This window comes from Oncorhynchus mykiss, chromosome 19, assembly GCF_057628025.1.
Source record: "Oncorhynchus mykiss isolate SJ-2025 chromosome 19, ASM5762802v1, whole genome shotgun sequence".
Taxonomy (NCBI): domain Eukaryota; kingdom Metazoa; phylum Chordata; class Actinopteri; order Salmoniformes; family Salmonidae; genus Oncorhynchus; species Oncorhynchus mykiss.
The window spans coordinates 15,419,904-15,564,082 of NC_143040.1; the positions used below are offsets into that span (position 1 = coordinate 15,419,904).

Consider the following 144,179-nt stretch of genomic DNA (forward strand, 5'->3'; position numbering starts at 1 on the left):
TCCCTTCTTCTTAGTCTGTTGTAGAGCAAAGGTTTACACATTGAGAAACATAGCCAGTATCTTCATACTCATAAACCCATTGATATACATACAATAACTTTTGAATTTACTTCTAATGTGTCACAGTTTATATCTCACCTATCACAAAAAGCTTTGTTATCCAGGATGTTGTAGCTGGTCTCTTTAGTCAGTATCTGGTCTGTAACTAGTCTCTCTCTTCAGTCAGGTTGTTGTATCTGGTCTGTAGCTGGTCTCCCTCTTTAGTCAGGTCGTTGTATCTGGTCTGTAACTAGTCTCTCTCTTCAGTCAGGTTGTTGTATCTGGTCTGTAACTGGTCTCTCTCTTCAGTCAGGTTGTTGTATCTGGTCTGTAACTGGTCTCCCTCTTTAGTCAAGTTGTTGTATCTGGTCTCTTTAGTCAGGTTGTACAGTAACATATCATCAGGTTGTCAGGTTGTTGTATCTGGTCTGTAACTGGTCTCTCTCTTTAGTCAGGTTGTTGTATCTGGTCTGTAGCTGGTCTCTCTCTCGAGTCATGTTGTCGTATCTGGTCTGTAACTTGTCTCTCTCTTTAGTCAGGTTGTTGTATCTGGTCTGTAACTGGTCTCTCTTTCTAGTCATGTTGTTGTATCTGGTCTGTAACTGGTCTCTCTCTTCAGTCAGGTTGTTGTATCTGGTCTGTAACTGGTCTCCCTCTTTAGTCAAGTTGTTGTATCTGGTCTCTTTAGTCAGGTTGTACAGTAACATATCATCAGGTTGTCAGGTTGTTGTATCTGGTCTGTAACTGGTCTCTCTCTTCAGTCAGGTTGTTGTATCTGGTCTGTAACTGGTCTCCCTCTTTAGTCAAGTTGTTGTATCTGGTCTGTAACTAGTCTCTCTCTTCAGTCAGGTTGTTGTATCTGGTCTGTAACTGGTCTCCCTCTTTAGTCAAGTTGTTGTATCTGGTCTGTAACTGGTCTCTCTCTTTAGTCAGGTTGTTGTATCTGGTCTGTAACTGGTCTCTCTCTTTAGTCAAGTTGTTGTATCTGGTCTGTAACTTGTCTCTCTCTTTAGTCAGGTTGTTGTATCTGGTCTGTAACTGGTCTCTCTCTTTAGTCAAGTTGTTGTATCTGGTCTCTTTAGTCAGGTTGTACAGTAACATATCATCAGGTTGTCAGGTTGTTGTATCTGGTCTGTAACTGGTCTCTCTCTTCAGTCAGGTTGTTGTATCTGGTCTGTAACTGGTCTCCCTCTTTAGTCAAGTTGTTGTATCTGGTCTGTAACTAGTCTCTCTCTTCAGTCAGGTTGTTGTATCTGGTCTGTAACTGGTCTCCCTCTTTAGTCAAGTTGTTGTATCTGGTCTGTAACTGGTCTCTCTCTTTAGTCAGGTTGTTGTATCTGGTCTGTAACTGGTCTCTCTCTTTAGTCAAGTTGTTGTATCTGGTCTGTAACTTGTCTCTCTCTTTAGTCAGGTTGTTGTATCTGGTCTGTAACTGGTCTCTCTCTTTAGTCAAGTTGTTGTATCTGGTCTCTTTAGTCAGGTTGTACAGTAACATATCATCAGGTTGTCAGGTTGTTGTATCTGGTCTGTAACTGGTCTCTCTCTTTAGTCAAGTTGTTGTATCTGGTCTGTAACTGGTCTCTCTCTTTATTCAGGTCGTTGTATCTGGTCTGTAACTAGTCTCCCTCTTCAGTCAGGTTGTTGTATCTGGTCTGTAACTGGTCTCTCTCTTCAGTCAGGTTGTTGTATCTGGTCTCTTTAGTCAGGTTGTACAGTAACATATCATCAGGTTGTCAGGTTGTTGTATCTGGTCTGTAACTGGTCTCTCTCTTCAGTCAGGTTGTTGTATCTGGTCTGTAACTGGTCTCCCTCTTTAGTCAAGTTGTTGTATCTGGTCTGTAACTAGTCTCCCTCTTCAGTCAGGTTGTTGTATCTGGTCTGTAACTGGTCTCTCTCTTTAGTCAGGTTGTTGTATCTGGTCTGTAACTAGTCTCCCTCTTTAGTCAAGTTGTTGTATCTGGTCTGTAACTGGTCTCTCTCTTTATTCAGGTCGTTGTATCTGGTCTGTAACTAGTCTCCCTCTTCAGTCAGGTTGTTGTATCTGGTCTGTAACTGGTCTCTCTCTTCAGTCAGGTTGTTGTATCTGGTCTCTTTAGTCAGGTTGTACAGTAACATATCATCAGGTTGTCAGGTTGTTGTATCTGGTCTGTAACTGGTCTCTCTCTGCTGTTGCGTTAGTCTTATAAAGGGAAAAACTCTGGTTGTTCCTTTTATCCTCAGAATCTTTGGTTTCTCTGTTATCTACACAGTATAAACACAGAGTTACTAGGTAAAACACCAGGTAAATAGGCCTAATAACCAGCACTTCTTACAACTATGTGATAATCAATGAACGTGGACATAAACTCACAGTAGACAGACAGGCCTGTTATCCCAGCCAGTTGAACACATAGCAGCCCCAGAAACACTGCAGCAACTAGGAAGAGTTGCTTCCCTGAGCTATCAGGCTCTGTGGAAACAAACAAGATACTTTTACCTTGTTACATTGAGAGAGAGAGAGTGTGTGTGTGTGTGTGTCTGTGTGTGTGTGTGTGTGAGTGTGTGTGTGTGTGTGTGTGTGTGTGTGTGTGTGTGTGTGTGTGTGTGTGTGTGTGTGTGTGTGTGTGTGTGTGTGTGTGTGTGTGTGTGTGTGTGTGTGTGTGTGTGTGTGTGTGTTACTTGAGTGCTGGTCTCCTGGTCCATTATTAGGAGCAGACTCTCTCTCATCTCTCTTGGTGCTGGTCTCAACATCTCTCAGGGTGTCTGCACTGATGTAGATATCCACAATCCTCTCCTCCATCTCACCTCTGTCAAACTTGACCTTCTTGTTCATATCTGGCTCAGCATAGATGACCTTTGACATCTTTAACAATGCCTTTCTTTCTATGTAGGTCTCCTATAAAGTAAGTATCTGCTTCTAGAAATAATGTGGAGGTCTTCCAACATGGCCACCAGGAGGCGTCATATGTCAAATACAAGACCTCTATACGTTAAGTCTCTGCTTCTAGTGACATCTCTGTCTCTGAGTCATGTGTGTGTCTCTGTCTGTGTGACTACTGTAGGTGTTAACTCTAGGGAAGTATCAACAAAATGACGTGGGTAGATGTAGCTATGCTAATACAACAAAATATAACATGTTTACATACTGTCTCTGTTCTTGTGTGCATGTGCGCGTGTGTGTGTGTTTGTGTGTGAGAGATTGTTACAGTGGTTATTTTTTTAAGCCAATAGACAATATAAATCATTCCATGTCTCTACATGGTCATCTTGTCCAGAGTATATCTCAACACAGTCCTCCTGCCCAGGGAACGGGACTTGCTATTTGTGATGATGGACAGGACACTATCATACCAGGAAGATATAGATCATAGAGGGGAAGTGGAGAAGAAAGACTAGCTGTTAACATATATTAAATATCATATGTAACAGCCCCAAGATAATTCAGGGAGTTTCCAGAACTCCTCCTTTCTGCTGATTTGGACCCTCTGTTTACTACCAAATATACATCAACATGTTCAGGAGGTCCAGGACTACAAACATGGGTCATTATAATGTCCAGACAATGGATCTTTCACCACAAGATTACATCAATTGGATATTGAGGGTGGATATGCTTAACCAGTGAGTATCAACCTGATTGGTTGAGGAGTTTTTGAGTGACAGCTGGTTGAACCACTGGAAATATCCACTTCCCCTCCCTCTTTTGGGACCATATAGGGGAACAACAGTCAAATATGTATTTTAGATTTTTGATGTATATTTGATATTGTGATTATTTGTAACTTGACAACAAAGAGTGACTGTCAAATATGATTAAGTAACATCCTTTGATATGTCTACTACACTCATTGGTTGGTGATACAGTCACCTCCTCCTATACAGTGTATGTAATGGTGGTTTGGTACTGTAGAGAATGTCATCACCAGGCCTGAATTGGAGCATGTAAATATCTGTAGAATATATTTTAATTGAATATTATGTAAATGCACAAAGTCAAATGTACTGAATTAATGTTGAATGAAGCTACAAGAAGCAAATTAAGACTTTTATTAAAATGATACCACAAACAAATACAACAATAGGTGTGTGTGTGTGCGTTAGTGTACGTGCATGCATGTGTTTGAGCGCATGTCTGAATGAGGGTGTGTGATGGTGTGTGTGTGTCTGTGAGAGAGAAAGAGACAGACAGAGAGAATGAGAGAGAATGAAGGAGGAAGTTGTGTGCACTGTAAGCTACTGTATGTGTTACAGAATGTTGTCATGGTGATGTTAAAGCACTTTCTCACAAATCCAGCTGAGTTTGATGCCACATGATATGTCATTCCACGCCTCCAGAGGACTCTGATTGTTACGTATGTGAACACAGTCCTCCTCACCATATTCTGGTTTGCCATCACCATTATCAGGCTGATGTGGAGACCAGTACCTACGGGGTTAAAAACAGTCAGATATCATGGTTAATACCAGTACCTACAGGGTTAAAACCAGTCAGATATCATGGTTAATACCAGTATCTACAGGGTTAAAAACAGTCAGATATCATGGTTAATACCAGTACCTACAGGGTTAATAACAGTCAGATATCATGGTTAATACCAGTACCTACAGGGTTAAAAACAGTGGTTAATGGTTAATACCAGTACCTAAAGGGTGAACAACTGTCAGATATCATGGTTAATACCAGAACCTACAGGGTTAAAAACAGTCAGATATCATGTTTAATACCAGTACCTACAGGGTTAACAACAGTCAGATATCATGGTTAATACCAGAACCTATAGGGTTAAAAACAGTCAGATATCATGGACATTACCAGAACCTACAGGGTTAAAAACAGTCAGATATCATGGTTAATACCAGTACCTACAGGGTTAAAAACAGTTTGATATCATGGTTAATACCAGTACCTACAGGGTGAACAACAGTCAGATATCATGGTTACTACCAGTACCTACAGGGTTAAAAACAGTCAGATATCATGGTTAATACCAGTACCTACAGGGATAACAACAGTGGTTAATGGTTAATACCAGTACCTACAGGGTTAAAAACAGTCAGATATCATGGTTAAAACCAGTACCTACAGGGTTAAAAACAGTCAGATATCATGGTTAATACCAGTGCCTACAGGGTTAAAAACAGTCAGATATCATGGTTAATATCAGTACCTACAGGGTTAAAAACAGTCAGATATCATGGTTAATACCAGTGCCTACAGGGTTAAAAACAGTCAGATATCATGGTTAATATCAGTACCTACAGGGTTAAAAACAGTCAGATATCATGGTTAATACATGTACCTACAGGGTTAAAAACAGTCAGATATCATGGTTAATACCAGTACCTACAGGGTTAATAACAGTCAGATATCATGGTTAATACCAGTACCTACAGGGTTAAAAACAGTGGTTAATGGTTAATACCAGTACCTAAAGGGTGAACAACTGTCAGATATCATGGTTAATACCAGAACCTACAGGGTTAAAAACAGTCAGATATCATGTTTAATACCAGTACCTACAGGGTTAACAACAGTCAGATATCATGGTTAATACCAGAACCTATAGGGTTAAAAACAGTCAGATATCATGGATATTACCAGAACCTACAGGGTTAAAAACAGTCAGATATCATGGTTAATACCAGTACCTACAGGGTTAAAAACAGTTTGATATCATGGTTAATACCAGTACCTACAGGGTGAACAACAGTCAGATATCATGGTTACTACCAGTACCTACAGGGTTAAAAACAGTCAGATATCATGGTTAATACCAGTACCTACAGGGATAACAACAGTGGTTAATGGTTAATACCAGTACCTACAGGGTTAAAAACAGTCAGATATCATGGTTACTACCAGCACCTAACGGGTTAAAAACAGTGGTTAATGGTTAATACCAGTACCTACAGGGTGAACAACAGTCAGATATCATGGTTAATATCAGTACCTACAGGGTTAAAAACAGTCAGATATCATGGTTAATACCAGAACCTATAGGGTTAAAAACAGTCAGATATCATGGATATTACCAGAACCTACAGGGTTAAAAACAGTCAGATATCATGGTTAATACCAGTACCTACAGGGTTAAAAACAGTGGTTAATGGTTAATACCAGTACCTACAGGGTGAACAACAGTCAGATATCATGGTTAATACCTGTACCTACAGGGTTAAAAACAGTGGTTAATGGTTAATACCAGTACCTACAGGGTGAACAACAGTCAGATATCATGGTTAATACCAATACCTACAGGGTAAAAAACAGTGGTTAATGGTTAATACCAGTACCTACAGGGTGAACAACAGTCAGATATCATGGTTAATACCAATACCTACAGGGTAAAAAACAGTGGTTAATGGTTAATACCAGTACCTACAGGGTGAACAACAGTCAGATATCATGGTTAATACCAGTACCTACAGGGTGAACAACAGTCAGATATCATGGTTAATACCAGTACCTACAGGGTTAAAAACAGTCAGATATCATGGTTACTACCAGTACCTACAGGGTTAAAAACAGTCAGATATCATGGTTAATACCAGTACCTACAGGGTTAACAACAGTGGTAAATGGTTAATACCAGTACCTACAGGGTTAACAACAGTCAGATATCATGGTTAATACCAGTACCTACAGGGTTAAAAACAGTCAGATATCATGGTTAATACCAGTGCCTACAGGGTTAAAAACAGTCAGATATCATGATTACTACCAGTACCTACAGGGTTAAAAACAGTCAGATATCATGGTTATGACCAGTACCTACAGGGTTAAAAACAGTCAGATATCATGGTTACTACCAGTACCTACAGGGTTAAAAACAGCGGTTAATGGTTAATAACAGTACCTACAGGGTGAACAACAGTCAGATATCATGGTTAATATCAGTACCTACAGGGTTAAAAACAATCAGATATCATGGTTAATACCAGAACCTATAGGGTTAAAAACAGTCAGATATCATGGTTAATACCAGTACCTACAGGGTAAAAAACAGTGGTTAATGGTTAATACCAGTACCTACAGGGTTAAAAACAGTCAGATATCATGGTTAATACCAGTACCTACAGGGTGAACAACAGTCAGATATCATGGTTACTACCAGTACCTACAGGGTTAAAAACAGTCAGATATCATGGTTAATACCAGTACCTACAGGGATAACAACAGTGGTTAATGGTTAATACCAGTACCTACAGGGTTAAAAACAGTCCGATATCATGGTTAATACCAGTACCTACAGGGTTAAAAACAGTCAGATATCATGGTAAATACCAGTACCTACAGGGTTAAAAACAGTGGTTAATGGTTAATACCAGTACCTACAGGGTGAACAACAGTCAGATATCATGGTTAATACCAGTACCTACAGGGTTAAAAACAGTCAGATATCGTGGTTAATACCAGTACCTACAGGGTGAACAACAGTGGTTAATGGTTAATACCAGCACCTACAGGGTGAACAACAGTCAGATATCATGGTTAATACCAATACCTACAGGGTAAAAAACAGTGGTTAATGGTTAATACCAGTACCTACAGGGTGAACAACAGTCAGATATCATGGTTAATACCAGTACCTACAGGGTTAAAAACAGTCAGATATCGTGGTTAATACCAGTACCTACAGGGTGAACAACAGTCAGATATCATGGTTAATACCAGTACCTAAAGGGTGAACAACAGTCAGATATCATGGTTAATACCAGTACCTACAGGGTTAAAAACAGTCAGATATCATGGTTAATACCAGTACCTACAGGGTTAAACACAGTTAGATATCATGGTTACTACCAGTACCTACAGGGTTAAAAACAGTCAAATATCATGGTTACTAACAGTACCTAAAGGGTTAAAAACAGTGGTTAATGGTCAATATCAGTACCTACAGGGTTAAAAACAGTCAGATATCATGGTTAATACCAGTACCTACAGGGTTAACAACAGTCACATATCATGGTTAATACCAATACCTACAGGGTTAAAAACAGTCAGATATCATGGTTAATACCAGAACCTATAGGGTTAAAAACAGTCAGATATCATGGATATTACCAGAACCTACAGGGTTAAAAACAGTCAGATATCATGGTTAATACCAGTACCTACGGGGTTAAAAACAGTGGTTAATGGTTAATACCAGCACCTACAGGGTGAACAACAGTCAGATATCATGGTTAATACCAGTACCTACAGGGTAAAAAACAGTGGTTAATGGTTAATACCAGTACCTACAGGGTGAACAACAGTCAGATATCATGGTTAATACCAGTACCTACAGGGTTAAAAACAGTCAGATATCATGGTTAATACCAGTACCTACAGGGTGAACAACAGTCAGATATCATGGTTAATACCAGTACCTACAGGGTTAAAAACAGTCAGATATCATGGTTACTACCAGTACCTAGAGGGTTAAAAACAGTCAGATATCATGGTTAATACCAGTACCTACAGGGTTAAACACAGTCAGATATCATGGTTACTACCAGTACCTACAGGGTTAAAAACAGTCAGATATCATGGTTACTACCAGTACCTACAGGGTTAACAACAGTGGTAAATGGTTAATACCAGTACCTACAGGGTTAACAACAGTCAGATATCATGGTTAAAACCAGTACCTACAGGGTTAAAAACAGTCAGATATCATGGTTAATACCAGTGCCTACAGGGTGAACAACAGTCAGATATCATGGTTAATACCAGAACCTATAGGGTTAAAAACAGTCAGATATCATGGTTAATACCAGTACCTACAGGGTAAAAAACAGTGGTTAATGGTTAATACCAGTACCTACAGGGTTAAAAACAGTCAGATATCATGGTTAATACCAGTACCTACAGGGTTAAAAACAGTGGTTAATGGTTAATACCAGTACCTAAAGGGTGAACAACTGTCAGATATCATGGTTAATACCAGAACCTACAGGGTTAAAAACAGTCAGATATCATGTTTAATACCAGTACCTACAGGGTTAACAACAGTCAGATATCATGGTTAATACCAGAACCTATAGGGTTAAAAACAGTCAGATATCATGGATATTACCAGAACCTACAGGGTTAAAAACAGTCAGATATCATGGTTAATACCAGTACCTACAGGGTTAAAAACAGTTTGATATCATGGTTAATACCAGTACCTACAGGGTGAACAACAGTCAGATATCATGGTTACTACCAGTACCTACAGGGTTAAAAACAGTCAGATATCATGGTTAATACCAGTACCTACAGGGATAACAACAGTGGTTAATGGTTAATACCAGTACCTACAGGGTTAAAAACAGTCAGATATCATGGTTACTACCAGCACCTAACGGGTTAAAAACAGTGGTTAATGGTTAATACCAGTACCTACAGGGTGAACAACAGTCAGATATCATGGTTAATATCAGTACCTACAGGGTTAAAAACAGTCAGATATCATGGTTAATACCAGAACCTATAGGGTTAAAAACAGTCAGATATCATGGATATTACCAGAACCTACAGGGTTAAAAACAGTCAGATATCATGGTTAATACCAGTACCTACAGGGTTAAAAACAGTGGTTAATGGTTAATACCAGTACCTACAGGGTGAACAACAGTCAGATATCATGGTTAATACCTGTACCTACAGGGTTAAAAACAGTGGTTAATGGTTAATACCAGTACCTACAGGGTGAACAACAGTCAGATATCATGGTTAATACCAATACCTACAGGGTAAAAAACAGTGGTTAATGGTTAATACCAGTACCTACAGGGTGAACAACAGTCAGATATCATGGTTAATACCAATACCTACAGGGTAAAAAACAGTGGTTAATGGTTAATACCAGTACCTACAGGGTGAACAACAGTCAGATATCATGGTTAATACCAGTACCTACAGGGTGAACAACAGTCAGATATCATGGTTAATACCAGTACCTACAGGGTTAAAAACAGTCAGATATCATGGTTACTACCAGTACCTACAGGGTTAAAAACAGTCAGATATCATGGTTAATACCAGTACCTACAGGGTTAACAACAGTGGTAAATGGTTAATACCAGTACCTACAGGGTTAACAACAGTCAGATATCATGGTTAAAACCAGTACCTACAGGGTTAAAAACAGTCAGATATCATGGTTAATACCAGTGCCTACAGGGTTAAAAACAGTCAGATATCATGATTACTACCAGTACCTACAGGGTTAAAAACAGTCAGATATCATGGTTATGACCAGTACCTACAGGGTTAAAAACAGTCAGATATCATGGTTACTACCAGTACCTACAGGGTTAAAAACAGCGGTTAATGGTTAATAACAGTACCTACAGGGTGAACAACAGTCAGATATCATGGTTAATATCAGTACCTACAGGGTTAAAAACAATCAGATATCATGGTTAATACCAGAACCTATAGGGTTAAAAACAGTCAGATATCATGGTTAATACCAGTACCTACAGGGTGAACAACAGTCAGATATCATGGTTAATACCAGTACCTACAGGGTGAACAACAGTCAGATATCATGGTTAATACCAGTACCTACAGGGTTAAAAACAGTCAGATATCATGGTTAATACCAGTACCTACAGGGATAACAACAGTGGTTAATGGTTAATACCAGTACCTACAGGGTTAAAAACAGTCCGATATCATGGTTAATACCAGTACCTACAGGGTTAAAAACAGTCAGATATCATGGTAAATACCAGTACCTACAGGGTTAAAAACAGTGGTTAATGGTTAATACCAGTACCTACAGGGTGAACAACAGTCAGATATCATGGTTAATACCAGTACCTACAGGGTTAAAAACAGTCAGATATCGTGGTTAATACCAGTACCTACAGGGTGAACAACAGTGGTTAATGGTTAATACCAGCACCTACAGGGTGAACAACAGTCAGATATCATGGTTAATACCAATACCTACAGGGTAAAAAACAGTGGTTAATGGTTAATACCAGTACCTACAGGGTGAACAACAGTCAGATATCATGGTTAATACCAGTACCTACAGGGTTAAAAACAGTCAGATATCGTGGTTAATACCAGTACCTACAGGGTGAACAACAGTCAGATATCATGGTTAATACCAGTACCTAAAGGGTGAACAACAGTCAGATATCATGGTTAATACCAGTACCTACAGGGTTAAAAACAGTCAGATATCATGGTTAATACCAGTACCTACAGGGTTAAACACAGTTAGATATCATGGTTACTACCAGTACCTACAGGGTTAAAAACAGTGGTTAATGGTTAATATCAGTACCTACAGGGTTAAAAACAGTCAGATATCATGGTAAATACCAGTACCTACAGGGATAACAACAGTGGTTAATGGTTAATACCAGTACCTACAGGGTTAAAAACAGTCGTCAGATATCATGGTTATTACCAGTACCTACAGGGTTAAAAACAGTCAAATATCATGGTTACTAACAGTACCTAAAGGGTTAAAAACAGTGGTTAATGGTCAATATCAGTACCTACAGGGTTAAAAACAGTCAGATATCATGGTTAATACCAGTACCTACAGGGTTAACAACAGTCACATATCATGGTTAATACCAATACCTACAGGGTTAAAAACAGTCAGATATCATGGTTAATACCAGAACCTATAGGGTTAAAAACAGTCAGATATCATGGATATTACCAGAACCTACAGGGTTAAAAACAGTCAGATATCATGGTTAATACCAGTACCTACGGGGTTAAAAACAGTGGTTAATGGTTAATACCAGCACCTACAGGGTGAACAACAGTCAGATATCATGGTTAATACCAGTACCTACAGGGTAAAAAACAGTGGTTAATGGTTAATACCAGTACCTACAGGGTGAACAACAGTCAGATATCATGGTTAATACCAGTACCTACAGGGTTAAAAACAGTCAGATATCATGGTTAATACCAGTACCTACAGGGTGAACAACAGTCAGATATCATGGTTAATACCAGTACCTACAGGGTTAAAAACAGTCAGATATCATGGTTACTACCAGTACCTAGAGGGTTAAAAACAGTCAGATATCATGGTTAATACCAGTACCTACAGGGTTAAACACAGTCAGATATCATGGTTACTACCAGTACCTACAGGGTTAAAAACAGTCAGATATCATGGTTACTACCAGTACCTACAGGGTTAACAACAGTGGTAAATGGTTAATACCAGTACCTACAGGGTTAACAACAGTCAGATATCATGGTTAAAACCAGTACCTACAGGGTTAAAAACAGTCAGATATCATGGTTAATACCAGTGCCTACAGGGTGAACAACAGTCAGATATCATGGTTAATACCAGAACCTATAGGGTTAAAAACAGTCAGATATCATGGTTAATACCAGTACCTACAGGGTAAAAAACAGTGGTTAATGGTTAATACCAGTACCTACAGGGTTAAAAACAGTCAGATATCATGGTTAATACCAGTACCTATAGGGTGAACAACAGTCAGATATCATGGTTACTACCAGTACCTACAGGGTTAAAAACAGTCAGATATCATGGTTAATACCAGTACCTACAGGGATAACAACAGTGGTTAATGGTTAATACCAGTACCTACAGGGTTAAAAACAGTCCGATATCATGGTTAATACCAGTACCTACAGGGTGAACAACAGTCAGATCTCATGGATACTACCAGTACCTACAGGGTTAAAAACAGTCAGATATCATGGTTAATACCAGTACCTACAGGGATAACAACAGTGGTTAATGGTTAATACCAGTACCTACAGGGTTAAAAACAGTCCGATATCATGGTTAATACCAGTACCTACAGGTTTAAAAACAGTCAGATATCATGGTAAATACCAGTACCTACAGGGTTAAAAACAGTGGTTAATGGTTAATACCAGTACCTACAGGGTGAACAACAGTCAGATATCATGGTTAATACCAGTACCTAAAGGGTGAACAACAGTCAGATATCATGGTTAATACCAGTACCTACAGGGTTAAAAACAGTCAGATATCATGGTTAATACCAGTACCTACAGGGTTAAACACAGTCAGATATCATGGTTAATACCAGTACCTACAGGGTTAAAAACAGTCAGATATCATGGTTAATACCAGTACCTACAGGGTTAAAAACAGTCAGATATCATGGTTAATACCAGTACCTACAGGGTTAAACACAGTTAGATATCATGGTTACTACCAGTACCTACAGGGTTAAAAACAGTGGTTAATGGTTAATATCAGTACCTACAGGGTTAAAAACAGTCAGATATCATGGTAAATACCAGTACCTACAGGGATAACAACAGTGGTTAATGGTTAATACCAGTACCTACAGGGTTAAAAACAGTCGTCAGATATCATGGTTATTACCAGTAACTACAGGGTTAAAAACAGTCAAATATCATGGTTACTACCAGTACCTACAGGGTTAAAAACAGTGGTTAATGGTCAATATCAGTACCTACAGGGTTAAAAACAGTCAGATATCGTGGTTAATACCAGTACCTACAGGGATAACAACAGTGGTTAATGGTTAATACCAGTACCTACAGGGTTAAAAACAGTCGTCAGATATCATGGTTAATACCAGTACCTACAGGGTTAAAAACAGTCACATATCATGGTTAATACCAATACCTACAGGGTTAAAAACAGTCAGATATCATGGTTAATACCAGAACCTATAGGGTTAAAAACAGTCAGATATCATGGATATTACCAGAACCTACAGGGTTAAAGAAAGTCAGATATCATGGTTAATACCAGTACCTACGGTGTTAAAAACAGTGGTTAATGGTTAATACCAGCACCTACAGGGTGAACAACAGTCAGATATCATGGTTAATACCAGTACCTACAGGGTAAAAAACAGTGGTTAATGGTTAATACCAGTACCTACAGGGTGAACAACAGTCAGATATCATGGTTAATACCAGTACCTACAGGGTTAAAAACAGTCAGATATCATGGTTAATACCAGTACCTACAGGGTGAACAACAGTCAGATATCATGGTTAATACCAGTACCTACAGGGTTAAAAACAGTCAGATATCATGGTTACTACCAGTACCTACAGGGTTAAAAACAGTCAGATATCATGGTTAATACCAGTACCTACAGGGTTAAACACAGTCAGATATCATGGTTACTACCAGTACCTTACAGGGTTAAAAACAGTCAGATATCATGGTTAATACCAGTACCTAAAGGGTTAAAAACAGTCACATATCATGGTTACTACCAGTACCTACAGGGTTAACAACAGTGGTAAATGGTTAATACCAGTACCTACAGGGTTAACAACAGTCAGATATCATGGTTAAAACCAGTACCTACAGGGTTAAAAACAGTCAGATATAATGGTTAATACCAGTGCCTACAGGGTTAAAAACAGTCAGATATCATGGTTACTACCAGTACCTACAGGGTTAAAAACAGTCAGATATCATGGTTAATACCAGTACCTACAGGGTTAAAAACAGTCAGATTTCATGGTTAATACCAGTACCTATAGGGTTAAAAACAGTGGTTAATGGTTAATAACAGTACCTACAGGGTGAACAACAGTCAGATATCATGGTTAATATCAGTACCTACAGGGTTAAAAACAGTCAGATTTCATGGTTAATACCAGTACCTATAGGGTTAAAAACAGTGGTTAATGGTTAATAACAGTACCTACAGGGTGAACAACAGTCAGATATCAGGGTTAAAACCAGTACCTACAGGGTTAAAAACAGTGGTTAATGGTCAATATCAGTACCTACAGGGTTAAAAACAGTCAGATATCATGGTTACTACCAGTACCTACAGGGTGAACAACAGTCAGATATCATGGTTAATATCAGTACCTACAGGGTTAAAAACAGTCAGATATCATGGTTAATACCAGTACCTACAGGGTAAAAAACAGTGGTTAATGGTTAATACCAGTACCTACAGGGTTAAAAACAGTGGTTAATGGTCAATATCAGTACCTACAGGGTTAAAAACAGTCAGATATCATGGTTAATACCAGTACCTACAGGGTGAACAACAGTCAGATATCATGGTTAATACCAGTACCTAAAGGGTGAACAACAGTCAGATATCATGGTTAATACCAGTACCTACAGGGTTAAAAACAGTCAGATATCATGGTTAATACCAGTACCTACAGGGTTAAACACAGTCAGATATCATGGTTAATACCAGTACCTACAGGGTTAAAAACAGTCAGATATCATGGTTAATACCAGTACCTACAGGGTTAAAAACAGTCAGATATCATGGTTAATACCAGTACCTACAGGGTTAAACACAGTTAGATATCATGGTTACTACCAGTACCTACAGGGTTAAAAACAGTGGTTAATGGTTAATATCAGTACCTACAGGGTTAAAAACAGTCAGATATCATGGTAAATACCAGTACCTACAGGGTTAAAAACAGTCAAATATCATGGTTACTACCAGTACCTACAGGGTTAAAAACAGTGGTTAATGGTCAATATCAGTACCTACAGGTTTAAAAACAGTCAGATATCATGGTTAATACCAGTACCTACAGGGATAACAACAGTGGTTAATGGTTAATACCAGTACCTACAGGGTTAAAAACAGTCGTCAGATATCATGGTTAATACCAGTACCTACAGGGTTAACAACAGTCACATATCATGGTTAATACCAGTACCTACAGGGATAACAACAGTGGTTAATGGTTAATACCAGTACCTACAGGGTTAAAAACAGTCGTCAGATATCATGGTTAATACCAGTACCTACAGGGTTAACAACAGTCACATATCATGGTTAATACCAATACCTACAGGGTTAAAAACAGTCAGATATCATGGTTAATACCAGAACCTATAGGGTTAAAAACAGTCAGATATCATGGATATTACCAGAACCTACAGGGTTAAAGAAAGTCAGATATCATGGTTAATACCAGTACCTACGGGGTTAAAAACAGTGGTTAATGGTTAATACCAGCACCTACAGGGTGAACAACAGTCAGATATCATGGTTAATACCAGTACCTACAGGGTAAAAAACAGTGGTTAATGGTTAATACCAGTACCTACAGGGTGAACAACAGTCAGATATCATGGTTAATACCAGTACCTACAGGGTTAAAAACAGTCATATATCATGGTTAATACCAGTACCTACAGGGTTAAACACAGTCAGATATCATGGTTACTACCAGTACCTACAGGGTTAAAAACAGTCAGATATCATGGTTAATACCAGTACCTACAGGGTTAAAAACAGTCAGATATCATGGTTACTACCAGTACCTACAGGGTTAACAACAGTGGTAAATGGTTAATACCAGTACCTACAGGGTTAACAACAGTCAGATATCATGGTTAAAACCAGTACCTGCAGGGTTAAAAACAGTCAGATATCATGGTTACTACCAGTACCTACAGGGTTAAACACAGTCAGATATCATGGTTACTACCAGTACCTACAGGGTTAAAAAAGTGGTTAATGGTTAATATCAGTACCTAATGGGTTAAAAACAGTCAGATATCATGGTAAATACCAGTACCTACAGGGATAACAACAGTGGTTAATGGTTAATACCAGTACCTACAGGGTTAAAAACAGTCGTCAGATATCATGGTTATTACCAGTACCTACAGGGTTAAAAACAGTCAAATATCATGGTTACTACCAGTACCTACAGGGTTAAAAACAGTGGTTAATGGTCAATATCAGTACCTACAGGGTTAAAAACAGTCAGATATCATGGTTACTACCAGTACCTACAGGGTGAACAACAGTCAGATATCATGGTTAATACCAGTACCTACAGGGTTAAAAACAGTCAGATATCATGGTTAATACCAGTACCTACAGGGTAAAAAACAGTGGTTAATGGTTAATACCAGTACCTACAGGGTTAAAAACAGTGGTTAATGGTCAATATCAGTACCTACAGGGTTAAAAACAGTCAGATATCATGGTTAATACCAGTACCTACAGGGTGAACAACAGTCAGATATCATGGTTAATACCAGAACCTATAGGGTTAAAAACAGTCAGATATCATGGTTAATACCAGTACCTACAGGGTAAAAAACAGTGGTTAATGGTTAATACCAGTACCTACAGGGTTAAAAACAGTCAGATATCATGGTTAATACCAGTACCTACAGGGTGAACAACAGTCAGATATCATGGTTACTACCAGTACCTACAGGGTTAAAAACAGTCAAATATCATGGTTACTACCAGTACCTACAGGGTTAAAAACAGTGGTTAATGGTCAATATCAGTACCTACAGGTTTAAAAACAGTCAGATATCATGGTTAATACCAGTACCTACAGGGATAACAACAGTGGTTAATGGTTAATACCAGTACCTACAGGGTTAAAAACAGTCGTCAGATATCATGGTTAATACCAGTACCTACAGGGTTAACAACAGTCACATATCATGGTTAATACCAGTACCTACAGGGATAACAACAGTGGTTAATGGTTAATACCAGTACCTACAGGGTTAAAAACAGTCGTCAGATATCATGGTTAATACCAGTACCTACAGGGTTAACAACAGTCACATATCATGGTTAATACCAATACCTACAGGGTTAAAAACAGTCAGATATCATGGTTAATACCAGAACCTATAGGGTTAAAAACAGTCAGATATCATGGATATTACCAGAACCTACAGGGTTAAAGAAAGTCAGATATCATGGTTAATACCAGTACCTACGGGGTTAAAAACAGTGGTTAATGGTTAATACCAGCACCTACAGGGTGAACAACAGTCAGATATCATGGTTAATACCAGTACCTACAGGGAAAAAAACAGTGGTTAATGGTTAATACCAGTACCTACAGGGTGAACAACAGTCAGATATCATGGTTAATACCAGTACCTACAGGGTTAAAAACAGTCATATATCATGGTTAATACCAGTACCTACAGGGTTAAACACAGTCAGATATCATGGTTACAACCAGTACCTACAGGGTTAAAAACAGTCAGATATCATGGTTAATACCAGTACCTACAGGGTTAAAAACAGTCAGATATCATGGTTACTACCAGTACCTACAGGATTAACAACAGTGGTAAATGGTTAATACCAGTACCTACAGGGTTAACAACAGTCAGATATCATGGTTAAAACCAGTACCTACAGGGTTAAAAACAGTCAGATATCATGGTTAATACCAGTGCCTACAGGGTTAAAAACAGTCAGATATCATGGTTACTACCAGTACCTACAGGGTTAAACACAGTCAGATATCATGGTTAATACCAGTACCTACAGGGTTAAAAAAGTGGTTAATGGTTAATATCAGTACCTAATGGGTTAAAAACAGTCAGATATCATGGTAAATACCAGTACCTACAGGGATAACAACAGTGGTTAATGGTTAATACCAGTACCTACAGGGTTAAAAACAGTCGTCAGATATCATGGTTATTACCAGTACCTACAGGGTTAAAAACAGTCAAATATCATGGTTACTACCAGTACCTACAGGGTTAAAAACAGTGGTTAATGGTCAATATCAGTACCTACAGGGTTAAAAACAGTCAGATATCATGGTTACTACCAGTACCTACAGGGTGAACAACAGTCAGATATCATGGTTAATACCAGTACCTACAGGGTTAAAAACAGTCAGATATCATGGTTAATACCAGTACCTACAGGGTAAAAAACAGTGGTTAATGGTTAATACCAGTACCTACAGGGTTAAAAACAGTGGTTAATGGTCAATATCAGTACCTACAGGGTTAAAAACAGTCAGATATCATGGTTAATACCAGTACCTACAGGGTGAACAACAGTCAGATATCATGGTTAATACCAGAACCTATAGGGTTAAAAACAGTCAGATATCATGGTTAATACCAGTACCTACAGGGTAAAAAACAGTGGTTAATGGTAAATACCAGTACCTACAGGGTTAAAAACAGTCAGATATCATGGTTAATACCAGTACCTACAGGGTGAACAACAGTCAGATATCATGGTTACTACCAGTACCTACAGGGTTAAAAACAGTCAGATATCATGGTTAATACCAGTACCTACAGGGATAACAACAGTGGTTAATGGTTAATACCAGTACCTACAGGGTGAACAACAGTCAGATATCATGGTTAATACCAGTACCTAAAGGGTGAACAACAGTCAGATATCATGGTTAATACCAGTACCTACAGGGTTAAAAACAGTCAGATATCATGGTTAATACCAGTACCTACAGGGTTAAACACAGTCAGATATCATGGTTAATACCAGTACCTATAGGTTTAAAAACAGTCAGATATCATGGTTAATACCAGTACCTACAGGGTTAAAAACAGTCAGATATCATGGTTAATACAAGTACCTACAGATTTAAACACAGTCAGATATCATGGTTACTACCAGTACCTACAGGGTTAAAAACAGTGGTTAATGGTTAATATCAGTACCTACAGGGTTAAAAACAGTCAGATATCATGGTAAATATCAGTACCTACAGGGATAACAACAGTGGTTAATGGTTAATACCAGTACCTACAGGGTTAAAAACAGTCGTCAGATATCATGGTTATTACCAGTACCTACAGGGTTAAAAACAGTCAAATATCATGGTTACTACCAGTACCTACAGGGTTAAAAACAGTGGTTAATGGTCAATATCAGTACCTACAGGGTTAAAAACAGTCAGATATCATGGTTAATACCAGTACCTACAGGGATAACAACAGTGGTTAATGGTTAATACCAGTACCTACAGGGTTAAAAACAGTCGTCAGATATCATGGTTAATACCAGTACCTACAGGGTTAACAACAGTCACATATCATGGTTAATACCAGTACCTACAGGGTTACAAACAGTCAGATATCATGATTAATACCAGTACCTACAGGGTTAACAACAGTGGTAAATGGTTAACACCTGTACCTACAGGGTTAACAACAGTCAGATATCATGATTAATACCAGTACCTACAGGGTTAACAACAGTGGTAAATGGTTAATACCATTACCCACAGGGTTAACAACAGTCAGATATCATGGTTAAAACCAGTACCTACAGGGTTAAAAACAGTCAGATATCATGGTTACTACCAGTACCTACAGGGTTAAAAAAAGTGGTTAATGGTTAATACCAGTACCTACAGGGTTAAAAACAGTCATATATCATGGTTAATACCAGTACCTACAGGGTTAAAAACAGTCAGATATCATGGTTAATACCAGTACCTACAGGGTTAACAACAGTCACATATCATGGTTAATACCAGTACCTACAGGGTTACAAACAGTCAGATATCATGATTAATACCAGTACCTACAGGGTTAACAACAGTGGTAAATGGTTAACACCTGTACCTACAGGGTTAACAACAGTCAGATATCATGATTAATACCAGTACCTACAGGGTTAACAACAGTGGTAAATGGTTAATACCATTACCCACAGGGTTAACAACAGTCAGATATCATGGTTAAAACCAGTACCTACAGGGTTAAAAACAGTCAGATATCATGGTTACTACCAGTACCTACAGGGTTAAAAAAAGTGGTTAATGGTTAATACCAGTACCTACAGGGTTAAAAACAGTCATATATCATGGTTAATACCAGTACCTACAGGGTTAAAAACAGTCAGATATCATGGTTAATACCAGTACCTACAGGGTTAAACACAGTCAGATATCATGGTTAATACCAGTACCTACAGGTTTAAAAACAGTCAGATATCATGGTTAATACCAGTACCTACAGGGTTAAAAACAGTCAGATATCATGGTTAATACCAGTACCTACAGAGTTAAACACAGTCAGATATCATGGTTACTACCAGTACCTACAGGGTTAAAAACAGTGGTTAATGGTTAATATCAGTACCTACAGGGTTAAAAACAGTCAGATATCATGGTAAATACCAGTACCTACAGGGATAACAACAGTGGTTAATGGTTAATACCAGTACCTACAGGGTTAAAAACAGTCGTCAGATATCATGGTTATTACCAGTACCTACAGGGTTAAAAACAGTCAAATATCATGGTTACTACCAGTACCTACAGGGTGAAAAACAGTGGTTAATGGTCAATATCAGTACCTACAGGGTTAAAAACAGTCAGATATCATGGTTAATACCAGTACCTACAGGGATAACAACAGTGGTTAATGGTTAATACCAGTACCTACAGGGTTAAAAACAGTCGTCAGATATCATGGTTAATACCAGTAACTACAGGGTTAACAACAGTCACATATCATGGTTAATACCAGTACCTACAGGGTTACAAACAGTCAGATATCATGATTAATACCAGTACCTACAGGGTTAACAACAGTGGTAAATGGTTAACACCTGTACCTACAGGGTTAACAACAGTCAGATATCATGATTAATACCAGTACCTACAGGGTTAACAACAGTGGTAAATGGTTAATACCATTACCCACAGGGTTAACAACAGTCAGATATCATGGTTAAAACCAGTACCTACAGGGTTAAAAAAAGTGGTTAATGGTTAATACCAGTACCTACAGGGTTAAAAACAGTCATATATCATGGTTAATACCAGTACCTACAGGGTTAAAAACAGTCAGATATCATGGTTAATACCAGTACCTACAGGGTTAAACACAGTCAGATATCATGGTTAATACCAGTACCTACAGGTTTAAAAACAGTCAGATATCATGGTTAATACCAGTACCTACAGGGTTAAAAACAGTCAGATATCATGGTTAATACCAGTACCTACAGAGTTAAACACAGTCAGATATCATGGTTACTACCAGTACCTACAGGGTTAAAAACAGTGGTTAATGGTTAATATCAGTACCTACAGGGTTAAAAACAGTCAGATATCATGGTAAATACCAGTACCTACAGGGATAACAACAGTGGTTAATGGTTAATACCAGTACCTACAGGGTTAAAAACAGTCGTCAGATATCATGGTTATTACCAGTACCTACAGGGTTAAAAACAGTCAAATATCATGGTTACTACCAGTACCTACAGGGTGAAAAACAGTGGTTAATGGTCAATATCAGTACCTACAGGGTTAAAAACAGTCAGATATCATGGTTAATACCAGTACCTACAGGGATAACAACAGTGGTTAATGGTTAATACCAGTACCTACAGGGTTAAAAACAGTCGTCAGATATCATGGTTAATACCAGTAACTACAGGGTTAACAACAGTCACATATCATGGTTAATACCAGTACCTACAGGGTTACAAACAGTCAGATATCATGATTAATACCAGTACCTACAGGGTTAACAACAGTGGTAAATGGTTAACACCTGTACCTACAGGGTTAACAACAGTCAGATATCATGATTAATACCAGTACCTACAGGGTTAACAACAGTGGTAAATGGTTAATACCATTACCCACAGGGTTAACAACAGTCAGATATCATGGTTAAAACCAGTACCTACAGGGTTAAAAAAAGTGGTTAATGGTTAATACCAGTACCTACAGGGTTAAAAACAGTCATATATCATGGTTAATACCAGTACCTACAGGGTTAAAAACAGTCAGATATCATGGTTAATACCAGTACCTACAGGGTTAAACACAGTCAGATATCATGGTTAATACCAGTACCTACAGGTTTAAAAACAGTCAGATATCATGGTTAATACCAGTACCTACAGGGTTAAAAACAGTCAGATATCATGGTTAATACCAGTACCTACAGAGTTAAACACAGTCAGATATCATGGTTACTACCAGTACCTACAGGGTTAAAAACAGTGGTTAATGGTTAATATCAGTACCTACAGGGTTAAAAACAGTCAGATATCATGGTAAATACCAGTACCTACAGGGATAACAACAGTGGTTAATGGTTAATACCAGTACCTACAGGGTTAAAAACAGTCGTCAGATATCATGGTTATTACCAGTACCTACAGGGTTAAAAACAGTCAAATATCATGGTTACTACCAGTACCTACAGGGTGAAAAACAGTGGTTAATGGTCAATATCAGTACCTACAGGGTTAAAAACAGTCAGATATCATGGTTAATACCAGTACCTACAGGGATAACAACAGTGGTTAATGGTTAATACCAGTACCTACAGGGTTAAAAACAGTCGTCAGATATCATGGTTAATACCAGTAACTACAGGGTTAACAACAGTCACATATCATGGTTAATACCAGTACCTACAGGGTTACAAACAGTCAGATATCATGATTAATACCAGTACCTACAGGGTTAACAACAGTGGTAAATGGTTAACACCTGTACCTACAGGGTTAACAACAGTCAGATATCATGATTAATACCAGTACCTACAGGGTTAACAACAGTGGTAAATGGTTAATACCATTACCCACAGGGTTAACAACAGTCAGATATCATGGTTAAAACCAGTACCTACAGGGTTAAAAACAGTCAGATATCATGGTTACTACCAGTACCTACAGGGTTAAAAAAAGTGGTTAATGGTTAATACCAGTACCTACAGGGTTAAAAACAGTCATATATCATGGTTAATACCAGTACCTACAGGGTTAAAAACAGTCAGATATCATGGTTAATACCAGTACCTACAGGGTTAACAACAGTCACATATCATGGTTAATACCAGTACCTACAGGGTTACAAACAGTCAGATATCATGATTAATACCAGTACCTACAGGGTTAACAACAGTGGTAAATGGTTAACACCTGTACCTACAGGGTTAACAACAGTCAGATATCATGATTAATACCAGTACCTACAGGGTTAACAACAGTGGTAAATGGTTAATACCATTACCCACAGGGTTAACAACAGTCAGATATCATGGTTAAAACCAGTACCTACAGGGTTAAAAACAGTCAGATATCATGGTTACTACCAGTACCTACAGGGTTAAAAAAAGTGGTTAATGGTTAATACCAGTACCTACAGGGTTAAAAACAGTCATATATCATGGTTAATACCAGTACCTACAGGGTTAAAAACAGTCAGATATCATGGTTAATACCAGTACCTACAGGGTTAAAAACAGTCAGATATCATGGTTAATACCAGTACCTACAGGGTTAAAAACAGTGGTTAATGGTTAATATCAGTACCTACAGGGTTAAAAACAGTCAGATATCATGGTTAATACCAGTACCTACAGGGATAACAACAGTGGTTAATGGTTAATACCAGTACCTACAGGGTTAAAAACAGTTGTCAGATATCATGGTTAATACCAGTACCTACAGGGTTAAAAACAGTCAGATATCATGGTTAATACAAGTACCTACAGGGTTAAAAATAGTCAGATATCATGGTTAATAACAGTACCTACAGGGTTAAATTCAACTTTGTTGACTGCTACCATCAATAACAATAACCTGTATAGATAAACGTTGAATGAACTGATAATTGGCCCCTTATGGTCAGAGTAGTTATCATCTCTTAGTCTGTGGTCAGTGTTTGTCCACCAGTTGAGTATGAAGAACCTAGAGTATGAACAACACAGAGAATCAGTCCTTCTCCTTACACTGTGGTCAGTGTTATTATAACAGTAGTGTATTACCTTGGGTTGGTCAGTGTTATTATAACAGTAATATATTACCTTGGGTTGGTCAGTGTTATTATAGCAGTAGTATATTACCTTGGGGTGGTCAGTGTTATTATAACAGTAGTATATTACCCTGGGTTGGTCAGTGTTATTAGAGCAGTAGTATTTTACCTTGGGTTGGTCAGTGGGGTGCCGTCCACCCATCTCCAGGCCGCCTCAGTAACAGAGTCAGTCAGACCAATCCAGAGGCCCTTGTTGAGGTTGAAGAGAAACTCCTGTTGTTGAGAAAGATAAATATACATATACATATACCACTTGTACACCCATATCCTCTCTCTCTCTCTCTCTCTCTCTCTCTCTCTCTCTCTCTCGCTCTCTCTCTCTCTCTCTCTCTCTCTCTCTCTCTCTCTCTCTCTCTCTCTCTCTCTCGCTCTCTCTCTCTCTCTCTCTCTCTCTCTCTCTCTCTCTCTCTCTCTCTCTCTCTCACCTGTTCCTTATCACTGTTTATGATCACCAGGTCTGCTCCTCTCTCCAGACAGTCCTCTCTGCTCTCCTTCCAGGTTTTAGTCTCAGTAGACAGGAAGTACCAACTGGATTCAAACTTCTGCCAGCCTTCAGGACAGGTTTGTTCTGCGAGATGAAATCATGAATTTCCTGAATCTTACCACACTGGATACTTAATGAAAGAATACAGACACACGATAAGGTGTGAGGGATTAATGATAATGAGTTACTGTAGGTTTACTCACTGAGATTGGTAGACCTCCCACTAAGAAAATCTCTCTCAGTCTGTAGCTGGTCTCTCTCTTTAGTCAGGTTGTTGTAACTGGACTGTAGCTGTTCTCTCTCTTTAGTCAGGTTGTTGTAACTGGACTGTAGCTGGTCTCGCTCTTTAGTCAGGTTGTTGTAACTGGATTGTAGCTGGCCTTTCTCTTTAGTCAGGTTGTTGTGACTGGTCATTAGCTGGTCTCTCTCTTTAGTCAGGATGTTGTAACTGGACTGTAGCTGTCCTCTCTCTTTAGTCAGGTTGTTGTAACTGGTCTGTAGCTGGTCTATTTGTGTTGAGTTGTGATGACCAATGACTCCATCTGTAAAGGGGAAAAGTTTATCAAACATGTAACTAAAACACTATTGATGATTAAGTATTAAGTAGGCTACTTAAGTCTTAGTAAAAACATACTAAACTTACAGTAGACAGACATGTCTATGATCCCAGCCAGTAGGAGAACACACAGCAGCCCCAGACACACTGCAGCAACTCCAGAGGGTCTCTTCCACCACTGAACATGTACTGAATCACACATTATTAAAGATCTTTGGTAATGTGTTTTACTGTATCATCCAGGATTGGGACAAATAAAGCTAGAGTACTACAGGGTTATCACACTTGTAGTGTATTGTGTGTGTTATTTGTTTGTGTGTGTGTGTGTGTATGTGTGTGTATGTGTGTGTGTGTGTGTGTTTGTGCAATCTTACCTGAAACAACAACTCCATCTCTTGGACTGGACTTGAAGGCTCTTACGTTGGAATAATTTTGGTCATCAATGTCTGTGTTCTTCACTGCATCAGGCTCATCGTCTTCAAATCTATCTGAGATTTCATTGACTCCCTCTGACATCTTTAAACACTTGTGGTCAAATACAGTAACTTCTACTTCTAACCTCAACTCTAATGTACGTCTGTACCTGTGTCTTTCTCCCTGCACTGTCCTGCGTCTGTGTGACTTTAGGTAGTGAAACTCTATCAGTCAACCACAATGGATTAGAAACACTGGCAACCATGTGACCCAGCCTTAGTGTGATAAGATACTACATGATATGACTCCCACCAGCCTTAGTGTGATAAGATACTACATGATATGATTCCCACCAGTCTTAGCATGATAATATAATACACGATATGACTCCCACCAGTCTTAGTTTGACAATATACTACATGATATGACTCTCACCAGCCTTGGTTTGATAATATACTACATGATATGACTCCCACCAGCCTTAGTTATAATATAATATATGATATGACTCCCACCAATCTAAGTTTGATTATATAATACATGATATGACTTCCTCAAGCCTTAGTTTGATAATATAATACATTATATGACTCCCACCAGTCTTAGTTTGATAATATAATACATGATATGACTCTCACCAGCCTTGGTTTGATAATATAATAAATGATATGACTCACACCAGCCTTAGTTTGATAATATAATACATGATATGATTCCCACCAGCCTTAGTTTGATAACATAATACGACCTGCGACCTGGCCAAGATAAAGCATAGCAGTGTGAACAGACAACACAATTAGTAAAGTAAACAAGTAAGAGTAAACAATTAACAAGTCAATAACACAGTAGAAAAAAAGAGAGTCTATATACATTGTGTGCAAAAGGCATGAGGAGGTAGGTGAATAATTACAATTTTGAAGATTAACACTGGAGTGATAAATGATCAGATGGTCATGTACAGGTAGAGATATTGGTGTGCAAAAGAGCAGAAAAGTAAATAAATAAAAACAGGATGGGGATGAGGTAGGTAAAATTGGGTGGGCTATTTACCGATAGACTATGTACAGCTGCAGCGATCGGTTAGCTGCTCAGATAGCAGATGTTTGAAATTGGTGAGGTAGATAAAAGTCTCCAACTTCAGCGATTTTTGCAATTCGTTCCAGTCACAGGCAGCAGAGAATTGGAATGAAAGGCGGCCAAATGAGGTGTTGGCTTTAGGGATGATCAATGAGATACACCTGCTGGAAAGCGTGCTACGGGTGGGTGTTGCCATCGTGACCAGTGAACTGAGATAAAGCGGAGCTTTACCTAGCATGGACTTGTAGATGACCTGGAGCCAGTGGGTCTGGCGACAAATATGTAGCGAGGGCCAGCCGACTAGAGCATACAGGTTGCAGTGGTGGGTGGTATAAGGTGCTTTAGTAACAAAACGGATGGCACTGTGAGAAACTGCATCCAGTTTGCTGAGTAGAGTGTTGGAAGCTATTTTGTAGATGACATCGCCGAAGTCGAGGATCGGTAGGATAGTCAGTTTTACTAGGGTAAGTTTGGCGGCGTGAGTGAAGGAGGCTTTGTTGCGGAATAGAAAGCCGACTCTAGATTTGATTTTCGATTGGAGATGTTTGATATGAGTCTGGAAGGAGAGTTTACAGTCTAGCCAGACACCTAGGTACTTATAGGTGTCCACATATTCTAGGTCGGAACCATCCAGGGTGGTGATGCTAGTCGGGCGTGCGGGTGCAGGCAGTGAACAGTTGAAAAGCATGCATTTGGTTTTACTAGCGTTTAAGAGCAGTTGGAGGTTAGATAGCACAGTGTCCAAGGACGGGCCGGAAGTATACAGAATGGTGTCGTCTGCGTAAAGGTGGATCAGGGAATCGCCCGCAGCAAGAGCAACATCATTGATACAGTGCCTTGCGAAAGTATTCGTCCCCCTTGAACTTTGCGACCTTTTGCCACATTTCAGGCTTCAAACATAAAGACATAAAACTGTATTTGTTTGTGAAGAATCAACAACAAGTGGGACACAATCATGAAGTGGAACAACATTTTTTTGGATATTTCAAACTTTTTTAACAAATCAAAAACTGAAAAATTGGGCGTGCAAAATTATTCAGCCCCTTTACTTTCAGTGCAGCAAACTCTCTCCAGAAGTTCAGTGAGGATCTCTGAATGATCCAATGTTGACCTAAATGACTAATGATGATAAATACAATACACCTGTGTGTAATCAAGTCTCCGTATAAATGCACCTGCACTGTGATAGTCTCAGAGGTCCGTTAAAAGCGCAGAGAGCATCATGAAGAACAAGGAACACACCAGGCAGGTCCGAGATAATGTTGTGAAGAAGTTTAAAGCCGGATTTGGATACAAAAAGATTTCCCAAGCTTTAAACATCCCAAGGAGCACTGTGCAAGCAATAATATTGAAATGGAAGGAGTATCAGACCACTGCAAATCTACCAAGACCTGGCCGTCCCTCTAAACTTTCAGCTCATACAAGGAGAAGACTGATCAGAGATGCAGCCAAGAGGCCCATGATCACTCTGGATGAACTGCAGAGATCTACAGCTGAGGTGGGAGACTCTGTCCATAGGACAACAATCAGTCGTATATTGCACAAATCTGCCCTTTATGGAAGAGTGGCAAGAAGAAAGCCATTTCTTAAAGATATCCATAAAAAGTGTTGTTTAAAGTTTGCCACAAGCCACCTGGGAGACACACCAAACATGTGGAAGAAGGTGCTCTGGTCAGATGAAACCAAAATTGAACTTTTTGGCAACAATGCAAAACGTTATGTTTGGCGTAAAAGCAACACACCATCCCCACTGTCAAACATGGTGGTGGCAGCATCATGGTTTGGGCCTGCTTTTCTTCAGCAGGGACAGGGAAGATGGTTAAAATTGATGGGAAGATGGATGGAGCCAAATACAGGACCATTCTGGAAGAAAACCTGATGGAGTCTGCAAAAGACCTGAGACTGGGACGGAGATTTGTCTTCCAACAAGACAATGATCCAAAACATAAAGCAAAATCTACAATGGAATGGTTCAAAAATAAACATATCCAGGTGTTAGAATGGCCAAGTCAAAGTCCAGACCTGAATCCAATCGAGAATCTGTGGAAAGAACTGAAAACTGCTGTTCACAAATGCTCTCCATCCAACCTCACTGAGCTCGAGCTGTTTTGCAAGGAGGAATGGGAAAAAAATTCAGTCTCTCGATGTGCAAAACTGATAGAGACATACCCCAAGCGACTTACAGCTGTAATCGCAGCAAAAGGCGGCGCTACAAAGTATTAACTTAAGGGGGCTGAATAATTTTGCACGCCCAATTTTTCAGTTTTTGATTTGTTAAAAAAGTTTGAAATATCCAATAAATGTCGTTCTACTTCATGATTGTGTCCCACTTGTTGTCTTTATGTTTGAAGCCTGAAATGTGGCAAAAGGTCGCAAAGTTCAAGGGGGCCGAATAATTTCGCAAGGCACTGTATATGCAGAGAAAAGAGTCGGCCCGAGAATTGAACCCTGTGGTACCCCCATAGAGACTGCCAGAGGACGGGACAGCATGCCCTCCGATGTGACACACTGAACTCTGTCTGCAAAGTAGTTGGTGAACCAGGCAAGGCAGTCATCAGAAAAACCGAGGCTACTGAGTCTGCCGATAAGAATATGGTGATTGACAGAGTCGAAAGCCTTGGCAAGGTCGATGAAGACGGCTGCACCGTAGTGTCTTTTATCGATGGCGGTTATGATATCGTTTAGTACCTTGAGCGTGGCTGAGGTGCACCCGTGACCGGCTCGGAAACCAGATTGCACAGCGGAGAAGGTACGGTGGGATTCGAGATGGTCAGTGATCTGTTTGTTGACTTGGCTTTCGAAGACCTTAGATAGGCAGGGCAGGATGGATATAGGTCTGTAACAGTTTGGGTCCAGGGTGTCTCCCCCTTTGAAGAGGGGGATGACTGCGGCAGCTTTCCAATAATATAATAATATAATACATGATATGACTCCCACCAGCCTTAGTTTGATAATATAATACATGATATGACTCCCACCAGTCTTAGTTTTATAATATACTACATGATATGACTCCCACCAGCCTTAGTTTGATAATGTAATACATGATATGACTCCCACCAGTCTTAGTGTGATAACATAATACATGATATGACTCCCACCAGCCTTAGTTTGATAATAAAATACATGATATGACTCCCACCAGTCTTAGTTTGATAATATAATACATGATATGACTCTATATATATGATGTTTGTGTGACTCCATATATGATGTACGTGTGAATTCACAGGGACACAATTTTGGATGTGCTAAAATAAATTGGGATTCTGTTAATTGACATATACACTACATATATCCTAACTGAGTTTACAGCACCCCCAGCCTTCAAATGGAGAGCACATTATGGCTCTCACTCTGTGACTGGTGGTGTGGGGGGAAGTTGTCCCTAGACGCTGATCTTAGGTCAGTTTTGCATTTCCACCACAAATGGTTATGGTTAGGATTGGGTGAGATAAACCTGATCCTAGATCTGAACCTAGGGGAAACTTCCCTCTGTGGTGTGACCGGCCACCAATGGCCATCTACAGTAGGGGTCTTTTTTTATCTATGCTGACTGTGAAGAGTTACTCAGAATGAAAAAGCAGAAGTTCTGACAATATCTCTGTAGTTTCAGTTTGGCAGATTTAATAGAATAGAAAGAAGAATTAAAACCCTTCACATGTATTATGACAAAAAGTTTATATTTCCACCCTGTCTTTTAGTACAACATAACATATGCATACTGGTTACATCTTGGTGACAGAGAACTAGGTGGACTTAGTACTAACTACAGGTACAGCTGTAGTGTTGGTGACAGAGACCTGGGTGGATGTAGTACTAACTACAAGTACAGCTGTAGTGTTGGTGACAGAGACCTGGGTGGATGTAGTACTAACTACAGGTACAGCTGTAGTGTTGGTGACAGAGACCTGGGTGGATGTAGCACTAACTACAGGTACAGCTGTAGTGTTGGTGACAGAGACCTGGGTGGATGTAGCACTAACTACAGGTACAGCTGTAGTGTTGGTGACAGAGACCTGGGTGGATGTAGTACTACCTACAGGTACAACTGTAGTGTTGGTGACAGAGACCTGGGTGGATGTAATACTAACTACAGGTACAGCTGTAGTGTTGGTGACAGAGACCTGGGTGGATGTAGTACTAACTACAAGTACAGCTGTAGTGTTGGTGACAGAGACCTGGGTGGATGTAATACTAACTACAGGTACAGCTGTAGTGTTGGTGACAGAGTCCTGGGTGGATGTAGTACTAACTACAGGTACAGCTGTAGTGTTGGTGACAGAGACCTGGGTGGATGTAGTACTAACTACAGGTACAGCTGTAGTGTTGGTGACAGAGACCTGGGTGGATGTAGTACTAACTACATGTACAGCTGTAGTGTTGGTGACAGAGACCTGGGTGGATGTAGTACTAACTACATGTACAGCTGTAGTGTTGGTGACAGAGACCTGGGTGGATGTAGTACTAACTACAGGTACAGCTGTAGTGTTGGTGACAGAGACCTGGGTGGATGTAGTACTAACTACAGGTACAGCTGTAGTGTTGGTGACGGAGACCTGGGTGGATGTAGTACTAACTACAAGTACAGCTGTAGTGTTGGTGACAGAGACCTGGGTGGATGTAATACTAACTACAGGTACAGCTGTAGTGTTGGTGACAGAGTCCTGGGTGGATGTAGTACTAACTACAGGTACAGCTGTAGTGTTGGTGACAGAGACCTGGGTGGATGTAGTACTAACTACAGATACAACTGTAGAGTTGGTGACAGAGACCTGGGTGGATGTAATACTAACTACAGGTACAGCTGTAGTGTTGGTGACAGAGACCTGGGTGGATGTAGTACTAACTACATGTACAGCTGTAGTGTTGGTGACAGAGACCTGGGTGGATGTAGTACTAACTACAGGTACAGCTGTAGTGTTGGTGACAGAGACCTGGGTGGATGTAGTAATAACTACAGGTACAGCTGTAGTGTTGGTGACAGAGACCTGGGTGGATGTAGTACTAACTACAGATACAACTGTAGAGTTGGTGACAGAGACCTGGGTGGATGTAATACTAACTACAGGTACAGCTTCACCACGCTGTCTGTGTGGGTGGACCATTTCAGTTTGTCCATGATGTGTAAGCCGAGGAACTTTAAACTTTCCACCCTCTCCACTACTGTCCCGTCGATGTGGATAGGGGACTGCTCCCTCTGCTGTTTCCTGAAGTCCACGATCATCTTCTTTGTTTTGTGGACATTGAGTGTGAGGTTATTTTCCTGACACCACACTCCGAGGGCCCTCACCTCCTCCCTGTATGCCGTCTCGTCGTTGTTGGTACTGGATGGCAGGAAGCTTGGCCCCGGTAATGTACTGGGCCTTTCGCACTACCCTCTGTAGTGCCTTGCGGTCGGAGGCCGAGCAGTTGCCATTCCATGCAGTGATGCAGTGCATCACTAAATTATCACTAAAGTGACTTATTACACATTTTCAAATCTGACTTCTCTATGTGGCCGTGTATGGAAATTGTCTTTCTGGGCCAAGCGTCCCTTATACTGCAGTACCGAAACAAAACTGTATTAGCAATCGTAATCGTGCTTCTAGACCAGAACCCTGGTAACTTGGAGGAGACGCCTGGTAGCCCGTTCTGGGGAGTGGTTAAACCTGTCTCCTGTAGGGAGGGAGGGAGGGACGGAGAAGGGGGGGAACACAGAGAGGGGAAAGATAGAGAGAGAGAGAGAGCTTAGTCAGACAACTGATGTAGCTGATAAGAACTGGTAGCTTAAACAACCAATTCCTTTCATATCATGTTGAGAGGATATGAGAAAAGGAGGCCATTTTAGAGTTTTGAAACAAGACCCTTACCTTGCTTACAACGGAGAGACGCAGGAATGTGTTGTTCAAGTCTGTGGCTCCAGCAGCCTCGGCCTCGATGGTCAGGGTTATATCCGTTCCTGACAGATATGAAGAGAGAGACAAGATAAAGACCAGTTACAACAACCTAACTGAAGAGAGAGACAAGATAAAGACCAGTTACAACAACCTGACTGAAGAGAGAGACCAGTGACAACAACCTAACTGAAGAGAGAGACAAGATACAGACCAGTTACAACAACCTAACTGAAGAGAGAGACAAGATACAGACCAGTTACAACAACCTGTCTGAAGAGAGAGACAAGATAAAAACGAGTTACAAGAACCTGACTGAAGTGAGAGACCAGCTACAGACCAGTTACAACAACCTGACTGAGAAAAAAAACTAGTGTATTACCAATATTATTTCCTCTTTATAGCAGTAGTTATTTCCTCAGATTCTAGCTTCTTGTACACCAGTAGTTGTTTGACAAATCAACACAACATTAGGACATTTTACTTTGTGCACACGGCATGTGGTGCATTTCATCATTTCCACTTCAAATATATGAATCGTTCTTTCTACAGAATGTTAGAAAACCCCTACTGACGCCCCAGAACACAATAAAAATATCTTCATCAAAATCTGTCAGTTTAAGCAGCAGATATCTATTTTTTGCATGGGCCACGTCTCAATCCACCACATCCTCCGATATCGCCCTTCCTCATCTGTGGTGGAAGGTGGTCATACTATAGCGGTGTTTGTCAGAACATGAGACATCCCCAAAAATCGCTCTTCTTACAAAAACGTCTGTGTGGTCTGAGCGGTTTGTCTTACAAACTAACATGAACACATTGTGGAAAGGAGAGATTCTGCAGAACTGTCCTAGCAGGTCGACCAGCTTCCTGATTGAATGTGATTGAATACTTAGAACAGTTTCGCCTGCAGTTCGTCACTGACAGAGATCAGAAAAGTACTGAGAGGACAAACACACAAGCACCTACACACACAGAGACACGCACACACACACAAACATATTTAAAGTCCCCCTTTAAATCTTCTGATTAAGATGCCGAGAGAGGAAAGGATTGTGTGATGTTTTCTCTCCTCCTGTGGAATAGAGTAGAGCTGTAGAGTTGTATAATATTTAATGTAGGTAGATGTCATGTGGAACAGTGGAATCAGTGCAGAGAGAGTTGTGTCATTAGATATAACCAGTATGTATGTATATGTTATGTTGTACTGAAAGACAGGGTGGAAATATGAACTTTTTGTCATAATACATGTGAAGGGTTTTAATTCTTCTTTCTATTCTATTAAATCTGCCAAACTGAAACTACAGAGATATTGTCAGAACTTCTGCTTTTTCATTCTGAGTAACTCTTCACAGTCAGCATAGATAAAAAAAGACTCCTACTGTAGATGGCCATTGGTGGCCGGTCACACCACGGAGGGAAGTTTCCCCTAGGTTCAGATCTAGGATCAGGGTTATCTCACCCAATCCTAACCATAACCATTTGTGGTGGAAATTCAAAACCGACCTAAGATCAGCGTCTAGAGACAACTTCCCGCCACACCACCAGTCACAGAGTGAGAGCCATAATGTGCTCTCCATTTGAAGGCTGGGGGTGCTGTAAACTCAGTCAGGATATATGTAGTGTATATGTCAATTAACAGGATACAAATTTATTTTAGCAGATACAAAATTGTGACCGAGTGAATTCACACATACATCATATAGCATGATCTAGAGTCATATCATGTATTATATTATCAAACTAAGACTGGTGGGAGTCATATCATGTATTATATTATTACACTAAGACTGGTGGGAGTCATATCATGTATTATATTATTACACTAAGACTGGTGGGAGTCATATCATGTATTATATTATCACACTAAGGCTGGTGGGAGTCATATCATGTATTATATTATCAAACTAAGGCTGGTGGGAGTCATATCATGTATTATATTATCAAACTAAGGCTGGTAGGAGTCATATCATGTATTATATTATCAAACTAAGGCTGGTGGGAGTCATATCATGTATTATATTATCACACTAAGGCTGGTGGGAGTCATATCATGTATTATATTATCACACTAAGGCTGGTGGGAGTCATATCATGTATTATATTATCACACTAAGGCTGGTGGGAGTCATGTCATGTATTATATTATCACACTAAGGCTGGTGGGAGTCATATCATGTATTATATTATCACACTAAGGCTGGTGGGAGTCATATCATGTATTATATTATCACACTAAGGCTGGTGGGAGTCATATCATGTATTATATTATCAAACTAAGGCTGGTGGGAGTCATGTCATGTATTATATTATCACACTAAGGCTGGTGGGAGTCATATCATGTATTATATTATCACACTAAGGCTGGTGGGAGTCATATCATGTATTATATTATCACACTAAGGCTGGTGGGAGTCATATCATGTAGTATATTATCAAACTAAGGCTGGTGGGAGTCATATAATGTATTATATTATCAAACTAAGACTGGTGGGAGTCATATCATGTATTATATTATCAAGGCTGGTGGGAGTCATATCATGTATTATATTATCACACTAAGACTGGTGGGAGTCATATCATGTATTATATTATCAAGGCTGGTGGGAGTCATATAATGTATTATATTATCAAACTAAGGCTGGTGGGAGTCATATCATGTATTATATTATCAAACTAAGGCTGGTGGGAGTCATATCATGTATTATATTATCACACTAAGGCTGGTGGGAGTCATATCATGTATTATATTATCAAACTAAGGCTGGTGGGAGTCATATCATGTATTATATTATCACACTAAGGCTGGTAGGAGTCAAATCATGTATTATATTATCACACTAAGACTGGTGGGAGTCATATCATGTATTATATTATCACACTAAGGCTGGTGGGAGTCATATCATGTATTATATTATCACACTAAGGCTGGTGGGAGTCATATCATGTATTATATTATCAAACTAAGACTGGTGGGAGTCATATCATGTATTATATTATCAAACTAAGACTGGTGGGAGTCATATCATGTATTATATTATCACACTAAGACTGGTGGGAGTCATATCATGTATTATATTATCAAACTAAGGCTGGTGGGAGTCATATCATGTATTATATTATCACACTAAGGCTGGTGGGAGTCATATCATGTATTATATTATCACACTAAGGCTGGTGGGAGTCATATCATGTATTATATTATCACACTAAGGCTGGTGGGAGTCATATCATGTATTATATTATCAAACTAAGGCTGGTGGGAGTCATATCATGTATTATATTATCACACTAAGGCTGGTGGGAGTCATATCATGTATTATATTATCACACTATATCATGTATTATATTATCACACTAAGACTGGTGGGAGTCATATCATGTATTATATTATCAAGGCTGGTGGGAGTCATATAATGTATTATATTATCAAACTAAGGCTGGTGGGAGTCATATCATGTATTATATTATCAAACTAAGGCTGGTGGGAGTCATATCATGTATTATATTATCACACTAAGGCTGGTGGGAGTCATATCATGTATTATATTATCAAACTAAGGCTGGTGGGAGTCATATCATGTATTATATTATCACACTAAGGCTGGTAGGAGTCATATCATGTATTATATTATCACACTAAGACTGGTGGGAGTCATATCATGTATTATATTATCACACTAAGGCTGGTGGGAGTCATATCATGTATTATATTATCACACTAAGGCTGGTGGGAGTCATATCATGTATTATATTATCAAACTAAGACTGGTGGGAGTCATATCATGTATTATATTATCAAACTAAGACTGGTGGGAGTCATATCATGTATTATATTATCACACTAAGACTGGTGGGAGTCATATCATGTATTATATTATCAAACTAAGGCTGGTGGGAGTCATATCATGTATTATATTATCACACTAAGGCTGGTGGGAGTCATATCATGTATTATATTATCACACTAAGGCTGGTGGGAGTCATATCATGTATTATATTATCACACTAAGGCTGGTGGGAGTCATATCATGTATTATATTATCAAACTAAGGCTGGTGGGAGTCATATCATGTATTATATTATCACACTAAGGCTGGTGGGAGTCATATCATGTATTATATTATCACACTAAGGCTGGTGGGAGTCATATCATGTATTATATTATCACACTAAGGCTGGTAGGAGTCATATAATGTATTATATTATCACACTAAGGCTGGTGGGAGTCATATCATGTAGTATCTTATCACACTAAGGCTGGGTCACATGGTTGCCAGTGTTTCTAATCCATTGTGGTTGACTTATAGAGTTTCACTACCTAAAGTCACACAGACGTAGGACAGTGCAGGGAGAAGACACAGGTACAGACGTACATTAGAGTTGAGGTTAGAAGTAGAAGTTACTGTATCTGACCACAAGTGTTTAAAGATGTCAGAGGGAGTCAATGAAATCTCAGATAGATTTGAAGACGATGAGCCTGATGCAGTGAAGAACACAGACATTGATGACCAAAATTATTCCAACGTAAGAGCCTTCAAGTCCAGTCCAAGAGATGGAGTTGTTGTTTCAGGTAAGATTGCACAAACACACACACACATACACACACATACACACACATACACACACACACACACACAAACAAATAACACGCACAATACACTACAGGTGAGATAACCTGTAGTACTCTAGCTTTATTTGTCTCAATCCTGGATGAAACAGTAAAACACATTACCAAAGATCTTTAATCATTTGTGATTCAGTACATGTTCAGTGGTGGGAGAGACCCTCTGGAGTTGCTGCAGTGTGTCTGGGGCTGCTGTGTGTTCTCCTACTGGCTGGGATCATAGGCCTGTCTGTCTACTGTAAGTTTAGTATGTTTTTACTGAGACTTAAGTAGGCTACTTAATCATACTTACTCATTAATGGTGTTTTAGTTACATGTTTGATAAACTGTTCCCTTTTACAGATGGAGACATTGGTCACCAGCTACAGTCCAGTTACAACATCCTGACTAAAGAGATAGACCAGCTACAGACCAGTTACAACAACCTGACTAAGGAGAGAGACCAGCTACAGACCAGTTACAACAACCTGACTAAAGAGAGAGACCAGCTACAGACCAGTTACAACAACCTGACTAAAGAGAGAGACCAGCTACAGTCCAGTTACAACAACCTGACTAAAGAGAGAGACCAGCTACAGTCCAGTTACAACAACCTGACTAAAGATAGAGACCAGCTACAGACTGAGAGAGATTTTCTTAGTGGGAGGTCTACCAATCTCAGTGAGTAAACCTACAGTAACTTATTAACATTAATCCCTCACACCTTATCGTGTGTCTGTATTCTTTCATTAAGTATCCAGTGTGGTAAGATTCAGGAAATTCATGATTTCATCTCGTAGAACAAACCTGTCCTGAAGGCTGGCAGAAGTTTGAATCCAGTTGGTACTTCCTGTCTACTGAGACTAAAACCTGGAAGGAGAGCAGAGAGGACTGTCTGGAGAGAGGAGCAGACCTGGTGATCATAAACAGCGATAAGGAACAGGTGAGTGAGAGAGAGAGCGAGAGAGTGAGAGGGGGGAGAGAGAGAGAGAGAAGATATGAGTGTGCAAGGGGTATATGCATATTTATTTATCTTTCTCAACAACAGGAGTTTCTCTTCAAACTCAAGAAGAGAGTATGGATTGGTCTGACTGACTCTGTTACTGAGGCGACCTGGAGATGGGTGGACGGCACCCCACTGACCACCCCAAGGTAATATACTACTGCTATAATAACACTGACCAACCCAAGGTAATATATTACTGTTATAATAACACTGACCAACCCAAGGTAATACACTACTGTTATAATAACACTGACCACCCCAAGGTAATATACTACTGCTCTAATAACACTGACCAACCCAAGGTAATATATTACTGTTATAATAACACTGACCAACCCAAGGTAATATACTACTGTTATAATAACACTGACCACCCCAAGGTAATATACTACTGCTCTAATAACACTGACCAACCCAAGGTAATACACTACTGCTCTAATAACACTGACCCCCCAAAGGTAATATACTACTGCTCTAATAACACTGACCCCCCAAAGGTAATATACTACTGCTCTAATAACACTGACCAACCCAAGGTAATATATTACTGCTCTAATAACACTGACCAACCCAAGGTAATATACTACTGCTCTAATAACACTGACCAACCCAAGGTAATATACTACTGTTATAATAACACTGACCACCCCAAGGTAATATACTACTGCTCTAATAACACTGACCAACCCAAGGTAATATATTACTGCTCTAATAACACTGACCAACCCAAGGTAATATACTACTGCTCTAATAACACTGACCAACCCAAGGTAATATACTACTGTTATAATAACACTGACAACCCCAAGGTAATATACTACTGCTATAATAACACTGACCAACCCAAGGTAATATATTACTGCTATAATAACACTGACCACCCCAAGGTAATATACTACTGTTATAATAACACTGACCAACCCAAGGTAATATACTACTGTTATAATAACACTGACCACCCCAAGGTAATATACTACTGCTATAATAACACTGACCAACCCAAGGTAATATATTACTGCTATAATAACACTGACCACCCCAAGGTAATATACTACTGTTATAATAACACTGACCAACCCAAGGTAATATACTACTGTTATAATAACACTGACCAACCCAAGGTAATATATTACTGCTATAATAACACTGACCAACCCAAGGTAATATATTACTGCTATAATAACACTGACCACCCCAATGTAATATACTACTGCTCTAATAACACTGACCCCCCAAAGGTAATATACTACTGCTCTAATAACACTGACCCCCCAAAGGTAATATACTACTGCTCTAATAACACTGACCAACCCAAGGTAATATACTACTGTTATAATAACACTGACCACCCCAATGTAATATACTACTGCTCTAATAACACTGACCAACCCAAGGTAATATATTACTGTTATAATAACACTGACCAACCCAAGGTAATATATTACTGTTATAATAACACTGACCAACCCAAGGTAATACACTACTGTTATAATAACACTGACCACAGTGTAAGGAGAAGGACCGATTCTCTGTGTTGTTCATACTCTAGGTTCTTCATACTCAACTGGTGGACCAACACTGACCACAGACTAAGAGATGATAACTACTCTGACCATAAGGGGCCAATTATCAGTTCATTCAACGTTTATCTATACAGGTTATTGTTATTGATGGTAGCAGTCAACAAAGTTGAATTTAACCCTGTAGGTACTGGTATTAACCATGATATCTGACTGTTTTTAACCCTGTAGGTACTAGTATTTACCATGATATCTGATGATTTTTAACCCTGTAGGTACTGGTATTAACCATGATATCTGACTGTTTTAACTCTGTAGGTACTGGTATTAACCATGATATCTGACTGTTTTAACCCTGTAGGTACTGGTATTAACCATGATATCTGACTGTTGTTAACCCTGTAGGTACTGGTATTAACCATTAACCACTGTTATTAACCCTGTAGGTACTGGTATTAACCATGATATCTGACTGTTATTAACCCTGTAGGTACTGGTATTAACCATGATATCTGACTGTTGTTAACCCTGTAGGTACTGGTATTAACCATGATATCTGACTGTTTTTAACCCTGTAGGTAATGGTATTAACCATGATATCTGACTGTTTTTATCCCTGTAGGTACTGGTATTAACCATGATATCTGACTGTTGTTAACCCTGTAGGTACTGGTATTAACCATGATATCTGACTGTTTTTAACCCTGTAGGTACTGGTATTGACCATGATATCTGACTGTTGTTAACCCTGTAGGTACTGATATTAACCACGATATCTGACTGTTGTTAACCCTGTAGGTACTGATATTAACCATGATATCTGACTGTTTTTAACCCTGTAGGTACTGGTCTCCAAATCAGCCTGATAATGGTGATGGCAAACCAGAATATGGTGAGGAGGACTATGTTCAGATACGTAACAATCAGAGTCCTCTGGAGGCATGGTATGACATATCATGTGGCATCAAACTCAACTGGATTTGTGAGAAATCGCTTTAACATCACCATGACAACATACTGTAACACATACATTAGCTTACAGTGCACACAACTTCCTCCTTCATTCTCTCTCATTCTCTCTGTCTGTCTCTTTCTCTCTCACAGACACACACACACCATCACACACCCTCATTCAGACATGCGCTCAAACACATGAATGCACGTACACAAACGCACACACACATACCTATTGTTGTATTTCTTTGTGGTATCATTTTAATAAAAGTCTTAATTTGCTTCTTGTAGCTTCATTCAACATTAATTCAGTACATTTGACTTTGTGCATTTACATAATATTCAATTAAAATATATTCTACAGATATTTACATGCTCCAATTCAGGCCTGGTGATGACATTCTCTACAGTACCAAACCACCATTACATACACTGTATAGGAAGGAGGTGACTGTATCACCAATCAATGAGTGTAGTAGAGATATCAAACAATGTTACTTAATAATATTTAACAGTCAGTCTTTGTTGTCAAGTTACATATGAGCACAATATCAAATGCTCATATTGGACTGTTGTTACCTTATATGGGTCCCAAAAGAGGGAATGGAAGTGGATATTTCCAGTGGTTCAACCAGCTGTCACTCAAAAACTCCTCAACCAATCAGGTTGATCCTCACTGGTTAAGCATACCCACCCTCAATATCCACTTGGTGTAATCTTGTGGTGAAAAATCTATTGTCTGGACATTATAATGACCCATGTTTGTAGTCCTGGATCTCCTGAACATGTTGATGTATATTTGGGAGTAAACAGAGGGTCCAAATCAGCAGAAAGGTGAAAGGAAGGAGGAGTTCTGGAAACTCCCTGAATTATCTTGGCACTGTTACATATGATATTTAATATATGTTAACAACTAGTCTTTGTTCTCCACTTCCCCTCTATGATCTATATCTTCCTGGTATCATAGTGTCCTGTCCATCATCACAAATAGCAAGTCCCATTCCCTGGACAGGAGGACTGTGTTGAGATATACTCTGGACAAGATGAACATGTAGAGACATGCGCACATGCACACAAGCACAGACACAGTATGCAAACTTGTTCTATTTTGTTGTATTAGCATAGCCACAACTACCCGTGACATTTTGTTGATACTTCCCTAGAGTTAACACCTACAGTAGTCACACAGACAGAGACACACAGATGACTCAGAGACAGAGACATCACAAGAAGCAGAGACTTAACGTATAGAGGGCCTGCAGTTGAAGTACGACGCCTCCTGGTGGCCATGTTGGAAGACCACCACATGAATTCTAGAAGCAGAGACTTCATGTATGGTAGACCTACATAGAAAGAAAGACCCAGTTATTGTTAAAGATGTCAAAGGTCATCTATGCTGAGCCAGAAATGAACAAGAAGGTCAAGTTTGACAGGTGAGATGGAGGAGAGGATTGTGGATATCTACGTCAGTGCAGACACCCTGAGAGACGGTTAGACCAGCACCAAGAGAGAAGAGACAGCACACACTGCTCCTAATAATGGACCAGGAGGCCAGCACTCAAGTAACACAGACGCACACAACTTCCTCCTTTATTCTCTCTCTCTCTCACACACACACACACACAGACACACACACACACACACACACACACACACACACACACACACACACACACACACACACACACACACACACACACACACACACACACACACACACACACACACACACAAAACATTAAAGTCTCTTGTATGTGTCCACAGAGCCCGATAGCTCAGTGAAGAGACCCTTCCTAGTTGCTGCAGTGTTTCTGGGGCTGCTGTGTGTTCAACTGGCTGGGATCATAGGCCTGTCTGTCTACTGTGAGTTTGTGTCCAAGTTCATTGATTATCACCTAGTTGTAAGAAGTGCTGGTTATTAGGCCTATTTACCTGGTGTTTTACCTAGTAACTCTGTGTTTATACTGTGTAGATAACAGAGAAATCACAGATTCTGAGGATAAAAGGAATAACTTGTTCCAGAGTTTTACCATTAGATATTACTATTAGGAGTCAGACAGAAAGGTAATCATACCGAAACAGTCCTGAAAGGTGCAGAAAATACTAAACAGAACATAGTCACCCACAAAACACAGGTGGGAAAAGGTTACCTAAGTACCATTCTCAATCAGAGACAATGAACGACACCTTTCCCTGATTGAGAACCATACCAGGCCAATCACATAAACACAACATAGAAAAAAGAACATGGACTACCCACCCCAACTCACGCCCTGACCAAACTAAAACAAAGACATAACAAAGGAACTAAGGTCAGAACGTGACAGCTCCTGACTGACGAGCGGCTCTGGCAGCTCAGGACAGACGGGAAGCTCTGGCGGCTCAGGACAGACGGGCGGCTCTGGCAGCTCAGGACAGACGGGCGGCTCTGGCAGCTCAGGACAGACGGGCGGCTCTGGCAGCTCAGGACAGACGGGCGGCTCTGGCAGCTCAGGACAGACGGGCGGCTCTGGCAGCTCAGGACAGACGGGAAGCTCTGGCTGCTCAGGATAGCCGGGAGGACCTGGAGGGAGGAGACGGAGAGACAGCCTGGTTAGTGGGGCTGCCACAGGACCCACCAGGCTGGGGAGACCTACAGGAGGCCTGGTGCTTGGAGGATGATATGTTACTGTATAACCAGCCAGGACATGTTACTGTATAACCAGCCAGGACATGTTACTGTATAACCAGCCAGGATATGTTACTCTATATCCAGCCAGGACATGTTACTGTATAACCAGCCAGGACATGTTACTGTATAACCAGCCAGGACATGTTACTGTATAACCAGCCAGGACATGTTACTGTATAACCAGCCAGGACATGTTACTGTATAAGCAGCCAGGACATGTTACTGTATAACCAGGATATGTTACTGTATAACCAGCCAGGACATGTTACTGTATAACCAGCCAGGACATGTTACTGTATAACCAGCCAGGACATGTTACTGTATAACCAGCCAGGACATGTTACTGTATAACAAGCCAGGACATGTTACTGTATAACCAGCCAGGATATGTTACTGTATAACCAGCCAGGGCATGTTACTGTATAACCAGCCAGAACATGTTACTGTATAACCAGCCAGGACATGTTACTGTATAACCAGCCAGGACATGTTACTGTATAACCAGCCAGGACATGTTACTGTATAACCAGACAGGACATGTTACTGTATAACCAGCCAGGGCATGTTACTGTATAACCAGACAGGACATGTTACTGTATAACCAGACAGGACATGTTACTGTATAACCAGACAGGACATGTTACTGTATAACCAGACAGGACATGTTACTGTATAACCAAACAGGACATGTTACTGTATAGCCAGAAAGGACATGTTACTGTATAACCAGACAGGACATGTTACTGTATAACCAGCCAGGACATGTTACTGCATAACCAGCCAGGACATGTTACTGTATAACCAGCCAGGATATGTTACTGTATAACCAGCCAGGACATGTTACTGTATAACCAGCCAGGAAATGTTACTGTATAAACAGCCAGGACATGTTACTGTATAACCAGCAAGGACATGTTACTGTATAACCAGCCAGGACATGTTACTGTATAACCAGACAGGACATGTTACTGTATAACCAGCCAGGACATGTTACTGTATAACCAGCCAGGACATGTTACTGTATAACCAGACAGGACATGTTACTGTATAACCAGACAGGACATGTTACTGTATAACCAGACAGGACATGTTACTGTATAACCAGCCAGGATATGTTACTGTATAACCAGCCAGGGAATGTTATTGTATAACCAGTCAGGAAATGTTACTTTATAACCAGCCAGGACATGTTACTGTATAACCAGCCAGGACATGTTACTGTATAACCAGACAGGACATGTTACTGTATAACCAGACAGGACATGTTACTGTATAACCAGCCAGGACATGTTACTGTATAACCAGCCAGGATATGTTACTGTATAACCAGCCAGAACATGTTACTGTATAACCAGCCAGGACATGTTACTGTATAACCAGCCAGGACATGTTACTGTATAACCAGACAGGACATGTTACTGTATAACCAGCCAGGGCATGTTATTGTATAATCAGCTATGACATGTTACTGTATAACCAGACAGGATATGTTACTGTATAACCAGCCAGGATATGTTACTGTATAACCAGACAGGACATGTTACTGTATAACCAGCCAGGGCATTTTATTGTATAACCAGGATATGTTACTGTATAACCAGCTATGACATGTTACTGTATAACCAGACAGGATATGTTACTGTATAACCAGCCGGGATATGTTACTGTATAACCAGCCAGGGAATGTTATTGTATAACCAGCCAGGACATGTTACTGTATAACCAGCCAGGATATGTTACTGTATAACCAGACAGGATATGTTACTGTATAACCAGACAGGACATGTTACTGTATAACCAGCCAGGACATGTTACTGTATAACCAGCCAGGACATGTTACTATATAACCAGACAGGACATGTTACTGTATAACCAGACAGGACATGTTACTGTATAACCAGCCAGGGCATGTTACTGTATAACCAGCCAAGACATGTTACTGTATAACCAGGATATGTTACTGTATAACCAGCCAGGACATGTTACTATATAACCAGACAGGACATGTTACTGTATAACCAGACAGGACATGTTACTGTATAACCAGACAGGACATGTTACTGTATAACCAGCCAGGGCATGTTATTGTATAACCAGGATATGTTACTGTATAACCAGCCAGGACATGTTACTGTATAACCAGACAGGACATGTTACTGTATAACCAGACAGGACATGTTACTGTATAACCAGACAGGACATGTTACTGTATAACCAGCCAGGACATGTTTCTGTATAACCAGCCAGGGCATGTTATTGTATAATCAGCTATGACATGTTACTGTATAACCAGACAGGACATGTTACTGTATAACCAGACAGGACATGTTACTGTATAACCAGACATGACATGTTACTGTATAACCAGACAGGACATGTTACTGTATAACCAGACAGGACATGTTACTGTATAACCAGACAGGACATGTTACTGTATAACCAGCCAGGGCATGTTACTGTATAACCAGACAGGACATGTTACTGTATAACCAGACAGGGCATGTTACTGTATAACCAGACAGGACATGTTACTGTATAACCAGCCAGGACATGTTACTGTATAACCAGCCAGGACATGTTACTGTATAACCAGCCAGGACATGTTACTGTATAACCAGCCAGGACATGTTACTGTATAAGCAGCCAGGACATGTTACTGTATAACCAGGATATGTTACTGTATAACCAGCCAGGACATGTTACTGTATAACCAGCCAGGATATGTTACTGTATAACCAGCCAGGACATGTTACTGTATAACCAGCCAGGACATGTTACTGTATAACAAGCCAGGACATGTTACTGTATAACCAGCCAGGATATGTTACTGTATAACCAGCCAGGGCATGTTACTGTATAACCAGCCAGAACATGTTACTGTATAACCAGCCAGGACATGTTACTGTATAACCAGCCAGGACATGTTACTGTATAACCAGCCAGGACATGTTACTGTATAACCAGCCAGGACATGTTACTGTATAACCAGACAGGACATGTTACTGTATAACCAGCCAGGACATGTTACTGTATAACCAGCCAGGACATGTTACTGTATAACCAGACAGGACATGTTACTGTATAACCAGACAGGACATGTTACTGTATAACCAGACAGGACATGTTACTGTATAACCAGCCAGGATATGTTACTGTATAACCAGCCAGGGAATGTTATTGTATAACCAGTCAGGAAATGTTACTTTATAACCAGCCAGGACATGTTACTGTATAACCAGCCAGGACATGTTACTGTATAACCAGACAGGACATGTTACTGTATAACCAGACAGGACATGTTACTGTATAACCAGCCAGGACATGTTACTGTATAACCAGCCAGGATATGTTACTGTATAACCAGCCAGAACATGTTACTGTATAACCAGCCAGGACATGTTACTGTATAACCAGCCAGGACATGTTACTGTATAACCAGACAGGACATGTTACTGTATAACCAGCCAGGGCATGTTATTGTATAATCAGCTATGACATGTTACTGTATAACCAGACAGGATATGTTACTGTATAACCAGCCAGGATATGTTACTGTATAACCAGACAGGACATGTTACTGTATAACCAGCCAGGGCATTTTATTGTATAACCAGGATATGTTACTGTATAACCAGCTATGACATGTTACTGTATAACCAGACAGGATATGTTACTGTATAACCAGCCGGGATATGTTACTGTATAACCAGCCAGGGAATGTTATTGTATAACCAGCCAGGACATGTTACTGTATAACCAGCCAGGATATGTTACTGTATAACCAGACAGGATATGTTACTGTATAACCAGACAGGACATGTTACTGTATAACCAGCCAGGACATGTTACTGTATAACCAGCCAGGACATGTTACTATATAACCAGACAGGACATGTTACTGTATAACCAGACAGGACATGTTACTGTATAACCAGCCAGGGCATGTTACTGTATAACCAGCCAAGACATGTTACTGTATAACCAGGATATGTTACTGTATAACCAGCCAGGACATGTTACTATATAACCAGACAGGACATGTTACTGTATAACCAGACAGGACATGTTACTGTATAACCAGACAGGACATGTTACTGTATAACCAGCCAGGGCATGTTATTGTATAACCAGGATATGTTACTGTATAACCAGCCAGGACATGTTACTGTATAACCAGACAGGACATGTTACTGTATAACCAGACAGGACATGTTACTGTATAACCAGACAGGACATGTTACTGTATAACCAGCCAGGACATGTTTCTGTATAACCAGCCAGGGCATGTTATTGTATAATCAGCTATGACATGTTACTGTATAACCAGACAGGACATGTTACTGTATAACCAGACAGGACATGTTACTGTATAACCAGACATGACATGTTACTGTATAACCAGACAGGACATGTTACTGTATAACCAGACAGGACATGTTACTGTATAACCAGACAGGACATGTTACTGTATAACCAGCCAGGGCATGTTACTGTATAACCAGACAGGACATGTTACTGTATAACCAGACAGGGCATGTTACTGTATAACCAGACAGGACATGTTACTGTATAACCAGCCAGGACATGTTACTGTATAACCAGCCAGGACATGTTACTGTATAACCAGCCAGGACATGTTACTGTATAACCAGCCAGGACATGTTACTGTATAAGCAGCCAGGACATGTTACTGTATAACCAGGATATGTTACTGTATAACCAGCCAGGACATGTTACTGTATAACCAGCCAGGATATGTTACTGTATAACCAGCCAGGACATGTTACTGTATAACCAGCCAGGACATGTTACTGTATAACAAGCCAGGACATGTTACTGTATAACCAGCCAGGATATGTTACTGTATAACCAGCCAGGGCATGTTACTGTATAACCAGCCAGAACATGTTACTGTATAACCAGCCAGGACATATTACTGTATAACCAGCCAGGACATGTTACTGTATAACCAGCCAGGACATGTTACTGTATAACCAGACAGGACATGTTACTGTATAACCAGCCAGGGCATGTTACTGTATAACCAGACAGGACATGTTACTGTATAACCAGACAGGACATGTTACTGTATAACCAGACAGGACATGTTACTGTATAACCAGACAGGACATGTTACTGTATAACCAAACAGGACATGTTACTGTATAGCCAGAAAGGACATGTTACTGTATAACCAGACAGGACATGTTACTGTATAACCAGCCAGGACATGTTACTGCATAACCAGCCAGGACATGTTACTGTATAACCAGCCAGGACATGTTACTGTATAACCAGCCAGGACATGTTACTGTATAACCAGCCAGGAAATGTTACTGTATAAACAGCCAGGACATGTTACTGTATAACCAGCCAGGACATGTTACTGTATAACCAGCCAGGACATGTTACTGTATAACCAGACAGGACATGTTACTGTATAACCAGCCAGGACATGTTACTGTATAACCAGCCAGGACATGTTACTGTATAACCAGACAGGACATGTTACTGTATAACCAGACAGGACATGTTACTGTATAACCAGACAGGACATGTTACTGTATAACCAGCCAGGATATGTTACTGTATAACCAGCCAGGGAATGTTATTGTATAACCAGTCAGGAAATGTTACTTTATAACCAGCCAGGACATGTTACTGTATAACCAGCCAGGACATGTTACTGTATAACCAGACAGGACATGTTACTGTATAACCAGACAGGACATGTTACTGTATAACCAGCCAGGACATGTTACTGTATAACCAGCCAGGATATGTTACTGTATAACCAGCCAGGACATGTTACTGTATAACCAGCCAGGACATGTTACTGTATAACCAGCCAGGACATGTTACTGTATAACCAGACAGGACATGTTACTGTATAACCAGCCAGGGCATGTTATTGTATAATCAGCTATGACATGTTACTGTATAACCAGACAGGATATGTTACTGTATAACCAGCCAGGATATGTTACTGTATAACCAGACAGGACATGTTACTGTATAACCAGCCAGGGCATTTTATTGTATAACCAGGATATGTTACTGTATAACCAGCTATGACATGTTACTGTATAACCAGACAGGATATGTTACTGTATAACCAGCCAGGATATGTTACTGTATAACCAGCCAGGGAATGTTATTGTATAACCAGCCAGGACATGTTACTGTATAACCAGCCAGGATATGTTACTGTATAACCAGACATGATATGTTACTGTATAACCAGACAGGACATGTTACTGTATAACCAGCCAGGACATGTTACTGTATAACCAGCCAGGACATGTTACTATATAACCAGACAGGACATGTTACTGTATAACCAGCCAGGACATGTTACTGTATAACCAGCCAGGACATGTTACTGTATAAGCAGCCAGGACATGTTACTGTATAACCAGGATATGTTACTGTATAACCAGCCAGGACATGTTACTGTATAACCAGCCAGGATATGTTACTGTATAACCAGCCAGGACATGTTACTGTATAACCAGCCAGGACATGTTACTGTATAACAAGCCAGGACATGTTACTGTATAACCAGCCAGGATATGTTACTGTATAACCAGCCAGGGCATGTTACTGTATAACCAGCCAGAACATGTTACTGTATAACCAGCCAGGACATGTTACTGTATAACCAGCCAGGACATGTTACTGTATAACCAGCCAGGACATGTTACTGTATAACCAGACAGGACATGTTACTGTATAACCAGCCAGGGCATGTTACTGTATAACCAGACAGGACATGTTACTGTATAACCAGACAGGACATGTTACTGTATAACCAGACAGGACATGTTACTGTATAACCAGACAGGACATGTTACTGTATAACCAAACAGGACATGTTACTGTATAGCCAGAAAGGACATGTTACTGTATAACCAGACAGGACATGTTACTGTATAACCAGCCAGGACATGTTACTGCATAACCAGCCAGGACATGTTACTGTATAACCAGCCAGGACATGTTACTGTATAACCAGCCAGGACATGTTACTGTATAACCAGCCAGGAAATGTTACTGTATAAACAGCCAGGACATGTTACTGTATAACCAGCCAGGACATGTTACTGTATAACCAGCCAGGACATGTTACTGTATAACCAGACAGGACATGTTACTGTATAACCAGCCAGGACATGTTACTGTATAACCAGCCAGGACATGTTACTGTATAACCAGACAGGACATGTTACTGTATAACCAGACAGGACATGTTACTGTATAACCAGACAGGACATGTTACTGTATAACCAGCCAGGATATGTTACTGTATAACCAGCCAGGGAATGTTATTGTATAACCAGTCAGGAAATGTTACTTTATAACCAGCCAGGACATGTTACTGTATAACCAGCCAGGACATGTTACTGTATAACCAGACAGGACATGTTACTGTATAACCAGACAGGACATGTTACTGTATAACCAGCCAGGACATGTTACTGTATAACCAGCCAGGATATGTTACTGTATAACCAGCCAGGACATGTTACTGTATAACCAGCCAGGACATGTTACTGTATAACCAGCCAGGACATGTTACTGTATAACCAGACAGGACATGTTACTGTATAACCAGCCAGGGCATGTTATTGTATAATCAGCTATGACATGTTACTGTATAACCAGACAGGATATGTTACTGTATAACCAGCCAGGATATGTTACTGTATAACCAGACAGGACATGTTACTGTATAACCAGACATGACATGTTACTGTATAACCAGACAGGACATGTTACTGTATAACCAGACAGGACATGTTACTGTATAACCAGACAGGACATGTTACTGTATAACCAGCCAGGGCATGTTACTGTATAACCAGACAGGACATGTTACTGTATAACCAGACAGGGCATGTTACTGTATAACCAGACAGGACATGTTACTGTATAACCAGCCAGGACATGTTACTGTATAACCAGCCAGGACATGTTACTGTATAACCAGCCAGGACATGTTACTGTATAACCAGCCAGGACATGTTACTGTATAAGCAGCCAGGACATGTTACTGTATAACCAGGATATGTTACTGTATAACCAGCCAGGACATGTTACTGTATAACCAGCCAGGATATGTTACTGTATAACCAGCCAGGACATGTTACTGTATAACCAGCCAGGACATGTTACTGTATAACAAGCCAGGACATGTTACTGTATAACCAGCCAGGATATGTTACTGTATAACCAGCCAGGGCATGTTACTGTATAACCAGCCAGAACATGTTACTGTATAACCAGCCAGGACATGTTACTGTATAACCAGCCAGGACATGTTACTGTATAACCAGCCAGGACATGTTACTGTATAACCAGACAGGACATGTTACTGTATAACCAGCCAGGGCATGTTACTGTATAACCAGACAGGACATGTTACTGTATAACCAGACAGGACATGTTACTGTATAACCAGACAGGACATGTTACTGTATAACCAGACAGGACATGTTACTGTATAACCAAACAGGACATGTTACTGTATAGCCAGAAAGGACATGTTACTGTATAACCAGACAGGACATGTTACTGTATAACCAGCCAGGACATGTTACTGCATAACCAGCCAGGACATGTTACTGTATAACCAGCCAGGACATGTTACTGTATAACCAGCCAGGACATGTTACTGTATAACCAGCCAGGAAATGTTACTGTATAAACAGCCAGGACATGTTACTGTATAACCAGCCAGGACATGTTACTGTATAACCAGCCAGGACATGTTACTGTATAACCAGCCAGGACATGTTACTGTATAACCAGCCAGGACATGTTACTGTATAACCAGCCAGGACATGTTACTGTATAACCAGACAGGACATGTTACTGTATAACCAGACAGGACATGTTACTGTATAACCAGCCAGGATATGTTACTGTATAACCAGCCAGGGAATGTTATTGTATAACCAGTCAGGAAATGTTACTTTATAACCAGCCAGGACATGTTACTGTATAACCAGCCAGGACATGTTACTGTATAACCAGACAGGACATGTTACTGTATAACCAGACAGGACATGTTACTGTATAACCAGCCAGGACATGTTACTGTATAACCAGCCAGGATATGTTACTGTATAACCAGCCAGGACATGTTACTGTATAACCAGCCAGGACATGTTACTGTATAACCAGCCAGGACATGTTACTGTATAACCAGACAGGACATGTTACTGTATAACCAGCCAGGGCATGTTATTGTATAATCAGCTATGACATGTTACTGTATAACCAGACAGGATATGTTACTGTATAACCAGCCAGGATATGTTACTGTATAACCAGACAGGACATGTTACTGTATAACCAGCCAGGGCATTTTATTGTATAACCAGGATATGTTACTGTATAACCAGCTATGACATGTTACTGTATAACCAGACAGGATATGTTACTGTATAACCAGCCAGGATATGTTACTGTATAACCAGCCAGGGAATGTTATTGTATAACCAGCCAGGACATGTTACTGTATAACCAGCCAGGATATGTTACTGTATAACCAGACAGGATATGTTACTGTATAACCAGACAGGACATGTTACTGTATAACCAGCCAGGACATGTTACTGTATAACCAGCCAGGACATGTTACTATATAACCAGACAGGACATGTTACTGTATAACCAGACAGGACATGTTACTGTATAACCAGCCAGGGCATGTTACTGTATAACCAGCCAAGACATGTTACTGTATAACCAGGATATGTTACTGTATAACCAGCCAGGACATGTTACTATATAACCAGACAGGACATGTTACTGTATAACCAGACAGGACATGTTACTGTATAACCAGACAGGACATGTTACTGTATAACCAGCCAGGGCATGTTATTGTATAACCAGGATATGTTACTGTATAACCAGCCAGGACATGTTACTGTATAACCAGACAGGACATGTTACTGTATAACCAGACAGGACATGTTACTGTATAACCAGACAGGACATGTTACTGTATAACCAGCCAGGACATGTTTCTGTATAACCAGCCAGGGCATGTTATTGTATAATCAGCTATGACATGTTACTGTATAACCAGACAGGACATGTTACTGTATAACCAGACAGGACATGTTACTGTATAACCAGACATGACATGTTACTGTATAACCAGACAGGACATGTTACTGTATAACCAGACAGGACATGTTACTGTATAACCAGACAGGACATGTTACTGTATAACCAGCCAGGGCATGTTACTGTATAACCAGACAGGACATGTTACTGTATAACCAGACAGGGCATGTTACTGTATAACCAGACAGGACATGTTACTGTATAACCAGCCAGGACATGTACTGTATAACCAGCCAGGACATGTTACTGTATAACCAGCCAGGACATGTTACTGTATAACCAGCCAGGACATGTTACTGTATAAGCAGCCAGGACATGTTACTGTATAACCAGGATATGTTACTGTATAACCAGCCAGGACATGTTACTGTATAACCAGCCAGGATATGTTACTGTATAACCAGCCAGGACATGTTACTGTATAACCAGCCAGGACATGTTACTGTATAACAAGCCAGGACATGTTACTGTATAACCAGCCAGGACATGTTACTGTATAACCAGCCAGGACATGTTACTGTATAACCAGACAGGACATGTTACTGTATAACCAGACAGGACATGTTACTGTATAACCAGCCAGGATATGTTACTGTATAACCAGCCAGGGAATGTTATTGTATAACCAGTCAGGAAATGTTACTTTATAACCAGCCAGGACATGTTACTGTATAACCAGCCAGGACATGTTACTGTATAACCAGACAGGACATGTTACTGTATAACCAGACAGGACATGTTACTGTATAACCAGCCAGGACATGTTACTGTATAACCAGCCAGGATATGTTACTGTATAACCAGCCAGGACATGTTACTGTATAACCAGCCAGGACATGTTACTGTATAACCAGCCAGGACATGTTACTGTATAACCAGACAGGACATGTTACTGTATAACCAGCCAGGGCATGTTATTGTATAATCAGCTATGACATGTTACTGTATAACCAGACAGGATATGTTACTGTATAACCAGCCAGGATATGTTACTGTATAACCAGACAGGACATGTTACTGTATAACCAGCCAGGGCATTTTATTGTATAACCAGGATATGTTACTGTATAACCAGCTATGACATGTTACTGTATAACCAGACAGGATATGTTACTGTATAACCAGCCAGGATATGTTACTGTATAACCAGCCAGGGAATGTTATTGTATAACCAGCCAGGACATGTTACTGTATAACCAGCCAGGATATGTTACTGTATAACCAGACAGGATATGTTACTGTATAACCAGACAGGACATGTTACTGTATAACCAGCCAGGACATGTTACTGTATAACCAGCCAGGACATGTTACTATATAACCAGACAGGACATGTTACTGTATAACCAGACAGGACATGTTACTGTATAACCAGCCAGGGCATGTTACTGTATAACCAGCCAAGACATGTTACTGTATAACCAGGATATGTTACTGTATAACCAGCCAGGACATGTTACTATATAACCAGACAGGACATGTTACTGTATAACCAGACAGGACATGTTACTGTATAACCAGACAGGACATGTTACTGTATAACCAGCCAGGGCATGTTATTGTATAACCAGGATATGTTACTGTATAACCAGCCAGGACATGTTACTGTATAACCAGACAGGACATGTTACTGTATAACCAGACAGGACATGTTACTGTATAACCAGACAGGACATGTTACTGTATAACCAGCCAGGACATGTTTCTGTATAACCAGCCAGGGCATGTTATTGTATAATCAGCTATGACATGTTACTGTATAACCAGACAGGACATGTTACTGTATAACCAGACAGGACATGTTACTGTATAACCAGACATGACATGTTACTGTATAACCAGACAGGACATGTTACTGTATAACCAGACAGGACATGTTACTGTATAACCAGACAGGACATGTTACTGTATAACCAGCCAGGGCATGTTACTGTATAACCAGACAGGACATGTTACTGTATAACCAGACAGGGCATGTTACTGTATAACCAGACAGGACATGTTACTGTATAACCAGCCAGGACATGTACTGTATAACCAGCCAGGACATGTTACTGTATAACCAGCCAGGACATGTTACTGTATAACCAGCCAGGACATGTTACTGTATAAGCAGCCAGGACATGTTACTGTATAACCAGGATATGTTACTGTATAACCAGCCAGGACATGTTACTGTATAACCAGCCAGGATATGTTACTGTATAACCAGCCAGGACATGTTACTGTATAACCAGCCAGGACATGTTACTGTATAACAAGCCAGGACATGTTACTGTATAACCAGCCAGGATATGTTACTGTATAACCAGCCAGGGCATGTTACTGTATAACCAGCCAGAACATGTTACTGTATAACCAGCCAGGACATGTTACTGTATAACCAGCCAGGACATGTTACTGTATAACCAGCCAGGACATGTTACTGTATAACCAGACAGGACATGTTACTGTATAACCAGCCAGGGCATGTTACTGTATAACCAGACAGGACATGTTACTGTATAACCAGACAGGACATGTTACTGTATAACCAGACAGGACATGTTACTGTATAACCAGACAGGACATGTTACTGTATAACCAAACAGGACATGTTACTGTATAGCCAGAAAGGACATGTTACTGTATAACGCCAGGACATGTTACTGTATAACCAGCCAGGACATGTTACTGTATAACCAGCCAGGACATGTTACTGTATAACCAGCCAGGAAATGTTACTGTATAAACAGCCAGGACATGTTACTGTATAACCAGCCAGGACATGTTACTGTATAACCAGCCAGGACATGTTACTGTATAACCAGACAGGACATGTTACTGTATAACCAGCCAGGACATGTTACTGTATAACCAGCCAGGACATGTTACTGTATAACCAGACAGGACATGTTACTGTATAACCAGACAGGACATGTTACTGTATAACCAGACAGGACATGTTACTGTATAACCAGCCAGGATATGTTACTGTATAACCAGCCAGGGAATGTTATTGTATAACCAGTCAGGAAATGTTACTTTATAACCAGCCAGGACATGTTACTGTATAACCAGCCAGGACATGTTACTGTATAACCAGACAGGACATGTTACTGTATAACCAGACAGGACATGTTACTGTATAACCAGCCAGGACATGTTACTGTATAACCAGCCAGGATATGTTACTGTATAACCAGCCAGGACATGTTACTGTATAACCAGCCAGGACATGTTACTGTATAACCAGCCAGGACATGTTACTGTATAACCAGACAGGACATGTTACTGTATAACCAGCCAGGGCATGTTATTGTATAATCAGCTATGACATGTTACTGTATAACCAGACAGGATATGTTACTGTATAACCAGCCAGGATATGTTACTGTATAACCAGACAGGACATGTTACTGTATAACCAGCCAGGGCATTTTATTGTATAACCAGGATATGTTACTGTATAACCAGCTATGACATGTTACTGTATAACCAGACAGGATATGTTACTGTATAACCAGCCAGGATATGTTACTGTATAACCAGCCAGGGAATGTTATTGTATAACCAGCCAGGACATGTTACTGTATAACCAGCCAGGATATGTTACTGTATAACCAGACAGGATATGTTACTGTATAACCAGACAGGACATGTTACTGTATAACCAGCCAGGACATGTTACTGTATAACCAGCCAGGACATGTTACTATATAACCAGACAGGACATGTTACTGTATAACCAGACAGGACATGTTACTGTATAACCAGCCAGGGCATGTTACTGTATAACCAGCCAAGACATGTTACTGTATAACCAGGATATGTTACTGTATAACCAGCCAGGACATGTTACTATATAACCAGACAGGACATGTTACTGTATAACCAAACAGGACATGTTACTGTATAACCAGACAGGACATGTTACTGTATAACCAGCCAGGGCATGTTATTGTATAACCAGGATATGTTACTGTATAACCAGCCAGGACATGTTACTGTATAACCAGACAGGACATGTTACTGTATAACCAGACAGGACATGTTACTGTATAACCAGACAGGACATGTTACTGTATAACCAGCCAGGACATGTTTCTGTATAACCAGCCAGGGCATGTTATTGTATAATCAGCTATGACATGTTACTGTATAACCAGACAGGACATGTTACTGTATAACCAGACAGGACATGTTACTGTATAACCAGACATGACATGTTACTGTATAACCAGACAGGACATGTTACTGTATAACCAGACAGGACATGTTACTGTATAACCAGACAGGACATGTTACTGTATAACCAGCCAGGGCATGTTACTGTATAACCAGACAGGACATGTTACTGTATAACCAGACAGGGCATGTTACTGTATAACCAGACAGGACATGTTACTGTATAACCAGACAGGACATGTTACTGTATAACCAGACAGGAGATGTTACTGTATAACCAGTCAGGACATGTTACTGTATAACCAGACAGGACATGTTACTGTATAACCAGCCAGGGCATGTTACTGTATAACCAGCCAGGACATGTTACTGTATAACCAGCCAGGAAATGTTACTGTATAACCAGCCAGGACATGTTACTGTATAACCAGCCAGGACATGTTACTGTATAACCAGACAGGACATGTTACTGTATAACCAGCCAGGACATGTTACTGTATAACCAGCCAGGACATGTTACTGTATAACCAGACAGGACATGTTACTGTATAACCAGACAGGACATGTTACTGTATAACCAGACAGGACATGTTACTGTATAACCAGCCAGGACATGTTACTGTATAACCAGCCAGGGCATGTTATTGTATAATCAGCCAGGACATGTTACTGTATAACCAGCCAGGACATGTTACTGTATAACCAGCCAGGACATGTTACTGTATAACCAGCCAGGACATGTTACTGTATAATCAGCCAGGACATGTTACTGTATAACCAGGACATGTTACTGTATAACCAGCCAGGACATGTTACTGTATAACCAGACAGGACATGTTACTGTATAACCAGACAGGACATGTTACTGTATAACCAGCCAGGACATGTTACTGTATAACCAGCCAGGGCATGTTATTGTATAATCAGCTATGATATGTTTCTGTTTCACAAATCCCCACCTACAACAGGTTTAAAAGGTTTAAAAGCAGTCATCTTCAGACTCAGACACTCTGTACTGAGGGCCTCCTCTGGTTGAACGTTTAGTTTTTTACCACAACACTACACAGCTGATTCAAATCATCAAAGCTAGATGATGAGTTGGTTATTTGAATCAGCTGTGTAGTGTAGTGCAAAACACATTAAGTTCACCAATAAGGGTTTGGAAAACCCTGCTTTAAGGCACTGTATCCATAGTCAGAAAACATAGTTTAAAATGTGTGAGTCCATCTATACCAAGACAGATATGACCAATAAGGTTTGACAGAGGTGAGAAATCTGTCGGCATCTTAATCTGAAGATTTAAAGGGGAACTTTAAGGGGAACGTCCATAGTAAATCTCAACACAGTCCTCCTGCACTCTATCATCAGGCTGTCCTTTCCCCCAGTAACTAAACAACACAGAGAACCAGACAGTCGGACAATGTGGTAAAAACATCCTCCTCAATTATATACAGTCCTATGTTTTCACAGCTTAAAAGACACACTCTGTAAAATGATCAGACCATTATCAAGACCATCAACACATTTTTTATTTTACTCTTTCAATTACATTTTCATGTGTCAATATTACCTGCTATCTATAATACATCTCTAGTTCTCATTGAATTACATTCATTATTTTTAAACATACATTTTGATGAATATGATTGGAAGCAATACATCATTGTTGTTTTGTATCTCCATATCACAAGGTAAAATGGTAAAATATCTCACCCTCAGTAAAAGAGTCAGTCAGACCAATCCAGACTCTCAGGTGGAGGTTGAAGACAAACTGTCACTTTGAATATATTTTAAAATACTTCCCAAATATAAGTGTACTGATGAAAATACTTGTTCAAACACTGTCAACCTCTCTCTCTCTCTCTCTCACCTCTCCCCTCCCTCTCTCCCCTCTCTCCTTCTCTCTCTCTTCTCTCTCACCTCTCTCCCCCTCCCCCTTACCTCTCTCCCCTCCCTCTCTCCTCTCTCCCCCTCCCTTCCTCTGTCCTCTCTCACTCTCCCCCCTCTCTCTCTCAACTGTTCCTCTATGCTGTTTATGATCACCAGGTCTGCCCCCCTCTCTCTCTCTCACTCTCTCTCTTCTCTCTCACCTCTCTCCCTCCTCCCTCTCTTTTCTCTCTCACCTCTCCCCTCGCTCCCTCTCTCTTCTCTCCCCTCCCTCCCTCTCTTCTTTCTCGCCTCCCTCGCTCTCTTCTCCCTCACTCCCTCTCTAACTCTCTCTCTCTCTACCCCTCCCTCCCCCCTCCCTCCCACCCTCCCTCCCTCCCTCCCCCCCTTCCTCCCTCCCCTCTGTCTCTCTATTCGCTCACCTCTCCCCTCCATCTCTCTCTCTATTCAATCTCTCTCTTCAGTCAGGTTGTTGTATCTGGTCTGTAGCTGGTCTCTCTCTTCAGTCAGGTTGTTGTATCTGGTCTGTAGCTGGTCTCTCTATTTATTCAGGTTGTTGTATCTGGTTTGTAACTGCTCTCTTTCTTTATTCAGGTTGTTGTATCTGGTCTGTAACTGGTCTCTCTCTTCAGTCAGGTTGTTGTAACTGGTCTGAAGCTGGTCTCTCTATTCAGTCAGGTTGTTGTAACTGGTCTGAAGCTTGTCTCTCTCTTTAGTCAACTTGCTGTAACTGGTCTGTAGCTGATCTCTCTATTCAGTCAGGTTGCTGTAACTGGTCTGAAGCTGGTCTCTCTATTCAGTCAGGTTGTTGTAACTGGTCTGTAGCTGGTCTGTCTATTCGGTCAGGTTGTTGTAACTGGTCTGAAGCTGGTCTCTCTATTCAGTCAGGTTGTTGTAACTGGTTTGTAGCTGGTCTGTCTATTCGGTCAGGTTGTTGTAACTGGTCTGAAGCTGGTCTCTCTATTCAGTCAGGTTGTTGTATCTGGTCTGTAGCTGGTCTCTCGCTTTAGTCAGGTTGCTGTAACTGGTCTGTAGCTGGTCTGTCTATTCAGTCAGGTTGTTGTAACTGGTCTGAAGCTGGTCTCTCTATTCAGTCAGGTTATTGTAACTGGTCTGTAGCTGGTCTGTCTATTCGGTCAGGTTGTTGTAACTGGTCTGTAGCTGGTCTCTCTATTCAGTCAAGTTGTTGTAACTGGTCTGAAGCTGGTCTCTCTATTCAGTCAGGTTGTTGTAACTGGTCTGAAGCTGGTCTCTCTATTCAGTCAGGATGTTGTAACTGGTCTGTAGCTGGCCTCTCTCTTTAGTCGGGATGTTGTAACTGGTCTGTAGCTGGTCTCTCTCTTTAGTCAGGTTGTTGTAACTGGTCTGTAGCTGGTTTCTCTCTTTAGTCAGGATGTTGTAACTGGACTGTAGCTGGCCTCTCTCTTTAGTCAGGTTGTTGTAACTGGTCTGTAGCTGGTCTCTCTCTTTAGTCAGGTTGTTGTAACTGGTCTGTAGCTGGTTTCTCTCTTTAGTCAGGATGTTGTAACTGGACTGTAGCTGGCCTCTCTCTTTAGTCAGGTTGTTGTAACTGGTCTGTAGCTGGTCTCTCTATTCAGTCAGGTTGTTGTAAATGGTCTGAAGCTGGTCTCTCACTTTAGTCAGGTTGTTGTATCTGGTCTCTAACTGGTCTCTCTATTCAGTCAAGTTGTTGTAACTGGTCTGAAGCTGGTCTCTCTATTCAGTCAGGTTGTTGTAACTGGTCTGAAGCTTGTCTCTCTCTTTAGTCAGGTTGCTGTAACTGGTCTGTAGCTGGTCTCTCTATTCAGTCAGGTTGTTGTAACTGGTCTGAAGCTGGTCTCTCACTTTAGTCAGGTTGTTGTATCTGGTCTCTAACTGGTCTCTCTCTTCAGTCAGGTTGTTGTAACTGGTCTGAAGCTTGTCTCTCTATTCAGTCAGGTTGCTGTAACTGGTCTGAAGCTGGTCTCTCTATTCAGTCAGGTTGTTGTAACTGGTCTTTAGCTGGTCTGTCTATTCGGTCAGGTTGTTGTAACTGGTCTGAAGCTGGTCTCTCTATTCAGTCAGGTTGTTGTAACTGGTCTGTAGCTGGTCTGTCTATTCGGTCAGGTTGTTGTAACTGGTCTGAAGCTGGTCTCTCTATTCAGTCAGGTTGTTGTATCTGGTCTCTAGCTGGTCTCTCTATTCAGTCAGGTTATTGTAACTGGTCTGTAGCTGGTCTGTCTATTCGGTCAGGTTGTTGTAACTGGTCTGTAGCTGGTCTCTCTATTCAGTCAAGTTGTTGTAACTGGTCTGAAGCTGGTCTCTCTATTCAGTCAGGATGTTGTAACTGGTCTGTAGCTGGTCTCTCTCTTTAGTCAGGTTGTTGTAACTGGTCTGTAGCTGGTTTCTCTCTTTAGTCAGGATGTTGTAACTGGACTGTAGCTGGCCTCTCTCTTTAGTCAGGTTGTTGTAACTGGTCTGTAGCTGGTCTCTCTCTGTTGAGTCATGATCAACAGTGACTCCATCTGTATAAAGGAAAAGTTAATCAAACATGTAACAAAAACACCATTAATGAGTAATTATAATTAAGTAGGCAACTGAAGTCTCAGTGACAACATACTAAACTCACAGTAGACAGACAGGCCTATGATCCCAGCCAGTAGGAGAACACACAGCAGTGCAGCAACTCCAGAGGGTCTCTCCCACCACTGAACATGTACTGAATCACAAATGATTAAAGATCTTTGGTAATGTGTTTTACTGTTTCATCCAGGATTGGGACAAATAAAGATATAGTACTACAGGGTAATCTCACCTGTTATGTGTGTGTGTGTGTGTGTGTGTGCGTGTGCGAGTGTGAGTGTGCTCAAATACAGTAACTTCTACTTCTAACCTCAACTCTTATATACGTCTGTACCTGTGTCTTCTCCCTGCACTTATTATTCTTTTGGGTCCCAACCCTAATGTGTCTCTACCTGAATTAATGCTGTCATTGAATGGGCGGTATAGACCTCTGGATCTCTGAACTGGTTTTGACCTTTGCCTGTTTTCTGGACTCCATTCCCGCCTGCCTGACCATTCTGTCTGCCCTGACCTCGAGCCTGCCGCCAGTCTGTACCTCTGGATCTCTGAACTGGTTTTGACCTTTTGCTTGTCCATGACTATTATCTTGCCTTCCCCCTTTGGATTGTTAATAAATATATTGGGCTCGAACCATCTGCCTCCTGTGTCTGCATCTGGTTCTCCTTGTGCCCCTATTGAAGAAGGTGATTGAATTTAGAACAATAGTGTAGGAATTGCTATTTCTCTGTCCTGCACGCACACCCCAAAAATACACAGAATTCTCACAGATCAGATTTGCCCCAACAAAAAATGTTGCTTAGATATTAATTTAGAATCTTCCAGTCCTCTAAATGTAATTATTGGCGGAGTGTCACGTCATTAGCGGAGAGTCAGGCGGCATTGGTCGGAGATTCATGCAGAGAGTCATGGGGTGGCAGGTATCCTAGAGGTTAGAGCGTTGGACTAGTAACTGAAAGGTTGCAAGATCAAATCCCTGAGCTGACAAGGTAAACTTCTGTTGATCTGCCCCTGAACAAGGCAGTTAACCCACTGTTCCTAGGCTGTCATTGAAAATAAGAATTTGTTCTTAACTGACTTGCCAAGTTCAATATAATAAAAATGATGCATTGACGAGGAATGAGATTGAGTCACAATCCATGCCAGGCACACCTGTGAGGAACTCCATCTCCTGTACTTGATGAAAATACCTGTCTATTTGTGGAAGAATCACCCTGATTAACTCTTTAGTCATATCACAGTTTACCTACTTTATGGTTTTGCCTACACCTAGCGACCTGTAAATTATATGAGAAAAAATATTTAATTTGATTTGGAATGGCAAGCCAGACAAAATTAAAAGGGCCTATTGTCTAACCCCATGTTCATGAATGGCCTTTTCCCCTTTAATCAAATTAAAACCGCACATTTTCAGTTATTTGAAAACAAAATCATCTCCAAAATATCAATATTTTTTAAACATGAACATGAAAATGAGATTGTGAACTCACCTTTGAGAATGAGAATGATAAATTACAGTAATTAATACATTCATTCAATACATTGGAATAGAAAAGAAGCCATCCACACATGATGAAATATTAGCAGGAGAATAGACTCTTCATAGCCTGGCTAATGTAGGCTGAAAATTCACCCAACTTGCACGACTTTACAATTGATCCCTAGTTTTGGTCTCAAGTAAGCATGGTGTGTGAAGAGCGTATATTAAATAAAATAAGCATTGTTTGTGAAAAAAACCCACCAGGAATATATAGACCGAGACCTATGAACACTTAAAAAACGAGAGTCAGGGTTAGTACTTTGTATATATAATTGGTTATCCTGACCTGGATGACATGACAAAAATCCTAAAGTCTACCAGTATTTTTGAAATGTCTCCAGTAGATTGTCTGTTCCCCCTGAAAGCCCCAATCTGCTCACTTAAATGAATAGACATCCTGGTCATGGTGTTACAGTATGTTCTTACAGCATAATCAAAGTGAGGACATTCGGCGATCTGCTGTATACTTACGGCCTATAGTAACCTGAAAGTCACACCTTTCCAGTACTCTTCTACCTGCCCCAAACTCCACCCATTCTATGGTGCTATATGTTCCAGGGTTAGGACTGTACCCACAAGAGGACTTGAGAAAATGAGCCAGAGCTGAGAGGATCACCAAAACTAAAGTTTTTTTGGTTTCAATGCATTTACTTATTTTATTTTTTTATATAGTCTGTCCATGTGTAGGCATACTGTGTAATACAATCGATACTTGTGTACTAAAAACATGAATGTGTTTTTGCAGAGCAAACAACCATGCAGACAACCATCCATGGAGATCGGTGGACAAAGGGCTGGACAACGGTACACACCGATAAAACACATGGTTCCCATGAAAGCGGTTGGTTTTGCTACATTCTTAAAACATGTTTCATTATGCAGAATGTGTGTGTTGGAGTCACTTTTAATTCTTAATTGATCTACCATTTCTATCATAGGACACCACAATCTTTGGGGGCGCAGAGCAGTACCATTCTGCTCATCTGATGAAGGTGCAGGTGAATCAGTATCACCCATTATTTGTAGAGACAGATACTTGTATATTTTATTTAACTAGGCAAGTCATTTAAGAACAAATTCTTATTTACAATGATGTCCTAGGAACAGTGGGTTAACTGCCTTGTTCAGGGGCAGAACAACAGATTTTTACTATGTACTGTGGGCTATGTTTACTATGTACTGTGGGCTATGTTTACTATGTACTGTGGGCTATGTTTACTATGTACTGTGGGCCATGTTTACTATGTACTGTGGGCTATGTTTACTATGTACTGTGGGCTATGTTTACTATGTACTGTGGGCCATGTTTACTATGTACTGTGGGCCATGTTTACTATGTACTGTGGGCTATGCTTACTATGTACTGTGGGCTATGTTTACTATGTACTGTGGGCTATGTTTACTATGTACTGTGGGCTATGTTTACTATGTACTGTGGGCTATGTTTACTATGTACTGTGGGCTATGTTTACTATGTACTGTGGGCTATGTTTACTATGTACTGTGGGCTATGTTTACTATGTACTGTTGGCCATGTTTACTATGTACTGTGGGCTATGTTTACTATGTACTGTGGGCCATGTTTACTATGTACTGTGGGCTATGTTTACTATGTACTGTGGGCTATGTTTACTATGTACTGTGGGCCATGTTTACTATGTACTGTGGGCCATGTTTACTGTGTACTGTGGGCTATGTTTACTATGTACTGTGGGCTATGTTTACTATGTACTGTGGGCTATGTTTACTATGTACTGTGGGCTATGTTTACTATGTACTGTGGGCCATGTTTACTGTGTACTGTGGGCTATGTTTACTATGTACTGTGGGCTATGTTTACTATGTACTGTGGGCTATGTTTACTATGTACTGTGGGCTATGTTTACTATGTACTGTGGGCCATGTTTACTGTGTACTGTGGGCTATGTTTACTATGTACTGTGGGCTATGTTTACTATGTACTGTGGGCTATGTTTACTATGTACTGTGGGCTATGTTTACTATGTACTGTGGGCTATGTTTACTATGTACTGTGGGCCATGTTTACTGTGTACTGTGGGCTATGTTTACTATGTACTGTGGGCTATGTTTACTTGTCAGACTGCATAGTAGCTTATTAAACGTGTACATTTTGAAATAGTAAAAAATAAAAGAATAATCAATAACATGTTTCTACCACGGTGTGTTTCTGGTTGATGGCCAATATTAAGTACAGTCAAATGCATTTGTGAATTAAATCACTTTATTGTTTAATTAATTAATGCTCCTTTCTCTTTTATGTGCTGGAGTTATTTTAAGAATAAAGTAGGCTAATGAAGGCAACAAATTGTTGCTTACTGAAACTCCCAATGTCATCCAATTGTTACAATAGGATTTGAAGCAAAAGCCTACCTGCGTATGGTCAACTATTTCAGCACCGTTTTGTGCTGCTCTGAGAAAAGCAAGACAACTTAATAAACATATACATTTTTAAAAAGTCATTCAAAAATATACTGGTATTAACCATGATATCTGACTGTTATTAACCCTGTAGGTACTGGTATTTCTGATGACTGCCTTGCCTGGTTCACCAACTACTTTGCAGACAGAGTTCAGTGTGTCAAATCGGAGGGCATGCTGTCCGGTCCTCTGACAGTCTCTATGGGGTGCCACAGGTTTCAATTCTCGGGCCGACTCTTTTCTCTGTATATATCAATGATGTTGCTCTTGCTGCGGGCGATTCCCTGATCCACCTCTACGCAGACGACACCATTCTATATACTTCCGGCCCGTCCTTGGACACTGTGCTATCTAACCTCCAAACGAGCTTCAATGCCATACAACACTCCTTCCGTGGCCTCCAACTGCTCTTAAACGCTAGTAAAACCAAATGCATGCTTTTCAACCGTTCGCTGCCTGCACCCGCATGCCCGACTAGCATCACCACCCTGGATGGTTCCGACCTTGAATATGTGGACATCTATAAGTACCTAGGTGTCTGGCTAGACTGCAAAATCTCCTTCCAGACTCATATCAAACATCTCCAATGAAAAATCAAATCAAGAGTCGGCTTTCTATTTCGCAACAAAGCCTCCTTCACTCACGCCGCCAAACTTACCCTAGTAAAACTGACTATCCTACCGATCCTCGACTTCGGCGATGTCATCTACAAAATTGCTTCCAACACTCTACTCAGCAAACTGTATGCAGTTTATCACAGTGCCATCCGTTTTGTCACTAAAGCACCTTATACCACCCACCACTGCGACTTGTATGCTCTAGTCGGCTGGCCCTCGCTACATATTCGTCGCCAGACCCACTGGCTCCAGGTCATATACAAGTCCATGCTAGGTAAAGCTCCGCCTTATCTCAGTTCACTGGTCACGATGGCAACACCCATCCGTAGCACGCGCTCCAGCAGGTGTATCTCACTGATCATCCCTAAAGCCAACACCTCATTTGGCCACCTTTCGTTCCAGTACTCTGCTGTCTGTGACTGGAACGAATTGCAAAAATCGCTGAAGTTGGAGACTTTTACCTCCCTCACCAACTTCAAACATCTGCTATCTGAGCAGCTAACCGATCGCTGCAGCTGTACATAGTCTATTGGTAAATAGCCACCCATTTTCACCTACCTCATCCCCATATTGTTTTTATTTATTTACTTTTCTGCTCTTTTGCACACCAATATCTCTACCTGTACATGACCATCTGATCATTTATCACTCCAGTGTTAATCTGCAAAATTGTAATTATTCGCCTACCTCCTCATGCCTTTTGCACACAATGTATATAGACTCCCCTTTTTTTCTACTGTGTTATTGACTTGTTAATTGTTAACTCCATGTGTAACTCTGTGTTGTCTGTTCACACTGCTATGCTTTATCTTGGCCAGGTCGCAGTTGCAAATGAGAACTTGTTCTCAACTAGCCTACCTGGTTAAATAAAGGTAAAATAAATACAAAAATAAAATGAGTCCTATTGTAAAGTGTAGCCTATAGGCCAAAATGGGCAAATTTCAATGTATTCAATGCTTAAATACTCTAAAACCAGATTTGCCCAACCCCTACAAATATATGAATTTATTATTATCATTGTATAAAAGCCCATTATATATTAATTTAGAATCCTCTAAATGTAATAAGATATACTATTGTAATTTGTTGATCTGTATTGTTCTGCAAGTATTTTCATTTTGAGATTCAAGTAAACTCTTTGTTTCCTTTCATGTGTCCAACCAATTATTAATGGTTTATTCACCATGGCAACCAGTGAAATGTATTTCTGAGTTAGGTTGGCTTGTTTTCAGAATTCACCACGAAATGCCTCCAGCTGTCCATCACCACTGTAAATATAAAGAGTGGTTATAGAGGGTGAGCGTGTATGTGTGTGTTTGTGCGAGAGAGAATCGAAACACAAACAGTAACGTGTGTAAATGAGTTCCGAGAGCAGATCTGTTATCCAACGATTAGTTTCATATTAAAAACGGTTAAATGTTTCTCAAAGATGCTCTCTGGTGGTCAAACTAGCTCTAACGAGCGTTAATGGCAACAATGTCTGACACTTAAATAATAAATAATGTGACATAGAATTCTACGGCAGCCCGCAAGTTGTGCTGCAATATGATGCAACTTTTTAAGGAAGAGCCACTGTAGGAGTTGGGAAGACAGCACTAAACAGACCTGGGACTCTAGCTAGTAGGAGTTGGCAAGACTGCACTAAACAGACCTGGGACTCTAGCTAGTAGGAGTTGGCAAGACAGCACTAAACATACCTGGGACTCTAGCTAGTAGGAGTTGGCAAGACAGCACTAAACAGACCTGGGACTCTAGCTAGTAGGAGTTGGCAAGACAGCACTAAACAGACCTGGGACTCTAGCTAGTAGGAGTTGGCAAGACAGCACTAAACAGACCTGGGACTCTAGCTAGGGTTGGGTTAAGTTTAGGTAAGAAGAATTGTTTAGGGGTTGGAGTGAGGTTAGAAAACAAAATTCATGCCAGCAACCTTGTGTTATGCCTTCCATTCAACACCAATTTATCACCTAGCAAGTGTATTTAACACGCACTGGGCACTGTAACCTCTGCCCACTGACCATTGAGCTTTAATTGAACCAATCACATTCATTATGTCCTTGAGACAGAGCTGCCCTCAGGGCTAGATTGAATACGGAAAACTGTCCCTAACCAATCTGGATTGTTGTTTGAGGTTTAGGCTAAATCTCTACCACCTGTTCACATTCTTTTAAACCAACCCTTTGTCCATCTGCTGGTGAATAAGAGAAAAAGCATTTAGCATTTAAATAAACCAATAACCAAACCAAAAACAACATGGAAGCTTTCAAAAAACTATGAAGATGAAGATGAAGGCACTTAAAATGCCTTTATTGTGGTCGTACATATAATGAAACAACATACAAAAAAATGAATGTAAAAAGAAACAAGAATACAATGGAGCATATTATCTACAATATTGTATGTATACTGCATAACTTTGCTCTTCAATAAAACATATTTGTTCATTGAACAATATATTTTAAAATGTTATAGATTGGGTTGCCAGGTGGTGGTGTCATACATGACCGATGACATCACAATGGTCTTAAAGCCAATTTGAACAATGGGTTAATGTGGAAATGTATCAGTCTTCATTGGTTATCGACATGGCTTGTTTCTGCTGGTGCAAAAAGGTATGAAATCAGGTCATTTAATCAATGAACAACTACTATAATTCTGGAGTAGTATTTTTCTCTTTAACCTAGTGGGAAGAATAAAAGTAAAATGACATTCTGATTGACGAATATGTAAAAAGTGTACATGAAATGTACATGAAGTTCTGCTATTGCAAATGTCACTCAATGTAACCTGTCTATACTGTGTTATTTGAGGTTTAGGATAGATCCCTATGATTCTCCATTTAGGCCAACCTCTTCCTACTCTTATGACCCCCCTCTTCCATTGGCTGGGGATCTGGGGGGGAAAGTATTTAGCACTATCACATTTTCTTGTCAACAGAAAAAACGTCAGAAAGCAAATTCAGTTGATGTGGAGCAGAAGACAAGAAAGAAGAAGGAGAGGGGCACTTCATCCCCCTCTCCAATTCCATCTGACCGTTCTGAACGGAATGGCTCCGCTACCTCTGACCCCTCACCCTCTGACCAACTCTCCTCCCTCCATCCACCTCCCTCTCCTGTTAAATGTTCCTCTCAGCCTTGCTCTCCTGCTAAACAACCCTCTGTACCCCGGTCACCTGCCAAAAACCCTTCCCCAGTGAAATCCTCTCCAGTGGTGTCCCAGCCTAGTTCTCCCTCTCCTACCAACCCTCTGGACCGTCATGGAGACACCAGTCAGGAGGGCACAACAGTCAGGTAATCCAAACATAAAGTACAGTGCCATCCTAGAGTCTCTTTGGAGAGTTGGGTTTAGTGCAACCAGACCAGGGCCAGCGTTAATCAACAGTATGAGTGCTAATCTAGGATCAGGTCCTCTCTGTCCATAATAATCTGATTCATTGATCTATCTAAAATGCAAGACTGGTCCTAGATCAGACTCCTACTCTGAGACACTTGATAAACACAGTCCCAGAAAGTTATTTTCCTGAAACTTTTAGCCTCTTCTGTCTACATCTAGTGGATAAAGAGAGTACTAACCTATTGGCCTGGTCTACTTGGTACACTGCATTTATATGGACAGCAGTACATGCATAACTACTAAGCTGTGTTTATAGTACGTACAGTATTTAATAGAGAGACTGTGTAGAGTGATAATATCTCTGTGTTGGAGGCGTTAGACCTGTTTCTCTCCTTCCTCCAGACCTCTGTCCCTTCAGGAACACTCTAGTCCAATGCCCCATAGACCAGTCTCAGCCACCAGAAGCATGACTCTTCCCAGGGCCAGCTCAGCCACCAGAAGCATGACTCTTCCCAGGACCAGCTCAGCCACCAGAGGGTCAGAAGAGACCCAGGGGGCCAGAGGAGAACGGGGGGAACTGGTCAACATGGAACTTCTTGGGTAAACCACAACACACTGCAAATGCATTGAATATAAGTTCTTTATTGTTTAGAGATCAGTGTCTGATATACTATGGGGATAAGGCTTGAATCATGAATTATGTCAATCTCGGTCTAAAGGACATCCACTTCTTTGTGTTAAATATAATGTATCCCTTATCCCCTGCCATTTTCATCACTTTATAGAGATATGAAGGTTATGATTAATCTCTATGTGTGTACTGATGACTGCTTCTTCTTCACAGGTTGCCTAACATTGGCAACACTTGCTTCCTTAACGCCACCCTGCAGTGCCTCCTGGTCCTGCCGTCCTTCTCAAAGGAAATCCTGCACCAGGAACAACTCTGGAGCTCCTCCCCCTTCTCCAACCTGCTCAGGTAAGGGAAGGCTCAAAAGCAGACACTCACCCCACACACCCATTAATTGTGGTCATAAATTAAAGAAGGGACACTCTTTTCACGCCACTTCTACAGAAAGGGATTGTCGTAGCAGGTTAAGATAGCACATTCACTAATCCTAACCCTTTTCCTAACCTTAACCACTTCATATTTTGCTGTGTATTGTATTTATGGTTTATTTTCCAGTTTCTTTTTGTTTTTGGAATCTTCATAACCAAGAAGAACAACAATGACACACTGATTATGATGTAGGCATTTTCTAGGCCAATTTGGAAAGTGTAGAATGACTACATGACCCATAACGCTCATTGACTGAACATTCCACCTTACCGTGGGAAATTTGGTCGTTTTTTTTAAATGCTCTGGAATTGAGAGCAGTATCCAAACCAAATATCTTATGAGAATAAACAACACATTTTTGTTGTTTGGCTTCATTGTCCGTCCTCAAAGGTGAAATTGCATCAAATCGAATGAAACGATTTTCTAATGATGGGGTGCCACTAGATAAAACATATTTGTATTTACTCATCTGCCTCTTCAGTAGGTTGACACCATCCAGTCAGCTGCTAACTTACTCTCTGTCTCCCCTACAGGTGTCTGTCTGATGTGCACCGTTCGGGTCTACCTGACAGTGTGGTAAACCAGGCCTCAAAAGCAGACCTCATGTGGAAGGTCAAGTACTCCTTGTCGGGATACGATTTGAAGTATCTGGGGGACACACAACAGGTAACTGAGGCACTACTCTCTTGTGTACGAGTGCTCTTCTTGCAAGGGTTCATTTTCTCTTTTTAATTTGCTTTCATCTTGGTGTGTTTCTTTCTCTTCCTCATCATAGGACGCACACGAGTTACTCGTCAATATGCTGTGCCAGCTGAAGGAGGAGGGCATGATTCTGAAGACACTCGGGATGAACTATACCTGCCCTGTTTCCCAGCTGGAGTTCCAGCTTGTGTCGGTGCGCACATGTACCAGGTAAGAGATCCCATTGGTTGTAATGTATCTACTGAGAACAGGATCTTTCTATATATATATATATACAGTATATATTAACATTACAAAACACATGGCATAACAGAAACATTGTAGAGACCTGAAACAGAAACAGACTTGATGCATTTTTCTTCTCTTTGTCCTGCTTCTGAAGCTGTGGGCGCGAGTCGTCTACCAGAGAGGACTACAACCACCTCTCATTGGACATCAGCCCTGAGCGCACCTTGCTGAACAGCCTAGCACTCACTTTCAAAGTCAGCACTTAGGGCTCAGCCCTGCATGTAGAGACTAACACCCAGGGCAAGCTGCCCACTGCCTCAGAATACGCTATCTTATTATTGTAGTGGTATCATTCATTATGTAATGCTTTTGTTTCTAACCAGAGTGAACAGGTTGAATTCACATGTGAGGGCTGTAAAGGCCTCCACGCCTCAAAGGTGGAGCAGTTCCACACACTGCCTCTGTGAGTTGTCCCTTTATAACCTCTCATAGTACTAGCAGTGTTTAATGTCCTGAGCCTTTAGGAGTAGTTACCTTCCTGAGCATGTTGTAGGACTTAGAGGTGAGCACCACCAAACAAATTTCACTCATCTGTTATTTTGTTGACTGGTTTCATTGTCTGTCTGTTCATCTCTCTTCCTCTCTGTTTCTGGGCAGTGTGCTGGTTCTGCATCTGAAGAGGTTTGGAGGACCTGGGGGGTTGGAGAAGCTGGAGGCTCCTCTTTTGTTTCCTTCGGAGCTGAGGCTCTCCACCCTCTGTGGGGACATGGTGCCACACCTGCACAGTGCCAGCCCACAGGCCCTCACCAACCAGGCCCCCAGCATCCAGGGGTCCATCCCCCAGACCCTCGCCAGCCAAGTCTCCAGCCCACCTGGAGTGGCAAAAGACAGCGCCCTCTGCTGTTCAGGTAGGTCATGGCACCATAACACTATTCTTGCTCCAACACCACACAAACCACCCACTCCCAAAACGGTCCTGCTGACAGAGAATCTGGAAGCTGCAATTTAAAATGCTTCTCAGACATCTTTAGTGATGTATGGGAGCTGTTTTAGTCCAGAGCAATTCAGACAAGTGACCACATTTTCACAGCTCTTGATATGTTTATTTGACCCCTCAGATTCAAATGAGCAGGAACCAGGGAAAGTGCTGCTGACAGCCTCAGTGGTGAGAAGAGAGAGAGAGATAGAGAGAGAGTGAAACCAGTGAAAAATAAGTTATGACAGAACACTGAGATAGTTATGAGGAGTACACGATGTAGTAGACCTGTAGTAGACTAGTACTGTAGTAGACTGTAGACAGTGTGGTGGACTGTAGAGGAAATGAGAATCCTATGATCACATGTGTTTTCTTACAGAAGCAGAAGCCAGTACAGTCAGTGAATGGTTACTACCAGCTGACTGGCGTAGTCTCTCATTTGGGAGGCTCCGCAAACTCCGGTAAGTAAATACCATCAAACACACACATGCAGATGCACAATACATATGACATCAGCTGAATTCCAAATCACTCCCTTCTCCTTGGATCTCAATTTGCATGTTCACGTGTGCCTCTGCCGTATACACAAGCATCCCAAAGCTGAGGGAGTGAAAATTATTGAGGGTGAAGGCCAGGGATCATCAACTAGATTCAGCCTCGGGTCCATTTTCTTTCTTAGCCAGATGGGAAGGGGTGTGGAACAAAATTACAAATAATTTGTAGACTGCAAATATACCGTAGGAAGGCCAAACAGATATAATATTTGACTCATTTCAAACCTTGCTTACATTTGTGTACAACCACATATATCTCTTTATTGTGCGTGGGAATACTTTGAAACAGATTTCCAAAATGAAAATCACTTGGAGCTGATTTGCTGGTGTTTTTACAGTCTTTTAACAATTACGTTTTATTTGGACAGAAAACATAGGGGCCAAATAAAATCACCCTTGGGCAAAATTTGTCCCGCGGGGTGCCATTTGGGGAACCCTGGGGTAGGGGATAATTAGACCCTCCAACAGCCATTTCGGCCAAGCTAGCAAGGCTGCAGGCTTCAGAGTGAAGTGTCATCCCAACAAGCACTGCAATATGTTTAGAGTTTGCTCAATTTAATTGAAAAGAATGGAGAGGCATGCCTAATTATATGCCATGTGTAAACTTGACACATGTAACAGATAAAATACCTCCCAAATGAACTGTTTAACTGTTACAAAACACTCTATTACCCACAATAGCCTGACCCTTGACCTCTAGTCTGTCTTCCTTGTTCCACAGGGCACTACATTAGTGACATATTGCATGCCAGTGGAAACTGGTTCTGCTGTAACGACAGCCAGGTGTCAATGTCCAATGTAGCCACTGTGCTGAGGACCAGAGCCCGGAGTGCCTACATGCTCTTCTATATGTTCAGGTACTGTTTACTCTCGCCATCTATATTCTTGTGTTGCTATTTATGTGTACGGTTCCTTTCACCCTACAGGGCAATAGAGCGGGAGGCCCCAGCACACAGGGCCTAACAGGGCCACCAGCATCAGTACCAGGCCCAGTCTAGGCCCAGGCCCAGTCTCAAAACCCCCAGCCCAGCCTCAACACTCACACACCTGCCTCGAAAGGGGTAGCACTTGGCCCAACATCAACACACCCAGCCCAGCCTCAACATGGGAAGAACCAGGCCCAGTCTCAACATGGGCAGAACAAGACCCAGCCCCAACACCCTCAGACCTGCCTCAACAGGTGCAGCATTCGGCCCAACTTCAATCATGCTGCTCTTCAACACTAGCATGAACATTCTTTCAGTAGCTTATGTCATAAATACCTGCCCTTGATTTGACTACTTCACCTAATGTATAAAGCGTATAAAGTATACACACTAAATGTAGTACACATGTAGATGTGGTGGATAGAGAGTGTGATTATTTAGAGGATATAACATCCCTTCTATTTGGTTTGGTTTGAAATCCTCCTGTTGTGAAATACACTGTGGTGTCTAACCTCTTATTCAGCATGGTCACACCGGAAGACCTGCAATATTAATAAAGACAAGCAAATGTAAGAAAATCCCATTTAAGATGATTCTGTTGACCGTTGTAACTCTTTAACTCAGGAAGATTTATGGTCTGGGATTCAGGCCGGTCCTAACAGGAAACGTGACAAAGGGAAGCAGCTGTAATGGAGCCTTCTAACACCCAATCAGGTCTGGAGGAGGAATGTCACATAAAGATTCAGAGATGCTATGAGTATCTTTTGAAGTTACTCTCCAGTTGTATCCATTTGAATAAATACAGAAATGTTAATGCTGGGCTACGGATGTGACCTTGGTTCTGTGAGTAGAGTAACGGGTCACCAAACAAGCTATGGGAACGCCTTCCCTTTCACGTGATATGATTGAGATGCTTAATATCAACGATGTTTACAATGACGCCACACCCTTACTGTACCATTGTGACCTGTCACTATTAAAGGCTGTGTGACGTGACATACTGTCTTTTCTTATCTCACGTACGCTCCCTTACGTATTTATTTGGACAGTGAAGCTACAACTTTTCATTTGGCTCTATACGCCAGCGTTTGGATTGGAGATAAAATGTTTAAAATGTGGTGACTGTACAGAATGTCACCTTTAATTTAATGAATGGTAAATAATGTTGAGTGAGAAAGTTACAGAGGATCATACCCCCAAGACATGCTAACCTCTCACCATTACCAATAATAGGAGAGGTTAGCATTTTATATCATACCCCCAAGACATGCTAACCTCTCACCATTACCAATAATAGTGGAGGTTAGCATTTTGGGGGGGGTATAATATTTATACCTCTGTAAATTTCTCACTCTTCATTATTCACAATTCATTCATGATTATCTTTAATCATGGAATTCTATTCTTATTTACAATAAAAATGACTCCAAAGTTACACAATACATTATTTACTATCACACTTACATTTTAGTAATTTAGCAGACTTACAATTAGAGCATTCATGTTTAACATACAGTGCCTTGACACCCCTAGACCTCTTACACATGTTGTTGTGTTACAGACTGAATTTAAAATGCAGTAAATATATTTTTTCTCTCACCCAACTACACAAAGTACTCCATAACGACAAAGTTAAAACATGTTTTTAGAAATGTTTGCAAATGTATTTAAAATGAAATATACTATAGATTTTACATAAGTATTCACATCCCTAAGTCAATACTTTGTAGAAGCACATTTGGCAGCGATAACAGCTGTGAGTATTTCCTGGTAAATCTCTAGGAGCTTTCCACACCTGGATTGTGGAACGTGACCATTATTCTTTTCAAAATTCTTTAAGTTGTCAAATTGTTTTTTGATCATTGCTAGACAACCATTTTCAGGTCTTGCCATAGATTTTCAAGTAGATTTAAGTCAAAACTGTAACTTGGCCACTCAGGAACATTGACTGTCTTCTTGGAAAACAACTCCAGTGTATATTTGGTCTTCTGTTTGAGGTTATTGTCCTGTTGAAAGGTTTATTAATCTCCCAGAGTCTGGTGGAAAGCAGACTGAACCAGGTTTTCCTGTTTAGCTCCACTCAGTTTATTTTTCTTCTGAAAGACTCTCCAGTCCTTAATGATTATAAACATACCTTGGCATACTGTATGATAGTGAAACTCTTTATCAGTCAACCACAGTGGATTAGAAACACTGGCCACCACGTGACTCCCACCAGCCTTAGTTTGATAATATACTACATGATATGACTCACACCAGTCTTAGTTGAATAATATACTACATGATAGGACTCCACCAGCCTTATTTTGATAATAGAATACATTATATGACTCTATATCATATTACATACATACATACCTACATGAACTATTATACAACTCTATAGCTCTACTCTATTCCACAGGAGGAGAGAAAGCATCACACAGATCCGTATATACAGGGACAGAGTCAAAGTTGGCCCTCTGGTGGATGTAGTACTAACTACAGGTACAGCTGTAGTGTTGGTGACAGAGACCTGGGTGGATGTAGTACTAACTACAGGTACAGCTGTAGTGTTGGTGACAGAGACCTGGGTGGATGTAGTACTAACTACAGGTACAGCTGTAGTGTTGGTGACAGAGACCTGGGTTGATGTAGTACTAACTACAGGTACAGCTGTAGTGTTGGTGACAGTGACCTGGGCCCGGTTACCCAAAATAATATTAAGGGTAAATTCATCTGAGAACAATAGGATCCTAACAGACAGTCAGAGGAGACCACTGAGGTATAATAACAACAGTTTTAGGAGCTGCATGCTAACAGACAGTCAGAGGAGACAACTGAGGTACAATAACAACAGTTTGAGGAGCTGCATGCTAACAGACAGTCAGAGGAGACCACTGAGGTATAATAACAACTGGAGACTGTGTCCAAGATGTTGTTGTTTCCAAGGTATTCACGTTCACATACGCAGATTCATGGACGTCTGTATCCGGGTTGCATCCGGTTTACTCAGCCCAACATCACATTCTCACTAGCACTCAGTGGGTACAGGGAGCAGAGCGAGGCTCTCCAGAGGGTGGTACGGTCTGCCCAACATCACATGCTCACTAGCACTCAGTGGGTACAGGGAGCAGAGCGAGGCTCTCCAGAGGGTGGTACTGTCATGTATTGTCATGTTGTGTCTTGTTTCTGTCCTTCCTCTTCACTCCGTCTCCCTCTGCTGGTCCTATTAGGTTACCTGTTCTTCCCCTCTTTCCCCCAGCTGTTCCTTGTCTTCTCTAAACTACCTCGTTCACCCCTTTTCCCACCTGTTCCCTTTTTCCCTCTGATTAGGTCTCTATATCTCTCTCTGTTTTTGTTTCTGTCTTTGTCGGATTCTTGTTTGTGTTACTCATGCCTGAACCAGACTATCGTCGTGTTTGCTGCAACCTTGTCCTGTCCTGTCGGAATCTGCCTGTCCATCTGAGCCTACGTGTGTTTCGTCATTAAAGAAACTCTGTTTTGTTAATTCGCTTTTGGGTCCTCATTCACGCACCTGACAGAAGAATCCGACCAAGAATGGACCCAGCGACTTCGGATCCTCTCCACTCAGCCGTCGAGATCCAGGGAGCGATGCTATGCAGACACGAGCAGGAATTGTCTGCTGCTCGACATGCCGTTGAGACCCTGGCCACCCAAGTCTCCAACCTCACAGAACAGGTTCACCATCTCCGCCTCGATCCACCGGCCACTTCCAGGGCTTTCGAATCTCCGGAGCCCAGAATCAATAACCCGCCGTGTTACTCTGGGGAGCCCACTGAATGCCGCTCGTTCCTCACCCAGTGTGATATTGTGTTTTCTCTCCAGCCCAACACTTACTCCAGGAGCACTGCTCGTATCGCCTACGTCATATCTCTCCTTACTGGACGGGCTCGTGAGTGGGGCACGGCAATCTGGGAGGCAAGGGCTGAGTGTACTAACCAGTATCAGGACTTTAAGGAGGAGATGATACGGGTTTTTGATCGATCTGTTTTTGGGGAGGAGGCTTCCAGGGTCCTGTCTTCCCTATGTCAAGGTAATCGATCCATAACAGACTACTCTATTGAGTTTCGCACTCTTGCTGCCTCCAGTGGCTGGAACGAGCCGGCTTTGCTCGCTCGTTTTCTGGAGGGTCTCCGCGCAGAGGTAAAGGATGAGATTCTCTCCCGGGAGGTTCCTTCCAGCGTGGATTCCTTGATTGAACTCGCTATTCGCATTGAGCGACGGGTTGATCTTCGTCACCGAGCTCGTGGAAAGGAGCTCGCGTTCTCCGTTGCCCCCCTCTCCGCATCACTACCATCTTCCTCTGCCGGCTCGGGTGCTGAGCCTATGCAGCTGGGAGGTATCCGCATCTCGACTAAAGAGAGGGAACGGAGAATCACCAACCGCCTCTGTCTCTATTGCGGTTCCGCTGGTCATTTTGTCACTTCATGTCCAGTAAAAGCCAGAGCTCATCAGTAAGCGGAGGGCTACTGGTGAGCGCTACTACTCCTGTCTCTCCTTCAAGATCCTGCACTACCTTGTCGGTCCATCTACGCTGGACCGGTTCGTCAGCTTCCTGCAGTGCCTTGATAGACTCTGGGGCGGAGGGCTGTTTTATGGACGAGACCTGGGCTCGGGAACATGACATTCCTCTCAGACAGTTAAGGGAGCCCACGGCCTTGTTCGCCTTGGATGGTAGTCCTCTCCCCAGGATTCAGCGTGAGACGCTACCTTTAACCCTCACTGTCTCTGGTAATCATAGCGAAACCATTTCTTTTTTAATTTTTCGTTTACCTTTTACACCTGTTGTTTTGGGCTAGTCCCTGGCTAGTTTGTCATAATCCTTCTATTAATTGGTCTAGTAATTCTATCCTCTCCTGGAACGTCTCTTGTCATGTGAAATGTTTAATGTCTGCTATCCCTCCTGTTTCCTCTGTCTCTTCTTCACAGGAGGAGCCTGGTGATTTGACAAGGGTGCCGGAGGAATATCACGATCTGCGCACGGTGTTCAGTCGGTCCAGGGCCACCTCTCTTCCTCCACACCGGTCGTATGATTGTAGTATTGATCTCCTTCCGGGAACCACTCCCCCCCGGGGTAGACTATACTCTCTGTCGGCTCCCGAACGTAAGGCTCTCGAAGATTATTTGTCTGTAGCTCTTGCCGCCGGTACCATAGTCCCCTCCTCCTCTCCCGCCGGAGCGGGGTTTTTTTTTGTTAAGAAGAAGGACGGGTCCCTGCGCCCCTGCATAGATTATCGAGGGCTGAATGACATAACAGTGAAGAATCGTTATCCGCTTCCTCTTATGTCTTCAGCCTTCGAGATCCTGCAGGGAGCCAGGTTTTTCACTAAGTTGGACCTTCGTAACGCTTACCATCTCGTGCGCATCAGGGAGGGGGACGAGTGGAAGACGGCGTTTAACACTCCGTTAGGGCACTTTGAATACCGGGTTCTTCCTTTCGGCCTCGCTAACGCTCCAGCTGTCTTTCAGGCATTAGTCAATGATGTCCTGAGAGACATGCTGAACATCTTTGTTTTCGTTTACCTTGACGATATCCTGATTTTTTCACCGTCACTCCAGATTCATGTTCAGCACGTTCGACGTGTCCTCCAGCGCCTTTTAGAGAATTGTCTTTTTGTGAAGGCTGAGAAGTGCACTTTTCATGCCTCCTCCGTCACATTTCTCGGTTCTGTTATTTCCGCTGAAGGCATTAAGATGGATCCCGCTAAGGTCCAAGCTGTCATTGATTGGCCCGTCCCTAAGTCACGCGTCGAGCTGCAGCGCTTTCTCGGCTTTGCGAACTTCTATCGTCGTTTCATCCGTAATTTCGGTCAGGTGGCAGCTCCTCTCACAGCCCTTACTTCTGTCAAGACGTGCTTTAAGTGGTCCGTTTCCGCCCAGGTAGCTTTTGATCTCCTCAAGAATCGTTTTACATCCGCACCTATCCTTGTTACACCTGACGTCTCTAGACAGTTCGTTGTCGAGGTTGACGCGTCAGAGGTGGGCGTGGGAGCCATTCTTTCTCAGCGCTCCCTCTCTGACGACAAGGTCCACCCTTGCGCGTATTTTTCTCATCGCCTGTCGCCGTCGGAACGTAACTATGATGTGGGAAACCGCGAACTGCTCGCCATCCGCTTAGCCCTAGGCGAATGGCGACAGTGGTTGGAGGGGGCGACCGTTCCTTTTGTCGTTTGGACCGACCATAGGAACCTTGAGTACATCCGTTCTGCCAAACGACTTAATGCGCGTCAGGCGCGCTGGGTGCTGTTTTTCACTCGTTTCGAGTTCGTGATTTCTTATCGTCCGGGCTCTAAGAACACCAAGCCTGATGCTTTATCTCGTATCTTCAGTTCTTCAGTAGCCTCCACTGACCCCGAGGGGATTCTCCCTGAGGGGCGTGTTGTCGGGTTGACTGTCTGGGGAATTGAGAGGCAGGTAAAGCAAGCACTCACTCACACTCCGTCGCCGCGCGCTTGTCCTAGGAACCTTCTTTTCGTTCCCGTTCCTACTCGTCTGGCCGTTCTTCAGTGGGCTCACTCTGCCAAGTTAGCCGGCCACCCTGGCGTTCGGGGTACGCTTGCTTCCATTCGCCAGCGTTTTTGGTGGCCCACCCGGGAGCATGACACGCGTCGTTTCGTGGCTGCTTGTTCGGTCTGCGCGCAGACTAAGTCCGGTAACTCCCCTCCTGCCGGCCGTCTCAGGCCGCTTCCCATTCCCTCTCGACCGTGGTCTCACATCGCCTTAGATTTTGTCACCGGACTGCCTTCGTCAGCGGGGAAGACTGTTATTCTTACGGTTGTCGATAGGTTCTCTAAGGCGGCTCATTTTATTCCCCTTGCTAAGCTTCCTTCTGCTAAAGAGACGGCACAAATCATCATCGAGAATGTTTTCAGAATTCATGGCCTTCCGTCAGACGTCGTTTCGGACAGAGGTCCGCAATTCACGTCTCAATTTTGGAGGGAGTTTTGCCGTTTGATTGGGGCTTCCGTCAGTCTCTCTTCCGGCTTTCACCCCCAGTCTAACGGTCAAGCAGAACGGGCCAATCAGACTATTGGTCGCATCTTACGCAGTCTTTCTTTTCGCAACCCTGCGTCTTGGTCAGAACAGCTCCCCTGGGCAGAATACGCCCACAACTCGCTTCCTTCGTCTGCGACCGGGCTATCTCCTTTTCAGAGTAGCCTCGGGTACCAGCCTCCGCTGTTCTCATCTCAGTTCGCCGAGTCCAGCGTCCCCTCCGCTCAGGCTTTTGTCCAACGTTGCGAGCGCACCTGGAAGAGGGTCAGGTCTGCACTTTGCCGTTATAGGGCGCAGACTGTGAGAGCTGCTAATAAGCGTAGAACTAAGAGTCCTAGATATTGTCGCGGTCAGAGAGTTTGGCTCTCCACTCAGAACCTTCCCCTTAAGACAGCTTCTCGCAAGTTGACCCCGCGGTTCATTGGTCCGTTCCGTATTTCTCAGATCATTAATCCTGTCGCAGTGCGACTTCTTCTTCCGCGATATCTTCGTCGCGTCCACCCGGTCTTCCATGTCTCCTGTGTTAAGCCCGTTCTTCGCGCCCCCGCTCGTCTTCCCCCCCCCCCCCATCCTTGTCGAGGGCGCACCTATCTACAGGGTCCGTAAGATTTTGGACATGCGTCCTCGGGGCCGTGGTCACCAGTACCTAGTGGATTGGGAGGGGTACGGTCCTGAGGAAAGGAGTTGGGTTCCCTCTCGGGACGTGCTGGACCGTTCGCTGATCGATGATTTCCTCCGTTGCCGCCAGGTTTCCTCCTCGAGTGCGCCAGGAGGCGCTCGGTGAGTGGGGGGGTACTGTCATGTATTGTCATGTTGTGTCCTGTTCCTGTTCTTTCTCTTCACCCTGTCTCCCTCTGCTGGTCGTATTAGGTTACCTTTTCTTCCCCTCTTTCCCCCAGCTGTTCCTTGTCTTCTCTAACTACCTCGTTCACCCCTTTTCCCACCTGTTCCCTTTTTCCCTCTGATTAGGTCTCTATATCTCTCTCTGTTTCTGCTTCTGTCTTTGTCGGATTCTCGTTTGTGTTACTCATGCCTGAACCAGACTATCGTCGTGTTTGCTGCAACCTTGTCCTGTCCTGTCGGAATCTGCCTGTTCATCTAACCTTGTCCTGTCCTGTCGGAATCTGCCTGTCCATCTGAGCCTACGTGTGTTTCGTCATTAAAGAAACTCTGTTTTGTTAATTCGCTTTTGGGTCCTCATTCACGCACCTGACATGTACTGTGGGCTATGTTTACTATGTACTGTGGGCTATGTTTACTATGTACTGTGGGCTATGTTTACTATGTACTGTGGGCTATGTTTACTTGTCAGACTGCACAGTAGCTTATTAAACGTGTGCATTTTGAAATAGTAAAAAAATAAAAATAATCAATAACATGTTTCTACCATGATGTGTTTCTGGTTGATTTCCAATATTAAGTACAGTCAAATGCATTTGTGAATTAAATCACTTTATTGTTTAATTAATTAATGCTCCTTTCTCTTTTATGTGCTGGAGTTATTTTAAGAATAAAGTAGGCTAATGAAGGCAACAAATTGTTGCTTACTGAAACTCCCAATGTCATCCAATTGTTACAATAGGATTTGAAGCAAAAGCCTACCTGCGTATGGTCAACTATTTCAGCACCGTTTTGTCCTGCTCTGAGAAAAGCAAGACAACTTAATAAACATGTACATTTTTTAAAAGTAATTCAAAAAGTATATTTATATTGTACCACTGTAGATGTTGCAGGCAGTCAGAGAAACTTCAATGTATTCAATGCTTAAGTACTCTAAAACCAGATTTGCCCAACCCCTACAAATATATGAATGTATTATTATCCCTGCATTATCATTGTATAAAAGCCCATTAGATATTAATTTAGAATCCTCTAAATGTAATTAGATCTACTATTGAAAATTGTTGATCTGAATTAATCTGCAAGTATTTTCATTTTGAGTTTCCGGTAAACTCTTTGTTTCCTTTCATGTGTCCAACCAATTATTATTGGATTATTCACCATGGCAACCAGTGAAATGTATTTCTGAGTTAGGTTGGCTTGTTTTCAGAATTCACAACGAAATGCCTCCAGCTGTCCATCACCACTGTAAATATAAAGAGTGGTTATAGAGGGTGAGCGTGTATGTGTGTGTTTGTGCAAGAGAGAATCGAAACACACACACAGTAACGTGTGTAAATGATTTCCGAGAGCAGATCTGTTATCCGACAATTAGTTTCATATTAAAAACGGTTAAATGTTTCTCAAAGATGCTCTCTGGTGGTCAAACTAGCTCTAACGAGCGTTAATGGCAACAATGTCTAACACTTAAATAATAAATAATGTGACATAGAATTCTACGGTAGCCCGCAAGTTGTGCTGCAATATGATGCAACTTTTTAAGGAAGAGCCACTGTAGGAGTTGGCAAGACAGCACTAAACAGACCTGGGACTCTAGCTAGTAGGAGTTGGCAAGACAGCACTAAACAGACCTGGGACTCTAGCTAGTAGGAGTTGACAAGACAGCACTAAACAGACCTGGGACTATAGCTAGGGTTGGGGTAAGTTTAGGTAAGAAGAATTGTTTAGGGGTTGGAGTGAGGTTAGTAAACAAAATTCATGCCAGCAACCTTGTGTTATGCCTTCCATTCAACACCAATTTATCACCTAGCAAGTGTATTTAACACGCACTGGGCACTGTAAGCTCTGCCCACTGACCATTGAGCTTTAATTGAACCAATCACATTCATTATGTCCTTGAGAGCTGCCCTCAGGGCAAGATTGAATACTGAAAACTGTCCCTAACCAATCTGGATTGTTGTTTGAGGTTTAGGCTAAATCTCTACCACCTGTTCACATTCTTTTAACCCAACACTTTGTCCATCTGCTGGTGAATAAGAGAAAAAGCAGTTAGCGTTTAAATAAACCGATAACCAAACCAAAAACAACGTGGAAGCTATCAAAAAACTATGAAGATGAAGGCACTTAAAATGCCTTCATTGTGGTCGTACATATAATGAAACAACATACAAAAAATGAATGTAAAAAGAAACAAGAATACAATGGAGCATATTATCTACAATATTGTATGTATACTGCATAACTTTGCTCTTCAGTAAAACAGATTTGTTCATTGTTCAATATATTTTAAAATGTTATAGATTGGGTTGCCAGGTGGTGGTGTCATACATGACCGATGACATCACAATGGTCTTAAAGCCAATTTGAACAATGGGTTAATGTGGAAATGTATCAGTCTTCATTGGTTATCGACATGGCTTGTTTCTGCTGGTGCAAAAAGGTATGAAATCAGGTCATTTAATCAATTAACAACTACTATAATTCTGGAGTAGTATTTTTCTCTTTAACCTAGTGGGAAGAATAAAAGTAAAATGACATTCTGATTGACAAATACGTAAAAAGTGTACATGAAATGTACATGAAGTTCGGCTATTGCAAATGTCACTCAATGTAACCTGTCTATACTGTGTTATTTGAGGTTTAGGATAGATACCTATGATTCTCCATTTAGGCCTACCTCTTCCTACTCTTATGACCCCCCTCTTCCATTGGCTGGGGATCTGGGGGGGAAAGTATTTAGCACTATCACATTTTCTTGTCAACAGAAAAAACGTCAGAAAGCAAATTCAGTTGATGTGGAGCAGAAGACAAGAAAGAAGAAGGAGAGGGGCACTTCATCCCCCTCTCCAATTCCATCTGACCGTTCTGAATGGAATGGCTCCACTACCTCTGACCCCTCACCCTCTGACCAACTCTCCTCCCTCCATCCACCTCCCTCTCCTGTTAAATGTTCCTCTCAGCCTTGCTCTCCTGCTGAACAACCCTCTGTACCCCGGTCACCTGCCAAAAACCCTTCCCCAGTTAAATTCTCTCCAGTGGTGTCCCAGCCTAGTTCTCCCTCTCCTACCAACCCTCTGGACCGTCATGGAGACACCAGTCAGGAGGGCACAACAGTCAGGTAATCCAAACATAAAGTACAGTGCCATCCTAGAGTCTCTTTGGAGAGTTGGGTTTAGTGCTACCAGACCAGGGCCAGTGTTAATCAACAGCATGAGTGCTAATCTAGGATCAGGTCCTCTCTGTCCATAATAATCTGATTCATTGATCTATGATCTAAAATGCAAAACTGGTCCTAGATCAGACTCCTCCTCTGAGACACTTGGTAAACACAGTCCCAGAAAGTTATTTTCCTGAAACTGTAGTTTTAGCCTCTTCTGTCTACATCTAGTGGATAAAGAGAGTACTAACCTATTGGCCTGGTCTACTTGGTACACTGCATTTATATGGACAGCAGTACATGCATAACTACTCAGACTGTGTTTATAGTACAGTACAGTATTTAATAGAGAGACTGTGTAGAGTGATAATATCTATGTGTTGGAGGCGTTAGACCAGTTTCTCTCCTTCCTCCAGACCTCTGTCTCTTCAGGAACACTCTAGTCCAATGCCCCAGAGACCAGTCTCAGCCACCAGAAGCATGACTCTTCCCAGGGCCAGCTCAGCCACCAGAAGCATGACTCTTCCCAGGGCCAGCTCAGCCACCAGAGGGTCAGAAGAGACCCACGGGGCCAGAGGAGAACGGGGGGAACTGGTCAACATGGAACTTCTTGGGTAAACCACAACACACTGCAAATGCATTGAATATACGTTCTTTATTGTTTAGAGATCAGTGTCTGATATACTATGGGGATAAGGCTTACTATCTAGCATGTCCATTTTATTAGATATTTATAAACCCATGAATTATGTCAATCTCGGTCTAAAGGACATCCACTTCTTTGTGTTAAATATAATGTATCCCTTATCCCCTGCCATTATCATCACTTTATAGAGATGTGAAGGTTATGATTAATCTCTATGTGTGTACTGATGACTGATTCTTCTTCACAGGTTGCCTAACATTGGCAACACTTGCTTCCTTAACGCCACCCTGCAGTGCCTCCTGGTCCTGCCTTCCTTCTCAAAGGAAATCCTGCACCAGGAACAACTCTGGAGCTCCTCCCCCTTCTCCAACCTGCTCAGGTAAGGGAAGGCTCAAAAGCAGACACTCACCCCACACACCCATTAATTGTGGTCATAAATTAAAGAAGGGACACTCTTTTCACGCCACTTCTACAGAAAGGGATTGTCGTAGCAGGTTAAGATAGCACTTTCACTAATCCTAACCCTTTTCCTAACCTTAACCACTTCATATTTTGCTGTGTATTGTATTTATGGTTTATTTTCCAGTTTCTTTTTGTTTTTGGAATCTTCATAACCAAGAGGAACAACAATGACACACTGATTATGATGTTGGCATTTTGTAGGCCAATTTGGAAAGTGTAGAATGACTACATTACCCATAATGCTCATTGACTGAACATTCCACCTTACCGTGGGAAATTTGGTAGATTTTTAAATGCTCTAGAATTGAGAGCAGTATCCAAACCAAATATCTTAGGAGAATAAACAACACATTTTTGTTGCTTGGCTTCATTGTCCGTCCTCAAAGGTGAAATTGCATCAAATCGAATGAAACATTTCTAATGATGGTGTGCCACTAGATAAAACATATTTGTATATACTCATCTGCCTCTTCAGGCATAAGCCAGTAGGTTGACAACATCCAGTAGGCTGCTAACTTACTCTCTGTCTCCCCTACAGGTGTCTGTCTGATGTGCACCGTTCAGGTCTACCTGACAGTGTGGCAAACCAGGCCTCAAAAGCAGACCTCATGTGGAAGGTCAAGTACTCCTTGTCGGGATACGATTTGAAGTACCTGGGGGACACGCAACAGGTAACTGAGGCACTACTCTCTTGTGTACGAGTGCTCTTCTTGCAAGGGTTCATTTTCTCTTTTTAATTTGCTTTTATCTTGATGTGTTTCTTTCTCTTCCTCATCATAGGACGCACACGAGTTACTCGTCAATATGCTGTGCCAGCTGAAGGAGGAGGGCATGACACAAGAGTTCCAGCTTGTGTCGGTGCGCAAATGTACCAGGTAAGAGATCCCATTGGTTGTAATGTATCTTCTGAGAACAGGATCTTTCTATATATATATATATATATATATATACAGTATATATTAATATTACAAAACACATGGCATAACAGAAACATTGTAGAGACCTGAAACAGAAACAGACTTGATGCATTTTTCTTCTCTTTGTCCTGCTTCTGAAGCTGTGGGCGCGAGTCGTCCACCAGAGAGGACTACAACCACCTCTCATTGGACATCAGCCCTGAGCGCACCTTGCTGAACAGCCTAGCACTCACTTTCAAAGTCAGCACTTAGGGCTCAGCCCTGCATGTAGAGACTAACACCCAGGGCAAGCTGCCCACTGCCTCAGAATACGCTATCTTATTATTGTAGTGGTATCATTCATTATGTAATGATTTTGTTTCTAACCAGAGTGAACAGGTTGAATTCACATGTGAGGGCTGTAAAGGCCTCCACGCCTCAAAGGTGGAGCAGTTCCACTCACTGCCTCTGTGAGTTGTCCCTTTATAACCTCTCATAGTACTAGCAGTGTTTAATGTCCTGAGCATTTAGGAGTAGTTACCTTCCTGAGCAGGTTGTAGGACTTAGAGGTGAGCACCGCCAAACAAATTTCACTCATCTGTTATTTTGTTGACTGGTTTCATTGTCTGTCTGTTCATTTCTCTTCCTCTCTCTTTCTGGGCAGTGTGCTGGTTCTGCATCTGAAGAGGTTTGGAGGACCTTGGGGGTTGGAGAAGCTGGAGGCTCCTCTTTTGTTTCCTTCGGAGCTGAGGCTCTCCACCCTCTGTGGGGACATGGTGCCACACCTGCACAGTGCCAGCCCACAGGCCCTCACCAACCAGGCCCCCAGCATCCAGGGGTCCATCCCCCAGACCCTCGCCAGCCAAGTCTCCAGCCCACCTGGAGAGGCCAAAGACAGCGCCCTCTGCTGTTCAGGTAGGTCATGGCACCATAACACTATTTTTGCTCCAACACCACACAAACCACCCACTCCCAAAACGGTCCTGCTGACAGAGAATCTGGAAGCTGCCATATAAAATGTTTCTCAGACATCTTTAGTGATGTATGGGAGCTGTTTTAGTCCAGAGCAATTCAGACAAGTGACCACGTTTTCACAGCTCCTTATATGTATATTTGAACCCTCAGATTCAAAGGAGCAGGAACCAGGGAAAGTGTTGCTGACAGCCTCAGTGGTGAGAAGAGAGAGAGAGAGAGTGAAACCAGTGAAAAATAAGTTATGACAGAACACTGAGATAGTTATGAGGAGTACACGATGTAGTAGACCTGTAGTAGACTAGTACTGTAGTAGACTGTAGACAGTGTGGTGGACTGTAGAGGAAATGAGAATCATATGATCACATGTGTTTTCTTACAGAAGCAGAAGCCAGTACAGTCAGTGAATGGTTACTACCAGCTGACTGGCGTAGTCTCTCATTTGGGAGGCTCCGCAAACTCCGGTAAGTAAATACCATCAAACACACACATGCAGATGCACAATACATATGACATCAGCTGAATTCCAAATCACTCCCTTCTCCTTGGATCTCAATTTGCATGTTCACGTGTGCCTCTGCCGTATACACAAGCATCCCAAAGCTGAGGGAGTGAAAATTATTGAGGGTGAAGGCCAGGGATCATCAACTAGTTTCAGCCTCGGGTCCATTTTTTTTCTTAGCCAGATGGGCAGGGGTGTGGAACAAAATTACAAATAATTTGTAGACTGCAAATATACCGTAGGAAGGCCAAACAGATATAATATTTGACTCATTTCAAACCTTGCTTACATTTGTGTACAACCACATGTATCTCTTTATTGTGCGTGGGAATACTTTGAAACAGATTTCCAAAATGAAAATCACTTGGAGCTGATTTGCTGGTGTTTTTACAGTCTTTTAACAATTACGTTTTATTTGGACAGAAAACATAGGGGGCCAAATAAAATCACCCTTGGACCAAATTTGTCCCGCGGGCTGCCATTTGTGGAACCCTGTTTTAGGGGATAATTAGACTCTCCAACAGCCATTTCGGCCAAGCTAGCAAGGCTGCAGGCTTCAGAGTGAAGTGTCATCCCAACAAGCACTGCAATATGTTTAGAGTTTGCTCAATTTAATTGAAAAGAATGGAGAGGCATGCCTAATTTAATGTCATGTGTATTTGTTTATCTCTGATTTCAAATCTTGACACATGTAACAGATAAAATACCTCCCAAATGACCTGTTTAACTGTTACGAAACACTCTATTACCCACCCTAGCCTGACCCTTGACCTCTAGTTTGTCTTCCTTGTTCCACAGGGCACTACATTAGTGACATATTGCATGCCAGTGGAAACTGGTTCTGCTGTAACGACAGCCAGGTGTCAGTGTCCAATGAAGCCACTGTGCTGAGGACCAGAGCCCGGAGTGCCTACATGCTCTTCTATATGTTCAGGTACTGTTTACTCTCGCTATCTATATTCTTGTGTTGCTATTTATGTGTACGGTTCCTTTCACCCTACAGGGCAATAGAGCGGGAGGCCCCAGCACACAGGGCCTAACAGGGCCACCAGCATCAGCCCCAGACTAAACAGGGGCAGCACCTGGACCAACCTCCAAACACTCTCACCTGCCTCGAAAGGGGTAGCACTTGGCCCAGTCTCAAAACCCCCAGCCCAGCCTCAACAGGGATAGTACCAGGCCCTGTCTCAAAACCCCCAGCCCAGCCTCAACCCTCACACACCTGCCTCAAAATGGGTAGCACTTGGCCCAACATCAACAACCCCGAGCCCAGCCACATCAGGGGCAGCACTGGGCCCAACATCAACACACCCAGCCCAGCCTCAACATGGGAAGAACCAGGCCCAGCCTCAACATGGGCAGAACAAGACCCAGCCCCAACACCCTCAGACCTGCCTCAACAGGTGCAGCATTCAGCCCAACTTCAATCATGCTGCTCTTCAACACTAGCATGAACATTCTTTCAGTAGCTTATGTCATAAATACCTGCCCTTGATTTGACTACTTCACCTAATGTATAAAGCGTATAAAGTATACACACTAAATGTAGTACACATGTAGATGTGGTGGATAGAGAGTGTGATTATTTAGAGGATATAACATCCCTTCTATTTGGTTTGGTTTGAAATCCTTATTCAGCATGGTCACACCGGAAGACCTGCAATATTAATAAAGACAAGCAAATGTAAGAAAATCCCATTTAAGATGATTCTGTTGACCGTTGTAACTCTTTAACTCAGGAAGATTTATGGTCTGGGATTCAGGCCGGTCCTAACAGGAAACGTGACAAAGGGAAGCAGCTGTAATGGAGCCTTCTAACACCCAATCAGGTCTGGAGGAGGAATGTCACATAAAGATTCAGAGATGCTATGAGTATCTTTTGAAGTTACTCTCCAGTTGTATCCATTTGAATAAATACAGATATGAAAATGCTGGGCTACGGATGTGACCTTGGTTCTGTGAGTAGAGTAACGGGTCACCAAACAACCTATGGGAACTCCTTCCCTTTATCGTGATGTGATTGAGATGCTTAATATCAACGATGTTTACAATGACGCCACACCCTTACTGTACCATTGTGACCTGTCACTATTAAAGGCGGTGTGACGTGACATACTGTCTTTTCTTATCTCACGTACACTCCCTTACGTATTTATTTGGACAGTGAAGCTACAACTTTTCATTTGGCTCTATACGCCAGCGTTTTGGATTGGAGATCAAATGTTTCATATGTGGTGATTGTACAGAATGTCACCTTTAATTTAATGAATGGTAAATAATGTTGAGTGAGAAAGTTACAGAGGATCATACCCCTAAGACATGCTAAACTCTCACCATTACCAATAATAGTGGAGGTTAGCATTTTATATCATACCCCCAAGACATGCTAACCTCTCACCATTACCAATAATAGTGGAGGTTAGCATTTTATATCATACCCCTAAGACATGCTAACCTTTCACCATTACCAATAATAGGGGAGGTTAGCATTTGATATGCATTTGATATGATATTTATACCTCTGTAACTTCCTCACTCATCATTATTCACAATTAATTCATGATTGTCTTTAATCATGGAATTCTATTCTTATTTACAATAAAAGTGACTCCAAAGTTACACAATACATTATTTACCATTAATTTCTATTACATTTCCATTTTAGTCATTTAGCAGACTTACAATTAGAGCATTCATGTTTAACATACAGTGCCTTCAGAAAGTGGGACCAGGTTGGACTACAGCAGAAATGTTGTTGTGTTACAGACTAAATTTAAAATGCAGTAAATATATTGTTATATTTATACAAAATACCCCATATTTTTAGAAATGTTTGCAAATGTATTGAAAATGAAATATAATATAGATTTTACATAAGTATTCACACCCCTAAGTCAATACTTTGTAGAAGCACATTTGGCAGCGATTACAGCTGTGAGTATTTCCTGGTAAATCTCTAGGAGCTTTCCACACCTGGATTATTATTCTTTTCAAAATTCTTTAAGTTTGTCAAATTGGTTGTTGATCATTGCTAGACAACCATTTTCAGGTCTTGCCTTAGATTTTCAAGTAGATTTAAGTCAAAACTGTAACTTGGCCACTCAGGAACATTCACTGCCTACTTGGTAAGAAACTCCAGTGTAGATTTGGGCTTGTGCTTTAGGTTATTGTCCTGCTGAAAGGTGAATTAATCTCCCAGTGTCTGGTGGAAAGCAGACTGAACCAGGTTTTCCTCAAGGATTTTTCCTGTTTTTAGCTCAAATCAGTTTGTTTTTTTCTTCTGAAAAACACCCCAGTCCTTAACGATTATAAACATACCTTGACATACTGTGTGATAATAAAACTCTTTATCAGTCAACCATAATGGATTAGAAACACTGGCAACCACGTGTCTCCCACCAGCCGTAGTTTGATAATATACTACTTGATATGATTCCCACCAGCCTTAGTTTGAATATATACTACGTGATATGACTCCCACCAGTCTTAGTGTGAAAATATAATACATGATATGACTCCCACCAGTTTTAGAGTGATAATATAATACATGATATGACTCCCACCAGTCTTAGTGTGATAATATAATACATGATATGACTCCCACCTTTCTTAGTGTGATAATATAATACATGATATGTCTCCCACCAGCCTTAGTGTGATAATATAATACATGATATGACTCCCACCAGCCTTAGTTTGATAATATAATACATGATATGACTCCCACCATTCTTAGTTTGATAATATAATACATGATATGACTCCTACCAGCCTTAGTTTGATAATATAATACATGATATGACTCCCACCATTCTTAGTTTGATAATATAATACATGATATGACTCCTACCAGCCTTAGTTTGATAATATAATACATGATATGACTCCCACCAGCCTTGATAATATAATACATGATATGACTCCCACCATTCTTAGTTTGATAATATAATACATGATATGACTCCCACCATTCTTAGTTTGATAATATAATACATGATATGACTCCCACCAGCCTTGATAATATAATACATGATATGACTGTGGCTAGGAAAAACTCCCTAGAAAGGCCAAAACCTAGTTTGATAATATAATACATGATATGACTCCCACCATTCTTGATAATATAATACATGATATGACTCCCTGTCACGGCCGTCCTCCTCTTCATCTGAAGAGGAGAGACGAGATGGATCTGAGGACCAATACGCGGCGTGGTAAGTGTCCATGGCAAATCTTTAATCAAGAAAGACTGAACACTATACAAACGAGTAACAAAAACAATAAACCAAATTCGACCGTGAAGCTACAGAATGAGACCTGTGCTGAAACAAGCCATCAACATAGACAATCACCCACAAACAAACAGTGCAACCCAGGCTACCTAAGTATGATTCTCAATCAGAGACAACTAATGACACCTGCCTCTGATTGAGAACCATACTAGGCCGAAAACATAGAAATGCCCCAAAACATAGAAAAACAAACATAGACTGCCCACCCAACTCACGCCCTGACCATACTAAATAAATACAAAACAACGGAAATAAAGGTCAGAACGTGACAGTACCCCCCCCCAAAGGTGCGGACTCCGGCCGCAAAACCTTGACCTATAGGGGAGGGTCTGGGTGGGCGTCTGTCCGCGGTGGCGGCTCTGGCGCGGGACGCGGACCCCACCTCATCATTGTCTTAGTCCGCCTTATTGTCCGCCTCCGTGGCTTTCTCAGCATGACCACCCCTCTCAATGACCCCACTGGACAGAGGGGCAGCTCGGGACAGAGGGACAGCTGCTCGGGACAGAGGGACAGCTGCTCGGGACAGAGGGACAGCTGCTCGGGACAGAGAGACAGCTGCTCGGGACAGAGAGACAGCTGCTCGGGACAGAGAGACAGCTGCTCGGGACAGAGAGACAGCTGCTCGGGACAGAGAGACAGCTGCTCGGGACAGAGAGACAGCTGCTCGGGACAGAGAGACAGCTGCTCGGGACAGAGAGACAGCTGCTCTGGGCAGAGGGGCTCCGGCAGCGGCGCCGGACAGGCGGGAGGCTCCGGCAGCGGCGCCGGACAGGCGGGAGGCTCCGGCAGCGGCGCCGGACAGGCGGGAGGCTCCGGCAGCGGCGCCGGACAGGCGGGAGGCTCCGGCAGCGGCGCCGGACAGGCGGGAGGCTCCGGCAGCGGCGCCGGACAGGCGGGAGGCTCCGGCAGCGGCGCCGGACAGGCGGGAGGCTCCGGCAGCGGCGCCGGACAGGCGGGAGGCTCCGGCAGCGGCGCCGGACAGGCGGGAGGCTCCGGCAGCGGCGCCGGACAGGCGGGAGGCTCCGGCAGAGGCGCCGGACAGGCGGGAGGCTCCGGCAGCGGCGCCGGACAGGCGGGAGGCTCCGGCAGCGGCGCCGGACAGGCGGGAGACTCCGGCAGCGGCGCCGGACAGACAGGACCACCTGCAGGGAGGAGACAGAGAGACAGCCTGGTGCGTGGGGCTGCCACAGGTACCACCAGGCTGGGGAGCCCTTCAGGAGGCTTGGGGTTAGGAGGAGGCACCTGAAGGACCGGGCTGTGGGGGAGCACTGGAGCTCTGGTGCGCAACCTTGGCACCACCTCCCCAGGCTGGATAACCACTCTAGCCCGGACCGTCCAGAGTGCAGGCACAGGTTGAACCGGGCTGTGGGTAAGCACGGGAGATCTAGTGCTTACTACACGCACCTCTCCCTTCGGCTCCATTCCCACATTCGCCCGGCACGAGCGGAGCGCAGGCAGAGGACGCACTGCACCCTCCCAGCGCCCCGGAGACACAGCACGCAGAGCCGGCGCAGGATACCCTGGACCAAAACTGCGTACCGGCGACCAGACCCGCTGAGCAGGCACCATACGCCCTGGCTCGATGCCCGCACTCGCATGACACTCTCGGGGGGCTGTCCTATAGCGCACCGGGCTATGGACACGTACTGGCGACACCGTGCGCTTAACCGCATAACACGGTGCCTGCCCAGTATCGCGCTGCTTATAATAAGCACGAGGGGTGAGCGCAGGTCTGCTACCTGGCTTAGCTCCACCCCTCGTGTGCCCCCCCCCCAAAAAAATTTGGGGCTGTCTCTCGTACCTGTCGCACTGCCGTGCTGCCTCCTCATATCGCCGCCGCTCAGCTTTCGCTGCCTCCAGCTCTGCTTTGGGGCGGCGATATTCCCCAGCCTGTGCCCAGGGTCCCTCTCCGTTCAGTATCTCCTCCCATGTCCAGGAGTCCTGTGATACCGGCCGCTGTTGTTGCTGCTGCTGCTGCTGTCGTCGCTGTTTTCTACCACGCCGCTTGGTCCTTGGTTGGTGGGTGATTCTGTCACGGCCGTCCTCCTCTTCATCTGAAGAGGAGAGACGAGATGGATCTGAGGACCAATACGCGGCGTGGTAAGTGTCCATGGCAAATCTTTAATCAAGAAAGACTGAACACTATACAAACGAGTAACAAAAACAATAAACCAAATTCGACCGTGAAGCTACAGAATGAGACCTGTGCTGAAACAAGCCATCAACATAGACAATCACCCACAAACAAACAGTGCAACCCAGGCTACCTAAGTATGATTCTCAATCAGAGACAACTAATGACACCTGCCTCTGATTGAGAACCATACTAGGCCGAAAACATAGAAATGCCCCAAAACATAGAAAAACAAACATAGACTGCCCACCCAACTCACGCCCTGACCATACTAAATAAATACAAAACAACGGAAATAAAGGTCAGAACGTGACACTCCCACCAGTTTTAGTGTGATAATATAATACATGATATGACTCCCACCAGTCTTAGTTTGATAATATACTACATGATATGACTCTATATCATGCTATATGATGTATGTGTGAATTCACAGGTTAACAATTTGGGATGTGTTAAAATAAATGTGTATCCTGTTAATTGACACATACACTACATATATCCTGACAGAGTTTACAGCACCCCCAGCCTTCAAATGGAGAGCACATTATGGCTCTCACTCTGTGACTGGTGGTGTGGCGGGAAGTTGTCCCTAGACGCTGATCTTAGGTCGGTTTTGCATTTCTACCACAAATGGTTAAGGTCAGGATTGGGGGAGAAAGACCTGATCCTAGGTCTGTACCTAAGGGAAACTTCCCCCCGGAGTGTGACCGGCCACCAATGCCCATACAGGGATCTTTCTACCTGTGCTCTCTGTGAAGAGTTACTCAGAATGAAAAAGCAGAAGTTCTGAAAATATCTCCATATTTTCAGTTTGACAGATAAAAGAGAAAATTCACGTTTTATGATAAAAAGTTCATATTTCCACCCTGTCTTTTAGTACAACATCACATATACATACCAGTTACAGCTAATGACACAACTCTCTCTGCACTGATTCCACTGTTCCACATGACATCTACCTACATGAACTATTATACAACTCTACAACTCTACTCTATTCCACAGGAGGAGAGAAAGCATCACACAGATCCGTGTATACAGGGACAGAGTCAAAGGTGGCCCTCTGGTGGACGGAGTACTAACTACAGGTACAACTGTAGTGTTGGTGACAGAGACCTGGGTGGATGTAGCACTAACTACAGGTACAGCTGTAGTGTTGGTGACAGAGACCTGGGTGGATGTAGTACTAACTACAGGTACAGCTGTAGTGTTGGTGACTGAGACCTGGGTGGATATAGTACTAACTACAGGTACAGCTGTAGTGTTGGTGACTGAGACCTGGGTGGATGTAGTACTAACTACAGGTACAGCTGTAGTGTTGGTGACTGAGACCTGGGTGGATGTAGTACTAACTACAGGTACAGCTGTAGTGTTAGTGACAGAGACCTGGGTGGATGTAGTACTAACTGCATGTACAGCTGTAGTGTTGGTGATAGAGACCTGGGCCCGGTTTCCCAATAGCATTTTAAGTCTAAATTCATCTGAGAAAAGTAGGATCCAATGGTTGAAACGATGGACTTAGACTTAAGATGCTTTTGGGAAACCAGGCCCTGGGCTGTAGAGCTCACAACCACCCCACAGAGTCCTTCACTGCCGTATATATCCCCCCCCAAACAGACACATCGATGGCTCTGAACAAACTTTATTTAACTCTCTGCAAACTGGAAACGATTTATCCGGAGGCTGCATTCATTATAGCTGGGGATTTTAACAAGGCTAATCTGAAAACAAGACTCCCTAAATTTTATCAGCATATCGATTGCGCAACCAGGGGTGGAAAGACCTTGGATCATTGTTACTCTAACTTCCGCGACGCATATAAGGCCCTGCCCCGCCCTCCTTTCGGAAAAGCTGACCACGACTCCATTTAGTTGATCCCTGCCTACAGACAGAAACTAAAACAAGAGGCTCCCACGCTGAGGTCTGTCCAACGCTGGCCCCACACTCCAAGACTGCTTCCATCACGTGGACTGGGAGATGTTTCGTATTGCGTCAGATAACAACATTGACGAATACGCTGCTGACTCCACACTCCAAGACTGCTTCCATCACGTGGACTGGGAGATGTTTCGTATTGCGTCAGATAACAACATTGACGAATACGCTGATTCGGTGTGCGAGTTCATTAGAACGTGCGTTGAAGATGTCGTTCCCATAGCAACGATTAAAACATTCCCTAACCAGAAACCGTGGATTGATGGCAGCATTCGTGTGAAACTGAAAGCGCGAACCACTGCTTTTAATCAGGGCAAGGTGTCTGGTAACATGACCGAATACAAACAGTGCAGCTATTCCCTCCGCAAGGCTATCAAACAAGCTAAGCGCCAGTACAGAGACAAAGTAGAATCTCAATTCAACGGCTCAGACACAAGAGGCATGTGGCAGGGTCTACAGTCAATCACGGACTACAGGAAGAAATCCAGCCCAGTCACGGACCAGGATGTCTTGCTCCCAGGCAGACTCAATAACTTTTTTGCCCGCTTTGAGGACAATACAGTGCCACTGACACGGCCTGCAACGAAAACATGCGGTCTCTCCTTCACTGCAGCCGAGGTGAGTAAGACATTTAAACGTGTTAACCCTCGCAAGGCTGCAGGCCCAGACGGCATCCCCAGCCGCGCCCTCAGAGCATGCGCAGACCAGCTGGCCGGTGTGTTTACGGACATATTCAATCAATCCCTATACCAGTCTGCTGTTCCCACATGCTTCAAGAGGGCCACCATTGTTCCTGTTCCCAAGAAAGCTAAGGTAACTGAGCTAAACGACTACCGCCCCGTAGCACTCACATCCGTCATCATGAAGTGCTTTGAGAGACTAGTCAAGGACCATATCACCTCCACCCTACCTGACACCCTAGACCCACTCCAATTTGCTTACCGCCCAAATAGGTCCACAGACGATGCAATCTCAACCACACTGCACACTGCTCTAACCCATCTGGACAAGAGGAATACCTATGTAAGAATGCTGTTCATCGACTACAGCTCGGCATTCAACACCATAGTACCCTCCAAGCTCGTCATCAAGCTCGAGACCCTGGGTCTCGACCCCGCCCTGTGCAACTGGGTACTGGACTTCCTGACGGGCCGCCCCCAGGTGGTGAGGGTAGGCAACAACATCTCCTCCCCGCTGATCCTCAACACTGGGGCCCCACAAGGGTGCGTTCTGAGCCCTCTCCTGTACTCCCTGTTCACCCACGACTGCGTGGCCACGCACGCCTCCAACACAATCATCAAGTTTGCAGACGACACAACAGTGGTAGGCTTGATTACCAACAACGACGAGACGGCCTACAGGGAGGAGGTGAGGGCCCTCGGAGTGTGGTGTCAGGAAAATAACCTCACACTCAACGTCAACAAAACTAAGGAGATGATTGTGGACTTCAGGAAACACCCCCCTATCCACATCGATGGAACAGTAGTGGAGAGGGTAGCAAGTTTTAAGTTCCTCGGCATACACATCACAGACAAACTGAATTGGTCCACTCACACAGACAGCATCGTGAAGAAGGCGCAGCAGCGCCTCTTCAACCTCAGGAGGCTGAAGAAATTCGGCTTGTCACCAAAAGCACTCACAAACTTCTACAGATGCACAATCGAGAGCATCCTGGCGGGCTGTATCACCGCCTGGTATGGCAACTGCACCGCCTTCAACCGTAAGGCTCTCCAGAGGGTAGTGAGGTCTGCACAACGCATCACCGGGGGCAAACTACCTGCCCTCCAGGACACCTACACCACCCGATGTCACAGGAAGGCCATAAAGATCATCAAGGACATCAACCACCCGAGCCACTGCCTGTTCACCCCGCTATCATCCAGAAGGCGAGGTCAGTACAGGTGCATCAAAGCTGGGACCGAGAGACTGAAAAACAGCTTCTATCTCAAGGCCATCAGACTGTTAAACAGCCACCACTAACACTGAGTGGCTGCTGCCAACACACTGACACTGACTCAACTCCAGCCACTTTAATAATGGGAATTGATGGGAAATGATGTGAATACATCACTAGCCACTTTAAACAATGCTACCTTATATAATGTTACTTACCCTACATTATTCATCTCATATGCATACGTATATACTGTACTCTATATCATCGACTGTATCCTTATGTCATACATGTATCACTAGCCACTTTAAACTATGCCACTTTGTTTACATACTAATCTCCTTTGTACATACTGTACTCGATACCATCTACTGTATCTTGCCTATGCTGCTCTGTACCATCACTCATTCATATATCCTTATGTACATATTCTTTATCCCCTTACACTGTGTACAAGACAGTCGTTTTGGAATTGTTAGTTAGATTACTTGTTATTACTGCATTGTCGGAACTAGAAGGACAAGCATTTCGCTACACTCGCATTAACATCTGCTAACCATGTGTATGTGACAAATAACATTTGATTTGATTTGATTTGACTGAGCCCAGACACACACCCACGTTGCCTGCCCTGTCCACTACCAACAGCTCTACCTTCTTTGAACAGCAGGTGAAGCTGTAGTCCAACCTGGTCGCATTCTTGGACCTGGGGCCTACTGCCTTAGAAGTGTTGAGGGTCCCATTGCCCTGGAATAGGCTGATGCAGATGATTCCTGTCCCTTTGACACAGTCAGTGAAGTTGGCAGAGAGCTGCCAGTTTGAGGAGCTTCATGCTAACAGACAGTCAGAGGAGACCACTGAGGTACAATAACAACAGTTTGAGGAGCTGCATGTCAACAGACAGTCAGAGGAGACCACTGAGGTGTAATAACAACAGTTTGAGGAGCTGCATGTTAACATACAGTCAGAGGAGACCACTGAGGTGTAATAACAACAGTTTGAGGAGCTGCATGCTAACAGACAGTCAGAGGAGACCACTGAGGTATAATAACAACAGTTTGAGGAGCTGCATGCTAACAGACAGTCAGACAGACAGACAGACAGTCACAAATTAACTCAAAGAATATCAGAATATCGATTTTACAACCGTTGCTAATTAATTAATTTCCTCGACAATCTCATCCTGAACGTCACATAATCCGGGAATCTGCACAAACCCCAGTCCCACTAAATAAGTCCGTGCCTCACCAATTTAGTTGAATATTTATTTACTAACAAGCTAAAATGATAATATAAGATACACAAACACACAGTCTATTGATTAGAACGTAGTTTAATGAAACATGTCCCTAGCTGGCCAACACAATATGACACATGTTATACAAAATGGGGATTTAAAAAGAGTGAGAAAGTGAGAGAGCACAAGTGAAAAGCACACCTAGGTACATTTGTAAACCATGCTTAGTTTAGCCCTAACCTCGCCCCGAACTGCCGCTCTCATGGGTCAGAATATAATGATGTAATTACGTGTCAAAGGTCTCCGATTTGGCATCTCCTTGTGGACCGAGTTCCTCCTTCTCTGATGGCAGCACTTCTTTGGTTACCGGGTGTAACTCTCTGATTGTCCACACGAGGTCAGGGTCCTTTCTCATAGTGGCCTGTTTCCTCGCCCTTGTTCTGAAATGGGGTCTTCTGAGTATGGTCAGCCGTGTAGCGTAGGAATGAAAGGAGTGTCGAAACACGATTCCTTGGAGAGTGGTAACCGGGTGGTCTTGCTTGAATTCAGAGACACAGCTACTCATCCGTAGCACAGATTTGTTGAAAGGTTCCTTTGTCTTCTTCAACCTCGTGTTGTGTTGTGGGGTTACAACTAATAGAAGATTGGCTGCAGCACATGGTCACGTAGTCTGTTATGTTCATTCTTAACTCACATGTTTTATACCCTCGGGTCAGAAAGAGGTGTTTCCGTCTTTTTGGCAAGTTCTCTGGGTGTAACTAGTTACGAGGCAAAGTCTGGATTTTACACATATCCAATTTAGACAACTAACGTCACATTTCATCTTTTCAGAAACATTCTATTTGATCTGGACATTTTCCACACAACGTACAGTGTGCAAACTTCAGGTACATATTGTGGAAACTCTTCAAGTTACACTGTTTTTGTTATAACGTCATCGTTTAACTTTTAATAACATAACAAAAACGACATTGATTTTCATATTCCATCTATCGTCATTAACACCATTTTGTCTGACAAAACATATTGTCCCACAGTCCCTTTATTGCATGTTACTGTTCTGAGGTAGGTTCTCCATAGGCCCATCATACATTCCATTCCTCCACAGTAAGAGGACAAAGGGATTTTCTCTGCTGCCTTAAGATTTACAAAGGGTCTCTGCTTCTAGAATTAATGTGGAGGTCTTCCAACATGGCCACCAGGAGGTGTCGTACGTCAACTGCAAGACCTCTATACGTTAAGTCTCTGCTTCTAGTGATATCTCTGTCTCTGAGTCATCTGTGTGTCTGTCTGTGTGACTACTGTAGGTGTTAACTCTAGGGAAGTATCAACAAAATGACACGGGTAGTTGTAGCTATGCTAATACAACAAAATAGAACAAGTTTGCATACTGTGTCTGTGCTTGTGTGCATGTGCGCGTGTGTGTGTGTGTGTGTGTGTGTGAGTGTGAGAGATTGTTACAGGGGTTATTGTTAAACCATTTTCTGCAGAACAATATAAATCATTCCATGTCTCTACATGATCATCTTGTCCAGAGTATATCTCAACACAGTCCTCCTGCCCAGGGAATGGGACTTGCTATTTGTGATGATGGACAGGACACTGTCATACCAGGAAGATATAGATCATAGAGGGGAAGTGGAGAACAAAGACTAGCTGGTAACATATATTACATATCATATGTAACAGCCCCAAGATAATTCAGGGAGTTTCCAGAACTCCTCCTTCCTTTCACCTTTCTGCTGATTTGGACCCTCTGTTTACTCCCAAATATACATCAACATGTTCAGGAGGTCCAGAACTACAAACATGGGTCATTATAATGTCCATACAATAGATTTTACACCACAAGATTACACCAAGTGGTTATTGAGGGAGGGTATGCTTAACCAGTGAGGATCAACCTGATTGGTTGAGGAGTTTTTTAGTGACAGCTGGTTGAACCACTGAAAATATCCACTTCCCTTCCCTCTTTTGGGACCCATATAAGGTAACAACAGTCAAATATGAGCATTTGATATTGTGCTTATTTGTAACTTGACAACATAGACTGACTGTTAAATATTATTAAGTAACATTCTTTGATATCTCTACTACACTCATTGATTGGTGATACAGTCACCTCCTTCCTATACAGTGTATGTAATGGTGGTTTGGTACTGTAGAGAATGTCATCACCAGGCCTCAATTGGAGCATGTAAATATCTGTAGAATATATTTGAATTGGAAGTTATGTAAATGCACAAAGTCAAATGTACTGAATTCATGTTGAACCTGATGATGTGTGAAACATAACTACTGGTACACAGGAAGTTACAAACAGGAAATAAGTAGGACTTTTATTAATATGATACTACAAACAAATGCAACAATAGATGCGTTTGCATGCATGTGTGCACGCAGTGTGTGTGCATGTGTGTGTGAGGTTGTGTGTGTGGGTTTGAGACAGAGAGAGAATGTCTGTGAGAGAAAGTGAGAGAGAGAGAGACAGAGAGAGAGACACACAGAGTTAGCGAGAGAATGAAGGAGGAAGTTTCGTGCACTGTGTGCTGCTGTATGTGTTACAGTATGTTGTCATGGTGATGTTAAACAGCTTTCTCACAAACCCAGTAGATTTTCCTGTCACATGACAAGTCATTCCAAGCCTCCAGAGGAAACTGATCTTTACGTATCTCAACACAGTCCTCCTCACCATAGTCTAGTCTGCCAGCACCATTATCAGGCTGTGGTTTATGCCAGTACCTACAGGGTTAACAACAGTCAGATATCATGGTTAATACCAGTACCTACAGGGTTAACAACAGTCAGATATCATGGTTAATACCAGGACTTACAGGGTTAACAACAGACAGATATCATGGTTAATACCAGTACCTACAGGGTTAATAACAGTCAGATATCATGGTTAATACCAGTACCTACAGGGTTAAAAACAGTCAGATATCATGGTTAATACCAGTACCTACAGGGTTAAACACAGTCAGATATCATGGTTAATATCAGTACCTACAGGGTTAACAACAGTCAGATATCATGGTTAATACCAGTACCTACAGGGTTAAAAACAGTCAGATATCATGGTTAATACCAGTACCTACATGGTTAATAACAGTCAGATAGCATGGTTAATACCAGGACCTACAGGGTTAACAACAGTCAGATATCATGATTAATACCAGTACCTACAGGATTAAAAACAGTCAGATATCATGGTTAATACCAGTACCTACAGGGTTAACAACAGTCAGATATCATGGTTAATACCAGTACCTACAGGGTTAACAACAGTCAGATGTCATGGTTAATACCAGTACCTACAGGGTTAAACAGTCAGACATCACACTTTGAACATCACCATCCTAAATAAGGTACCAACATTCACCTTAAATTCAACTTTGTTGACTGCTGCCATCCATGACAATAATCTGTATAAATAAAGGCTGAATAAACTGAAAATTGGAGCCTTATTGTCAGAGTAGTTATCATCTCTTAGTCTGTGGTCTGTGTTGGTCCATCAGTTGAGTGTGGAGGACATAGAGTATGAACAACACAGAGAAACAGTCCTTCTCCTTACACTGTGGTCAGTGTTATTATAACAGTAGTGTATTACCTTGGGTTGGTCAGTGTTATTACAGTAGTAATATATTACCTTGGGGTGGTCAGTGTTATTATAACAGTAGTATATTACCTTGGGTTGGTCAGTGTTATTATAGTAGTAATATATTACCTTGGGTTGGTCAGTGTTATTATAGTAGTAATATATTACCTTGGGTTGGTCAGTGTTATTATAACAGTAGTGTATTACCTTGGGTTGGTCAGTGTTATTACAGCAGTAGTATATTACCTTGGGTTGGTCAGTGTTATTATAACAGTAGTCTCTTACCTTGGAGTGGTCAGTGGGGTGCCGTCCACCCATATCAAGTTCCCCTCAGTAACAGAGTCAGTCAGACCAATCCAGACTCCCTTGTTGAGGTTGAAGAGAAACTCCTGTTGTTGAAAAAGATAAATAAATATTCTCTCTCTCTCTCTCTCTCTCTCTCTCTCTCTCTCTCTCTCTCTCTCTCACCTGTTCCTTATCACTGTTTACGATCACCAGGTCTGCTCCTCTCTCCAGACAGTCCTCTCTGCTCTCCTTCCAGGTTTTAGTATCATCAGACAGGAAGTACCAACTGGATTCAAAATTCTGCCAGCCTTTGACACAGGTTTGTTCTACAAGATGAAAACATGAATTTCTTTCAATTTACCACACAGGATACTTAAGTAAAAAAATTCAGCACACAATAAAGTGTGTGGGATTAATGAAAATGTACTATTGTATGTTTACTCACCGAGATTGGTAAGCCTCCCACTAAGAAAATCTCTCTCAGTCTGTAGCTGGTCTCTCTCTTTAATCAGAAGGCTATAACTGGCCTGTAGCTGGTCTCTCTCTTTAGTCAGGTTGTTGCAACTGGCCTGTAGCTGGTCTCCCTCTTTAGTCAGGTTGTTGTAACTGGACTGTAGCTGGTCTTTCTCTTCAGTCAGATTGCTGTAACTGGCCAGCAGCTGGTTTCTCTCTGTTGAGTTGTGATGATCAATGACTCCATCTGTAAAAGGGTAAAGTTGATGAAACATGTAACTAAAACACCATTGATGATTAAGTATAATTAAGTAGGCTCCTTAATTCTCAGTGACAACATACTAAACTTACAGTAGACAGACAGGCCTATGATCCCAGCCAGTAGGATAACACACAGCAGCCCCAGACACACTGCAGCAACTCCAGAGGGTCTCTTCCACCACTGAACATGTACTGAATCACAAATGATTAAACATATTTGGTAATGTGTTTTACTGTATCATCCAGGATTGAGACAAATAAAGCTAGAGTTCTACAGGGTTATCACACCTGTATTTGTTTGTGAGCTTATGTGTGTGTGTGTGTGTGTGTGTGTGTGTTCGTGCAATCTTACCAGATTCAACAACTCCATCTCTTGTACTGGACTTGAAGGCTTTTACGTTGGCATATAATTGGTCATCAATGTCTGTGTTCTTCATTGCATCAGGCTCATCGTCTTCAAATCCATCTGAGATTTCATAAACTTCCTCTGACATCTTAACACACTGGTGGTGAAATACAGTAACTTCTACTTATCTCAACTCTAATATACGTCTGTATCTATGTGTTCTCTCTGGACTGTCCAGCATCTGTGTGACTTATTATAATGATACATGTTTTAAACAGTTAACCACAGTGAAGAGGAAACTGTCAAATCAACACCACACTGGTCATCACGTGACTTGCACCAGCCAATCTAAACATGTATGTTTCCCACAGTGCTCATCAGTATTAAACATGTGTTTCAACTGAAGTGATAATATAATACATGATATGACTCCCACCAGCCTTAGTTTGATAATATAATACATTATACGACTCCCACCAGCCTTAGTTTGATAATATAATACATTATACGACTCCCACCAGCCTTAGTGTGATAATATAATACATGATATGACTCCCACCAGCCTTAGTTTGATAATATAATACATTATACGACTCCCACCAGCCTTAGTGTGATAATATAATACATGACATGACTCCCACCAGCCTTAGTTTGATAATATAATACATGACATGACTCCCACCAGCCTTAGTGTGATAATATAATACATGATATGACTCCCACCAGCCTTAGTTTGATAATATAATACATGATATGACTCCCACCAGCCTTAGTGTGATAATATAATACATGATATGACTCCCACCAGCCTTAGTTTGATAATATAATACATGATATGACTCTAGATCATGCTATATGATGTATGTATGAATTCACAGGGTCCCGATTTTGGATCTGCTAAAATAAATTGTGATCCTGTTAATTGACAAATACACTACATATATCCTGACTGAGTTTACAGCACCCCCAGCCTTCAAATGGAGAGCACATTATGGATCTCACTCTGTGACTGGTGGTGTAGGGGGAAGTTGTCCCTAGACGCTGATCTTAGGTCGGTTTTGCATTTCTACCACAAATGGTTAAGGTTAGGATTGGGGGAGAGAAACCTGATCCTAGATCTGAACCTAGGGGAATCTTCCTTCCGTGGCCATCTACAGTAGGGGTCTTTTTTTATCTATACTGACTGTGAAGAGTTTCTCAGAATGAAAAAGCAGAAGTTCTAACAATATCTCCATTGTTCCAGTTTGACAGATTTAAGAGAAAGAAGAATATAAACTCTCCACATGTTTTATGATAAAACGTTCATATTTCCACCCTGTCTTTCAGTACAACATCAAATCAAATCAAATTTTGTTTGTCACATACACATGGTTAGCAGATGTTAATGCGAGTGTAGCGAAATGCTTGTGCTTCTAGTTCCGACAATGCAGTAATAACCAACAAGTAATCTAACTAACAATTCCAAAACTACTCTTATACACACAAGTGTAAGGGGATAAAGAATATGTACATAAAGATATATGAATGAGTGATGGTACAGAGCGGCATAGGCAAGATACAGTAGATGGTATTGAGTACAGAATATACATATGAGATGAGTATGTAAACAAAGTGGCATAGTTAAAGTGGCTAGTGATACATGTGTTACATAAAGATGCAGTAGATGATATAGAGTACAGTATATACGTATAAATATGAGATGAATAATGTAGGGTATGTAAACATTATATTAGGTAGCATTGTTTAAAGTGGCTAGTGATATATTTTACATAATTTCCAATCAATTCCCATTATTAAAGTGGCTGGAGTTGAGTCAGTGTGTTGGCAGCAGCCACTCAATGTTAGTGGCCTTGAGATAGAAGCTGTTTTTCAGTCTCTCGGTCCCAGCTTTGATGCACCTGTACTGACCTCGCCTTCTGGATGATAGCGGGGTGAACAGGCAGTGGCTCAGGTGGTTGTTGTCCTTGATGATCTATATGGCCTTCCTGTAACATCGGGTGGTGTAGGTGTCCTGGAGGGCAGGTAGTTTGCCCCCGGTGATGCGTTGTGCAGACCTCACTACCCTCTGGAGAGCCTTATTGTTGTGGGCGGAGCAGTTGCCGTACCAGGCGGTGATACAGCCCGTCAGAATGCTCTCGATTGTGCATCTGTAGAAGTTTGTGAGTGCTTTTGGTGACAAGCCGAATTTCTTCAGCCTCCTGAGGTTGAAGAGGCGCTGCTGCGCCTTCTTCACGATGCTGTCTGTGTGGGTGGACCAATTCAGTTTGTCTGTGATGTGTATGCCGAGGAACTTAAAACTTGCTACCCTCTCCACTACTGTTCCATCGATGTGGATAGGGGGGTGCTCCCTCTGCTGTTTCCTGAAGTCCACAATCATCTCCTTAGTTTTGTTGACGTTGAGTGTGAGGTTATTTTCCTGACACCACACTCCGAGGGCCCTCACTTCCTCCCTGTAGGCCGTCTCGTCGTTGTTGGTAATCAAGCCTACCACTGTTGTGTCGTCTGCAAACTTGATGATTGAGTTGGAGGCGTGCGTGGCCACGCAGTCGTGGGTGAACAGGGAGTACAGGAGAGGGCTCAGAACGCACCCTTGTGGGGCCCCAGTGTTGAGGATCAGCGGGGTGGAGATGTTGTTGCCTACCCTCACCACCTGGGGGCGGCCCGTCAGGAAGTCCAGTACCTAGTTGCACAGGGCGGGGTCGAGACACAGGGTCTCGAGCTTGATGACGAGCTTGGACGGTACTATGGTGTTAAATGCCGAGCTGTAGTCGATGAACAGCATTCTCACATAGGTATTCCTCTTGTCCAGATGGGTTAGGGCAGTGTGCAGTGTGGTTGAGATTGCATCGTCTGTGGACCTATTTGGGCGGTAAGCAAATTGGAGTGGGTCTAGGGTGTCAGGTAGGGTGGAGGTGATATGTCTCTCAAAGCACTTCATGATGACGGAAGTTACCTTAGCTTTCTTGGGAACAGGAACAATGGTGGTCCTATTGGCCCACATATACATACTGGTTACATCTAATGACACAACTCTCTCTGCACTGATTCCACTGTTCCACATGACATCTACCTACATTAACTATTATACAAATCTACAACTCTACTCTATTCCACAGGAGGAGAGAAAGCATCACACAGATCCTTAGATACAGGGACAGAGTCAAAGGTGGCCCTCTGGTGGACGTAGTACTAACTACAGGTACAGCTGTAGTGTTGGTGACAGAGCCCTGGGTTGATGTAGTACTAACTACAGGTACAGCTGTAGTGTTGGTGACAGAGACCTGGGTGGATATGGTACTAACTACAGGTACAGCTGTAGTGTTGGTAACAGAGACCTGGGTGGATGTAGTACTAACTACAGGTACAACTGTAGTGTTGGTGACAGAGACCTGGGTGGACGTAGTACTAACTACAGGTACAACTGTAGTGTTGGTGACAGAGACCTGGGTGGATGTAGTACTAACTACAGGTACAACTGTAGTGTTGGTGACAGAGACCTGGGTGGATGTAGTACTAACTACAGGTACAGCTGCAGTGTTGGTGACAGAGACCTGGGTGGATGTAGTACTAACTACAGGTACAGCTGTAGTGTTGGTGACAGAGACCTGGGTGGATGTAGTACTAACTACAGGTACAGCTGTAGTGTTGGTGACAGAGACCTGGGTGGATGTAGTACTAACTACAGGTACAGCTGTAGTGTTGGCAGAGAGCTGCCAGTTTTAGGAGCTGCATGCTAACAGACAGTCAGAGGAGACCACTGAGGTACAATAACAAAAGTTTGAGGAGCTGCATGCTAACAGACAGTCAGAGGAGACCACTGAGGTACAATAACAACAGTTTGAGGAGCTGCATGCTAACAGACAGTCAGAGGAGACCACTGAGGTATGATAACAACAGTTTGAGGAGCTGCATGCTAACAGACAGTCAGAGGAGACCACTGAGGTATAATAACAACAGTTTGAGGAGCTGCATGCTAACAGACAGTCAGAGGAGACCACTGAGGTATAATAACAACTGGAGACTGTGTCCAAGATGTTGTTGTTTCCAAGGTATTCACGTTCACATACGCAGATTCATGGACATCTGTATCCGTGTTGCATCCGGTTTACTCAGCCCAACATCACATGCTCACTAGCACTCAGTGGGTACAGGGAGCAGAGCGAGGCTCTCCAGAGGGTGGTACGGTCTGCCAACATCACATGCTCACTAGCACTCAGTGGGTACAGGGAGCAGCACGAGGCTCTCCAGAGGGTGGTACGGTCTGCCCAACGCATTTATCGGGGGCACACTGCACAGCATTTGACATCTGGTGAATATGTGTATGTGACCAATACAATTTGATTTGATTTGAGCAGCAACGAGATCATTACGTCATCCAAAAACATGGCAGTCATTGAGTGACTATAAAAAGTACAAAAATCGGCCTCAGCGACAACTATTTGAGATTACAATGAATTGTTTTGTGCACAAAGGTTCTGACTAAAGTGTCTTATTAGGAATTTTCTAATCTGACTTTCCTATGTGGCTGTGTACGGAAAATCTATTTCTGGGTCGAGTATCTGATAAACTGCAGTACCGAAACAAAACTGTAGGAGCATTCAAAACCGTGCTTCTAGACCAGAATCCTGGCCCTTTGGAGGAGACGCCTGGTAGCCTGCACTGGAGAGTGGTAAAATCTGTCACCTGGAGGGAGGAAGGAAGTTAAGAAGGGGAGGAAGAGGGAGAGGGTATAGATAGTGCGAGAGAGCAAAAGAGCTTAGTCAGATAACTGATGCAGCTGATAACAATTGGTAGCGAACAGCAACCAATTCCTTTTCAAATCAGTGGCTGTGAGGGAGAGAGGATATGAAAAAAGGAGGGCATTTTAGTGTTTTGAAACAAGACCCTTACTTTGCTGACAACGGACAGGGTTACAGTACATCCGTTCCTGACGGGGTGCTGGCGGGCGCCGTGAGGCTCACCGTACTGTTGGCTGCACCGCCCTCAGTCACCATGGAGATGTTGGCAGGGAAGGAAGAAGTGAATCTGGAATTGTTGGTGGCTCGGGCGGTAAAGGTTCCTCCGGTTCTGTTGGCCGTTTCTGCAGTGAAGCGTACTGAAATGGTGGAAAACTATGGACAAAACAGGGTGTACACAAATGAGGGGTTAGGTAATAGTAGTATTGATAAATGAGGCCTCAAAGATCTGTTGGTACAGTCCGATCTGCTGTCTGTCCAGTTTTTAGTCTTGGTCGAGATGTAGAACCAACCTTCAAAATCATCTCTCTTCCTCTGTAGCTGGTCTCTCTCTTTAGTTAAGTTGTTGTAACTTGTCTGTAGCTGGTCTCTCTCTTTAGTCAGGGTGTTGTAACTGATCTGTAGCTTGTCTCTCTTCTCAGTTAGGTTGTTGTAACTGGTCTGTAGCCGGTCTCTCTCTTCAGTCAGGTTGTCTTAGATTGTCTGTAGTTGGTCTCGTTCCTCAGTAAGGGTGTTGTAACTGTCACATAGCTGACAGATGTGTCATAGTGCTGATCTCACCGTTCCCCCCAGGGCCTCTGCACTGATGTAGATATCCACAATCCTTTTCTACATATCACCTCTGTCAAACCACATTGGTCAAATCTGGCTTGGTATAGATGGCCTCAGAAATGTTCAACAATGTTGCGTTAACTATAGGGAAGTATCAAAATGATGAAATGGTAGTTGTGGCTATGCTAATACATAAAATAGAACAAGTTTACTTACTTGTTTGCATGTGTGAGTGTAAGAGATCGTTACAGTGGTTATTGTTAAACCATTTTCTGCAGAACAATATAAATCATTCCATGTCTCTACATGGTCATCTTGTCCAGAGTATATCTCAACACAGTCCTCCTGCCCAGGGAATGGGACTTGCTATTTGTGATGACGGACAGGACACTATCATACCAGGAAGATATAGATCATAGAGGGGAAGTGGAGAACAAAGACTAGCTGGTAACATATATTACATATCATATGTAACAGCCCCAAGATAATTCAGGGAGTTTCCAGAACTCCTCCTTCCTTTCACCTTTCTGCTGATTTGGACCCTCTGTTTACTCCCAAATATACATCAACATGTTCAGGAGGTCCAGAACTACAAACATGGGTCATTATAATGTCCATACAATAGATTTTACACCACAAGATTACACCAAGTGGTTATTGAGGGTGGGTATGCTTAACCAGTGAGGATCAACCTGATTGGTTGAGGAGTTTTTTAGTGACAGCTGGTTGAACCACTGAAAATATCCACTTCCCTTCCCTCTTTTGGGACCCATATAAGGTAACAACAGTCAAATATGAGCATTTGATATTGTGCTTATTTGTAACTTGACAACAAAGACTGACTGTCAAATATTATTAAGTACCATTGTTTGATATCTCTATTACACTCATTGATTGGTGATACAGTCAACTCCTTCCTATACAGTGTATGTAATGGTGGTTTGGTACTGTAGAGAATGTCATCACCAGGCCTAAAGTGGAGCATGTAAATATCTGCAGAATATATTTTAATGGGAAGTTATGTGAATGCACAAAGTCAAATGTACTGAATTCATGTTGAACTACAAACACATACAACAATATGTGTATGCATGTGTGTATGTGCATGTGTGAGTGTGTGTGAGAGAAAGACAGAGAGAGAGAATGAAGGAGGAAGTTGTGTACATTGAAGGCTGCTGTATGTGTTTGCCATCACCATTATCAGGCTGATGTGAAGACCAGTACCTACAGGGTTAAAAACAGTCAGATATCATGGTTAATACCAGTACCTACAGAGTTAAAAACAGTCAGATATCATGGTTAATACCAGTACCTACAGGGTTAAAAACAGTCAGATATCATGGTTAATACCAGTACCTACAGGGTTAAAAACAGTCAGATATCATGGTTAATACCAGTACCTACAGGGTTAAAAACAGTCAGATATCATGGTTAATACCAGTACCTACAGGGTTAAAAACAGTCAGATATCATGGTAATGGTGAGAGAAAGACAGATAATGGTGAGAGAAAGACAGAGAGAGAGAATGAACCAGTACCAGTACCTACAGAGTTAAAACAGTCAGATATCATGGTTAATACCAGCACCTACAGGGTTAAAAACCATAAGACATCACAGTTACAACATCACAATCCTAAATAATATACAGACATGTTTCATCTTACAGTAACTTTGTTGATTGCCAGACCAATCCAGACCCTCTTCTTGAGGTTGAAGAGAAATGTCTGTTGTTGAGAAAGATAAATATATACAGTAAATATATTTATCCACAGTATATGCATGATCATATCTCTCTCTCTCTCTCTCTCTCTCTATCTATCTAATCACCAGGTCTGCTCTCCTTCCAGGTTTTATTCTCAGTAGATAGGAAGTACCAACTGGATTTTAATTTCTGCCAGCCTTGAGGACAGGTTTGTTCTTCAAGATGAAAAAATGAATTTCCTTCAACTTATCACGCTGGATACTTACTTAGTTAAAAATACAGACACACGATAAAGTGTGTGGGATTTATGAAAATGTATGACTGTAGGTTTACTCACTGAGATTGGTAAGCCTCCCACTAAGAAAATCTCTCTGTCTGTAGCTGGTCTCTAACTTTAATCAGGTTGTTGTAACTGGTCTGTAGCTGGTCTCTCTCTTTAGTCAGAAGGCTGTTGCTGTCCTGTAGCTGGTCTCTCTCTTCAGTCAGGGTGTTGTAACTGGTCTGTAGCTGGTCTATCTGTGTTGACTTGTGATGATCAATGGCTCCATCTGTAAAAGGGAAAAGTTCATCAAACATGTAACTAAAACACCATTAATGAGTAAGTATGATTAAGTAGGCTACTTAAGTCTCAGTGACAACATACTAAACTTACAGTAGACAGACAGGACTATGATCCCAGCCAGTAGGAGAACACACAGCAGCCCCAGACACACTGCAGCAACTCCAGAGGGTCTCTTCCACCACATGTACTGAATCACAAATGATTAAAGATCTTTGGTAATGTGTTTTACTGTATCATCCAGGATTGGGACAAATAAAGGTATGATACTACAGGTTACTCTCACCTATTTAATGTGTGTGTGCGTGTGCGTATTTGAGTGTGGTCAAATACAGTAACTTATTCTTCTAACCTCAACTCTAATATACATCTTGTAGCTGTGTCTTCTCCATGGACTGTCCTGCGTCTGTGTGACTTACAGTGGTTCCTCAATTAAACGTTTTGAGATTATGCCGCAGGATTTAGAGGTCATTTGTGGTTTAGTATGTTACCTTGAGTCACTGCTTCATTGCTCCAGACCACCACAAGGGGGAGGCAGAGGACTGATTATGCTTTTGGGTCCCAATGCTTAATGTGTCTCTACCTGAATTAATGCTGTCAATGAATGAGCAGTATAAACCAAATATGAACTGATAATTGTGCATTCAAAATTGGATTTCAATGAACTGAATGATGAGGATGAAGAAGGTGATTGAATGTAAAACAATAGTGTCAGAATTGCTATTTCTCTGTCCTGCATGCACTTCCGAAAAAGACCCCTATTTTTTTGTTTCCACTTGGTCAGACGAAGCTGTAACTGGACAGTAGCAGTAACTGAAACTGTAGTTAGATTAGGTTTTTATTCTAAGACAAATGAAAATGTTAAATTATATTCTTAACATATATATGTGTAGGCATACCGTGGAATACAATCCATACTTTACTAAAAACATGAATGTGTTTTTGCAGAGCATACGACCATGCAGACAACCATCCGTGGAGATCGGTGGACAAAGGGCTGGACAACGGTACACACCGATAAAACACATGGTTCCCATGAAAGCGGTTGGTTTTGCTACATTCTTAAAATGTGTTTCTGTTCGCAGCATTTGTGTGTTGGAGTCACTTTTAATTCTTAATTGATCTACCATTTTTATCATAGGACACCACAATCGATGGGGATGCAGAGCAGTACCATTCTGTTAATCTGATGAAGGTGCACGTGAATCAGTATCACCCATTATTTGCAGAGACAGATACTTGTATTTTTTATTTAACTCGGCAAGTCATTTAAGAACAAATTCTTATTTACAATGATGTCCTAGGAACAGTGGGTTAACTGCCTTGTTCAGGGGCAGAATGACAGATTTGTACCTTGTCAGCTCAGGGATTTCATTCAACAACCTTCCGGTTACTGGCCCAACGCTCTAACCACTAGACTACATGCCGCCCCAACTGGGATGGATCCCAAGGCAAATGTGGCTGACCAGTGAACCTCCAGGTGTTCATCCTTAATACTGTGACCAAGACTGATGCATCCCGAAAAAACATTAAAGACAGAGTTAATGAGTACTTGAGGTCACTGAGAAAGTCTTGACATGGCCTGCTCTCCCTTATGTAAGGAATGAAGCATCTTTGCCATGTTTACTATGTACTGTGGGCTATGTTTACTTTGTACTGTGGGCTATGTTTACTATGTACTGTGGGCTATGTTTACTATGTACTGTGGGCTATGTTTACTATGTACTGTGGGCCATGTTTACTATGTACTGTGGGCTATGTTTACTATGTACTGTGGGCTATGTTTACTATGTACTGTGGGCTATGTTTACTATGTACTGTGGGCTATGTTTACTATGTACTGTGGGCTATGTTTACTATGTACTGTGGGCTATGTTTACTATGTACTGTGGGCTATGTTTACTATGTACTGTGGGCTATGTTTACTATGTACTGTGGGCCATGTTTACTATGTACTGTGGGATATGTTTACTATGTACTGTGGGCCATGTTTACTATGTACTGTGGGATATGTTCACTATGTACTGTGGGCTATGTTCACTATGTACTGTGGGCTATGTTTACTATGTACTGTGGGCCATGTTTACTATGTACTGTGGGCTATGTTCACTATGTACTGTGGGCCATGTTTACTATGTACTGTGGGCCATGTTTACTATGTACTGTGGGCTATGTTTACTATGTACTGTGGGCTATGTTTACTATGTACTGTGGGCTATGTTTACTATGTACTGTGGGCCATGTTTACTGTGTACTGTGGGCTATGTTTACTATGTACTGTGGGCTATGTTTACTTGTCAGACTGCACAGTAGCTTATTAAACGTGTACATTTTGAAATAGTAAAAAATAAAAGAATAATCAATAACATGTTTCTACCACGGTGTGTTTCTGGTTGATGGCCAATATTAAGTACAGTCAATTGTTTAATTAATTAAGGCTCCTTTCTCTTTTATGTGCTGGAGTTATTTTAAGAATAAAGTAGGCTAATGAAGGCAACAAATTGTTGCTTACTGAAACTCCCAATGTCATCCAATTGTTACAATAGGATTTGAAGCAAAAGCCTACCTGCGTATGGTCAACTATTTCAGCACCGTTTTGTGCTGCTCTGAGAAAAGCAAGACAACTTAATAAACATATACATTTTTAAAAGTAATTCAAAAATATATTTATATTGTACCACTGTAGATGTTGCAGGCAGTCAGAGATGAGTCCTATTGTAAAGTGTAGCCTAAAGGCCAAAATGGGCAAACTTCAATGTATTCAATGTTTAAGTACTCTAAAACCAGATTTGCCCAACCCCTACAAATATATGAATGTATTATTATCCCTGCATTATCATTGTATAAAAGCCCATTAGATATTAATTTAGAATCCTCTAAATGTAATTAGATCTACTATTGTAATTTGTTGATCTGAATTGATCTGCAAGTATTTTCATTTTGAGTTTCCGGTAAACTCTTTGTTTCCTTTCATGTGTCCAACCAATTATTATTGGATTATTCACCATGGCAACCCGTGAAATGCATTTCTGAGTTAGGTTGGCTTGTTTTCAGAATTCACAACGAAATGCCTCCAGCTGTCCATCACCACTGTAAATATAAAGAGTGGTTATAGAGGGTGCGCGTTTATGTGTGTGTTTGTGCGAGAGAGAGTCGAAACACACACAGTAACGTGTGTAAATGAGTTCCGAGAGCAGATCTGTTATCCAACGATTAGTTTCATATTAAAAACGGTCAAATGTTTCTCAAAGATGCTCTCTGGTGGTCAAACTAGCTTTAACGAGCGTTAATGGCAACAATGTCTGACACTTAAATAATAAATAATGTGACATAGAATTCTGCGGCAGCCCGCAAGTTGTGCTGCAGTATGATGCAACTTTTTGAGGAAGAACCACTGTAGGAGTTGTCAAGACAGCACTAAACATACCTGGGACTCTAGCTAGTAGGAGTTGTCAAGACAGCACTAAACAGACCTGGGACTCTAGCTAGTAGGAGTTGACAAGACAGCACTAAACAGACCTGGGACTCTAGCTAGTAGGAGTTGGCAAGACAGCACTAAACAGACCTGGGACTCTAGCTAGTAGGAGTTGGCAAGACAGCACTAAACAGACCTGGAACTCTAGCTAGGGTTGGGTTAAGTTTAGGTAAGAAGAATTGTTTAGGGGTTGGAGTGAGGTTAGAAAACAAAATTCATGCCAGCAACCTTGTGTTACGCCTTCCATTCAACACCAATTTATCACCTAGCAAGTGTATTTAACACCACTGGGCACTGTAAGCTCTGCCCACTGACCATTGAGCTTTAATTGAACCAATCACATTCATTATGTCCTTGAGACAGAGCTGCCCTCAGGGCAAGATTGAATACGGAAAACTGTCCTTAACCAACCTGGATTGTTGTTTGAGGTTTAGGCTAAATCTCTACCACCTGTTCACATTCTTTTAAACCAACACTTTTTCCATCTGCTTGCTGAATAAGAGAAAAAGCATTTAGTATTTAAATAAACCGATAACCAAACCAAAAACAACATGGAAGCTATCAAAAAACTATGAAGATGAAGATGAAGGCACTTAAAATGCCTTTATTGTGGTCGTAAGTTTAATGAAACAACATACAAAAAATTAATGTAAAAAGAAACAAGAATGTGTGTGTATGTATGTGTACTGCATAACTTTGCTCTTCAATTAAACATATTTGTTCATTGAACAATATATTTTAAAATGTTATAGATTGGGTTGCCAGGTGGTGGTGTCATACATGACCGATGACATCACAATGGTCTTAAAGCCAATTTGAACAATGGGTTAATGTGGAAATGTATCAGTCTTCATTGGTTATCGACATGGCTTGTTTCTGCTGGTGCAAAAAGGTATGAAATCAGGTCATTTAATCAATGAACAACTACTATAATTCTGGAGTAGTATGTTTCTCTTAAACCTAGTGGGAAGAATAAAAGTAAAATGACATTCTGATTGACGAATACGTAAAAAGTGTACATGAAATGTACATGAAGTTCTGCTATTGCAAATGTCACTCAATGTAACCTGTCTATACTGTGTTATTTGAGGTTTAGGATAGATACCTATGATTCTCCATTTAGGCCAACCTCTTCCTACTCTTATGACCCCCCTCTTCCATTGGCTGGGGATCTGGGGGGGAAAGTATTTAGCACTATCACATTTTCTTGTCAACAGAAAAAACGTCAGAAAGCAAATTCAGTTGATGTGGAGCAGAAGACAAGAAAGAAGAAGGATAGGGGCACTTCATCCCCCTCTCCAATTCCATCTGACCGTTCTGAACGGAATGGCTCCGCTACCTCTGACCCCTCACCCTCTGACAAACTCTCCTCCCTCCATCCACCTCCCTCTCCTGTTAAATGTTCCTCTCAGCCTTGCTCTCCTGCTGAACAACCCTCTGTACCCCGGTCACCTGCCAAAAACCCTTCCCCAGTTAAATTCTCTCCAGTGGTGTCCCAGCCTAGTTCTCCCTCTCCTACCAACCCTCTGGACCGTCATGGAGACACCAGTCAGGAGGGCACAACAGTCAGGTAATCCAAACATAAAGTACTCTGCCATCCTAGAGTCTCTTTGGAGAGTTGGGTTTAGTGCTACCAGACCAGGGCCAGTGTTAATCAACAGTATGAGTGCTAATCTAGGATCAAGTCTTCTCTGTCCATAATAATCTGATTCATTGATCTATGATCTAAAATGCAAAACTGGTCCTAGATCAGACTCCTACTCTGAGACACTTGGTAAACACAGTCCCAGAAAGTTATTTTCCTGAAACTGTAGTTTTAGCCTCTTCTGTCTACATCTAGTGGATAAAGAGAGTACTAACCTATTGGCCTGGTCTACTTGGTACACTGCATTTATATGGACAGCAGTACTCAGCTGTGTTTATAGTACAGTACAGTATTTAATAGAGAGACTGTGTAGAGTGACAATATCTCTGTGTTGGAGGCGTTAGACCTGTTTCTCTCCTTCCTCCAGACTTCTGTCTCTTCAGGAACACTCTAGTCCAATGCCCCAGAGACCAGTCTCAGCCACCAGAAGCATGACTCTTCCCAGGGCCAGCTCAGCCACCAGAAGCATGACTCTTCCCAGGGCCAGCTCAGCCACCAGAGGGTCAGAAGAGACCCAGGGGGCCAGAGGAGAACGGGGGGGAACTGGTCAACATGGAACTTCTTGGGTAAACCACAACACACTGCAAATGCATTGAATATAAGTTCTTTATTGTTTAGAGATCAGTGTCTGATATACTATGGGGATAAGGCTTACTATCTAGCATGTCCTTTTTATTAGATATTTATAAACCCATGAATTATTATGTGAATCTTTGTCTAAAGGACATCCACTTCTTTGTGTTAAATATAACGTATCCCTTATCCCCTGCCATTATCATCACTTTATAGAGATGTGAAGGTTATGATTAATCTCTATGTGTGTACTGATGACTGCTTCTTCTTCACAGGTTGCCTAACATTGGCAACACTTGCTTCCTTAACGCCACCCTGCAGTGCCTCCTGGTCCTGCCTTCCTTCTCAAAGGAAATCCTGCACCAGGAACAACTCTGGAGCTCCTCCCCCTTCTCCAACCTGCTCAGGTAAGGGAAGGCTCAGAAGCAGACACTCACCCCACACACCCATTAATTGTGGTCATAAATGAAAGAAGGGACACTCTTTTCACGCCACTTCTACAGAAAGGGATTGTCGTAGCAGGTTAAGATAGCACATTCACTAATCCTAACCCTTTTCCTAACCTTAACCACTTCATATTTTGCTGTGTATTGTATTTATGGTTTATTTTCCAGTTTCTTTTTGTTTTTGGAATCTTCATAACCAAGAGGAACAACAATGACACACTGATTATGATGTAGGCATTTTGTAGGCCAATTTGGAAAGTGTAGAATGACGACATGACACCATCCAGTCAGCTGCTAGCTTGCTCTCTGTCTCCCCTACAGGTGTCTGTCTGATGTGCACCGTTCGGGTTTACCTGACAGTGTGGCAAACCAGGCCTCAAAAGCAGACCTCATGTGGAAGGTCAAGTACTCCTTGTCGGGATACGATTTGAAGTATCTGGGGGACACGCAACAGGTAACTGAGGCACTACTCTCTTGTGTACGAGTGCTCTTCTTGCAAGGGTTCATTTTCTCTTTTTAATTTGCTTTCATCTTGGTGTGTTTCTTTCTCTTCCTCATCATAGGACGCACACGAGTTACTCGTCAATATGCTGTGCCAGCTGAAGGAGGAGGGCATGATTCTGAAGACACTCGGGATGAACTATACCTGCCCTGTTTCCCAGCTGGAGTTCCAGCTTGTGTCGGTGCGCACATGTACCAGGTAAGAGATCCCATTGGTTGTAGAGTATCTACTGAGAACATGATATTTCTATATATATATATATATATACAGTATATATTAATATTACAAAACACATGGCATAACAGAAACATTGTAGAGATCTGAAACAGAAACAGACTTGATGCATTTTTCTTCTCTTTGTCCTGCTTCTGAAGCTGTGGGCGCGAGTCGTCCACCAGAGAGGACTACAACCACCTCTCATTGGACATCAGCCCTGAGCGCACCTTGCTGAACAGCCTAGCACTCACTTTCAAAGTCAGCACTTAGGGCTCAGCCCTGCATGTAGAGACTAACACCCAGGGCAAGCTGCCCACTGCCTCAGAATACGCTATCTTATTATTGTAGTGGTATCATTCATTATGTAATGCTTTTGTTTCTAATCAGAGTGAACAGGTTGAATTCACATGTGAGGGCTGTAAAGGCCTCCACGCCTCAAAGGTGGAGCAGTTCCACACACTGCCTCTGTGAGTTGTCCCTTTATAACCTCTCATAGTACTAGCAGTGTTTAATGTCCTGAGCCTTTAGGAGTAGTTACCTTCCTGAGCAGGTTGTAGGAGCACCACCAAGCAATGTTCACTCATCTGTTATTTTGTTGACTGGTTACATTATCTGTCTGTTCATCTCTCTTCCTCTCTGTTTCTGGGCAGTGTGCTGGTTCTGCATCTGAAGAGGTTTGGAGGACCTGGGGGGTTGGAGAAGCTGGAGGCTCCTCTTTTGTTTCCTTCGGAGCTGAGGCTCTCCACCCTCTGTGGGGACATGGTGCCACACCTGCACAGTGCCAGCCCACAGGCCCTCACCAACCAGGCCCCCAGCATCCAGGGGTCCATCCCCCAGACCCTCGCCAGCCAAGTCTCCAGACCACCTGGAGAGGCCAAAGACAGCGCCCTCTGCTGTTCAGGTAGGTCATGGCACCATAACACTATTCTTGCTCCAACACCACACAAACCACCCACTCCCAAAACGGTCCTGCTGACAGAGAATCTGGAAGCTGCCATATAAAATGTTTCTCAGACATCTTTAGTGATGTATGGGAGCTGTTTTAGTCCAGAGCAAATCAGACAAGTGACCACGTTTTCACAGCTCCTTATATGTATATTTGAACCCTCAGGTTCAAATGAGCAGGAACCAGGGAAAGTGCTGCTGACAGCCTCAGTGGTGAGAAGAGAGAGAGAGATAGAGAGAGAGTGAAACCAGTGAAAAATAAGTTATGACAGGACACTGAGATAGTTATGAAGAGTACACGAAGTAGTAGACCTGTAGTAGACTAGTACTGTAGTAGACTGTAGACAGTGTGGTGGACTGTAGAGGAAATGAGAATCCTATGATCACATGTGTTTTCTTACAGAAGCAGAAGCCAGTACAGTCAGTGAATGGTTACTACCAGCTGACTGGCGTAGTCTCTCATTTGGGAGGCTCCGCAAACTCCGGTAAGTAAATACCATCAAACACACACATGCAGATGCACAATACATATGACATCAGCTGAATTCCAAATCACTCCCTTCTACTTGGATCTCAATTTGCATGTTCACATGTGCCTCTGCCGTATACACAAGCATCCCAAAGCTGAGGGAGTGAAAATTATCGAGGGTGAAGGCCAGGGACCATCAACTAGATTCAGCCTCGGGTCCATTTTCTTTCTTAGCCAGATGGGAAGGGGTGTGGAACAAAATTACTAAAATTTGTAGACTGCAAATATACCGTAGGAAGGCCAAACAGATATAATATTTGACTCATTTCAAACCTTGCTTACATTTGTGTACAACCACATATATCTCTTTATAATACGTGGGAATACTTTGAAACAGATTTCCAAAATGAAAATCACTTGGAGCTGATTTGCTGGTGTTTTTACAGTCTTTTAACAATTACCTTTTATTTTGTCAGAAAACATAGGGGCCAAATAAAATCACCCTTGGACCAAATTTGTCCCGCGGGCCGCCATTTGTGGAACCCTGGGGTAGGGGATAATTAGACCCTCCAACAGCCATTTCGGCCAAGCGAGCAAGACTGCAGGCTTCAGAGTGAAGTGTCATCCCAACAAGCACTGCAATATGTTTAGAGTTTACTCAATTTAATTCAAAAGAATGGAGAGGCATGCCTAATTATATGCCATGTGTATTTGTTTATCTCTGATTTCAAAACTTGACACATGTAACAGATAAAATACCTCCCAAATGAACTGTTTAACTGTTACGAAACACTCTATTACCCACAATAGCCTGACCCTTGACCTCTAGTCTGTCTTCCTTGTTCCACAGGGCACTACATTAGTGACATATTGCATGCCAGTGGAAACTGGTTCTGCTGTAACGACAGCCAGGTGTCAATGTCCAATGAAGCCACTGTGCTGAGGACCAGAGCCCGGAGTGCCTACATGCTCTTCTATATGTTCAGGTACTGCTTACTCTCGCCATCTATATTCTTGTGTTGCTATTTATGTGTACGGTTCCTTTCACCCTACAGGGCAATAGAGCGGGAGGCCCCAGCACACAGGGCCTAACAGGGCCACCAGCATCAGCCCCAGACTAAACAGGGGCAGCACCTGGACCAGCCTCCAAACACTCAGACCTGTCTCAACAGGGGTGGTACCAGGCCCAGCCTCAAAACCCCCAGCCCAGCCTCAACCCTCACACACCTGCCTCGAAAGGGGTAGCACTTGGCCCAACATCAACAACCCCGAGCCCAGCCACAACAGGGGCAGCACTGGGCCCAACATCAACACACCCAGCCCAGCCTCAACATGGGAAGAACCAGGCCCAGTCTCAACATGGGCAGAACAAGACCCAGCCCCAACACCCTCAGACTTGCCTCAATGATGTGATTGAGATGCTTAATATCAACGATGTTTACAATGACGCCACACCCTTACTGTACCATTGTGACCTGTCACTATTAAAGGCTGTGTGACGTGACATACTGTCTTTTCTTATCTCACGTACACTCCCTTACGTATTTATTTGGACAGTGAAGCTACAACTTTTCATTTGGCTCTATACGCCAGCGTTTTGGATTGGAGATCAAATGTTTCATATGTGGTGACTGTACAGAATGTCGCCTTTAATTTAATGAATGGTAAATAATGTTGAGTGAGAAAGTTACAGAGGATCATACCCCCAAGACATGCTAACCTCTCACCATTACCAATAATAGGGGAGGTTAGCATTTTATATCATACCCCCAAGACATGATAACCTCTCACCATTACCAATAATAGGGGAGGTTAGCATTTTATATCATATCCCCAAGACATGCTAACCTCTCACCATTACCAATAATAGGGATGTTAGCATTTTATATCATACCCCCAAGACATGCTAACCTCTCACCATTACCAATAATAGGGATGTTAGCATTTTATATCATACCCCCAAGACATGCTAACCTCTCACCATTACCAATAATAGGGGAGGTTAGCATGTTATATCATACCCCCAAGACATGCTAACCTCTCACCATTACCAATAATAGTGGAGGTTAGCATTTATATCATACCCCCAAGACATGCTAACCTCTCACCATCACCAATAATAGGGGGGTTAGCATTTTTGGGGTGGTATGATATTTATACCTCTAACTTCCTCACTCATTTATTCACAATTGATTCAGGATTGTCTTTAATCATGGTATTCTATTCTTATTTACAATAAAAATGACTCCAAAGTTACACAATACATTATTTACCATTATTTACTATTACACTTACATTTTAGTCATTTAGCAGACTTACAATTAGAGCATTCATGTTTAACATACAGTGCCTTGCCACCCCTAGACTTACACATGTTGTTGTGTTACAGACTAAATTTAAAATGCAGTAAATATATTTTTTCTCTCACTCAACTACACAAAATACCCCATAACGACAAAAATAAAACATATTTTTAGAAATGTTTGCAAATGTATTGAAAATTAAATATAATACAGAATTTACATAAGTATTCACATCCTAAGTCAATACTTTGTAAAAGTTTTCAATACTCTATATATTGATGGACCCTGGTCAAAAGTAGTGCACTATACAGGGAATATGGTGCCATTTGAGACGTGCCCTTAATGACATTATTCATATTCTATGTAGGTCTTATGCACTGCATTTGTCCAAAAAAACACAGGCCACTTTTCATCCATGGATATAAAGTCACCACAAATACAACAGGACATCTATACAGAAAAAGGCTTCATTTTAACCTTCAAGAACATTTTATTTAGTCATATTCGTCATCTGTTCAGATTCTGAATTAGTTCAAATTAGGTGAAGGTTAGGGTTAAGGTAAGGGTCAGTTGGAGGTTTTGTCTATAATCTGTTGGTCAATGCAATGCAGGTCAGAAAAGTCCCTCATGTTGGGTATAATACCTACTTTTATAAGTGTTTGTCTCCCACTACTGGCTGTTTTCTACAAGCTCTGTTTCTTCCTTCTATTACTGTGACCTTGACCCATAGAGATAGATAGAGAACTCATCTTTATCTGTTCCATTATAGCTACATTCCATAGTGAAACCAAACCAGTTGACAAACTTGACTACTTTGAAATGGTGGAAGGATGGTGGAAACCCAGATTTTCTTCTCAGAGGAGAGGAAGTAGAAACTGCAGTCAATGTATCTCCATTTCTCTTGACAATGCTGCTCTGTTGAAGAGCAAAGGTGAACATATTGAGAAAGTTAGCAAGTATCATTATACTCTCAAACCCATATACTATTGCTGTTGATTTTACTTCTAATTAACCACCGTTTATATCTCACCTATATCACAAAAAGCTTTGTCTGAGATGGCCTCTCAAGTCAGGGTGTTGTAACTGGTCTGTCTCTGTAGTCAGGGTGTTGTAACTGGTCTGTCTCTGTAGTCAGGTTGTTGTAACTGGTCTGTCTCTGTAGTCAGGTTGTTGTAACTGGTCGGTCTCTTTAGTCAGGGTGTTGTAACTGGTCGGTCTCTTTAGTCAGGGTGTTGTAACTGGTCTGTCTCTTTAGTCAGGGTGTTGTAACTGGTCTGTCTCTTTAGTCAGGGTGTTGTAACTGGTCTGTCTCTTTAGTCAGGGTGTTGTAACTGGTCTCTCTCTTTAGTCAGGGTGTTGTAACTGGTCTGTCTCTTTAGTCAGGATGTTGTAACTGGTCTGTCTCTTTAGTCAGGGTGTTGTAACTGGTCTGTCTCTTTAGTCAGGGTGTTGTAACTGGTCTCTCTCTTTAGTCAGGGTGTTGTAACTGGTCTGTCTCTTTAGTCAGGGTGTTGTAACTGGTCTGTCTCTTTAGTCAGGGTGTTGTAACTGGTCTCTCTCTTTAGTCAGGTTGTTGTAACTGGTCTGTCTCTGTAGTCAGGTTGTTGTAACTGGTCTCTCTCTTTAGTCAGGGTGTTGTAACTGGTCTGTCTCTTTAGTCAGGGTGTTGTAACTGGTCTGTCTCTTTAGTCAGGGTGTTGTAACTGGTCTCTCTCTTTAGTCAGGGTGTTGTAACTGGTCTCTCTCTTTAGTCAGGGTGTTGTAACTGGTCTCTCTCAGGAGTCATACTGGTTATATAAGAGAAAAATGCTTCTCCGGAGAGTCCTTGATGCATCAGCTACTTGTTAAAACTCCGTTTCTTATTGCTACTGTAAGTGAGAGGCCTTTAAAAACAGACTGTACAGTAGACAGGAATGTTCCCTCTAAACTGCGCATGTGAGCTGCCACTCACTTCCTCCAGGACTGCTGCACAGAAGAAACGCCATGCTACACAGAGGTGGAAGAGATTGAACTTCACCGAGTTCAACCCCATTAGTTTGCACTATAAAGATCAATGTTTTTTTCTGTGATCGAATCTATATCCTATCAGCCCCTTTTCAATGCAACAAACCAAAACAAATATATCTTAGCAAGATTGAGTCTGTGATTTTGTTTAAGGCAGACCCAGAGCACAACGGAGTAGAATTTTGTAGTGGATTTATCGGTAGTGACAGTGTTTCCTATCCTCAGTGCAGTGGGCAGCTGGGAGGAGGTGTTCTTATTCTCCATGGACTTTACAGTGTCCCAGAACTTTTTTGAGTTTGTGTTGCAGGAGGCAAATTTCTGCTTGAAAAAGCTAGCCTTGGCTTTTCTAACTGCCTGTGTATTGGTTTCTAGCTTCCCTGAAAAGTTGCATATCACTGGGGCTGTTTGATGCTAATGCAGAACACCATAGGATGTTTTTGTGTTGGTTAAGGGCAGTCAGGTCTGGAGAGAACCAAGGGCTATATATATTCCTGGTTCTACATTTCTTGAATAGCTCATGCTTATTTAAGATGGTGAGGAAGGCATTTAACAAAGAAAACCAGGCATCCTCTACTGACGGGATGAGATCAATACCCTTCCAGGATACCCCGGCCAGGTCGATTAGAAAGGCCTGCTCGCTGAAGTGTTTCAGGGAGCGTTTGACAGTGATGAGTGGGGGTCGTTTGACCGCTGACCCATTACGGATGCAGGCAATGAGGCAGAGATCACTGAGATCTTGGTTGAAAACAGCAGAGGTGTATTTAGAGGGCAAGTTGGTTAGGATGATATCTATGAGGGTGCCCGTGTTTACGGCTTTGGGGTGGTACCTAGTAGGTTCATTGATAATTTGTGCGAGATTGAGTGCATCAAGCTTAGATTGTAGGATGGCCGGGGTGTTAAGCATGTTCCAGTTTAGGTCGCCTAGCAGCACGAGCTCTGAAGATTTAATTTTTTTATTTTACCTTTATTTAACTAGGCAAGTCAGTTAAGAACAAATTCTTATTTTCAATGACAGCCTAGGAACAGTGGGTTAACTGCCTGTTCAGGGGCAGAATGACAGATTTGTACCTTGTCAGCTCGGGGATTTGAACTTCGGTTACTAGCCCAACACTCTAACCACTAGGCTACCCTGCCGCCCCAAGATAGATGGGGGGCAATCAGTTCACAAATGGTGTCCAGAGCATAGCTGGGGGCAGAGGGTGGTCTATAGCAGGGGGCAACGGTGAGAGACTTGTTTTTAGAGAGGTGGCTTTTTAAAAGTAGAAGTTCAAATTGTTTGGGTACAGACCTGGATAGTAGGACAGAACTCTGCAGGCTATCTTTGCAGTAGATTGGAACACCGCCCCCTTTGGCCGTTCTATCTTGTTTGAAAATGTAGTAGTTTGGATGGAGATTTCAGAATTTTTGGTGGTCTTCCTAAGCCAGGATTCAGATCATCCGGGTTGGCAGAGTGTGCTAAAGCAGTGTTTTACTCAAACTTAGGGACGAGGCTTCTAATGTTAACATGCATGAAACCAAGGCTGTTACCGTTACAGAAGTCATCAAAAGAGAGCGCCTGGGGAATAGGAGGTGAGCCAGGCACTGCAGGGCCCTCTACATCACCAGAGGAACAGAGGAGGAGTATGATTAGGGTACGGCTAAAAGCTATGAGAATTGGTCGTCTCGAACGTCTGGAACAGAGAGTAAAAGGAGGGGCTTCTGGGGGCGATAAAATAGCTTCAAGGTATAGTGTACAGACAAAGGTATGGTAGGATGTGAATACAGTGGAAGTAAACCTAGGTATTGAGTGATGATAAGAGAGATATTGTCTCTAGAAACATCATTGAAACCAGGTGATGTCATCGCATGTGTGGGTGGTGGAACTAAAAGGTTGGATAAGGTATAATGAGCAGGGCTAGATGCCCTACAGTGAAATAAGCCAATAAACACCAGAACCAGAACAGCAATGGATAAGGCATATTGACATTAAGGAGAGGCATGCTTAGTCGAGTGATCATAAGGGTCCAGTGAGTAGTGAGGTTGGTTGGGGTCACAGCGATTCAGACAGCTAGCTGGGCCATCGGTAGCAAGCTAGCATAGGATGGAGGTCTGTTTTTAGCCACCTCGTGCGTTTCCGTCAGTAGATTAGTGGGGTTCCGTGTGGTAGAGGGGATCAATCCAAATGGCAAAATAGATATAGTTATAGTGACCCAAGAAAAATTGTCCAATAGACCTATTCAGATAGCAGCCGATAAGACAGCTAACGATTAGAGGGCCGCAGATGGGCGTTCAGGAACCGTCGCGGTGGAGGGGCCAGTTGGATAACTCCCTCGGGCAGATAACGTCGGTAGTCCAGTCGTGAAGGCTCGGTGGGGCTCCGCATCGGCAGTAAAACAGGTCCGGATAGGTTATTGTAGCCCAAGGGTGGCTGATGGAACTCTTCAGCTGGCTAGCTCCGGAATAATTGATGTTTGCTCCGGAATCGACGTAAGCCAATAGTCACACGGATAGCAGCTAGCTAGCTGCAAGATCCAGGTGTAAATGTCCAGAGTTTTCGGTTGAAATCCGGGGATATGGAGAGAAAAATAGGTCCGGTATGATCTGGTCTGAGTCGCGTTGTACAAAACTGGCGATAGCTTTTCAAGCTAAAGGATAGCTTCTGGTTAGCTTCTGGTTAGCTTCTGGCTAGCTTCTGGTTAGCTTGTGGCTAGCTTCTGGTTAGCTTCTGGCTATCTTCTGGCCAGTTTCTGGTTAGCTTCTGGCTAGATTCTATTGTGAATTTCAGATTTGAGGTAAATACATGTTTATTTTTTTTAATTGGTGAGGCGGGTTGCAGGAGAATGTTTTGAAGTTGATTTTTTGGAAAAGAAAATATATAAAAGATATGCGAAGAAACATGAATATATGTATATACAGTTGAGTAGTAATCCATCTTAACTAATCTTAACTAACTGTATGATTACCTTTCTAACTGTCTCCTAATGGTAATATCTACTGTATGTTTTCTTTTTGTAATCCGTTATTGACTGTAGACCTCTGCTCTCTGCTCTCTGTCTGTGGTCCTATACAGTTGCTAGAATGTTTTAAGTATCCAATCAAAATCAAACTGGAAGTTATACTTTGCAAGGCCTGTCTGTGTCATTCTTCATAAGGAAGTCATGTTATGGTTTGTGCTCCGTGGCCAGCCACCAATGGCCCTATAGGGGCCTTCTTTTCTTTCTATACTCTCTGTTCTCTATCCATACTGACATCAGTGTGAAGAGTTATTCAGAAGTGTGTGTATGTGTTGTGTGTGTGTGTGGATGCTTGTGTGCTTGTGTACGTGCCTCTTAGATCTAACCTCTGTTGTGTTCAGATCACACTATTTTATTGATCCAATCACATCCAATCAGGAAGCTAGTTCTCCTGCTGGGACATTGTTTCCTTGTTAGTTGACTTTCAGAGCCTTGAAAATAATCACAGTGTTAGAACATGGCAAATCACATGACATGTTCCTAATGAAAACTATTAATACAAGCATTTTACAGAGTAAAGTCCCACTGGGCAGAGACGTCAATACAATGTCAATTGCACATTGGTTCAGCGTAATTTTATTGAAATGAAATGGATACAATGTTGATTCAACCAATGTGTACCCAGTAAGGTATGTCTACACACTCCTTTTATTAAATCTTAACATAACTATTCTTATTTTCTTTCTGCCATTCTCTTAATTTTCTTCTTCATCTCAGTTTGTGTTTCTTCAATTCCTCACCTCCTATCAACCCTATTGGGAGAGAAGGTCCAAGGTCCCTCCCCTAGGATTGTATTCTCCAGTGTGTTTTGAGACAGTCTATAATACCATTATTTCACCTCCTTGGTGAGTTCATCTCTCATTTAAACCACTAGGTGGAATCATCACTTAACCATTCAGGACTTTATCCAACTGAAGGGTTACATTTGATTTTGTGGGTCTTCTAAAGACCCCCACCATTGATTATGTTGTTACTAATTTGCTTTCGTGCCATTGTACTTTTGCTCACTCTATAGCTGAATATTGAGGCCTCTGTCTGTGTCTAGCTTTCTGCCAAAACCCACCGCCCAGCGTCTGTGAGGAAAGGTGAGAAAAGGGACTGAGGGTGATAGCGAGACAGAGAGAGACAGTGTCTGTTTTTCTCTAAAACAAGGGCAGATTTGCATACTGCTGAGACAGTGTCTGTTTTTCTCTAAAACAAGGGCAGCTTTGCATACTGCTGAGACAGTGTCTGTTTTTCTCTAAAACAAGGGCAGATTTGCATACTGCTGAGACAGCGTCTGTTTTTCTCTAAAACAAGGGCAGATTTGCATACTGCTGAGACAGGTTCTGTTTTTCTCTAAAACAAGGGCAGATTTGCATACTGCTGAGACAGGTTCTGTTTTTCTCTAAAACAAGGGCAGATTTGCATACTGCTGAGACAGTGCCTGTTTTTCTCTAAAACAAGGGCAGATTTGCAAACTGCTGAGATAGGTTCTGTTTTTCTCTAAAACAAGGGCAGATTTGCATACTGCTGAGACAGGTTCTGTTTTTCTCTAAAACAAGGGCAGATTTGCATACTGCTGAGACAGTGCCTGTTTTTCTCTAAAACAAGGGCAGATTTGCATACTGCTGAGACAGTGCCTGTTTTTCTCTAAAACAAGGGCAGATTTGCATACTGCTGAGACAGTGCCTGTTTTTCTCTAAAACAAGGGCAGATTTGCATACTGCTGAGACAGTGCCTGTTTTTCTCTGAAACAAGGGCAGATTTGCATACTGCTGAGACAGGTTCTCAGAAACCTTGTGTTAAGAATAACTTTAGCTGCACATGCAGGTTTTGACATAGGAGATCACACCATAAGGTCTGACCTCGGGTATATAAGATGGCGTCTTTCTTTTGTTCGTGGCAGAACTCAGGAGAGACATCAGTTGTATGTCTGATGTTTGATCTTTGACTTCTGTCTACGGCTGTATTCTAATTATATATGCACATTTTAACTATTCCTTATCCGTTAAGTAAATAATGGAGCCCAAAAAAGTGGAACCAACACAACCATTAACATAATAACTATGGGAAAGAAGAGAGACAGACAGACAGACAGACAGACAGACAGACAGACAGACAGACAGACAGACAGACAGACAGACAGACAGACAGACAGACAGACAGACAGACAGACAGACAGACAGACAGACAGACAGACAGACAGACAGACAGACAGACAGACAGACAGACAGAAGGTTATTGTACCACCGCTTTCTCATAGATCCAGTTATGATATTTGGTACAATTGTCATCATTCCATGTCTGTAAAGGGTCAGCTTGTCCATAGTAAATCTCAACACAGTCCTCCTGCACTCTATCATCAGGCTGTCCTTTCCCCCAGTACCTAAACAACACAGAGAACCAGAGAGTCAGACACTGTGGTACAAACATCCTCCTCAATAATGTACACAGTCCTATGTGTTCTCAGTTTTAAAGACACACTCTGTAAGATGATCATACCATTATCAAGAATGGACCATCAATACATTTTATATTTTACTCTTTCAATTACATTTTCATGTGTCAATATTACCTGCTATCTATAATACATCTCTAGTTCTCATTGAATTACATCCATGTTTTAAACATACATTTTGATGAATATGACTGGAAGAAATACATCATTGTTGTTTTGTATCTCCATATCACAAGGTAAAATGGTCAAATCTCTCACCCTGCGGTCAGTGATGTGCCATCCACCCACTTCCAGGTCTCCTCAGTAACAGTCAGTCAGACCATCCCAGGCTCTCAGGTGGAGGTTGAAGACAAATGGTCAATTGTTGAGAAAGATAAAAAACTGTCCCTTTTAATATATTTTAAAATACTGCCCACATATTAGTGTACTGATGAAAATACTTGCTCAACCTCTCTCTCTCTCTCTCTCTCTCTCTCTCTCTCTCTCTCTCTCACCTGTTCCGCTATGCTGTTTATGATCACCAGGTCTGCCCCCCCCTCTCTCTCTCTATCTCTCTCTCTTCTCTCTCACCTCTCCCCTCCCTCTCCACCCCCTCTTTCTCTCACCTCTCTCCCTATCCCTCTCTCTCCTCTCTCTCTCTTCTCTAGCACTTCTCTCCTCCCTCTCCCCTCTCCCCTCCCTTCTTCAGTCCTCTCTCTCTCCTCCCTCTCTCTCTCTCTCTCTCTCTCTCTCTCTCTCCTCCCTCTCTCTATCTCTCTCTCTTCTCTCTCACCTCTCACCTCCCTCTCTCCCCTCTGTCTCTCTCTTCTCTCTTAACTCTCACCTCCCTCTCTCCTCTCTCTCTCTATATATATATATATTCTCTCTCACCTCTCTCTCTTCTCTCTCTTCTCTCACCTCCCTCGCTCGCTCGCTCGCTCGCTCCCTCCCTCCCTCCCTCCCTCCCTCCCTCCCTCCCTCCCTCCCTCCCTCCCTCCCTCCCTCCCTCCCTCCCTCCCTGACTCCCTCCCTACCTCCCTCCCTCCCTTCCTCCCTCCCTCCCTCCCTCTCTCTCCTCTCTCTCCTCTCTCTCTTCTCCTCTACTCTCTCACCTCTCTCTCTCTTCTCTCTCACCTCCATCTCCCTCCCTCCCTCTCTATCTCTTTCTCGCCTGTTCCTTTCTGCTGTTTATGATCACCAGGACTGCTTCTCTCTCCTCCCAGATTGTCTTCTTAGTAGAGAGGAAGTACAAAATGTAGTCAAAGTTTCTCCATCCCTTTTGAAAATGCTGCTCTGTTGTAGAGCAAAGGTGAACACATTGAGAAACAAAGCAAGTATCTTCATATTCATAAACCCACTGATATATAATTACTGTTGATTTTACTTCTAATTTATCACAGTTTATGTCTCACCTATCACAAAAAGCTTTGCCTGAATATGGCCTTTCTCTTTAGTCAGGTTGTTGTATCTGGTCTGTAGCTGGTCTCTCTCTCTAGTCATGTTGTTGTATCTGGTCTGTAACTGGTCTCTCTCTTTAGTCAGGTTGTTGTATCTGGTCTGTAACTGGTCTCTCTCTTTAGTCAGGTTGTTGTATCTGGTCTGTAACTGGTCTCTCTCTTCAGTCAGGTTGTTGTAACTGGTCTGTAACTGGTCTCTCTCGAGTCATGTTGTCGTATCTGGTCTGTAACTTGTCTCTCTCTTTAGTCAGGTTGTTGTATCTGGTCTGTAACTGGTCTCTCTTTCTAGTCATGTTGTTGTATCTGGTCTGTAACTGGTCTCTGTCTTTAGTCAGGTTGTTGTATCTGGTCTGTAGCTGGTCTCTCTATTCAGTTGTGTTGATTTTATAAAGGGAAAAACTCTGGAACAAGTTGTTCCTTTTAGTGATTTCTCTGTTATCTACACAGTATAAACACATAGTTACTAGGTAAAACAGCAGGTAAATAGGCTTAGTAACCAGCACTTCTGACAACTTGGTGATAAGCAATGAACTTGGACACAAACTCACAGTAGACAGACAGGCCTATGATCCCAGCCAGTAGAACACACAGCAGGCCCAGACACACTGCAGCAACTAGGAAGGGTCTCTTCCCTGATCAACCAGGCTCTGTGGAAAAAACAAGAGACTTTTAAGTTGTTATTTTGTGTGTGTGTGTGTGTGTGTGTGTGTGTGTGTGTGTGTGTGTGTGTGTGTGTGTGTGTGTGTGTGTGTGTGTGTGTGTGTGTGTGTGTGTGCGCGCGTGCGTGCGTGTTATCTGAGTGCTGGTCTCCTGGGCCATTATTAGGAGCAGTGTCTGCTGTCTCTTCTCTCTTGGTGCTGGTCTCACTGTCTCTCAGGGTGTCTATGTAGGTCTACTATACATTAAGTCTCTGCTTCTAGAATTAATGTGGTGGTCCTCCAACATGGCCACCAGGAGGTGTCGTACGTCAACTGCAAGGCCTCTGTACATGAAGTCTCTGCTTCTAGTTATATATCTGTCTCTGAATCATCTGTTTGTCTGTCTGTGTGACTACTGTAGGTGTTAACTCTAGGGAAGTATCAACAAAATGACACGGGTAGTTGTGGCTATGCTAATACAAAAATATAACAAGTTGGCATGCTGTGTCTGTGAGTGTGAGAGATTGTTCCAGTGGTTATTGTTAAACCATTTTCTGCAGAACAATATAAATCATTCCATGTCTCTACATGGTCATCTTGTCCAGAGTATATGTCAACACAGTCCTCCTGCCCAGGGAATGGGACTTGCTATTTGTGATGATGGACAGGACACTATCATACCAGGAGGATATAGATCATAGAGTGGAAGTGGAGAACAAAGACTAGTTGTTAACATATATTAAATATCATATGTAACAGCCCCAAGATAATTCAGGGAGTTTCCAGAACTCCTCCTTCCTTTCACCTTTCTGCTGATTTGGACCCTCTGTTTACTCCCAAATATACATCAACATGTTCAGTAGGTCCAGGACTACAAACATGGGTCATTATAATGTCCAGACAATAGATGTGACACTACAAACTGCTCCAAGTGGATATTGAGGGTGGGTATGCTTAACCAGTGAGGATCAACCTGATTGGTTGAGTGACAGCTGGTTGAACCACTGAAAATATCCACTTCACTTCCCTTCCCTCTTTTGGGACCCATATGGGGGAACAACAGTCAAATATGAGCATTTGATATTGTGCTTATATGTAACTTCACAACAAAGACTGACTGTTAAATATTATTAAGTAACATTCTTTGATATCTCTACTACACGCATTGATTGGTGATACAGTCACCTCCTTCCTATACAGTGTATGTAATGGTGGTTTGGTACTGTTGAGAATGTCATCACCAGGACTCAATTGGAGCATGTAAATATCTGTAGAATATATTTGAATTGGAAGTTATGTAAATGCACAAAGTCAAATGTACTGAATTCATGTTGAACCTGATGATGTGTGAAACATAACTACTGGTACACAGGAAGTTACAAACAGGAAATAAGTAGGACTTTTATTAATATGATACTTCAAACAAATACAACAATAGGTGTGTGTGTTTGTGTACGTGCATGCATGCAAGTGTTTGTGCGTGTGTGTGAATTAGGGTGTGTGCGTGAGAGAGAGAGAGCGAGAGAATGAAGGAGGAAGTTGTGTGCACTGTAGGCTACTGTATGTGTTACAGAATGTTGTCATGGTGATGTTAAAGCACTTTCTCACAAACCCAGTTGAGTTTGCTGTCACATGACAAGTCATTCCATGACGTTCGAGGACTCTGTTCTTCACGTATGTGAACACAGTCCTCCTCACCATATTCTGGTTTGCCATCACCATTATCAGGCTGATGTGGAGGCCAGTACCTACAGGGTTAAAAACAGTGGTTAATGGTTAATACCAGTACCTACAGGGTTAAAAACAGTGGTTAATGGTTAATACCAGTACCTACAGGGTTAAAAACAGTGGTTAATGGTCAATACCAGTACCTACAGGGTTAACAACAGTCAGATATCATGGTTAATACCATTACCTACAGGGTTAAAAACAGTCAGATATCATGGTTAATGCCAGTACCTACAGGGTTAACAACAGTGGTTAATGGTTAATACCAGTACCTACAGGGTTAACAACAGTCAGATATCATGGTTAAGACCAGTACCTACAGGGTTAAAAACAGTGGTTAATGGTTAATACCAGTACCTACAGGGTTAACAACAGTCAGATATCATGGTTAATACCAGTACCTACAGGGTTAAAAACAGTGGTTAATGGTTAATACCAGTACCTACAGGGTTAAAAACAGTGGTTAATGGTTAATACCAGTACCTACAGGGTTAAAAACAGTGGTTAATGGTTAATACCAGTACCTACAGGGTTAAAAACAGTCAGATATCATGGTTAATACCAGTACCTACAGGGTTAAAAACAGTCAGATATCATGGTTAATACCAGTACCTACAGGGTGAACAACAGTCAGATATCACTGTGGTCAGTGTTATTATAGCAGTAGTATATTACCTTGGGGTGGTCAGTGTTATTATAACAGTAGTATATTACCTTGGGGTGGTCAGTGTTATTTGAGCAGTAGTGTATTACCTTGGGTTGGTCAGTGTTATTATAACAGTAGTATATTACCTTGGGGTGGTCAGTGTTATTATAGCAGTAGTATATTACCTTGGGGTGGTCAGTGTTATTAGAGCAGTAGTATATTACCTTGGGGTGGTCAGTGTTATTATAACAGTAGTATATTACCTTGGGGTGGTCAGTGTTATTAGAACAGTAATATATTACCTTGGGTTGGTCAGTGTTATTATAACAGTAGTATATTACCTTGGAGGGGTCAGTGTTATTAGAGCAGTAGTATATTACCTTGGGGTGGTCAGTGTTATTAGAGCAGTAGTATATTACCTTGGGGTGGTCAGTGTTATTATAACAGTAGTATATTACCTTGGGGTGGTCAGTGTTATTAGAGCAGTAATATATTACCTTGGGTTGGTCAGTGTTATTAGAGCAGTAGTATATTACCTTGGGGTGGTCAGTGTTATTATAACAGTAGTATATTACCTTGGGTTGGTCAGTGTTATTATAACAGTAGTATATTACCTTGGGTTGGTCAGTGTTATTATAACAGTAGTATATTACCTTGGGGTGGTCAGTGTTATTAGAGCAGTAATATATTACCTTGGGTTGGTCAGTGTTATTAGAGCAGTAGTATATTACCTTGGGTTGGTCAGTGTTATTATAACAGTAGTATATTACCTTGGGGTGGTCAGTGTTATTAGAGCAGTAGTATATTACCTTGGGGTCGTCAGTGGGGTGCCGTCCACCCATATCAAGTTCCCCTCAGTAACAGAGTCAGTCAGACCAATCCAGACTCCCTTGTTGAGGTTGAAGAGAAAGTCCTGTTGTTGAGAAAGATAAATATATTTGATCATATCTACCCACTGCACACCCATATCCTCTCTCTCTCTCTCTCTCTCTCTCTCTCGCTCTCTCTCTCTCTCTCTCTCTCTCTCTCTCTCTCACCTGTTCCTTATCACTGTTTATGATCACCAGGTCTGCTCCTCTCTCCAGACAGTCCTTTCTGCTCTCATTCCAGGTTTTAGTCTCAGTAGACAGGAAGTACCAACTGGATTCAAACTTCTGCCAGCCTTCAGGACAGGTTTGTTCTTCAAGATGAAAACATGAATTTCCTTCAACTTATCACGATGTACACTTAATGAAAAAATACAGACACACGATAATAATAATAATTTATTACTGTAGGTTTACTCACTGAGATTGGTAAGCCTCCCGCTAAGAAAAAGTCTGTCAGAATGTAGCTGGTCTCTCTCTTTAGTCAGGGTGTTGTAACTGGTCTGTAGCTGTTCTCTCTCTTTAGTCAGGGTGTTGTAACTGGTCTGTAGCTGGTCTCTCTCTTTAGTCAGGGTGTTGTAACTGGTCTGTAGCTGGTCTCTCTCTTTAGTCAGAAGGCTGTTGCTGTCCTGTAGCTGGTCTCTCTCTTTAGTCAGGGTGTTGTAACTGGTCTGTAGCTGGTCTCTCTGTGTTGAGTTGTGATTATCAATGACTCCATCTGTAAAAGGGAAAGGTTTATCAAACATGTAACTAAAACACCATTGATGATTAAGTATAATTAAGTAGGCTCCTTAATTCTCAGTGACAACATACTAAACTTACAGTAGACAGACAGGCCTATGATCCCAGCCAGTAGGAGAACACACAGCAGCCCCAGACACACTGCAGCAACTCCAGAGGGTCTCTTCCACCACTGAACATGTACTGAATTACAAATGATTAAAGTAAGTGTGTGCGTGTGCGTGTGCGTGTGCGTGTGCGTGTGCGTATGGAATCTTACCTGAAGCAACAACTCCATGTCTTGGACTGGGCTTGAAGGCTCTTACGTTGGCATATAATTTTCCATCAATGTCTGTGTTCTTCATTGTATCAGGCTCGTCTTCTTCAAATCCATCTGGGATTTCATAGACTCCCTCTGACATAATTAAACAGTTGGTGTGAAATGCAGTAACTTCTACTTCTAACCTCAACTCTGTGTCTTGTCCCTGCACTGTCCTGCGTCTGTGTAACTAATGGTAATGTCACTATTTTTTAAACTGTCAACCACAGTGAAGGGGAAACTGTCAAATCCACACAACATTGGCCACCATGTGACTTGTTCCAGCTTTAGTTTCTAATCAGTGAAAAAAAAACATTATGTATGTGTGAATTGACAGGGACCCAACATTGGATCTGCTAAAATAAATTGGGATCCTGTTAATTGACATATACACTACATATATCCTGACTGAGTTTACAGCACCCCCAGCCTTCAAATGGAGAACACATTATGAATCTCACTCTGTGACTGGTGGTGTAGGGGGAAGTTGTCCCTAGACACTGATCTTAGGTCAGTTTTGCATTTCCACAACAAATGGTTAAGGTTAGGTTTGGGGGAAGGAAAGCTGATCCTAGATCTGTGTGATCCTGATCCTAGATCTGCCAAGGAGTGTGAATGGCAACAATGATCATATCAGGGTCTTTGTCCTATCTATGCTGACTGTGAAGATTTCATCAGAATGAAAAATAGAAGTTCTGACAATATCTCCATAGATTCAGTTTGAGATTTAATAGAATAGAAAATATAATGAAAACACTTCACATGTTTTATGACAAGAAGTTCATATCTCCACCCTGTCTTTCAGTACAACATAACAAATACATACTAGTTACATCTAATGACACAACTCTCTCTGCACAGATTCCATTGTTCCACATGACATCTACCTACATGAACTATTATACAGCTCTACTCTATTCCACAGGAGGAGAGAAAGCATCACACAGATCCTTAGATACAGGGACAGAGTCAAATGTGGCCCTCTGGTGGACGTAGTACTAACTACAGGTACAGCTGTAGTGTTGGTGACAGAGACCTGGGAGGATGTAGTACTAACTACAGGTACAGCTGTAGTGTTGGTGACAGAGACCTGGGTGGATGTAGTACTAACTACAGGTACAGCTGTAGTGTTGGTGACAGAGACCTGGGTGGATGTAGCACGAAATACAGGTACAGCTGTAGTGTTGGTGACAGAGACCTGGGTGGATGTAGTACTAACTACAGGTACAGCTGTAGTGTTGGTGACAGAGACCTGGGTGGATGTAGTACTAGCTACAGGTACAGCTGTAGTGTTGGTGACAGAGACCTGGGTGGATGTAGTACTAACTACAGGTACAGCTGTAGTGTTGGTGACAGAGACCTGGGTGGATGTAGTACTAACTACAGGTACAGCTGTAGTGTTGGTGACAGAGACCTGGGTGGATGTAGTACTAACTACAGGTACAGCTGTAGTGTTGGTGACAGAGACTTGGGTGGATGTAGTACTAACTACAGGTACAGCTGTAGTGTTGGTGACAGAGACCTGGGTGGATGTAGTACTAACTACAGGTACAGCTGTAGTGTTGGTGACAGAGACCTGGGTGGATGTAGTACTAACTACAGGTACAGCTGTAGTGTTGGTGACAGAGGCCTGGGTGGATGTAGTACTAACTACAGGTACAGCTGTAGTGTTGGTGACAGAGACCTGGGTTGATGTAGTACTAACTACAGGTACAGCTGTAGTGTTGGTGACAGAGACTTGGGTGGATGTAGTACTAACTACAGGTACAGCTGTAGTGTTGGTGACAGAGACCTGGGTGGATGTAGTACTAACTACAGGTACAGCTGTAGTGTTGGTGACAGAGACCTGGGTGGATGTAGTACTAACTACAGGTACAGCTGTAGTGTTGGTGACAGAGGCCTGGGTGGATGTAGTACTAACTACAGGTACAGCTGTAGTGTTGGTGACAGAGACCTGGGTGGATGTAGTACTAACTACAGGTACAGCTGTAGTGTTGGTGACAGAGACCTGGGTGGATGTAGTACTAACTACAGGTACAGCTGTAGTGTTGGTGACAGAGACCTGGGTGGATGTAGTACTAACTACAGGTACAGCTGTAGTGTTGGTGACAGAGCCCTGGGTTGATGTAGTACTAACTACAGGTACAGCTGTAGTGTTGGTGACTGAGACCTGGGTGGATGTAGTACTAACTACAGGTACAGCTGTAGTGTTGGTGACAGATACTGGGTGGATGTAGTACTAACTACAGGTACAGCTGTAGTGTTGGTGACAGAGACCTGGGTGGATGTAGTACTAACTACAGGTACAGCTGTAGTGTTGGTGACAGAGACCTGGGTGGATGTAGTACTAACTACAGGTACAGCTGTAGTGTTGGTGACAGAGACCTGGGTGGATGTAGTACTAACTACAGGTACAGCTGTAGTGTTTTTGACAGAGACCTGGTTGGATGTAGTACTAACTACAGATACAGCTGTAGTGTTGGTGACAGAGACCTGGGTGGATGTAGTACTAACTACAGGTACAGCCGCAATGCGGAACATATCCCAATCCACTTGATTGAAGCAGTCTTGAAGCGTGTCATAATTAACTAGGAAATAGGGGCACCAAGGAAAGTATTCAGATTACAAAGTTATATTTTCCCAATATAACCTTTCAGATATTTTCATATCTGATCAATAGCCTTCTGATTAATTAATTATTTGTTTTACCTCACGTTAGTCTCATTCCAAACGTAGTAAATTGATGGTTATCTGCACGAATCCAGTCTTCACTATGAGTTATCCATACATCAATTGTCTTAAATCATTTATTTATTACTAACTAAGTAATTCACTGAAATGCATAAACAAACAGTAAATATGGTTACATGAAATGATAGAATGTGCCCTAGTGGGCTGAACTGGCATGGCAGCTTGTTAGACAAGGGAGCAGAGTTAATTATAACAATTAAAATGCTAATCCCTTACACATGAACGCTCACTCATTTGGGAACAATTGCAATCAATATATATATTTACGCTTAATGTGTCATCTTGATCGCTGGTGAAAAGTCTTTCTTTTGTAGAATTCTCCGTCTCTCCCTCTCTCACTCTGTCTTGGTTAGAGGGGATAGTTCAAAGTGACATTCGTTATAGAATGGATGTTTCGGCGGTTGTCGTTCTTCGCGTTCACTGATGCCGAATTCCTAGCTGCAGACTAGTAATTAGTATCAAAGACTTGTTCTCATTCTGTCTGCATCGATATTCTAAGAGTTTAACCACGTGGTATGGTTAAAAGATTCAGCAATGGTCTACACCTTTAGCCCTCTCGTAATTGAGGTAAGCTTGGTCTACAACCTTAGTCCTCCCCTAATGGAGAAAAACATGGTCTGGTGATAATTTCTCAAAGTGGGGTTTTATCCAGAATGGCAGAAAAGGCTGTCCCAGGATGTCTGACCCTAACTGGCCTAGGGGGAGTCCTCTGATTTAGTTCAAATCAAAAGGGAATTGTATTTTTCTTCATTAAACAGTCCACAATCATATTACACCATTATTCAAACAGTATCATCCTCACTCATTCATCTTATACAACAATTAGATGTAAACCTCTTATCTGAGGCTATTATATAAACAGCATTATGGTAATGTGGCCACACCGTTTCTCATGAGCTTCCCAAAATGTGACAAACGCACCAGTTCGTAGCTGGATTCTTCTCCGATCTTTTACACTTTCTCTGGAACATGAAATGTGTTCTTACCTCAAGTTCTGTGAGGTGGAAGGATTTCCTTTGTCCTCTGTGAAAGTTTACCCTCTCTCTAATACTGTGTGTCCAGGAGGCAGGGTCTTCCTTCTGGTTGTAGAAGCAGAGAGCGGGGGATGGTGCTCGCTGTACTCAAAGAGGGCAACGTCATGACAACACTTTGAGAAACTTAGTAACAAAGCTTTGCCTGAAGATGGCCTCTCCTCAGTCGGTCAGGTTGTTGTAACTGGTCTATAACAGAGGAGGAACTTCGCTGCTGTACACAGATAACATCTGAATTTGGACCTTGTTGTGAAAGTCTGATATTGTCACGCCCTGATCTGTTTCACCTGTCCTTGTGATTGTCTCCACCCCCTCAAAGTGTCACTTATTTTCCCCAGTGTATTTATCCCCGTGTTTCCTGTCTCTCTGTGCCAGTTGGTCTTGTCTGTTTCAAGTCAACCAGCATGTTTTCCCGTGCTCCTGTTTTTGATATTCACTCTTTTGCTAGTCCTCCTGTTAGTTTTGACCCTTGCCTGTTTTCTGGACTCTGTACCCGCCTGCCTGACCAGCCTGCCTGCCCTGAGCTCGAGCCTGCCTGCCACTCTGTACCTCTTGAACTCTGATCTGGTTTTGATATTTTGACTGTCCATGAATATTCTCTTGCCTACCCCTTTTGGAACTAATAAATATCAAACACTCAAACCATCTGCCTCCCGTGTCTGCATGTGGGTCTGGCCCTGAGCCCTTATAGATATAGTGTAATTAGATAGCAATACACTCACAGACTAGTGGCTTTCATGGCTTTCATTAGCATTTGTTTGTTTTGTGTGTGTGTGTGTGTGTGTGTGTGTGTGTGTGTGTGTGTGTGTGTGTGTGTGTGTGTGTCCTCTCAGTACTGTTCTGCCCTCTGTGTGTCCAGTTCATACTGTTTAAAGTATCCAATCCCATTCAATCAGGAAGCTGGTAAACCTTGTTAAAACCTGTTAGATCTACCCCCCCCTTTTTTGAAAATTCTGTTAAAAATCGCGCAACTTTTCAGCGTCCTGCTACTCATGCCAGGAATATAGTATATGCATATGATTAGTATGTGTGGATAGAAAACACTCTGAAGTTTATAAAACTGGTTAAATCACGGCTGTGACTATAACAGAGCGTGTGTTTCATTGAAAAACGCAAGAAAAACTGCTCTCTGAAAGCAAAAAATAATTTCCATAAGTCACTTCCACCAGTTGTTAAAGGACAACAGAATTTAATGGAAATTTGCCTGCACTTCATACAAATTCCGCACGATGGCGCCATTGTACTAATTTTCAATCGAATTAATTGTTGGAAAATCCATCTGTCTGACCCCAAGTTTTCCAGTCTTCACCCGGATGCAGTTCAAGGAGAGATCAGATTGCATTGTTTTTGAAGTGAGGACCTATTGAAGAGACATCGCCCTGTAATCGTTTTGATAGATTATAAACGTTTACTAATACCTAAAGTTGGATTACAAAAGGATTTCGAAGTGTTTTGTGAAAGTTTATCGTCGACTTTTTTAATTTTAAAAAATTACGCAGCGTTTAAAAACGATGAATTTTTCTGAATGACACTACTTCAATACAAAGCTATTTTGGGTATATATGGACCGATTTAAACGAAAAAAAGACCCAATAGTGATGTTTATGGGGCATATAGGAGTGCCAAGAAAGAAGCTCGTCTAAGGTAATGAATGTTTTATATTTTATTTCTGCGTTTTGGGTAGCGCCGTCTATCGCAAAATCTGTTGTTTACGTGTCGAGCTGGCATTTTGGGGGGTGCATGCTATCAGATAATAGCTTCTGATGCTTTCGCCGAAAAGCATTTTAAAAATCTGACTTGCTGGCTAGGTTCACAACGAGTGTAGCTTTAATTTAATACCCTGCTTGTGAATTTTGATCAAGGTTTGAGTTTTAACGAGTACATTTAGCATTTAGCGTAGCGCATTTGCATTTCCAGGTGCCTACTTGGGACATGTGCGTCTCAAGTAGATTCAAGAAGTTAAAGAACATTGTTCCTTTATTTATTAATTTGTAACTTTGTTATTCTTATTATTAAAGTCATAAACAGGTTAATAATTTGTCCCACCTTTTTTTACTAAGCATAAGCCTACTGCAAATCACATGACATGTTTCTAACAAAAGGAATGAAGAAGCATTTTACAGAGTACAGTATGTCTACATACACTCAGCCAAACAGATTAATCTCCTCATTTCAACCCTAATACAGGAGAAGGTCCAAGGTCACTCCCCTAGGATTGTATTCTCCAACAGTAGGTTATTGTTTCACCACTTTCTCACAGATCCAGTTTAATGTCTTTACTTGGTCATCTTGTCCATAGTAAATCTCAACACAGTCCTCCTGCACTCTATCATCAGGCTGTCCTTTCCCCCAGTACCTAAACAACACAGAGAACCAGACAGTCAGACACTGTGGTACAAACATCCTCCTCAATAATGTACATAGTCCTATGTGTTCTCAGTTTTACAGACACACTCTGTAAGATGATCAGACCATTATCAAGAATGGACCATC

General features: G+C 42.0%; 6 protein-coding genes, 2 long non-coding RNA genes and 2 pseudogenes across 15 annotated transcripts in view; 7 read left to right on the plus strand and 3 right to left on the minus strand.

Annotated features, from left to right (window-relative positions):
• Positions 1-24,467: 24,467 nt before the first annotated feature.
• Positions 24,468-63,662, minus strand: LOC149975094 (uncharacterized; annotated as a pseudogene).
• LOC149975095 (uncharacterized) lies at positions 30,733-33,559 on the minus strand. Its single transcript, XM_090210224.1, has 2 exons — positions 32,961-33,559; positions 30,733-32,766 (listed from the first exon to the last, which is right to left on the minus strand). Exon 2 carries the CDS (start codon positions 32,214-32,216, stop codon positions 30,858-30,860), a length of 1,359 nt encoding a protein of 452 aa, XP_090066350.1. The 5' UTR covers positions 32,217-32,766; positions 32,961-33,559; the 3' UTR covers positions 30,733-30,857.
• LOC118941536 (C-type lectin domain family 4 member E-like) lies at positions 37,828-41,352 on the plus strand. The gene is made up of 4 exons (XM_090210230.1): positions 37,828-38,271; positions 38,391-38,533; positions 38,639-38,742; positions 40,959-41,352. Exons 1-4 carry the CDS (start codon positions 37,926-37,928, stop codon positions 41,113-41,115), a joined length of 750 nt encoding a protein of 249 aa, XP_090066356.1. The 5' UTR covers positions 37,828-37,925; the 3' UTR covers positions 41,116-41,352.
• Positions 63,663-70,886: 7,224 nt separating the features above from the next.
• LOC110514758 (ubiquitin carboxyl-terminal hydrolase 37) lies at positions 70,887-72,673 on the plus strand. The gene is made up of 5 exons (XM_090211826.1): positions 70,887-71,020; positions 71,265-71,396; positions 72,011-72,143; positions 72,253-72,389; positions 72,562-72,673. Exons 1-5 carry the CDS (start codon positions 70,887-70,889, stop codon positions 72,671-72,673), a joined length of 648 nt encoding a protein of 215 aa, XP_090067952.1.
• On the plus strand, positions 72,507-75,673 carry LOC118941420 (uncharacterized). Its single transcript, XR_016488792.1, has 5 exons — positions 72,507-72,661; positions 72,791-72,870; positions 73,065-73,315; positions 73,763-73,844; positions 74,659-75,673. It is a non-coding gene; the product is annotated as an uncharacterized LOC118941420 (long non-coding RNA).
• A 9,795-nt stretch (positions 75,674-85,468) lies between these two features.
• Positions 85,469-88,133, plus strand: LOC149975096 (ubiquitin carboxyl-terminal hydrolase 37-like). The gene is made up of 6 exons (XM_090211827.1): positions 85,469-85,817; positions 86,273-86,470; positions 86,750-86,881; positions 87,503-87,635; positions 87,745-87,839; positions 88,022-88,133. The coding sequence occupies exons 2-6, from the start codon at positions 86,304-86,306 to the stop codon at positions 88,131-88,133; spliced, it is 639 nt and encodes a 212-aa protein (XP_090067953.1). The 5' UTR covers positions 85,469-85,817; positions 86,273-86,303.
• Positions 88,134-88,496: 363 nt separating this feature from the next.
• On the plus strand, positions 88,497-91,271 carry LOC149975097 (uncharacterized). Its single transcript, XR_016488793.1, has 3 exons — positions 88,497-88,775; positions 89,215-89,296; positions 90,133-91,271. It is a non-coding gene; the product is annotated as an uncharacterized LOC149975097 (long non-coding RNA).
• Positions 91,272-117,880: 26,609 nt separating this feature from the next.
• On the plus strand, positions 117,881-123,357 carry LOC118936748 (uncharacterized; annotated as a pseudogene). The gene is made up of 12 exons (XR_016489126.1): positions 117,881-117,907; positions 118,233-118,585; positions 119,028-119,226; positions 119,509-119,640; positions 120,001-120,133; positions 120,243-120,379; positions 120,556-120,655; positions 120,785-120,864; positions 121,048-121,363; positions 121,680-121,827; positions 122,662-122,797; positions 122,867-123,357. The product of XR_016489126.1 is annotated as an uncharacterized LOC118936748 (transcript).
• Positions 123,358-132,631: 9,274 nt separating this feature from the next.
• Positions 132,632-142,314, minus strand: LOC118941422 (uncharacterized). 6 transcript variants are annotated; one of them, XM_036953999.2, is made up of 8 exons: positions 141,642-142,312; positions 137,866-138,000; positions 137,688-137,789; positions 137,287-137,583; positions 137,037-137,179; positions 136,809-136,912; positions 135,238-135,373; positions 132,632-133,634 (listed from the first exon to the last, which is right to left on the minus strand). In XM_036953999.2, the coding sequence occupies exons 2-8, from the start codon at positions 137,948-137,950 to the stop codon at positions 133,602-133,604; spliced, it is 900 nt and encodes a 299-aa protein (XP_036809894.2). In that variant the 5' UTR covers positions 137,951-138,000; positions 141,642-142,312; the 3' UTR covers positions 132,632-133,601. The 6 variants fall into 6 exon arrangements, with proteins under 6 accessions (XP_036809894.2, XP_036809895.2, XP_036809896.2 ...); XM_036954000.2 differs by lacking the exon at positions 141,642-142,312 and adding an exon at positions 140,923-141,634; XM_036954001.2 differs by lacking the exon at positions 137,688-137,789 and having other exon boundaries at positions 141,642-142,314.
• A 306-nt stretch (positions 142,315-142,620) lies between these two features.
• The window catches only part of LOC118936746 (ubiquitin carboxyl-terminal hydrolase 37-like), a 58,258-nt gene continuing 56,699 nt past the window's right edge, over positions 142,621-144,179 (plus strand). For both annotated transcript variants that reach the window (XR_016488791.1, XM_090210226.1), the window contains exon 1: positions 142,621-143,330. The gene's annotated coding sequence lies outside the window, so the exon portion shown is untranslated. The remainder of the gene's footprint in view (positions 143,331-144,179) is intronic.

Bases quoted from the DNA above. Each gene is read 5' to 3' on its own strand.
- LOC118941422 (XM_090210227.1), bottom strand. From the start codon at position 138,007: ATGTCAGAGGGAGTCTATGAAATCCCAGATGGATTTGAAGAAGACGAG. The intron at 136,913-137,036 runs GTGAGAGAGAGA...TCTCAACAACAG, and splicing joins TAAACAGTGATAAGGAACAG to GACTTTCTCTTCAACCTCAA. The intron at 133,635-135,237 runs GTTTGTGAGAAA...TTTTTTCCACAG, and splicing joins GTGACAGCAAACTCAACTGG to AGCCTGGTTGATCAGGGAAG.
- LOC110514758 (XM_090211826.1), top strand. From the start codon at position 70,887: ATGACTCTTCCCAGGGCCAGCTCAGCCACCAGAAGCATGACTCTTCCC. The intron at 72,144-72,252 runs GTAACTGAGGCA...TCCTCATCATAG, and splicing joins ATCTGGGGGACACACAACAG to GACGCACACGAGTTACTCGT. The intron at 72,390-72,561 runs GTAAGAGATCCC...CTGCTTCTGAAG, and splicing joins TCGGTGCGCACATGTACCAG to CTGTGGGCGCGAGTCGTCTA.
- LOC149975095 (XM_090210224.1), bottom strand. From the start codon at position 32,216: ATGGTCCACCCACACAGACAGCGTGGTGAAGCTGTACCTGTAGTTAGT.
- LOC118941536 (XM_090210230.1), top strand. From the start codon at position 37,926: ATGTTTGATAAACTGTTCCCTTTTACAGATGGAGACATTGGTCACCAG. The intron at 38,534-38,638 runs GTGAGTGAGAGA...TCTCAACAACAG, and splicing joins TAAACAGCGATAAGGAACAG to GAGTTTCTCTTCAAACTCAA. The intron at 38,743-40,958 runs GTAATATACTAC...TTAACCCTGTAG, and splicing joins ACCCCACTGACCACCCCAAG to GTACTGGTCTCCAAATCAGC.
- LOC149975096 (XM_090211827.1), top strand. From the start codon at position 86,304: ATGCCCCAGAGACCAGTCTCAGCCACCAGAAGCATGACTCTTCCCAGG. The intron at 86,471-86,749 runs GTAAACCACAAC...TCTTCTTCACAG, and splicing joins GTCAACATGGAACTTCTTGG to GTTGCCTAACATTGGCAACA. The intron at 87,636-87,744 runs GTAACTGAGGCA...TCCTCATCATAG, and splicing joins ACCTGGGGGACACGCAACAG to GACGCACACGAGTTACTCGT.